The sequence below is a fragment of the Ixodes scapularis genome, unplaced genomic scaffold (genome assembly GCF_016920785.2).
Source record: "Ixodes scapularis isolate PalLabHiFi unplaced genomic scaffold, ASM1692078v2 PGA_scaffold8__174_contigs__length_109621045, whole genome shotgun sequence".
Classification (NCBI taxonomy): domain Eukaryota; kingdom Metazoa; phylum Arthropoda; class Arachnida; order Ixodida; family Ixodidae; genus Ixodes; species Ixodes scapularis.
Window position 1 is genome coordinate 96,964,429 of NW_024609883.1, and position 113,990 is coordinate 97,078,418.

The following is a 113,990-nucleotide window of genomic DNA, read 5'->3' on the forward strand; positions in this document are numbered from 1 at the left end:
ACCTCAATAAACGTGTAATTGCCTTCCTTCCGCCTGATCTGCCCAATACAAATGCAGATGCAAAACACACACACACACACACACACACACACACACACACACACACACACACACACACACACACACACACACACACACACACACACACACACACACACACACACACACACACACACACACACACACACACACACACACACACACACACACACACACACACACACACACACACACACACACACACACACACACACACACACACACACACACACACACACACACACACACACACACACACACACACACACACACACACACACACACACACACACACACACACACACACACACACACACACACACACACACACACACACACACACACACACACACACACACACACACACACACACACACACACACACACACACACACACACACACACACACACACACACACACACACACACACACACACACACACACACACACACACACACACACACACACACACACACACACACACACACACACACACACACACACACACACACACACACACACACACACACACACACACAGACGCTATTTTGGGAACCGCCGCGAGTTTGTTGTTGGGCGAGTTGGTGAACGTTTCTTTTCCGCCTTTCTTTTTGACAAAGAAGGCTTCCAACAGCTCACGTGCTTTTTGTCCCTTACTTATGCGGTCTCGAAAGGAACTCCTGCCGTATGACTCAGCCCATTCAAAGGTAGTTAAAAGAGGAATTGCCAAGCTTTGCCTTGAGTCCGCCCTCAGAAAGTCGTGTGCTCACAGGATACAGGCAAGCTTTAGCAACCAATTGGCTCGACTATTGTCAGCGGGCTTCCCTGATTCGGTCTTGAGGAATATGGTGGAAACCGTCCTGCAAAGAGTGAAGGGACACACTGCTGGAAAAAAAGATGCAGTCAGCACTGAGGAATGTGAGGCCTGAAGCGGTACCATACGTTCACAAACTCTCGCATAACATCAAGAAAGTTGCAAACAGACATGGGGTGCCGATTGTGTTTACAGCTCCGACAAAACTCGGCCAACTCTGCCCCCCCCCCCCCTCCCCCATCACTGGAGATAATAATAATAATAATAATAATAATAATGTATTTTTATTTCCCATTCTGGTTGGTACAAAAAGGGAGGACGTCAGGACAAAAAGCTGTGGTTGCAGCTTGACGAGGTCCTGGCGCCCTAACACACTTTGGCGGGAAAGCAGCATTGGAAACACAACGAAAACACAAACATGGACACTAAAACACAATAACGACTATTCACATTGTTGCACTCAGCTTGAATGCATCAAAACAAATATTTTTATATTTTATAAAGTAGAAAAAAGTTTCACCACAGATACAAAAACTCCAGGCACAAGAGGCAAAAATTATACTGTCTGTAATATGATTTTTGCCAACATCCGATTTGATGTCTCATAGATGCCGATACCATTGGCTTCGAGTTTATTAAGTAAAGATGGTAATGCGTATTTTAATGATGTAAAGCCGTAATTCGTACGAGGTATTGAAACGCTCCAAATTTCGCCGTGACGTGCGACATATTTATGGTCTAGTTTTGCTAAGCCCGACAGTGCGAAAAGGAAAGAAATATTATGTTTTAATGCCATATTATACATCACCAGCAGGCGAAATTGGTACAAGTGGTCAATAGGAATGACGTTATGTTTAAGAAAAAGCTCCCGAGAAGGGTGCAAGAAGGGAACATTTGCGATGATTCGAAGAACCCTCTTTTGGGTTAGCAGTAGTTTTGTTATATTTTGTATCGTTGTTTGGCCCCAAACTAAATGGCAATACACGTAGTGAGTGTAAATCAAAGAATAATATAAAAGTAATTTAACACCTGTTGGAAAGACATCCCGATTCTTACAAAGGAGACCAAAAGATTTACGAACTTTTTGATGTATATAATCAACGTGCTCATTCCATGACAACGATTCAGTGAAATAAACGCCCAATATTTTTACCGACTTTACCACTTGAAGTGTTGAAGACCCTAAAGTTATTTGAAGCAAATTAGGTACTTGTCTATTTCGTGGTCGAAATAACACACATTTAGTTTTTTCCGCGTTTATTTTTAGCCCGTTTACTTTCGTCCACAAGTCGATGTTTGAAAGGACTCTTATTGCCGTGCTCTCTATTTCATCCACTGTGTGGCCCTTAATAAAAATAGCTGTGTCGTCAGCATAAGAAACAAGGTTTGCCTGTGGTACACTATTTTCAATATCATTAATAAAAATAATAAATAAGAGTGGCCCGAGCACACTACCCTGAGGTACTCCGGTTTCAATTTTTTGAGTGGTTGAAATATAGTTGTTAATGGTAACGAATTGTGTACGGTACTGCAGGTAAGATCTAAATAAATTCAGAGCAGTTCCACGAATACCATAGCGCTCTAACTTGTCCAGCAATATTGTGTGATTAATTAAGTCAAACGCTTTCGAAAAATCTATATATATACCCAAAATAAGTTCCTTGTTTTCAAAGCTTTCAATGATCTGCTGTTTTTGTACTAAGAGCGCTGATTCTGTTGACCGGTGCTTACGAAAGCCATGCTGACTATTAGAAATAACAGAATGTCTCTCTAGGTAGGAATAAAGTCTCTGATGAATTATTTTCTCAAGACCCTTTGAGAATATGGATAACAATGAAATAGGTCTATAATTTTTAAACACATTTTTATCGCCACCTTTATACAAAGTGACCACCTTAGCGCGCTGCATTGCTTTAGGAAAAACACCGGAAGAAAGCGATAGATTAAATATATACGTTAACACAGGTGTCACAATACCGACGACATACTTAATCGGTTTGATATTGAAATCATTTACGTCCCGACTTTTGCAGTTTTTTAGGTTTTTAAAAACCGCGAGAACTTCAAACTCATCTGTCGGACTCATAAAAAAAGAATTTTCGAAATTACGATGGATATAACCACAAGCATCGGGTCCACCTTGAGGCAGATCTACATCACTTGATTGGTTCACTAGGTAACTGTTAAAAGCATTCGCCAGAGCGCAGCCACAGAGTTGAACATCTCCCCAGATTATTTTATCTAATGTTTGACGTTCACGGTTTGGATGCAATACATTGTTTACCCTTTCCCAAAGAACACGTGAATCTTTGTTATCATCTCTAGTGAATAGACTTGTAAAGTATTCAGATTTCGCACGCCTTTGTAAACCAGTTAATTTATTACGATACCTCTTGAAAGCTTTGAGATCTTCGGAGTCCCTTGTTTTTAAGAAGCGCTGGTACATGTTGTTTTTCTCACGTATTTTATGCAATAACTCCCTCGTCATCCAAGGCTTACGTATTTTTTTACACAAGTTGACGGTTCTGTAAGGAAAGCACTCATCGTACAATTTTTTAAATGTTTGTAAAAAATATTCATATGCACGGTTGACATCTGTCTCCGAGTAAAGGGTGTCCCAATTTACTGAGGATAAAACATCTCTAAAGACCGCCATTGTTGCGTCTGTAACATTTTGCCTTTTAAATGTTTTTCGTTTTGCTCTGTTTTTTGTTTTGTGTAACTTTTTTATTAACATAAATATTGGTAGGTGATCGCTAATATCGGCGCCAATGACATCAGCAGCTATGGAAGAGACATCATAATTCGTAACAAAGAAATCAATTAAGGTAGAGGTGGAGTCCGTAATTCTCGTCGCTTCAGTCGCAATATAGTCAAACCCATTTACTTCAATGACCTGTACTAAGTCCCGTTGCGCTGTTGTGTTTACGAGCATGTTGATGTTAAAATCCCCACCAAGAAAAAGAACATATCCGTTCTCTGCTACAAAGTTACAAAAAGTGTCAAAGAAGGAAACAAACTTAGATACATCTCCAGATGGGGGCCGATACACAACAGCGAAAACATAATCCTTGTGGGAGACACACAAGAACTCAAAGTCATCCGTAATTTGAGTGAACTCAGATATAGGTTCGCACTCCAAGCCATTATGTATGAGCAGAGACACCCCACCACCTCTTCTTTGTTCCCTACAAAGCGAATAATGCTTATATTGCGGCAGACTAAAAACATCCGAGTCGTCTTTATACCACGTCTCTGACAACATGATAACATGAAAAGAAAAGCCGAGACAATCAAATAGTGTATCAAGCTCGTCAAGTTTTGATTTCGCGGATCGTACATTCAAGTGAAAGAAAGAAAAATCAACAGGTTGCTCCGCTGCGGCAAAGTTCGCAAAGTCATTGGGCGAGATAACCATCATAAACCAAAAAACAAAGCATGCTCACTCGAAAGAGCTAACGACCAAGAGCACGCAAGTCATCTTCACTCGAGATAACATGTGCTGGCATCCTTTCCCCCTGTCGTACAAGCACTTTTCCATTTTTGTACCAGACAAACCTATAGTGGCTTACTTTCGCCCACTCCCTCGCCTGCCACAGCAAGGTCCTTCCCTGTTTGGTCATGTTCTCTGTGATGTACAAGTGACCAGAGCCAGACGAGTGGTTTAGAACTCTCTTTTTGCTCAGCCAAGCGTCTCTGGTTTCTTGCCTTGCGAAGCTCACTATGATACCTCTCGTCTTCCCTGGCTTTGAAGGTAACCTGTGCACCGCAGACACCTCTTCAGTTTTTAGTTCCTCGACCCCGAGTTTCGAAGCCACACTCTTTACGACGCTTAAGAGGTCTTCCCCTTCCGTCTCGAGGACACCATGTATCTCAATGTTTTTTCGGCGGCTACGCCACTCAAGCTCATTTAGTTCCGACCTCAGCTCCCGCACTTCGTTCGCTGCGTCTGCTCTTTCTATTTTGTCAACCCGCTTTTTTAGGTCCTTGATATCATTCTCTTGTTCATTAAGACGATGCAAAATGTCGTCGTACTGGTCAGAGATCATCTGAACCGTATGTTCGATACCCTGGACTGTTTCCTTCAACAACAGCAAGGTGTCAAGTTTCCGGTTCATATCCATAAGCAAGATTGCCACGTTCATGCTTGTCCCCGTATTTTCACGCGCACCCCCTGACCTCGTTGTTGGTGACATGCAGTTGGGACATTTCCAGCTCTTTTTCAGGTCCTCCCCCTTCTCTTTAAACACCACTGCCGTGACACCTGAGCACGCACCCAAATGAAATGAATTATTGCATTCACAGCATGACAAGAAACAACCCTCCCCGGGTAACTCAGCGTGACATTCATTGCAATTGTTCATGTTCTTTGTTCTAAATGAAGGTGGCACAGATCTAAAAAGTACTACCAGAGAGCACCTTGGCGACAGCGGCAGAAACCTCCCGTAGGAAAGTACATAGAAAAACGGACCAACCTGTAGAAGTACGTTGGAAGAAAAAACTGGAGTCAGCGTTGTGTTCGGCCGTCAGCCGCTGCCGCCAAAGTGTGAATGAACACGAAGCGCGCTGCTGGTTGCAGCCAGGGCGTTGTTGTAGATGCCGCTGTCGTCGTCCAATAGCGTCCGTGATAGCGGCATGAAACTCGGTCGCTGAAGATAGTACCGGCCCGAGCGCTCCCCAGATTATCTGTAGAAGTACGTTGGAAGAAAAAACTGGAGTCAGCGTTGTGTTCGGCCGTCAGCCGCTGCCGCCAAAGTGTGAATGAACACGAAGCGCGCTGCTGGTTGCAGCCAGGGCGTTGTTGTAGATGCCGCTGTCGTCGTCCAATAGCGTCCGTGATAGCGGCATGAAACTCGGTCGCTGAAGATAGTACCGGCCCGAGCGCTCCCCAGATTATCTGTAGAAGTACGTTGGAAGAAAAAACTGGAGTCAGCGTTGTGTTCGGCCGTCAGCCGCTGCCGCCAAAGTGTGAATGAACACGAAGCGCGCTGCTGGTTGCAGCCAGGGCGTTGTTGTAGATGCCGCTGTCGTCGTCCAATAGCGTCCGTGATAGCGGCATGAAACTCGGTCGCTGAAGATAGTACCGGCCCGAGCGCTGTCCAGATTATCTGTAGAAGTACGTTGGAAGAAAAAACTGGAGTCAGCGTTGTGTTCGGCCGTCAGCCGCTGCCGCCAAAGTGTGAATGAACACGAAGCGCGCTGCTGGTTGCAGCCAGGGCGTTGTTGTAGATGCCGCTGTCGTCGTCCAATAGCGTCCGTGATAGCGGCATGAAACTCGGTCGCTGAAGATAGTACCGGCCCGAGCGCTCCCCAGATTATCTGTAGAAGTACGTTGGAAGAAAAAACTGGAGTCAGCGTTGTGTTCGGCCGTCAGCCGCTGCCGCCAAAGTGTGAATGAACACGAAGCGCGCTGCTGGTTGCAGCCAGGGCGTTGTTGTAGATGCCGCTGTCGTCGTCCAATAGCGTCCGTGATAGCGGCATGAAACTCGGTCGCTGAAGATAGTACCGGCCCGAGCGCTCCCCAGATTATCTGTAGAAGTACGTTGGAAGAAAAAACTGGAGTCAGCGTTGTGTTCGGCCGTCAGCCGCTGCCGCCAAAGTGTGAATGAACACGAAGCGCGCTGCTGGTTGCAGCCAGGGCGTTGTTGTAGATGCCGCTGTCGTCGTCCAATAGCGTCCGTGATAGCGGCATGAAACTCGGTCGCTGAAGATAGTACCGGCCCGAGCGCTCCCCAGATTATCTGTAGAAGTACGTTGGAAGAAAAAACTGGAGTCAGCGTTGTGTTCGGCCGTCAGCCGCTGCCGCCAAAGTGTGAATGAACACGAAGCGCGCTGCTGGTTGCAGCCAGGGCGTTGTTGTAGATGCCGCTGTCGTCGTCCAATAGCGTCCGTGATAGCGGCATGAAACTCGGTCGCTGAAGATAGTACCGGCCCGAGCGCTGCCCAGATTATCTGTAGAAGTACGTTGGAAGAAAAAACTGGAGTCAGCGTTGTGTTCGGCCGTCAGCCGCTGCCGCCAAAGTGTGAATGAACACGAAGCGCGCTGCTGGTTGCAGCCAGGGCGTTGTTGTAGATGCCGCTGTCGTCGTCCAATAGCGTCCGTGATAGCGGCATGAAACTCGGTCGCTGAAGATAGTACCGGCCCGAGCGCTGCCCAGATTATCTGTAGAAGTACGTTGGAAGAAAAAACTGGAGTCAGCGTTGTGTTCGGCCGTCAGCCGCTGCCGCCAAAGTGTGAATGAACACGAAGCGCGCTGCTGGTTGCAGCCAGGGCGTTGTTGTAGATGCCGCTGTCGTCGTCCAATAGCGTCCGTGATAGCGGCATGAAACTCGGTCGCTGAAGATAGTACCGGCCCGAGCGCTGCCCAGATTATCTGTAGAAGTACGTTGGAAGAAAAAACTGGAGCCAGCGTTGTGTTCGGCCGTCAGCCGCTGCCGCCAAAGTGTGAATGAACACGAAGCGCGCTGCTGGTTGCAGCCAGGGCGTTGTTGTAGATGCCGCTGTCGTCGTCCAATAGCGTCCGTGATAGCGGCATGAAACTCGGTCGCTGAAGATAGTACCGGCCCGAGCGCTGCCCAGATTATCTGTAGAAGTACGTTGGAAGAAAAAACTGGAGTCAGCGTTGTGTTCGGCCGTCAGCCGCTGCCGCCAAAGTGTGAATGAACACGAAGCGCGCTGCTGGTTGCAGCCAGGGCGTTGTTGTAGATGCCGCTGTCGTCGTCCAATAGCGTCCGTGATAGCGGCATGAAACTCGGTCGCTGAAGATAGTACCGGCCCGAGCGCTGCCCAGATTATCTGTAGAAGTACGTTGGAAGAAAAAACTGGAGTCAGCGTTGTGTTCGGCCGTCAGCCGCTGCCGCCAAAGTGTGAATGAACACGAAGCGCGCTGCTGGTTGCAGCCAGGGCGTTGTTGTAGATGCCGCTGTCGTCGTCCAATAGCGTCCGTGATAGCGGCATGAAACTCGGTCGCTGAAGATAGTACCGGCCCGAGCGCTGCCCAGATTATCTGTAGAAGTACGTTGGAAGAAAAAACTGGAGTCAGCGTTGTGTTCGGCCGTCAGCCGCTGCCGCCAAAGTGTGAATGAACACGAAGCGCGCTGCTGGTTGCAGCCAGGGCGTTGTTGTAGATGCCGCTGTCGTCGTCCAATAGCGTCCGTGATAGCGGCATGAAACTCGGTCGCTGAAGATAGTACCGGCCCGAGCGCTGCCCAGATTATCTGTAGAAGTACGTTGGAAGAAAAAACTGGAGTCAGCGTTGTGTTCGGCCGTCAGCCGCTGCCGCCAAAGTGTGAATGAACACGAAGCGCGCTGCTGGTTGCAGCCAGGGCGTTGTTGTAGATGCCGCTGTCGTCGTCCAATAGCGTCCGTGATAGCGGCATGAAACTCGGTCGCTGAAGATAGTACCGGCCCGAGCGCTGCCCAGATTATCTGTAGAAGTACGTTGGAAGAAAAAACTGGAGTCAGCGTTGTGTTCGGCCGTCAGCCGCTGCCGCCAAAGTGTGAATGAACACGAAGCGCGCTGCTGGTTGCAGCCAGGGCGTTGTTGTAGATGCCGCTGTCGTCGTCCAATAGCGTCCGTGATAGCGGCATGAAACTCGGTCGCTGAAGATAGTACCGGCCCGAGCGCTGCCCAGATTATCTGTAGAAGTACGTTGGAAGAAAAAACTGGAGTCAGCGTTGTGTTCGGCCGTCAGCCGCTGCCGCCAAAGTGTGAATGAACACGAAGCGCGCTGCTGGTTGCAGCCAGGGCGTTGTTGTAGATGCCGCTGTCGTCGTCCAATAGCGTCCGTGATAGCGGCATGAAACTCGGTCGCTGAAGATAGTACCGGCCCGAGCGCTGCCCAGATTATCTGTAGAAGTACGTTGGAAGAAAAAACTGGAGTCAGCGTTGTGTTCGGCCGTCAGCCGCTGCCGCCAAAGTGTGAATGAACACGAAGCGCGCTGCTGGTTGCAGCCAGGGCGTTGTTGTAGATGCCGCTGTCGTCGTCCAATAGCGTCCGTGATAGCGGCATGAAACTCGGTCGCTGAAGATAGTACCGGCCCGAGCGCTCCCCAGATTATCTGTAGAAGTACGTTGGAAGAAAAAACTGGAGTCAGCGTTGTGTTCGGCCGTCAGCCGCTGCCGCCAAAGTGTGAATGAACACGAAGCGCGCTGCTGGTTGCAGCCAGGGCGTTGTTGTAGATGCCGCTGTCGTCGTCCAATAGCGTCCGTGATAGCGGCATGAAACTCGGTCGCTGAAGATAGTACCGGCCCGAGCGCTGCCCAGATTATCTGTAGAAGTACGTTGGAAGAAAAAACTGGAGTCAGCGTTGTGTTCGGCCGTCAGCCGCTGCCGCCAAAGTGTGAATGAACACGAAGCGCGCTGCTGGTTGCAGCCAGGGCGTTGTTGTAGATGCCGCTGTCGTCGTCCAATAGCGTCCGTGATAGCGGCATGAAACTCGGTCGCTGAAGATAGTACCGGCCCGAGCGCTCCCCAGATTATCTGTAGAAGTACGTTGGAAGAAAAAACTGGAGTCAGCGTTGTGTTCGGCCGTCAGCCGCTGCCGCCAAAGTGTGAATGAACACGAAGCGCGCTGCTGGTTGCAGCCAGGGCGTTGTTGTAGATGCCGCTGTCGTCGTCCAATAGCGTCCGTGATAGCGGCATGAAACTCGGTCGCTGAAGATAGTACCGGCCCGAGCGCTGCCCAGATTATCTGTAGAAGTACGTTGGAAGAAAAAACTGGAGTCAGCGTTGTGTTCGGCCGTCAGCCGCTGCCGCCAAAGTGTGAATGAACACGAAGCGCGCTGCTGGTTGCAGCCAGGGCGTTGTTGTAGATGCCGCTGTCGTCGTCCAATAGCGTCCGTGATAGCGGCATGAAACTCGGTCGCTGAAGATAGTACCGGCCCGAGCGCTCCCCAGATTATCTGTAGAAGTACGTTGGAAGAAAAAACTGGAGTCAGCGTTGTGTTCGGCCGTCAGCCGCTGCCGCCAAAGTGTGAATGAACACGAAGCGCGCTGCTGGTTGCAGCCAGGGCGTTGTTGTAGATGCCGCTGTCGTCGTCCAATAGCGTCCGTGATAGCGGCATGAAACTCGGTCGCTGAAGATAGTACCGGCCCGAGCGCTGCCCAGATTATCTGTAGAAGTACGTTGGAAGAAAAAACTGGAGTCAGCGTTGTGTTCGGCCGTCAGCCGCTGCCGCCAAAGTGTGAATGAACACGAAGCGCGCTGCTGGTTGCAGCCAGGGCGTTGTTGTAGATGCCGCTGTCGTCGTCCAATAGCGTCCGTGATAGCGGCATGAAACTCGGTCGCTGAAGATAGTACCGGCCCGAGCGCTCCCCAGATTATCTGTAGAAGTACGTTGGAAGAAAAAACTGGAGTCAGCGTTGTGTTCGGCCGTCAGCCGCTGCCGCCAAAGTGTGAATGAACACGAAGCGCGCTGCTGGTTGCAGCCAGGGCGTTGTTGTAGATGCCGCTGTCGTCGTCCAATAGCGTCCGTGATAGCGGCATGAAACTCGGTCGCTGAAGATAGTACCGGCCCGAGCGCTGCCCAGATTATCTGTAGAAGTACGTTGGAAGAAAAAACTGGAGTCAGCGTTGTGTTCGGCCGTCAGCCGCTGCCGCCAAAGTGTGAATGAACACGAAGCGCGCTGCTGGTTGCAGCCAGGGCGTTGTTGTAGATGCCGCTGTCGTCGTCCAATAGCGTCCGTGATAGCGGCATGAAACTCGGTCGCTGAAGATAGTACCGGCCCGAGCGCTCCCCAGATTATCTGTAGAAGTACGTTGGAAGAAAAAACTGGAGTCAGCGTTGTGTTCGGCCGTCAGCCGCTGCCGCCAAAGTGTGAATGAACACGAAGCGCGCTGCTGGTTGCAGCCAGGGCGTTGTTGTAGATGCCGCTGTCGTCGTCCAATAGCGTCCGTGATAGCGGCATGAAACTCGGTCGCTGAAGATAGTACCGGCCCGAGCGCTGCCCAGATTATCTGTAGAAGTACGTTGGAAGAAAAAACTGGAGTCAGCGTTGTGTTCGGCCGTCAGCCGCTGCCGCCAAAGTGTGAATGAACACGAAGCGCGCTGCTGGTTGCAGCCAGGGCGTTGTTGTAGATGCCGCTGTCGTCGTCCAATAGCGTCCGTGATAGCGGCATGAAACTCGGTCGCTGAAGATAGAACCGGCCCGAGCGCTGCCCAGATTATCTGTAGAAGTACGTTGGAAGAAAAAACTGGAGTCAGCGTTGTGTTCGGCCGTCAGCCGCTGCCGCCAAAGTGTGAATGAACACGAAGCGCGCTGCTGGTTGCAGCCAGGGCGTTGTTGTAGATGCCGCTGTCGTCGTCCAATAGCGTCCGTGATAGCGGCATGAAACTCGGTCGCTGAAGATAGTACCGGCCCGAGCGCTGCCCAGATTATCTGTAGAAGTACGTTGGAAGAAAAAACTGGAGTCAGCGTTGTGTTCGGCCGTCAGCCGCTGCCGCCAAAGTGTGAATGAACACGAAGCGCGCTGCTGGTTGCAGCCAGGGCGTTGTTGTAGATGCCGCTGTCGTCGTCCAATAGCGTCCGTGATAGCGGCATGAAACTCGGTCGCTGAAGATAGAACCGGCCCGAGCGCTGCCCAGATTATCTGTAGAAGTACGTTGGAAGAAAAAACTGGAGTCAGCGTTGTGTTCGGCCGTCAGCCGCTGCCGCCAAAGTGTGAATGAACACGAAGCGCGCTGCTGGTTGCAGCCAGGGCGTTGTTGTAGATGCCGCTGTCGTCGTCCAATAGCGTCCGTGATAGCGGCATGAAACTCGGTCGCTGAAGATAGTACCGGCCCGAGCGCTGCCCAGATTATCTGTAGAAGTACGTTGGAAGAAAAAACTGGAGTCAGCGTTGTGTTCGGCCGTCAGCCGCTGCCGCCAAAGTGTGAATGAACATGAAGCGCGCTGCTGGTTGCAGCCAGGGCGTTGTTGTAGATGCCGCTGTCGTCGTCCAATAGCGTCCGTGATAGCGGCATGAAACTCGGTCGCTGAAGATAGTACCGGCCCGAGCGCTGCCCAGATTATCTGTAGAAGTACGTTGGAAGAAAAAACTGGAGTCAGCGTTGTGTTCGGCCGTCAGCCGCTGCCGCCAAAGTGTGAATGAACACGAAGCGCGCTGCTGGTTGCAGCCAGGGCGTTGTTGTAGATGCCGCTGTCGTCGTCCAATAGCGTCCGTGATAGCGGCATGAAACTCGGTCGCTGAAGATAGTACCGGCCCGAGCGCTGCCCAGATTATCTGTAGAAGTACGTTGGAAGAAAAAACTGGAGTCAGCGTTGTGTTCGGCCGTCAGCCGCTGCCGCCAAAGTGTGAATGAACACGAAGCGCGCTGCTGGTTGCAGCCAGGGCGTTGTTGTAGATGCCGCTGTCGTCGTCCAATAGCGTCCGTGATAGCGGCATGAAACTCGGTCGCTGAAGATAGTACCGGCCCGAGCGCTGCCCAGATTATCTGTAGAAGTACGTTGGAAGAAAAAACTGGAGTCAGCGTTGTGTTCGGCCGTCAGCCGCTGCCGCCAAAGTGTGAATGAACACGAAGCGCGCTGCTGGTTGCAGCCAGGGCGTTGTTGTAGATGCCGCTGTCGTCGTCCAATAGCGTCCGTGATAGCGGCATGAAACTCGGTCGCTGAAGATAGTACCGGCCCGAGCGCTGCCCAGATTATCTGTAGAAGTACGTTGGAAGAAAAAACTGGAGTCAGCGTTGTGTTCGGCCGTCAGCCGCTGCCGCCAAAGTGTGAATGAACACGAAGCGCGCTGCTGGTTGCAGCCAGGGCGTTGTTGTAGATGCCGCTGTCGTCGTCCAATAGCGTCCGTGATAGCGGCATGAAACTCGGTCGCTGAAGATAGTACCGGCCCGAGCGCTGCCCAGATTATCTGTAGAAGTACGTTGGAAGAAAAAACTGGAGTCAGCGTTGTGTTCGGCCGTCAGCCGCTGCCGCCAAAGTGTGAATGAACACGAAGCGCGCTGCTGGTTGCAGCCAGGGCGTTGTTGTAGATGCCGCTGTCGTCGTCCAATAGCGTCCGTGATAGCGGCATGAAACTCGGTCGCTGAAGATAGTACCGGCCCGAGCGCTGCCCAGATTATCTGTAGAAGTACGTTGGAAGAAAAAACTGGAGTCAGCGTTGTGTTCGGCCGTCAGCCGCTGCCGCCAAAGTGTGAATGAACACGAAGCGCGCTGCTGGTTGCAGCCAGGGCGTTGTTGTAGATGCCGCTGTCGTCGTCCAATAGCGTCCGTGATAGCGGCATGAAACTCGGTCGCTGAAGATAGTACCGGCCCGAGCGCTGCCCAGATTATCTGTAGAAGTACGTTGGAAGAAAAAACTGGAGTCAGCGTTGTGTTCGGCCGTCAGCCGCTGCCGCCAAAGTGTGAATGAACACGAAGCGCGCTGCTGGTTGCAGCCAGGGCGTTGTTGTAGATGCCGCTGTCGTCGTCCAATAGCGTCCGTGATAGCGGCATGAAACTCGGTCGCTGAAGATAGTACCGGCCCGAGCGCTGCCCAGATTATCTGTAGAAGTACGTTGGAAGAAAAAACTGGAGTCAGCGTTGTGTTCGGCCGTCAGCCGCTGCCGCCAAAGTGTGAATGAACACGAAGCGCGCTGCTGGTTGCAGCCAGGGCGTTGTTGTAGATGCCGCTGTCGTCGTCCAATAGCGTCCGTGATAGCGGCATGAAACTCGGTCGCTGAAGATAGTACCGGCCCGAGCGCTGCCCAGATTATCTGTAGAAGTACGTTGGAAGAAAAAACTGGAGTCAGCGTTGTGTTCGGCCGTCAGCCGCTGCCGCCAAAGTGTGAATGAACACGAAGCGCGCTGCTGGTTGCAGCCAGGGCGTTGTTGTAGATGCCGCTGTCGTCGTCCAATAGCGTCCGTGATAGCGGCATGAAACTCGGTCGCTGAAGATAGTACCGGCCCGAGCGCTGCCCAGATTATCTGTAGAAGTACGTTGGAAGAAAAAACTGGAGTCAGCGTTGTGTTCGGCCGTCAGCCGCTGCCGCCAAAGTGTGAATGAACACGAAGCGCGCTGCTGGTTGCAGCCAGGGCGTTGTTGTAGATGCCGCTGTCGTCGTCCAATAGCGTCCGTGATAGCGGCATGAAACTCGGTCGCTGAAGATAGTACCGGCCCGAGCGCTGCCCAGATTATCTGTAGAAGTACGTTGGAAGAAAAAACTGGAGTCAGCGTTGTGTTCGGCCGTCAGCCGCTGCCGCCAAAGTGTGAATGAACACGAAGCGCGCTGCTGGTTGCAGCCAGGGCGTTGTTGTAGATGCCGCTGTCGTCGTCCAATAGCGTCCGTGATAGCGGCATGAAACTCGGTCGCTGAAGATAGTACCGGCCCGAGCGCTGCCCAGATTATCTGTAGAAGTACGTTGGAAGAAAAAACTGGAGTCAGCGTTGTGTTCGGCCGTCAGCCGCTGCCGCCAAAGTGTGAATGAACACGAAGCGCGCTGCTGGTTGCAGCCAGGGCGTTGTTGTAGATGCCGCTGTCGTCGTCCAATAGCGTCCGTGATAGCGGCATGAAACTCGGTCGCTGAAGATAGTACCGGCCCGAGCGCTGCCCAGATTATCTGTAGAAGTACGTTGGAAGAAAAAACTGGAGTCAGCGTTGTGTTCGGCCGTCAGCCGCTGCCGCCAAAGTGTGAATGAACACGAAGCGCGCTGCTGGTTGCAGCCAGGGCGTTGTTGTAGATGCCGCTGTCGTCGTCCAATAGCGTCCGTGATAGCGGCATGAAACTCGGTCGCTGAAGATAGTACCGGCCCGAGCGCTGCCCAGATTATCTGTAGAAGTACGTTGGAAGAAAAAACTGGAGTCAGCGTTGTGTTCGGCCGTCAGCCGCTGCCGCCAAAGTGTGAATGAACACGAAGCGCGCTGCTGGTTGCAGCCAGGGCGTTGTTGTAGATGCCGCTGTCGTCGTCCAATAGCGTCCGTGATAGCGGCATGAAACTCGGTCGCTGAAGATAGTACCGGCCCGAGCGCTGCCCAGATTATCTGTAGAAGTACGTTGGAAGAAAAAACTGGAGTCAGCGTTGTGTTCGGCCGTCAGCCGCTGCCGCCAAAGTGTGAATGAACACGAAGCGCGCTGCTGGTTGCAGCCAGGGCGTTGTTGTAGATGCCGCTGTCGTCGTCCAATAGCGTCCGTGATAGCGGCATGAAACTCGGTCGCTGAAGATAGTACCGGCCCGAGCGCTGCCCAGATTATCTGTAGAAGTACGTTGGAAGAAAAAACTGGAGTCAGCGTTGTGTTCGGCCGTCAGCCGCTGCCGCCAAAGTGTGAATGAACACGAAGCGCGCTGCTGGTTGCAGCCAGGGCGTTGTTGTAGATGCCGCTGTCGTCGTCCAATAGCGTCCGTGATAGCGGCATGAAACTCGGTCGCTGAAGATAGTACCGGCCCGAGCGCTGCCCAGATTATCTGTAGAAGTACGTTGGAAGAAAAAACTGGAGTCAGCGTTGTGTTCGGCCGTCAGCCGCTGCCGCCAAAGTGTGAATGAACACGAAGCGCGCTGCTGGTTGCAGCCAGGGCGTTGTTGTAGATGCCGCTGTCGTCGTCCAATAGCGTCCGTGATAGCGGCATGAAACTCGGTCGCTGAAGATAGTACCGGCCCGAGCGCTGCCCAGATTATCTGTAGAAGTACGTTGGAAGAAAAAACTGGAGTCAGCGTTGTGTTCGGCCGTCAGCCGCTGCCGCCAAAGTGTGAATGAACACGAAGCGCGCTGCTGGTTGCAGCCAGGGCGTTGTTGTAGATGCCGCTGTCGTCGTCCAATAGCGTCCGTGATAGCGGCATGAAACTCGGTCGCTGAAGATAGTACCGGCCCGAGCGCTCCCCAGATTATCTGTAGAAGTACGTTGGAAGAAAAAACTGGAGTCAGCGTTGTGTTCGGCCGTCAGCCGCTGCCGCCAAAGTGTGAATGAACACGAAGCGCGCTGCTGGTTGCAGCCAGGGCGTTGTTGTAGATGCCGCTGTCGTCGTCCAATAGCGTCCGTGATAGCGGCATGAAACTCGGTCGCTGAAGATAGTACCGGCCCGAGCGCTGCCCAGATTATCTGTAGAAGTACGTTGGAAGAAAAAACTGGAGTCAGCGTTGTGTTCGGCCGTCAGCCGCTGCCGCCAAAGTGTGAATGAACACGAAGCGCGCTGCTGGTTGCAGCCAGGGCGTTGTTGTAGATGCCGCTGTCGTCGTCCAATAGCGTCCGTGATAGCGGCATGAAACTCGGTCGCTGAAGATAGTACCGGCCCGAGCGCTGCCCAGATTATCTGTAGAAGTACGTTGGAAGAAAAAACTGGAGTCAGCGTTGTGTTCGGCCGTCAGCCGCTGCCGCCAAAGTGTGAATGAACACGAAGCGCGCTGCTGGTTGCAGCCAGGGCGTTGTTGTAGATGCCGCTGTCGTCGTCCAATAGCGTCCGTGATAGCGGCACGAAACTCGGTCGCTGAAGATAGTACCGGCCCGAGCGCTCCCCAGATTATCTGTAGAAGTACGTTGGAAGAAAAAACTGGAGTCAGCGTTGTGTTCGGCCGTCAGCCGCTGCCGCCAAAGTGTGAATGAACACGAAGCGCGCTGCTGGTTGCAGCCAGGGCGTTGTTGTAGATGCCGCTGTCGTCGTCCAATAGCGTCCGTGATAGCGGCACGAAACTCGGTCGCTGAAGATAGTACCGGCCCGAGCGCTCCCCAGATTATCTGTAGAAGTACGTTGGAAGAAAAAACTGGAGTCAGCGTTGTGTTCGGCCGTCAGCCGCTGCCGCCAAAGTGTGAATCAGCAGACAGAAGCGAGGATGCAGCACAAAGCATGCCAGGCCGCTTGTTGGCTGCAAATCAGAGGTCGTCTATGAAATCCCGCTCACGTGTGGGAAGACATACGTGGGGCAAACGGGAAGGTGTGCCAACGACCGTCTCAGCGAACATGCTCAAAATTTAGACTAATGACGGGGCACACTTGCCTGCACACTGCAGAAACTGTAAGAGTGGGCCACGTTTTTCTGACACTGTAATTTTGGGCGGAAGTAAGGGACAAGGAGCACGTGAGCTGTTGGAAGCCTTTATCAAAAAGAAAGGCGCCCTATGTGTGAGCGATACCTGGATAAGTCTGTATAATGCTGAGAAACGCTTCCTTGATAAGTTTCTGTGACGAGCGTGTGATAGTGACATGACGCATGCGTGGACGCATTGAAGTGGACGATATATCTGTATGTTTTCTAAAGGTTTCCTCAATACAGTTGTAAGTTGCACTCGTGTTTGTTTCTCTCTCTTGTGTCCGTCTTTTTTAGCGCAAAACCATGTATCCAAAGCAGTTTCATTCCTATGTTTCAGACCTGCGGCATAACTCGCGATGAGGACAACCTATCGCCTTTTGCCAGACTTTCCTGCGTCGTACTTCTTCCGTAAGTTATTCTGACCGTCTGTATAGTATTTCGTCACGCGAGAATTAGGCCGAAAACCTTCATTTTGTTAATATTTGGTCAACACTTTTGCGTGTGCTTAGTATTAAAAAAGGTGCGAATATGCAAGAAAAAAAGTGATATTTTGTTTTTAAAAGCATCCGACCGGCCACTATCCTTAGCCACTGTTACTGACTGCCTAAGAATCGCGGGGTAAGTCGCTTATTAGATTCATTCTTTTTTATTCGTGATTCGTTTTTGGCGTTCTTATCGGCAAATGCTGCAATCTCATCGCCTGAAGAGCGATAATCAGGTGTTCAGGACTCTGCGTTTCTTAAGCAGTCAGTGACAACAAAGTTTTCATCAAGTAAACAACAAATACCAAACAAAACTAAATTCTAAATGAACTGAATCGCTTCGTCCCAATAAGGCCGCAGAAGCGTTGAACGGGACGCTAGAAACTCCAAAACATCAGTCATACATCGATATATCGAACGGATGTCCGTATTTTCGGAAAAGAAGGGCGCGATCAAACGAGGTCTATGACGTCATTGTCCTCCTAAAGATTTTGAAAATGAGGGGAAGCGGCCTTGCTTCTCTCCTTCTCGCTGCGGTTCCCCTTTTGAGGGAATGAGAATCGCGACGTCAGATATGCCTCGTCGGCCTTGTTTAACCGCGCACTTCTTTTCCAAAAAATACGGCCATCTGTTAGAGATATTGCTGTATGAATAATGTTTTGGTGTTTTGCAAAGCTGGAGCCTTACACCTCCAGCTTTGTTTTGTCAGCTCCAGCTGCGTCTTTTCTTTTTTTCAGCATCATAGTATAGTTTGCTTCACGCAATTGTTTACTTCCACTGGGTTCCCGCCGGGGGGGGGGGGGGGGGGGGGGGGGGGGGGTGTAGATTGTAGTTTTCTAAATGTCACCAAAGTAGATAGGGAAGCCGCCTTATTATTTTTTGTTGTTGTGTGGAGCAGATATGCTGACATGACGAAAATCTAGATGCAACCAAACTTTGATCCGGAGGGATTCTCGATGATCTATCCAAGTGAACAAATAGTGCTTAGTCCCCACAAAGCCGCACTCGCATCGCTCGTACACCCGCCGGCACAATGAAGGTGAACACCTTACCTGGTTTCTTGCCTGTTTTACGGCTCCCTAAAGCTATATTAACTCTCAACGTCTCATATGGTACGTGGCTTGGGGGTCTATACTTTGCGTTCTAGCCCTCTTCTGGAACAGAGCTTGTTCCGAAACTTGCAGGAGCGTCAAAAACAAGAAGAGGGCTCTTCACCTTCATATTGCTCACGGCTGTACATCCCACAAGGAACACTCTGCAGATCCCGACTGAGTCGTGTTTCTTCCCTGTATACGGGTCCTTTCCCATTGGTTCCATAAGAACTGTCTGCAGACGTGTTGATAGCATACGCATGTTCTGAAGCAAATATGCTCCGTCATGCTTCGGTCGTGCCGCAGATGATTCTACCTTACATGTCTGCAGTGCACACCGTAACTTTGTTCTGTAGGACGTATTTCAATGGACACCATATTTGAGGGCGCTGTTTAATGCGCATGCTCGGAACAAGCTCACATTAGTAGGCTGCTATACTCTATTTCACCTTATGATGTACCGCAGGGAAGGCTACGAGCGCGAGCTCCTTGCTCTAGGGCGCATCTTGGCGGCACAAGCTCTCGTGCACCAAGGGCAGCTGCCAACGCTATGAGCTCGCGCTTCTAGCCTTCGCTGCGGTACAACATAAGGTGAAACGGAGTATAAGACCGGAAATCTTGAGTGTGCGGAAAGCACGTTGCAAAAGAACTGTGGAAGCTCGCTGTCATAACGCGCTCAACGGTCGCGCCCGAAGCTTTGACCGCCAGCGAATACTCCTTGTAGTCTGACTGCAACTTTACAAATAATGCTAAAAGAAAAAAAAATCGTTCAAATTTTTTGTACGGTTATCTCAATGGCCGAATGTACGCATCTTAACGCAGCCTTTTCAAGCTGACGATGAGTGGAGGGAAGCCCACGGATGAAGTCCTTCCTCGGCATCGTGGTATTTTAAGCTGCCGAGACATCGTCGACCGGCTTTACTCCATGTTGAGGTAAATGCACCAAGCTGCACTCTAAACGCGTGACATTAGTCAGATATAGCAAATTCACAAAGGCGACGAGCGACGTGACTATGCATTTTTTGTGCTGCTTGAATGGTTAACCATCCTAGCGTAGCGTCGGCTTCGACCGTACTTAAAGGCCGACGACCAGACTCGAGGTTCTGCAAGGCAGAATACCCTCCTCACGATGGGGGAGGAGAAAACCGGCAACGGTGGGCAGTGTAGAAGGGGGGAGAGGAGGAAGCGAGGGAAGAGTGGAACGCGCGAACTGATCGTCGGTCTTTAAAGTGAAACGTACTACATACATTTTTAGAGCTCTCACTCGCTGATGCTTTGTTTCTTTTCCCAATTAACAACTCGGGAAATTTACCAGCAAGAACGTCCGGCGGCGCCTCGATTTCTTGGCAGCGCTCCTTCGCGTCTTGTGGATGGACACCTTCCGAATGACCCTGTGCACCATGGCCTACTTCACCTGCCTCTTCGTCAAGGTCCCATTGCTCGAGTGAGTGCGCAAACATTTCCCGCCGCCGCGAACAGTGCACAAAAATGGTATAGCATATATCAAAGTACGAAAATTGTCAAAACAATTCGTCCATTGCCGAGTTAGGTTTCGCATCTTTCACGAGCTCGGGAAGATGTAGCGGCCGCCATGTATAGCTCCTAGAAAATATGTACGCATGCATAAACCGTAAAACGAAAACAGTTGGAGCAAAAAAAAAAAAAAAAACAAAGAAAAAACACACACACCGATTAAAACAAGTTTTAAAACAAGTCGCGGCTTAGGACGTGGCAATGATGTTCACGCTCAAATGCTTATGATTCGCTCTCCGGCGTTCTTGTTGGCTAATGTCGCCATCTCATTGACTGCCGATCGATAATGAGATGCTTGGGATTTCCCACGCTACGGGGTTCTTAAACCGTCGGTGACTATACACTCCGTGCGGGAACTATAGGGGGCGCTTTGAAAAACGCGCGCAGCGCCGATAGCGGAGGAGCTGGCGTTCGACCGTGAGGCGCGTTCAGCAGCCTGCGGCGCCTTTTCGCATGCCAAGCTGTGGCGGCGGAAGCGCGCACGGACGAAACTTTTGCTTTTCGAGCCGATACGTTGAGGGTGACGTTGCATGAATGCTGGGGCAGACCTAAGAAGGGCCATTTAGCTGTTCTTCTCTTCTTATATATTGAGTTTTAGTCGTAGTTCGGGGGAATTTATCTAGTTGCGGCCAAAAAAGGAGTTGGAGCAATTTTCCGAAAAGCAAGACGGCCGCCACCATAATTGCTTTGAGTGGGAAATTTATTTCGCTCGTCGTTGTAAACGTAGGACTGCTGGAACGATGATATTGGAGGCGAGTAAGATGTCCACTAAGTTTCTGCACGAAGTGTGCCAAGTTTCATTAAGACAGAAGGTGTGAAAGTTGTTTCTTACGAATAAAGAAATAAAGCTGTACGGTATATCCAATATTAGACCCAAAATGTTGTGTTATAGCGGGCTGTGCAAAGTGCAGATTTGGGCACACAGGTGCTTGGACTTGACAGTAACATGACACAGCACTTATTATACAAAAAAAAAGGTGGCATAGGGAAACCAGGTGAAAATTTGGTTTGGGCGGCGTAACTCAATGGGAACCGGTTTTGACCATGAAAAGGCTGTCAAGAGAATAACACTGGTCGGGGGAGGTGGAGACTTTAGAGGTAGGAAGGGACTAGTGGACTGTACTTCCAATTGAAACAACATTACGAAAGGTGGTTCCAAAGCCGAGAAAACGAAGTTGTCGGCCAGCACACGGTTTGGCCGCCAAGGGCTTTTGCGGTCAGCTGTTGTGTAATAACCTGTTGTTCGAGGTGCTGATTTTCGGCCCACAGGTACTTTGACATGACCGCCACTTGGCACTACACTTATTATAACAAAAATAGTTGGCATAGCGAAACCAGGTGGAAATTTAGTTTGGGCGGCGTAACTAAATGGGAACTGGCTTTGACTGTCAAAGGCTGTCAGAAAATACCACGCATCGTGGGAGGTGCACACTTTACAGGTAGGAAGGGACCAGTGGACGGTACTTCCAGTTCGAACCACTTTGCGATAGGTGGCTCTAAAGCCGAGAAAAAAAAAATTGTTGTCTACAGAACTCAGGGTGTCAGTGTTTCCACATCCAAAAGGAGGCTAACCAAGAAAGAAAGCACTCCACATAAACTTCCATACTCAAACGCCGATTCTCCAGTGATTCCGAGTTTCATGGTTGTTTTCTTTAGATTTATATTTGTCACTTTTTTTACCGTTCAAATCTTTCTTCATGAAGTACAGATTGCGTGCCATATTTGTCCGGAAATATCATCGACATGTACGATGGGGACGAGACTTCTTTGGAGGGCATTCCTCCAACGAAATTGGCACTGCATACCCGCGAGTGTGGGATGGCATTTCAGTTCGTCTCATCGGCGCTGACACATGTACGCGTTACTGGTACGAAAACAAACGCAGAGCGCAAAGCGACAGTGTAGAATATGTCAGCCGTGCCGACACAGTGGCAGACATGATCGGGACACCAAATTTCTCGCGTCGTACGGCACGGCTCCATCGTTGTCGCTGTCCCACAAAACATCGGCGAGGTGAAGAACTGTGAAACTTTGTCTCCACGAGATACGACGCATAACTATTGAAGCACTTAATGACGCAGCACAGGCAGCACTTCATGTTGTGAACCCAGCGCAACAGCACCACTCCGACTTCAACGCGTACCAACGTACGCGGCGTGGTTTCGGTTTCGTTTTCTCTGGGGTGCTCACTGCCTACCTTCAGTACCGGCCGCGCGGCGGCGCGCCAGTCGCGTCGCACGGAGTGTATACGGAGAGCAAATCGTCTGCTTCTTGCGCAAGAGTTGCGATGACGTCAGAACTCGGCGTTCTGGTTGGCTCTGATTGAAAGGATAGTGGATAGACCCCAATGCTAGCTGCCTTGAGGCCTACCCTCTATCCTTCAATTCTTGCCAATCGGCGCTCGGCGTTCTGACGTGACCGAAACCCCTGTGCAAGAAGCAGACAAACTTGCCTTCCGCAGTACCACTCCAACGAGATTGCTTCATTAGCCCTCAAGAACACCGGAGAACGAATCACAAAGCAAGCTGCCAGACCTATAAAAAACAGTCGGCGCTGTGAAACTGAGAGTTCTGAAAAAAATTTAAAGCCACATCCGAGTTCCCTTCGTACATTGTTGGGATTGACCCTTTCGGGTGTCTTACGGGAAAGCAGACGCTCCAGATTTTTTAGGATGTTGCGTTAGGGCCTATGTGCTTCCTAAAGATTACCAACACACAGTCTTCATGAGATCCATGTCTTCCAGGCAACTGATAAACGCTTCTGAGCAGTCAGAACGGATCACATCGGCGGCATTGTTTCTGGTGGCAACCCTGGCAGAATGTCTGACAAGCATTTACTTGAACGAATTGTCATGCATCATGGGCTGTCGTTTGCGCGCGGTCCTTCAGGCAGCCATATTCAAGAAGGTGAGCGATCAAGAGTTATCTATCTAACGGAGTCTGGCTGAACGCAACAGTCAGCGTTCTCATCAAGACTACACTCTAAGAAATGTGAATTGTTGGAGAGCTAATTGTTGCAGTCTACGGAAAGTGAACGACGAAGCACGAGGCGCATATTATGTTTACAAACTTTAGACTTCAAAGAACTGTCTGTGCGTACTGTCGCACTGAACATGAAAGATTCGCCGTGCTCAGTACCAGAGCTCAGACTGTCTGAATAGGTCTGAACATATTTCTAGCCACGTAATTCGCCGAAATATCCCTCGGTCGACTGCACCGATTGGTTTTCCCCAAGTTCTTTTAGGGAAAGTGTACGCTCCAGGTTTCCTAGGCTGTAGGATTCAGATCATGGTGCGACGCTTGGCAGAGCCTAGAAATCCCATTGTCCTCAAAAGGTATTTTGTACAACGAAAGAACAAAGGCGGAAGCAAATGCCCCTTTTCCGGTTCGACCACTCCACTAAAAATGCTGAGTATAATGCCGCGTGCATGGCCGAGAAGAAACACTTCTCCGTACTTCAAGAAGACTCGTGTTCACTCTTAGCCCGAGTGTAACCGAGTAGGCCAACATGACTTAGCCGAGTCAGTCTCCCGGATATGCGACGCTCGAACATTCTAGACCGAATGTTAGAGATACCTTGCCGACTCACTCTCGCAGTCTCGCACTATCCAGCTGTCACGCCTACGCCTCGACGCTCGCTGCTGCCTCCACGCCGCTCGTTCTTTTCCTATTATTTTTCTGGCACAAGGTCGCCGATTAAACCTTTATTTTCATTTTTACGCTTGTCCACCCCATTCCATCCGTGACAAAATATTATGTGATCGCTGACTCCTTGGGAAACGAAGTGCGTGGCAAGTTTTAAGCCTTTTATTATCACTCAGCAGCCTTATCATGGCCACGCGCACGCCTGCGGCGAGATGGCGGCACCCATGCGGCCTACTTGCAAACGTGTATTCACCAACTCAACTTTCTAACGCCACGCCACGGAGGTGGCGCTGCTGTAGTCCCTGCTCATGTGCGGATACTTCGCCTCCCGTGAATCCGGTTTCTGCGTACGTGCAGTTCCCTCACCCGATGTGGGCAAACGCAAGCTTGTTTGTAAGCAGTGTGTTCAACACGTTTGCAAGTCCGGTCTCAGGGCGCCGCCATCTTCCTCAGTGGGGTGCGCTCTCGGGAGCGGCCATAATCAGATTACGACGCCTTAGCAAGGCTTCGTAATCGGATTATGACTGGTCCAAGCGCACCCCAGACAGGCAAGATGGCAGCGCCCTGAAGCCGGACTTGCAAACGTGTATAGACCGACAAGTTGTTTACAAACAAGCTCGCATTTGTCCCCACCAGGTGTAGGCACTGCGCATGCTCAGAAACCGAATTCGCGTGACTTGAAGCGTCTGCGCATACGCAGCGCCGTCCACAGCGCCACCGCAGCTGCGTGACGTCAGAGCCGCGTGTTGGTCTATAGACCGTTTTATCGTGGGTAGCGCCATTTCGAGAGCGAGACAAAAAAGGGGAAAGCGCTACCGGTGCTTTCCGCTTTGGTGGTTCTGTTGAAAGAGTGAAAGTCCCGGAGGAGAGGCTTGGCCGATGCAGTGCCCGAACTTCGTTCGCGCTTTGTCCTCTGTTTCAAACTCCCAAACTTAATTAGAGCCATGGTCTTCGATGGCGACAGTCCCCCGGTCATCGGCACACCATTGCTGGGTGAGAGGGTGCAGGAATGACGAATACTGTCCGAGGGCTTATGTAGCTTGCATGGAATCCGGCAAGGCGAGTGCGGTTGCAATGATTTTAAGCTCCATCGCTTTCCGGATGACTGTAAATAATGAACCATTTATCAATTTTCGCTTGCAATGGGTCTATTTCAACGTGGCCGTTTTTAGTAATCAACAAGCGATACACGCCACGGGAACCTCAATTAACGTTTGTAAACACCCTGAACTGCCACAGATCGTTTTTCTGCGTTGCTTTTATCTTGCGTGTCCGTGTTCTTATATTTCCTTGTGGAGAAACGACGAAGACGCTCTAGATGTACTTATATCGAGCAGCAGAAAGCCTCAAAGCAGCCAGGAATTATTTTACTATTTGATGCAATATTTTGAGTACTCACCTCCAATTTCTCTCGCTGGCACGTTCGCTGCCGCTGTTCCCCCCGTCGCCGCACTGGCGGATGCCATGACTCGAACAAGGAAACGTGCGCACTGGACTAGAAAACAGAGACCGCAACACACGAGACGTACCTTTCAACGACTATCCAGAGCTTCAAACCGCCCAATCAACGGCAAAAAAAAAAAAAAAAAAACCCACCAGCGACACGCCAAAGAGCGCTTTTGCCGGCTCTCTGGTATCGTGCAGGAGTTCGCGATTCAGAAAAACCGATAGAACATTCAACAATTTCCAGCCTCACCTGGGGGCGGAGATGAGCCTTCAACTAAGTGTTGTAGATAATAAGATTGTTTCAGTCACCACCGCAAATTATCAATATTAAGATAACTTGAGTTACAAAATTTACAAGCTGAAACAGCAATTATCATGAGAAAACTCGCACGCACCTTGCGAGTGTTCCCCATGTTCATCAACGGTACAGCGTTCGGTGCGCGCTCCATACACAAAATCTTCCGAGCACAGTCGAGAGGATGGCGTTGAGGAAGCGTCTTTTCGGTTTACGGACGTAATCCACAGCCACCGGAGACCGGGGTCATGTGGAAAGCGATGGAGCTTAAAGACATTGCAGCCGCTCCCGCCTTGCCGGATTTCTCGCAAGCTACATAGGTTCTCAAACAGCATTCGACGGTTTCTGTCGTTATTGGTGCACCCTATGACCGAGCAATGGTGTCCCGGTGACCAGGGGGCTGTCGCCACCGAAGCCCGTGGCTTTAATTAAGGTTGCGAGTTTAAAACAGAAAAGAAAGCGTGAACAAAGCTCAGGCACTGCAGACACCCAACACCGGCCAAGCCTCTCCTCCGGGACTTTCATGTTTCTAACAGGGAAAAGGGGAAAAGGGGAAAACGCCGGTAGCCCTTTCCCCTTTTCTCTCTCGCCCTCGCTCCCTTTACGGTGGGCTTCACGTGTCATCTTTGACTAATTTCGCCCATCCAGATGACACAGCTGTCTCCCACGGCTAGAGCTGCCGTCTCGACGGGTCACGTGCTGTCCATGCTCGGAGTGGACTGTTTCCAGCTGTCGATGAGCGTCTACATGTTCCCGTATCCCGCCGGAGGCCTCCTGTGCATGCCCATTCTGCTCTATCTCCTCGTCCAGCGGACAGGCACTAAGGTTACGCTTTGTTGCACCGCCTACCTTCTTTGCGTGTTCCTGGTCTCCATACCCGCCACGAGAATACAGAACGCCCTCTGGGTAAGTGAATGGGCCGATCTCACTAAGCGTTTCTCGTTTCCTCGACGCTGCCGTAACTGTAGCCCACTGTAAACAATCACACTGCTCCTATACAGGGCGTTCCCGAGCAATGTTTGAGCGTAAAATGAGTCGCATAATTCAGCCAATAAAATGAGCGCAATGAAACTCTTCGCGAAAGTGTCTTTAGTTGGTACATTTATCACACTCAAATTTCGTTAGTATAAGTTTCCAGAAACAAAACAAGAAATAAAAAACGCTATATCTCTCGGCACAAAAAACAAACAGGCAAACAAACAGACAGCTTGATGCTGCCACTCAGAGATGGCGCCAACATCGGCGCCGCACTTTTGAAGCACAGACTATCTGTTTTCGGGTGTTCAATACAAGGAAACTTCCAAGTTTCTGTTTCAAATAGTAATTCCATGTTTTAAACTTTACTTATTGCAAGTTCGAGAAGTGATACTAAAGGCCCGTTCACACTCTTGCAACCGAGTACGACCGAGAGAGACGAGACCTGTTGAAACCTCTTAAAATTTCTTAGGACGAGGGAACACACTGTCACTCTGGCGCCATCTATGCGGTGATCGTGGAACTGCATTTCACAAGAGCGAAGATTTTGCGGCATTACTGAGGTCAAATGTGCGTAATACATATAAAAAAGGCTCGTTTATAACGTTGGCAAAAGCTTTTCAAGCCAAGAAAGAAAGGATAATGCGCGAGAGAAATAGAAAATGTGCCGGACCGGCCAAGCTGACACTGCTACTCAATAGATGGCGCCTCTGTGTCCCTTTTTTTAAGAGATATTAAGATGTTTCAAGGCACCCAGTTTTAAGAGGTCGCAAGAGTGTGAACGGGCCTTTAGACTGAATTAAAAAAAGAAGGATTCGTTCTGCAACATGGCAAAGCAAACGTCGTCGCCGAAAACGACCATGTTATCGTCTGCTTTGTTACTACGGCTCGTTTCTGGTGCTCGCCCCCTACTCCAGAGTTTTCGTGTTTTCTAAAGTTAAGGCTCCTTTTATCATTATTTTTATATGCTCAAGCTTACTTCTGAGCAGCATACACTGGTACGGTACTGGTATAATGAGTCGTGGAAATTTTCAGCAACAAGAGACAGGCTAAGGAAAAAAAAAGGCTCAAAGAAAGAACTGAGTTTCGCCATCATTGGTGCATTTGAAGCAGACCCTCATCTCTCACTTAAACGAGCCGCAAGTTTATTCGATGTACCGAAGACATTCGTCTGGAAAGTTCTACGGCGTCATGGCCTGTATCCTTACAAGCCCCTAGTCCCCCAAGAACCGGGCACCGAGGATAAAACCGGTTGATTGGCATTCTGCCGAGACGAATTGCAGCGAATGACAACCACTCCGGGGCATCTCTCTTTCATTTTGTTCATGGACGAGGCTGTTTTTAATCTCGACCGTCAAGTGAACCTCCAAAGCTATTGTTTTTGGGCCGGAAACAACCCTCACTGGTTGGTGGAACACACGGCACATTCACTAAAGGTTATAGTGTGGTGTGGTGTATAGAGAAGGGATTGTTGGCCCCCTCTTTTGCTCGGAGAATGTGAGCGCCGAAGCCTACCTTCTAATGTTACAGAGGCAAGTACTCTCGAAACTAAAAGCATACGATATGCAAAAAAAAAAAAAAAAAAAGTGTGCACATTTCAGCAGGATGGTGCGCCCGCGCACTTCGTCACGTCAGTGCGACAGTGGCTGAATGCGACCTGGGTGGATTTGATGGATAGATGGGGGTTATTCCCTTTGAATCAGGCGGTGATTTCGGCCACCTAGCCAAGTAGTATTTTAGTTTAACATTGGATTTGACTACCTCAATTTAATCTAATTCAATCTATCCGTCCCTTGATTTTCGTCACCATTCCTCTAATCTTCTTTTACGAATTTCTATTTCTTGAAGACGGTTTGTTTACCTTTCTCCTCGAATCCCAGGGCTCTGAGAAAGTCAACCTCTCCGCGTGATGTCCATAGGTGGCCGAGCCTCCCACATTCCCTGATGGCATGCCCTGGCATGTCGGCACCCTCCCCAGATACGGTGCATGTTGCATCCACCTCTTGAAATTTGGCCCTATATACGTCCTGGTTCTCAAAACCCCCGTCCTAGCCTCAAACAATAACGCACTACCTCTAGATTTATCATATATTCCTTCTTTTTTAGTATCAGTTTTCTATGCCCTGTACTTTTCCAAAGCTGGCTTCTTCTGCATTCTTCTCTTACACATTTCTCTCTCCCTCTTCATTACAATAATCTTCACTGTTCCTGCCCGCCCATCTTCCTCGGTGTTACACCAGTACCTTGACGCGAGTCGTCGGGTTCGTTTTCTCTATCTTGTGTCCAGGCTGCTCAAATGTAGGATCCTAAATATTCTGCCCGTCAATCTCTCCTCATCGATCTTTTGCAGCAGTCTCTTAAATTGCAGTTTGCTATTTGCCTCCTTTGCTTCGAACGACAGCCAACCCATATTTCCCAGCACACCTTCATTAGGGGTTTTCTGAGGGCTCCTAGTGCCAACCTGCCTACGCCACACCGTCTGACTTCCAGTATTGACCTCACCTCCGGCGTCATGCGCAAGACAGCATTTTCAAATATTAAACCAGGCACCATAGCCCCCTTCCAGATACCTTTCACTACCTTTTAACTGTTTTAATTCTATAATGCTCGTTTAATCGTTACTGATGCATTCCTGTTGCCTTTAATTGTCAGATATTTTTCATGTTCCTGGAGGTACTGAGTGCCCTCGTTTAATCGCACTCCCAAATACTTGTATTGCTCTCTACTCTCAAGACCTTAAATCGTTGTATATATAGGGGGTTGTCCTGCGTGTTGTTATAAACCGTAATTCCTGACTTTTCTACACTAAATTCCAGTCTCGTCACTTTAGTGACCGTATTTTGCCATCAGTTCCTGCATATCTCTGCTGTTGTTTGCCATCAAAGCGATATCATCGGCGTACATTCATCTCGGAATCACCTGTTTAACCCTTTCTTCCGGCCTGAAGTAGAAAAGGCCATACCCATTGCCGCTCTTATTTAGCGTATGTTTTAATCCATGCAAATATGCCATAAACAGTAGTGGTGACAACGGGCACCTCTGCCTAAGACTTTGCGCACGACTATCGGTGGTATATGTTCGCCTTCCCATATAAATAGGGAGTTTTTATACATGGTTTTCACCGTCCCGCAACGCTCTCCGCAACCCGCTACAATACCCTGACCTCTACAGTCGAGGCCATCGGCGCGCAGGCGCCGTAGCGTCTTCTTCGTTGCGGGGGGTTTAGTGGAAGGGGAAACGCGGTTTACGAAAAACCCCTATTGTCACCTGATTATTCCTCAACCACTCAAGGAGCACCTCCACGTTTCACACGGATAACCTCTTCAGGTATGGTGGCGCCATCTGTGAGTGGCAGCATCAAGCAGACTATTTGCTGACATGCCCCCCCCCCCCCCCCCCCCCCCCTCGTGAATAGAGATATAGCGTTATTTCTTTCTCATTTTGGTTTCTGGAAACCTACACTTACGAAATTTGAGTATGATAAACGCGCAACCAACGCGCACCTTTGTGAATATTTTCATTGCGCTCAATTTATTGGGCGATTTATGTGGTTCAATTTACGCTTGGACATCGCTCGGGAACACCCTGTATATCCGGTGATATCTTGTAAATCTGGATACCTCCGTTACCCAAGAAAATCGTCCCTAATGTAAATTTTCCATAATAACGAGCTAAAAATGCACGTATTTTCCCAGTTTGTTCCCGAAGATCGTGTTCTTATAGCCGGGTATCCATATTAAAAGGTCCGTATCAACGACATTACTGTATATATAAAAAATAGGAGAGGAATAGGGGAGAGGGGAGGAGGAGGAGAGGAGGAGGAGGAGAAAAGGAGAGGAGGAGGAATGGGTACCGAGAAGCAGGAGGGGCATACCCTCCCCTCCATATCCATATCCTCCCCTCCTCCTCCTCAAGAGCTGCGCTCTAAGTTCGCATTACAGAGATTTGTAAACATCTTTCATCTTTTTTTTTTTTTTTTGCACATCCGATACGGTACGATGGGCCCTCCGGCACGAAGTGTGCATGTGTTAACGCAGAAGACTCTCACATGCACAGTTCGTACCGGAGGGCGCATCGTACAGTATCCGATGGGTAAAAACGGTTTCCCAAAACTCTCTACTGTCTGCAGATTCTGTTCTCTGTTATGCATTAGCACTGTGATCGCAGCTTAACGTTTACCTATAGAAGACATATCTGCGGCACTTTTAAGGTAGTATCAGGCATACGCGTATGAGTGCGGCTGTTTACGGATGGATGGATGAATCCGGCTGAGCCCTCTGGATCGGGCGGTAGCTTACGCCACCTAGCCATTGCTTACTCCACCTAGCCAGTGCAGCAAAGTAGCACCCTGGCGCCATATATCGGTAGTCCGGCCCATTCCCGGTCTGCGTATATTTCCTGAACCATAGATATCCGTTTCTAAAGAATAAAAGCGGAACTCCCGCATTCGTAAGATGAAACACCCTTCTGATTTATAGCGACGCCAAATGAGCGCCCGTGACGAGCGTCTCAAGCAGACCTCGGACCTGCTGTCTTCCGTGCGCCTGGTGAAGATGTACGCCTGGGAAGAGGCATACCAGGAAAAGCTGCTGCGCGCCAGGGACGTGGAGATGAAGCCGCTCTTCTGGGTCAACGCGCTGGACGGAATCATCGACTCTGTCTACAGCGCTTCCAGCTCTGTGGTGTGTCATATTAGCAAAGCACAGGCAGATATGTATGAAAGATTGGGCGAGTTGGTGATTTATTACAAGTACCAACAGCGAAAGGAAGGATAAAGCCGCAGCCACACTGCTCAAACATCATACAAACAAAGGACATCGTGTTCGCTGCACATATAATAGAGTGATCTGCGCACAAGCTGGTAACATGTCTGAAGCATGCTTAATTCATATACATATATAGTATGCTTTAAAATGTTCGCAGACAATGTTTGTATGACCAGTGTGACCGGGCTATTTTCCAAGAAAGAAGCACATCTTAGACAGTGTTTGCAGACTGTCTTTTGTATGGTGTATTAGAAGTGCGACCGTAGCTTAAGGTTAGTGAGCTGTGCTAAAATTCTTATTAATTTTTTGTTGTCAATTTAGTGACAAAACAGGAAAACTTGTGACGATCATTTTGTTACGGTTTTGATGCTGCAACCGTTGTGTGACATTTCGCAGCTGATCATCATACTATTCGGCGTGCTGGCCACCTCCGACCAGGGGCACGGTCTGACAGTCGCGGCCTCGTTCAGTTCGGTCTACCTGGTGTACATGACGGACGTCACCATGGCACAGATGTGCTGGGCGCTGCGCACCCGAAGTCAGGTGATCTTCCGTTAGATGCTGCACCTCCGCACAATCAAAACTGCTCGAGTGTCTGTTGACTAGGTCCAGGTAACCCAATGTGGAGGGCAAGTTCGTCTGCTTCCTTTGCAGTGGTTGCAGCGACGACAGAACGCCGTGCTCTGATTGGCTCTGATTGAAGAATAGTGCGAAGACGTCAAGGCAGCTTACTTTGAAGTCTACCCACTACCTTTCCCTTCTGAGTCAATCAAAGCTTGGCGTTCTGACGTCACCACAATTCCTGAAAAACGGGCAGACGTACTTGCGCACCGCATTCCCTGGAGAAGCACTCGCACTCTCAAAAGAGGTATGCGAGCGCACGTTCCTGCAGGAGGACTTCACCGTTCCTCAATCAAGCCCTACTATAAGGCACTATAGTCACCGACAACTTAAGAAAAGTAAAACGTAACATATCGTCATCATGCTTCTTGATTCGTGACTAGTTCCTTGGAGTTTTTGTCTGCTCATTTCGCAACCTCCTTGGCTTCGGAGTAATAACAAGATCTCCAGGGCCCGTCTCGTTCTGCGTTTCTTAATTTCTTAAAGTGTCAGTGACTTCAAAGAAAGATACTGCCTTACACGCAGTGCGAAACAAGATTTTCTCATACCCTCGTTTTCAAGTTGTGCGGTGCGCTTTTGTCACGCTAAGCCAATATTCCGCTGACCGATCGCACCAGATCTGCTCCTGTTACCCTCGCAGATATCACTCTCAATCCGACGGATTGTGAAGTTCTGCACCGAGGAAGAGATGGGGGACCGCAGCGGCCGCAGCGACGACCACAAGGTACCGGGAGACACAAAAGGTACAGTTGTACAACAATACCTATGCGGAGCACAAGGTCGTCTGCTTCTTCCGCAGGGGTTGCACTGACGTCAGAATGCCGAGGTCTGATTGGCTCTGATCTGAAAAGATAGCGGTTAGACCTCAGTGCTAGCCGGCTTGAGATTTACCCTCTATCCTTCCAATCGGAGCCAATGGGAGCTCGGCGTTTTAACGTCACCATGACCCCTGCGCAAGAAGCAAACGAACTTTCGCTCCGCATAGACGCTGACATCCCAAGAAACGCAGGGCGTGACTTGCTACCTTCACGCGCATTTGTTCTCGATTCGTTCTTCGACGTTCTTATGGCATAAACCCGCAATCTGATGGGCTGCGGAGAGATAATGGAAAGTTTAGGAATAGGCTGGCCCAACGCTTTGGTTCGGGTACAACTCTTAAGGGCTCCACGAGGTCTTACGTCTTCATGAAAATATTCAAGTGACACGTGGCTATTTTTTTTTTTTTTTCTTAATAAGCAGGAAACGCTTCCAGGGTCGTTACTCACGGCGAAACACGGCGAAAAGTGTAGGTATCGTCGCCTAGTGCAATTGTTTCACAACCCAAAGTGGGGATACTTCAACTTCCTCTGCTGCTGCAAGCACGTACAATGGCAAGTTTCTATGCACTATGAAAATTAAAGCCTAACCGCGCGGGTAGCAAGTGCACTACCCAGAATGAGGAAAACAGAAACGCCTCTAGTGAGCTTCTCACGCAAATACTTGGTGTCACCTTAGCATGGACTATTGTTAGCCGCGCACGCTAGCAGTGTGCGCCCTTAATCTGAGACTAGATGCTCCCCCTTCAGCGCGAGCTCGCTGGCTTCCGCAGTGCCTTGGTTGCGCGTGCTTGCTCGTTCACACTTGTGTTAGCAAAATCAGCAAACGGAGCTTCTAGGGGTACGGGAACGAAATGACGAGAGCGCGAGCTCTGTACCCCTCGCTTCAATAAGGAGTATTCACTGGGCGCCATATTTGTGGGCGATGTCTAGAGCGCATGTATATATATACGAAACGTATTTATTATATGTACAAAGGGGTTCGTCACATCCTCTTGAATAGCGTCATCTGGAGTGACGTCGACGGGAAAGGAAAGGGGAAAGGGAGCCATACGTGCCTCGCCACCCCTGAAAGACGGAGAAAGTCTAACAGGGAGACAAGGATGTGCCCCCTGTGCTGGTTTGCGAGGTCCGGAAGGGTCCACTCTTCATACGTTGTGGGTCTTCTTGCCTGTGGGGGAAGCTTCTTCCAAGCTGCTTCGCGATACCAAAAGCTTTCAACGCAGTTCCACACGAGGTGGAAACATGTCACCGGGACACCGCAGTATTCGCGGTTGGGGTCAATGCCTGGGTCGTTCGGGTCTGTAGGCTTATAAGATCTAGCCTGCCAAATGGGCGTGATGGCCGTATTTGTTTGGAGCCGCCTGATGCTTACCTCCTCCCACCGGTTGTATTCCAGCTGGATCGGATAAGAATTTGGCGGAAGAAGTGAGATGAGCCTGAGTTTTCGGGCAAGTCGCTCCTCTCTTTTTATCTCGTCTGGGTCAGGTGGTATGCCTTTCGTCTTGTTCTTTAGGTGCGAGGAGGGGATCGTGGTCTTGCGAGGGCAGGGTACATGCGTTTAGCTGCGCCCTCGCGGCCTCGTTCGCCCTCTCGTTTCCCGGGCGTGCGCTTAAAAGCATTCTTCAAAGGCTCCGGTAGTTCGGTACGCGGAGTACGGCAACGGTTTGCTGAATGTCCCTAATGTCGGCCAGCTTGAAGAGCAATGTGTATCGCTCTCGTGATGTCACTCGTTCATGCGCGGCCAAGGAAAACTGTAGTTGCGACCCTTGCACCTTGGTGGCGTCGACGCGTGACAATCTCGCTATAGTAGTAATATCCGAGGATCGCGTGCTCTCTATGGCCTAGTCGCCTCGATGATTCGATTGGCACGGCTCATGTAGTGAAAAGCAGAAGTACGCTTTGTTTTGCACTTATATGCTTAAAGGTAAACGAATACTACGCGCGCGAGGCCAAAGCCTTCGAGGCGCCAGTGCAGCGCTCGCTCACAGGAATCAACTGCAAAGAGCTCGTGCTCTGTACCCTTGCCCGCACTCTGCGGCGTGAGTGTGGATGCTTTGTGGCCTCCCGTATAAGGAGTATTCACTGGACGCCATATTTGTGGGTGCTGTTTAGAACGCATGCTCAGAATGAGCTCTTATCAATAGGCTGCTAAGACCGGCACTCTTGATGGTACGGAATGCACGTTGCAAAAGAACTGTGGAAGCTCGCCATGAGCACGGGCTCGGCAGTCGCGCACACGGCTATGGCCGCCAGTGAATACTCCCTATTGTGGTCAGAGGTATACTCACCAGGTACGTCGTAGAGAAGTATGGGTAAACAAGAGCGCGCTTCCCCTAAATTCAATCTGAATCTCGAGGCGAATAGACATTTATATGCATACCGTCTCAATTGGTGCCCCATGCGTGCAAGCCCCTGCAGCGTGCGCGTGATCATTGGTTTGGCAAGCTTACCATTTCACGGGCTTACAGGGACCAGCAGAGACATGGGTCAGCCAGTCGCCCTGCTTGCAATCGTTTGTTTGCAAACAAGCTCACTACCACCCCCTATCGGCGGACCCCTGCGCGCTTCCGGTTTTCTTCTTCTTTTCCATTTGTCTCTTATCCTTTTGTTATTTGCATTACTTTGTACAATGCACTGATGTTCTTACAAACCTACTACAAAAACTTCTCTGAAGGAAACTCTTCTTACCCGACAGCTCTGCGTTGCTGAAGAATAAATAAATATATTACCGGAAGTCTACTGGGGCACCAAATACTGTGGCGCCCTCGTGGTATCAACTCCCACCGAATGTGGTCGTTTTCTGTTCCCTGTCGTCCTCAGTCACGTGGGTTCCGTATCTGGTATACGGGACGAAAAAACAAGGAAACATTTCAACTTCGAATATGCGAGGAAATATAGCTGAAACAAAACGAGGATGTGGGATAATAACGTATTTTTCGTGAACACCTTCCAGCGGCGTGGACAGATCAAAACGATGTTTTATTGCATACCGGAAGTGACGACACTCAAGATGGATGCGCCCTTGTGGAAAAACCGTGTACATAGCTTGCCCGTAACGTGATTCGCGGCCATGCCGGTAAAGGTGTATCCACACGACGGACCAAATTGCTGTTTTGGTCCGCGGGCCGCGCATCATGTGATCTTACGTCACCGCTTTTCGAGGTCCGCCAGTGGTCCGCGGCCCGCGCTTGTGAGAAATGCCAAGCGCTTTTCTCGCCCGGACCTTGGCGGCGGACCGCGGCGTTTTTAGTATAATTGAAGTGCTAAGTCTGGCAATAAGCTGACTTTCGTTGTTTAGATTGGAATCCAAATCCAAAGTCGTGTTCTTTTGGCGCCAATTGTTGAAGACGAAGAAGACGAACCTTTTGTTGTGCGACGATGGCGGCATGGTGCGACGATGCAACTTTTTACTTCATCGCGCTCGTGGAGCAATTCCCCGCTCTCTGGGAGAATAGATGCATGCCCTTTTCGGTTCACTTAAGTCCTCCTCGTAGTCAATAGTCAACGCCAGGGCCACCGCGGCCAAATGTCTCTTTCGTTCAACCTCCATCTTGGCTCCTACAAATAGCCTCAAAGCAGCTCGTTGCATGCTTTTGGCGGAGCTGTGAGGTTGAAGGCTAAACCGGCCCGTTCACTCTGTCGTCTGCTCTTTTGGTCCGCCGTGCGGATGCTCATTGCAGCCGGGCGGCCCGCGGGCCGCGCATCACGTGATCAATCGGTCCGCGGCCCGGTCCGTCGTGTGGATACACCATAAAGGTGTATCCACACGACGGACTAAAATGCTGTTTTGGTCCGCGGGCCGCGCATCACGTGATCTTACGTCACCGGTTTTCGAGGTCCGCCGGCGGTCCGCGGCCCGCGCTTGTGAGAAATGCCAAGAGACTTTTCTCGCCCGGACCTTGGCGGCGGACCGCGGCGTTTTTAGTGTAATTGAAGTGCTAAGTCTGGCAACAAGCTGACTTTAGTTGTTTGGATTGGAATCCAAATCCAAAGTCGTGTTCTTTTGGCGCCAACCACTGATCTCAATGACAAGTGCTGGATCGCGTTTGCCCGCTCTGCGAATGCGCTCACTGGCGGCCATCTTTAGGTAGAGTTATATTACCTCTAGCCAAGGTACCGCTCCTGCAGCCACTGTAATCCATCCATGGCGGACAGCGTTTTGGCAGGTGTGGTGGCAGGCTGCCGTCAGAATAGGGTGGATGATATTTCGTGCTTGATTGAAATTGTTTGACGAAACATGTTTTTGAAACCCAGCGTGAACGGTAGCGCGATCTTTGAGGACCCGGTGAAAGTTTCACGAAATCGCAGCACGGGGGGGGAAAGCAGCACAGCTCGCATCAAAAGTCGCATCAAAATTAGCATCAAAAGCAGACGCCGGTACGGAGTCTGCTTTCGATGCGAGCTGTGCTGCTTTCCCCTGGTGCTGCGCTTTCGTAGAACTTTCTCCGGGTCCTCAAAGATGAGGCTACCGTTCACGCCGGGTTTCAAGAAACTGCGTCGTCGAACAGCTTGAATCAAGCACGAAATATCTCCCATGGTACAGTGTACTAGACCCACGGCTATTTTATGGCACCCGGCCGCCATTGCGCCGTCCGCCATATTACTATGATGGCTAGAGATGATATAACTCTACCTAAAGATGGCCGCCAGTGACCGCATTTCGGTCCATAGGCGGAGCTGCTCAAACGCGATCCCGCGGGGCTATGTTGCGCTTTTTGCACTCCCAGGAGACTTGGAAGAAGGAAGTGACGTCAGCTATACAGCAAACGCAGATTGGATGTTGACAGAGAAAACAAAATCAACATCCAATCTGCATTTGCTGCGTTGTTGACGTCACTTCCCTCTCCCTAGTCTCCTGGGAGTCCAAAAAGCGCAGCATAGCACCCCAGGAAATAGACATAGAGATCAGTGGCGCCAACTGTTGAAGACGAAGAAGACGAACCTTTTGTTGTGCGACGATGGCGGCATGGTGCGACGATGCAACTTTTTACTTTATCGCGCTCGTGGAGCGATTCCCCGCTCTGTGGGACAATAGATGCATGCCCTTTTCGGTTCACTTAAGTCCTCCTCATCCTCAATAGTCAACACCAGGGCCACCGCGGCCAAACGTCTCTTTCGTTCAACCTCCATCTTGGCTCCTTACAAATAGCCTCAAAGCAGCTCGCTGCATGCGTTTGGCGGAGCTGTGAGGCCGAGGGTTAAACCGGCTCGTTCACTCTGTCGTCTGCTCTTTTGGTCCGCCGTGTGGATGCTCTTTGCAGCCGGGCGGCCCGCGGGCCACGCATCACGTGATCAATCGGTCCGCGGCCCGGTATGCCACGAGAGTTCAGTTCACCTTGTTAGTTTCACACCCCAGTAGCAGTAGCTCGAGGGAACCAGGAAGTAGAAATAATCGTCAATACCCGGCAGTGGCGACGCCTGCAAGCTATGTATTCACTGGGTGCCATATTTGAGCGCGCTGTTCACCGGGAAAGGGGGAAGGCATATGGTAGACATTAAAAATATATGAAGGGCTGATTTCAGGCTTGTGTCCTTTTGATATGCCTTGCCAGATCTGGAATTTCTTTACTTAGCCAGATCTGGGATTTCCATACCTGGGATATCAGGCTATATCTGGCATTATGAGGCTATATCTGGCAGATATATAATATCAGGTTATATGTGGCCAATTTTTTTATATGGCTTATCTGAAATCTTCAGAACTGGCCAGATATAATTTTTTTTTTTGTAAGGGATGGTTGGTTTGGCAGAGGTCCCCGCATCCTCAAATCAAGCTCCTCCCTATCGTCTGGTAAGAACGGCGATCTTGATGGTGTGGAATGCACGTTGCGGAAACACTGTGTGAGCTTTAACATAAGCAACGAAGTAAACGCGCCACCGTTCTCCGCCAAGTCACATTCAGGACTTACCAAGTCCACGTGCGAGCCATAATGCCGCCAAGTGGCGCTGGTTCTTGGGAACTCATGACGTGGCGGCATTTCAACGGTGCTTCACAGACCGCACCAGACGGAGTTTTAAAATCTGTTAATTTGTTTTAAAATTAGTTTTCTTGACTTCTCCGCCGGCAGTCCAGAAACATTGGTTAGGCAAGTATACGGGCTTCCGGAACCAACGTTACTGGTCCAGTAACGTTGGCTCCAGTAACGTTGGCCGGAACAACATGAACCCCATCTAAACAAATAAATAGGTACAAACCTTTTGTTTCCGTGAACGGAATATAGTTGAAGCCTCGGCAGCTGCACGAGCGCTTGTGCAGCGAGTGCTTCAGTCAAGGCAGTGAAGGCTATTCGCTCGCGCTTGCACAGATTTCGCAGTTGTCCATGCTATGGTGGGCTACAAGGGGGAGGTGTGACGATCGCGCTTGCGAAAGAGACTCGGTGATTCAGCATGTGGAGCTGCGATGGACTATAGCGGGGCGGAGAGCCATCGATAAGTAAAGCCCTTCTAAACCGCCATTCATTGTTGTGCAAACGCTCGAGACATGTTCTCACTGAGAGAATAAGGATTTAAAAAGAATAAGAATAATAATTCTCTCAGTGAGAATAATTATTCTCACCTAGAGAAGAAGAATGGCAGGGCGTGTCTCTGGAACGCTCTGCTTCCAGCACGCGCTCCTTGCCTTCCGCCGTTATTCGGCACCGCGCGCACGCGCTTGAGGGGCACGAGATGCTTTGACGAAGGTATGAAGCTCGAGCCGGAGGAGGGACAACTCCTCTCTGCCGTTCTCACCTTTCAGAGCCGGCTTGCAGATAGTACGGAGTGTAGACATAACACTGGAGCTCACGTCTTACAGGAGAGGTGACCTTGAGGAACTGCTCTTTGTCCTGGAGCAAACATGAAAACAACAAAACAGTGGCGGCCCTCAACAACGTCAACTTGGAGGTCCAACCCGGGTCGCTGATCGGCGTCGTCGGGTTCGTGGGCAGTGGAAAGTCGTCGCTCCTGGCTGGAATCCTAGGCGACATGCACGTCTTCGGCGGCGCAATCAAGTGCACGGTGTGTGGCCAGCAGCTTGTTACTGGAGTGATGAGAATTGTTACCCGATTTTCATAAAGCCGGCCCCGGGGTCTAGTGTTTAGGGGTTTATGTGCGCGAGAAGTGATCAATAAGTTTTGCCGCCTATAGGGTGTAACGTTTTTATTCGGTGATCTAATTAAAATATGTTATATTTGAATAAAAGCTTGCAGTCTCCCCTTTCGCGAGAGTACATAACTTTTCAATGCAGTCATTACCGGCCGCGATGCGCTTCCGCTACCTGTGAACTACTGTCCGGATGCCGTCATAAATGATTAACGCGGCTGCTGACGACACTAGCGACGCACTGCATAGGTAACCTTGTCGTCGGACGCAAACCGTGTACCTTTTAGATGTTCCTTTATCTTGGAAAACAGTCAAAAGTCAGATGTCGCGAGGTTCGGGCTGTAAGGTGAATAAGGCAAAACACCTTGGAACTGCAGTTCCTCCAACGCGACGTTGGTCTCGTCAAAAGTCACCCTCAGTCATCTACGACGGCATGCGGAGATATAGTGCACCAATAACGGAAGTACATTGCCGTCGTGGGGACTATAGTTAAAAGTTACGTGCTCCTGCGAAAGAGGACATTCGAAGAATTCATTACAACCTAATATCTTTCAATTCCATCACTAAACAGAAAAAAAGGTTACAGTCGAGGAGGCAACAAGTATTGATTACCCCTCGTATATACAAAAAGAAAAAGTAACTTTGCTCATAGGTAGGGTTACGCTGAGTAGGGTTCTGTTTTTGGGGTGTTTATTATTCTTCGAATTTATAAGTGTTTTCATGGAGTATATTTTTTCTCTAGAGATTCGGTGTTTTTTCATATTCCATATTGATTTTTTTTTGTATCGGGCGAGAAATTGAGGTTTATCAAGGCCTACAGTTGAAGGAAATATAGACACGTGCATAATATTGCCCCAACCTCCAGGGAGTGTACGGGTGACCCGGTTACTCAGAAAACGCCCTCATACCGATATCAGAAGGAAACCGGAAGGAAACTAGACAATGGGCGTGGTTCTGGGGAAAGGGGCAGCCTCGTGGTCATTTTTCGGTGTTTATCGGTATACACTGAAAACACGGAACCCTATAACTTATAAGCGCTGTTGCTTCCAGGGCCGCGTGGCCTACGTTCCACAGATCGCCAACGTGCACAACATGAGCGTGAGAGACAACATCTTGTACGGGCAACCCTTCAATGACGAGGACTATGCACGCGTGCTCGAGGCCTGTCAGCTTTGTGAGGACATCAGCACGTTTCCTGCCAGAGACCTCACAGAGGTCGGAGAAAAGGTTTGTACCCGCTTCGTACTTCTAATTAGTCGTAGACGCGTGCTCCTGAAAGAACTTTCCCATGGTACCGGAGTTTTGGGAGAAAATTTTGGGTTTTCTCTGGGAATTTAGGACCTTAAAAGGCGCGGAGGGGTCAAGGTAAAGCCAAGCTTGGCATTCTTTGTCCAGAATCCTGGTATCTCGACCGTCATTTGCCAAACCAATGTGAAAGTTCACTGCTGGTAGTTTGACTGTCACATGGCATCTTTGAAACTACATCGCCAAATGGGTGTCCGAGTTGGGCTCTTGGTTTTTCGTTGTTTTATGTGACAACATTGGGCCTATATTTCGAAATAAGTGGCAGATTTAAACTTCACTGCTGGTTCTTTGATTCATACGTGACATCTCTTTTTCAAGTATGAGGCTTTAGCAGTTATGTGGCGAGCCAGAGGAAAGCCACACAAACGCCTAAGAAAAATGCTCCGGCACTGTAACTAACGGCTCAGAGTAAAACCGTACTCGGCCCAGTTTAGGCCCTATAGGATTCCCAAGCTTGTGCCGAGTTAGGCGTTTCTCTGACGTGCTACTCGTTTTTCAATTAAATCCAGTATGTCTGCACTCTGGAAAATTTATGTAAGTTCACTTTTCTGCAGAACACGGAGACATCACAATGAACAGTATACAAGGGCCTCAACGAACGACAAAGCTGATAATACGACGATAGTCTTTAAACCTAAGTTTACTTATCAGCTAATGCTGCAATCTAATCGGCTTCGGAGTGACTATGAGATAGTCTTTACACCCTGTCGTTTTTGAATTGTCAGTGACTGTGCAGAGCTGAAGTTCGTCCACTCCTTGCGCAGGGGTTGCGTTGACATGAGAGTGTCACGCTCTGATTGGCTGGATAGTGGGTCAACCTCAATGCTAGCTACCTTGAGGTCGACCCACTATACCCTTCAAATCAGAACCAATCAGACGTCATCGCAACCGTTGCGCATGAGGCGGAAAACTTGCGCTCCTCACTGTCTACGCAGATCTTAAACTTGCGTTGTGCGCATTGAAAATTAACAAATAAAACGTCGTTCTCATTGTCCTGGCAGACATCTCACTTTTTGTTCCAATCTTATTTTGAGCTGGTCATTCGCTGGAATCCTTATAGTTTCCGCCGTAATATGATTTAATTATATAGCCTCCAAGAAAATAAACTCGCAGACCTTTGTTTATTTCATTTATTTGTGTAAAGTCCAGGACGGACAAAGAAACTCGGGGTGCGACCAGTCAGAGGGCGTCAAAAGCGCACTATCATGGTAGCATAACAAACCGGAAACACGGAAAAAAGGGACGTATAAAACACCTTTGCCTAGTATTCACTACCTCACTTGCACCCTCAATTTTCTTTCAACCATCGTGGTGTTCTTCATGAATTAACCATAAACAAAAAGTTCCCCCGCCCCTCCCCCTGGCTGCTGGCATCTTGGTGTTTGGTAGACGCGCCGGAGGTAAGTGGTGTGGCTTAGCCCAGAGGTGGGTCGCGTCCACGATCCCTCCCAAGGGTGAACCAGTGGCAAGTTCACCCAAAAGGGTGAGGGGGACACCGTGCCTTAATAGAATGCGGCCTCGCCCCGTATTCGAAAATCCTCCTCCATGGCAGTCCCCACGGCCTGCACGTGCTAGGCCTAGATAGAAAAACGGGGAACGCGTGTTCCCACAGCTGTCAGTGACCGCAGTTTACCTGAATGAGTTGCTTTCGTGGCAAGCTAATTCGAACGAGAAATTAATTGAATAAGGAAATATCGTCAACTGTAGAACGCTGAACATGTTCTTTGGGCTGCGGTCACACTGGTAATACGCCGTACAAAAGACAATCTGCAGGCACTGTCTCAGTCTGTTTTCCCATCTGATAACTATCCTGTCAAGCTGGGCGTTGTCTGTAGGCATGTCATAACTATACTCATGTATGAAGCCGAGCATGCTGACGCGTGTACGCAGAAACTTCTGTCATCTCGTCTGTAGTGAACCGTGTCTTTTGTATGATGTTTGAGCAGTTTGACTGGTGCTTTGGTTTTTGGTTTCTCCTTCCAGGGCGAAACGCTGAGTGGCGGGCAGAAGCAGAGGATCAGCCTGGCGCGCGCTGCTTACAACCGGGCGGACGTTTACCTCCTCGATGATCCCCTGAGCGCCCTCGACGCCGTCGTTGCTAAGAAGGTCTTCAGAGAAGTGATCGGCAACAAGGGCATCCTGAAGAACAAGGTTCTTCCGCAGTTATTGCCTCGCTCATGTCTGACGTCTATCACGGATCTTGTTGTATATTTTGTGACAGATCTGTCACGGAAAGGGCGGGACGTTGAGGCACCCTATTCATCGATTATCTTGTGAGCGCCGCATTTTTGGAGCGTAGTGCCGATTGGTTGCGATAGACCCTTTTAAAAAATGTGCGCCATCTGGTAGCCGCTGAGCCAATTATCAGTCTGTCTGGGCACGAACTTGGAACATGTATTAGACACGAGGGCAGCGTCCACGTTCTGCGTGGACTCGGACGCAATCACCCGCTTCGGGCCCAAGAAATGGAGACAGCTAATGTGTCTCAATAGGATTCTGAAAAAAAAAAAATCAATTGGCGATCGTTACGATTTCGTTATGAGACCTTCTGATCTTGAGGTACGTGGTGTAGGAAACACCTTGCGATAGAGTTTTGTTATGTTGCGATATGTTCTAGCATTTCTGGGGCCTAATCTACATGGCGGGACCAAGGGACCGGGACATCGACGCCTGCTGCGATAGGACATCGCTGCGAGTCTGGCCAATTGCAGCAGGTGACAATGTCCCATTCTTTTGGTCCGGGACATCCCTTCGTACCATTTCGTCCAGCCCTGAAAGTCCCCTGGAGGCCGGTAAAGCGTTTCGTCTGATTTTTGATAGAGCGCCATATAACTGGCAACAATTATGTTCAAGACCAAGATGGCTAAAGTGTCGGGATTTAGAAGCTCTGCGCTACGCTGTACTAGAGAGTGTTTAACGCCTGGATTTCGCTATTTTCAGTGCTGTTAGGAGATTAGTAAGACACCATTGAGAGGGTGTTAAAAAGGTGAAGAGGCTACTTAAAAGCCTTGATAGCTGCTGTACTAAAGCCTGGTTTTGTCTATGTTAACAATGTTTGGTTACCATTCGCTGTGGCCAAGAATAGCACCTAAAAGAATGCCATCTCGGTACGTTGTTGAAACATTCTGGATTGGGCAATGCTGTAACAAAGTTGCGCCATGTTTAGAGCATTGGTAAATGTCTTGCTAGTAATCAAATAGTTTTATTTATAGGATGCGATTAAAAGTAGTGTACTTTTTTAATATTTTTCAACTACTAATATACAGAAAGCAACCGAAAATACATATTGAGCTTACTTTTCAAAAAGGCAATCTATTTTTTGTAATAAGCATGAAGCCTGTTTAGGTTCTGATACTAATGTGAAACTTAATAATTCTTCCCCCATCACACCGACTAACGAGTTATAATAAAATGCTCAGGACTCGTCACCCCACGCGGTCCCAAGGCTGTCAGCGACCGTAACCTCATAAACTTGTTTCGGCGGCCAGTCGAGAAAGCTATTTCAAATTCTTTGCAATAGTAACCGGATGTAAGACACGTACCATATCCGCACTAAATTAACATTTGGAAGTTACTTGCAGTTGGTAGTTTCTCATCCTTCAATGTTTCGACAACAACAAAGAACAAAAAATGTTGCATATTTCAGCGAACTGAAGATCCAACTTTTATGCGCAAGTACTTTCTCTTTGAATCGTACCTTTCAGGTCGAAACACGATTCTAACATATGATTACCTTTTTTTCCCCACCTTTTGTGCCTTTTTTGTAGACTCGAATCATGGCATGCAACCAGGGGTCTTTTCTAAGCCACATGGACAAGCTGGTTCTCATTCACAACAAAGGCGTCATAGTTTATGACACTCTCCAAGATCTACTCAATGACTCGAATGCTCCGGAAACACTTCGACATGGATCCGTGTCGACGCAACCGGACCAAAAACAAAACGAGATGTGAGTTCAGGCAACACAACACCTATAGGCAATATTCACTGGCGGCCATAGCTGTGTGCGTGATTGCTGAGCGCGTGATGACGCCGAGCTTCCACAGTTCTTTCGCCGCGGGCATTTCGCACCTTCAAGATTCGAGATTAGAATGTTCTACGCGCCGAACCTTCTACGCCGAATTCTCCAGAAGCCCACGCGTGTACAAAAGCGGCTCCGCGTGGCAAGCCGGAATCAGTTTCGCCCCAGCGTTCGACTCTGCTGTCACGCCGACTTCGACGCCCGCGACGCTCTCTCATTATCTTTTGTACCCGTTTATTTTTGGCACAAGTTCGCCACATTAAACGTTCATTTCTTTCTGTTTATTTATTGTTCTTTTGGTCTCGACCCGTGACAATATTCGCAGGCTCTTGGCTGACTATGGCGTCCCGGATTTGTTGTGTCAGCTTAGGCCACAATGCAGGATCAGACAGTTCGTCGCTGGCGGCCTTTATCTCATTCGATGTGTCATCAATATCTTGTTTAGTGTCACAGACTACTCTGGCAGTGGAGCACTCGGCGTTGTCAAGATATTGCTGCAGTGTGTCACTTTCCTTTGTATGGGAATAATCTTCGCTTGACGAGCTCTTTTCGTTCAATTTGTCTCCCTCTGCTAGTTCAGCGGAACTTGGAGGGCCCTCGTGTACTTTCACATACTTTTTCAGGGCATCTGCGCTCTTCCTGGATTTGGCATCTTGTTCAAATTTTTGTTTTTTGTACTGCGCTCCTGATGGCTTTTCTCACTGAAATTTTTATCATCAGACTAAATATAAATTTTACACCAGCCATCCTGACCCGTGATGCATATCGTAATAATAATTTTAAAAAAAGCTGCCTGGTGGTGATTCATAGTAATAAAAATCCGAGGCTCGAAATATAAAATTGATAGTCTACAAGAAACCCAAGATGCTTCTTATGTGACCTCGGTAGATCCCACAATATTTTTGAGCAGCTCGTGGCACCTGTGTATGTAGTACCGTAGGCATAGCCCCAGATTACGTGATACGGACCCCGAAGGTCAAAGTAAACGCAAAGGACAGTGGCCGAACCGATGCGAATTCGCCCAGTTTACATTCAGCAACACGTTCACTCTGAGCATTAACAATTAAAACTCTAGAAACTAGCAGTCCTTACGTAATCATATGTTCGTGCCACGACAATATAGCTTCCACCAAAGAAGATATTGGCTGGGACTTTTACGCGAAATATTTTTAATCTAAAATTTTTATTTGTTATTCAATTTTAATTCTACTACTTATCGTAATTACACCGTCTTGGCTAATTTCATAACTCGTCTAGAATACTAGCTGTATGCGGCGGGAAACAGGGGTGGAGGAGGAGACCAGAGAGCGTGGGGACAACGCCTAGCTCCGGTTCGAATGATTAGAGGGTAGACGTAAAGCTAGCCGCCTTTGTGTCCGCCGCACTCGTCGAACGCGTTTTAGTGGAGAACGCCTGCGTCAGGCTTTTGGCTCACTCAATCAAACGCATTCGACGGGTGCATGGGACACAAAGGCCGCTAACTTTACGTCTACCCTCTAATCATTGGAGTCAGACATCGGCTTTCTGACGTCCCTGCGCTCTCTGGTCTCCTCCTCTCCCTCGGTTGCTCGGCGCATGACAACATCATTGGGAAGTCATGAACACCTTGAAATGTGTCATTCTTTTTTGTACATTATATTTGAGGCAGTTTCGATGTTCATGAGCACATGGATTCGTAGAGTGAGGTAGATGAAGATGATGATTAAACTGTTTCGGTTATCTCATGTTCTCAGTGCGGTAGCGCCAATTCAGTTCAGTTCAGTTCAGTTTATTATACCTCAAAGGCATTTCAAATGAAATGCATTACATAAAATGTATTACATGAATCAGATCCCGAATTTTAATTCGTTGTATTCGTATGCAGCGGCCATGATTCTGACTTGAGCGGAGAGGGCTCAAATGGACGGGTAACTGCAGACGAGCTGGTGGAATCTACAAAGGTAAATCACGTGTCTTAATGGCAATTGTTTTTACCATTTATTTGGTTTTGAACAACCGAAGCTCAACTTTGAGCTGTACCAACACTTCTCCGGTCCCCTCGTTGAAGCGAAATCATTTTGTCCCGGCCTCCCTTTCATTAGTTTCGAAGGTACACCATTTCAAAATGCTCTAGTATCTCTCTGTGTTTTTGTCTGTTAAACGATAGCGTTTGATAGCTATCACAAGATACAAATCAAGACTGAAAGTGTGAAAGGTTTTCTTCGGTGGTCCAATAAGCCAAGTATGACAATGTTACGCAATATTAACCTGTATTTTCACAAACATAGAGCGTGGAAAAGCGTGTGTTATGGCAACCGGCCAACCCTCGAAAAAAAAAAAACGGTGACTGAAAAATAAAATCTTCATTTCTCTTTTCTACTCTATCTTCTACGCCTATGCCCCCCCCCCCCCCCCCCCTCCGGACCTGTTTACCCCTTATCCCCCTTAACGTCATCACTTGTGAATCGACGCAGCTCCACCTAGCGTTTGTCAGTACCCCCGCCGCCGGTGCGTCTTACAGAATCTCATAACGAGCGCGATGCTAGAAGATGGCGACGCCAGACGAACGAGTCTGCCTCTTTGTGGCGTACTCTTGTCGTTGGGTAGGTGATCCACTAATGATGACGTCATGCGCAGGCCTAGTCTTCTAGGTGGTATTGAGACAGGCCGGTGTAACGGGCAGGCGTGTGGCTCCAAAAGCTCCCAGTCAGCGCGGATTTTGGCCTAGTATTGGCCAATGACTAGAGATGGTCTTATGGCCAATAGCCAAAGAGTGGCCATTCATTGGACAATGGTTGGCGGATGGCTGATGGCTATTTGCCATTCATTGGCCATTGGGGGGCTGATGGGCAGTGGCTATAGTCCAATGGCCAGAGAAAGGCCTTTCATCGGCCAGTGGCTGGCTCTTGTCTGGTTACTGGCCAAAGGACCATTGCCAGCCATTGGCCAGTGATTGGCCAAGTGGTTGCTGCTTGGGGAATCCCTGACTTCTGCATGTGCCCGCGCTTGGAGTTTCGTTGGTTTGTGCACATTGCGTTTGTGCGTATGCACGCAGAGCTCCTGGCAGCTGATTCGTGCCCTGGTGAGAATGGGCGGACCCTGCATCGGCCTAGGTTTGGTAACCTTCGCGGTGAGCGCGATTGCCCTCGGATGGCAGCTAAGCTGGGTCAAGAGGTGGACGCAGATGGAAGTCGGCGCGGTGACCGTCGATCCGCAGGAACCGTCTTGGATCCCTATCCTTGCAGCGATCTGCACGATCGATGGTAAGGACGTCTTTCAGCGGCAGTCACACCGCTCATACCTCGTACAAAAGACACGCGATACGCGGTGTTCGCGGCAGTCATAGCGCTAGATTTATCTGCGGATGTTCTTCAAGCATGTTCAAAGTCTCTTTTCTTTACACATATATATGCTTCGAGGATGTTTGCTGAAAGGTTTTATATGACCAACCTAACGGGACTTGCATACTAGGAAGGGACACACCACAAACAGTGTCAGCAGATTGTCTTTTGTATAACGTATAAAGCGCCGTTCACACTCTTGCGACCGAGTAAGACCGAGAGAGACCAGACCGGTTTTTAAGCCTTTTGCGATTTCTTAGGACCGGATGTGCTGCAGCGGAGCTGGTTCTAAGAGATCGCAAGAGGCTTAAAAACCGGTCTGGTCTCTCTCGGTCTTGCCGGGTCGCAAGAGTGTGAACGGGCCTTTAGAGTGTGACCGCAGTTTACGTTTCTTCTTTCAGTCCTCACCAGGGTCCTCGGGAGTGTTCTGCTGGCGGTGGCGATGCGCCGGCTGTCCAGCTTATTGCACAGCGAGATGCTGAGCGCCGTCCTGTCGAGCCCGGTCTCCTTCTTCGGGTCAACACCTCGCGGTCGGATAGTGAACCGGTTCTCGGTGGACCTCGACCACATGGACAGTCGGCTGTACCTGTCCGGCAAGCAGTTCGTCCAGCACACCCTGTTCGCATTCTCCAGACTGGTCATCATCGGTACACAGTCACCACTCGTCTTGATTGTGGGCGTCGCGTCCAGCGTTCTCCTCGCATTTCTTGTCGTAAGAAACTTCATTGGCCCTAGAAAGAGTCCAACTCATGCAGTTCTTTTTTAGCATTTATAGTTTGAATAGAAATGATAAATAAATGCAACTGGAATAGAAATTTAAAAATGTATACAAGCTTGAGCTGACTGTCAAAGACTGGTAAGCACAAAGATGTAAAAGGCCTTCCAGGAAAAAAAAAAGAAAAAAGAAGGGCGTCCTAACGGCATCGCCTTCCAAAGATACGCCCTCATTTCTGACGCAGACCTTGAGATGGCGCCTTATGACAGGAAAGTCCCCTAAGCGCGCGACAGCGCCTTCGCACGCCGCGAGAATGAATACGCCTTTGCGTGCTCTAATTATTGACCCTGGATAACTCAGTCGGCAGAGCACTTGGCTCACAACATCAGGTGGTGCATTGAAATCCTGCCGCGTGACTGAGGTCTTTTTACTTGGTTCCCAATGAACTTAACGCTTTTCGATGTCGGTTATTCGTTACAACCGGCTGTTACAGCAGGCCGCTACGGGCAGCTGCTACAGCAGATCGTTGCACAACTCCATGAACATCGGCTGATGAAACGCATCCTTTGTTAATTAAAAACTGCGGCTCCATTCCTGGTCTTCAAAATAACCTGCCGAGGCGCAGCACACTATGTTCTACTATACTTGTATTCACCTCATAAACTGCACAGTAAATAAAGTTCGGCTCCTAGCAGAACCTTACTATTTCCCCCCTTTATCTGTTAAATTGTGATACACGTGGTCGCATATCAGATTAGCTTAATGTTATTCCATCAAGACCAACGCGTTTCTAACGGCAGAAACCACTGTTTCTTCCCTCGACAACTAAGTCTTAACTACCTCACGCAGCTAAGAAAAGTGGGCAAAACTTTCTTTTTAATGCGAAAGCATTAACTGCGGGGGGACCTATTTAGCGGAGCCGGCCACGTCTTTAACCGCGAAAAAAAACGCGAAAGAAATGCCCATTTTCCCATTCGCTGAGCAAAACGGCTCCCAGATAGCCATTGGCGGCCGTTTCACGAGAGCGCGCGCTCGGCCGCCGCTCTCATGTCAGGCGTTGCCGGTGGGGGCTGGGGGGCTACGGCCGCTTCTGCTCGCGTTGGCGCCGAGGAACATGGCGGTGACTGAAGCATCTATATCGTCGGCGGCCGCCGCTTCGGCAGTTGCGAAACGTGGCCGTCCACGCCAGTACAAGAACGAGCTCATAGAAGTGCTTAGGTGTCCTAGGAATTTTTTTTTTTTTTTTTTTACGTTACAACGGATATAGAGTTCCTCGACGAAATGTATGCGTCCTATTTTTGGCAAGTACCGACAACCATTGTTGAGCGAACGCTCGAGACACATGCCACGTGCGGGTGCTGCGTCGCCATTCGCTTCCATGTGCAGCACGAGGCACTGGCCTTGTGCACATCGGCATTTCACGTATATACTAGCATGGCAAGCACAAAACATATTGAGGGGCCTTACGTTTCACACTCTGTTACTCTCAATTACACAGCGGTGTTGATGTGAAACTGCGACTTCACGCGATACCGGAACGTCGCCTGTGACGTCGCAGAGTGACTATGATTTCCCGATAAATTGAGCGGGGACACGACTTACCCCCCAAAACACCCTGCGATTCTCACAATTTCATTCCGATGACGTCATAGAAGTATCATGTGGTCGCGACGTTGTCAAAGCAGCGAAGCTAGATGTGTGCATGCTATCCAGCTTGACACACTATGGAAGCCTCAGGAGCAAGAAGTTGAGACGCCGCGACGACGGCGACAGCCACATTCGCTGCTACTTTTTGCCGGAACTTCTATCACAAAAAGCCAGGATCACGACATTCAACATTATGACACGCCGGCACCTGCGACGTCATTTGTTTTTATTTGGGGACTACTTTCGATATATGGGCAGGATACGACGCTAAACGCACAAGTCGAGGGCGCACCCCTCCCCACAAACGAATAGGCAAGTTATTGCAGTGGGTACACGATGTGTTTTTTGTAAGGCGCGTGCAGTCGCACCACCACTCATACATCATACGAAAGACAATGCTCGCTGCAGGAATGGTGACTGAATTATTGGCGAACACGCCTGGAGAACTCTCGAAGCTCTTTTTTCTATGACTAACGTGACGGGTCCGCGACAAAGACAAGCACCTAAGACAGTTCCTGCAGACTGTCTTTTTTGTATGATATATTAGCACTGTGACCGCTGCTTAAATGAGTACGAAGTAAACATGCTTCAGGCACGTCTGAAGATGCCTCTGTCATCATGTCTGTGGCAGATACCGTGACTTTTGCATGACGTGCGACCAGTCTGACAGCAGCTGTAAGGTCGTAGTGATAAAAAGATTTCCCAGCTTCATTTATCGGGTCCCGCCAAATTTAGCTTCAAAATTCTTTTTTTTTTCTTTTTTTGCTTTTTTTTATTTTACTGCAGCGGCTGGGGGTGAGAGCCGCACGTCCGGCCAAGTTCCTCGAGGCCGTGCACACGTCCCGGATGATGTCCCACGTGACCGAGACTATGGACTCCCTGAGCAGCATCCGCGCCTACGGGGTCCTGGACCGATTCTCCGCCCACTTCTGCCGCCTGGTGGACGTCAACATGCGTGCCTACTGGACCTACTGCTGCCTGTACCGCTACGCGCGCCTGGTGACCTTCTTCTGCGGCTTCCTGGTGGTCCTCTGCACGCTGCTGCTCACAGTCCTACTCCTCCGGGAAGACTTGCCACCCGACCCGAGCGCCCTCGGACTCAGCGCCAGCGCCGCGTCGGCGGTGAGAGCATTCATCCATCATTCCATCCATCCATTCGTCAGTCAGTCAATCAATCAATCAATCAATCAATCAATCAATCAATCAATCAATCACCAACAAATAAATGAATTTGTTAATTAATTAATTGGTCAATCACAAAACCAACAACGAAATTGATTATTTCATTAATGAATCGATAGATCAGTCAATGGATTGCTTGATCTACCAATCTACTAATATATTGTCACGAATGAAAATTGTTGAGTCGATGACAACTAAAGAAACTAAATGTTTAATGGGGCGAACTTGTGCCCAAAAACAAAATGGAAGTAAGTTAGATAAGAGTCGAGCGTCGCGGGCGTCGATGGCGGCATAACAGCGGGTCGTACGCTGGGGCGCGACTGACTGGGCATCGCAACGTGGATCTACACGCGTTGGCTTCTGGAACAATCGACCTAGAAGGTTCGGCGACTGGAACGTTCGTACCCCGAACAAACACCAGAGTTCTCGAATGTACCAGGCCACTAAATTGCAAGAATAAATAAAAGACGCGTCGCCTCCAGGAATCGAACCCTGGCGCTTCGCGTGGGAAGCAAGCACGATATAACCGTTAGGCCACGGCCGCGCTGCATACTTGGCCAGCTGCGCGCGCGGCAAAATCAAATAAATTGATCGGTCAATCAATCGATCGGTCAGTCACTTAAGCTTCTGTCACACTGCTGATACATCATAGAGAAGACAGTCTGCAGCCACTGCCTCAGTCGCGTTTCTTTAATTGTGTAGTGGTCCTGTCACATTGGTCATACGAAAACTGCCTACATGTTCTGAGCATGCATATGTATGGAGAAAACATGCTTCGCACATGATTGAAGTGTGTATGCAGACATTTCTGTCGTCATGTCTGCGGCAAACAAAGTACCGTGTCTTGCGGATGATGTCTGAGCAATGTGACTCAATCATATATTTTTCTCGAGGCGAGAAGCAACTTCCCTCGAAAGATCCAGATGTACAAAAGGCGAAACGACGTCGCCTGATATACTCCATTGATGTTTTCTTCGCAGCTCCTACAAACATTGTCTATCATGTGTCTGGCGATGTTCTCCGCCCTTCAAGCTGCGGTGGGCTTCGAGCGCTGCCTCGACTACACCGAGCTTCCTCCCGAGGTAAGCAGCACGTTCACTGATAACGTTGCCAGAAGAGAGAGTGGTCAAGACACCATACTTTTATTAAACTTTCACCAAACTTCATCGAACAATAATATTTACACAACAAGTGCTTAATTTAGTGTCCTGCAAATGCATATTTTAGGTGTAGTTCGGTTGCACATGCACATCTCTCGACGTGTTCAACGAGAGGAAGTTGCTGCGAAGCGAAATGGACCAGCGGAGTGCGAATGTCACCATATGCTCTTTCTAGTGTCACCCCAAAAAAGAGAGAAAAAAATAGATAAACACTTAAGCTACCTGTAAGTTGAACCACCGCGACAGCTGAAGTGTGACATTAGAGCAGCTGAGGTGTCATTTCGTAGCAGATGGACCGAAAGGTGCAAGCGCGCTCCATGGAGTCCGTATAGGCGTCTCGTATTAAACCGAGCAACACACTGGGCGAAAAGTCTATAGCAATTCGGAACCAATGAGGGTGCTTTAAGTAGAAAGCATTTCGTGAACCTGTTAAACAATTTTATTGGACAGAAACTAGGACTGCCTTGTGGTAATTGAAGGACACTTTGAGAATAGCGTTTCAGATCCAGGAACGACGAAACAGCATGTGCATGCATGAACCCTTCTCTGTCATTGGTGCGGCTGCCTGAACGTCTTGTGAAGTGTCATTAGACTGAAACTAACACCGTCTTGTGGTCACTGAATACACTTCCACAATTGCGCTCTCAAGTTTCAAACGTGTAGCTCCAGCTAATTTCCCTCCCGGGGTTTTGCCGGCTTAGCACCCACCTATGTACCTTTTTCGCTTATTCCCGTCCCCAGTCACCATGTAGACATATCCGGTATGGCCGACGAAAAAATAATAAAACATTTTAACCTTCAAATAGTAAAAAAAAAAAAGAGGGGAAAGACAAAACGAGAATGGGTGATGGTTACGCTTGTATCCTAAATGTATTCTATTGACGTGGCGACAGCAAAACAATGATTTTGCCCATACTGGAAGCGACGATATTTAAAGATGGCGGCGCCCTTCTAACAAAGTTGTATACTTCATCTCAAAAGATCTGTGCAGCATTGTGGAAGCTGCGAGGTGCACGCAGGCTAAGTGGAGCGCACCACAATATAGTTATGTGGTGAGTGACGTGCTTTCTTTGTAGTGGCGAGGAGATCGACCTATAGGGGCGCTCTGACACGTTTGTTGTCTCCACACCTCGGTGTTTACCCTGCACAAGACCTGTGGACAGGCCTAGAGGCCTTGTGGGCATGTCGACGTCATCATGTTCACGTAATCTTCTTCAATAGAGCGCTCTTATTTAATATTGAAGAAGAACGCTCTATTGAAATGCACTCCTCGTTAACTCTGTCGGTAGAGCTCTCCACTTAAAATGGAGAGGCCCCTGGTTTCATACTAGGGCCAGGAGGATTTTTAAGCGCGCACCAGTAACCTATATACGTATGTTGATTTGTGTCTGTATTTGTCCCCCCATGTTCCTCTGTTCCTGGGATTATTATCGTGTAGGTGACGTGATGCTCGACGTGGCACCAGAGTCGTGTCTAGCGGCGTGGCGTCAATGTGGGATCTTTTGGCGGAGTGCCGAAAGTGGCCCGCGTCGATAGGGAGCACAAAACCCGTGAAGTGCCCCTCTAACTGCTACCGCAGTAAAAAAGCTTTTGCATCTCGTTACAGCATTGACGAAAATAGTTTTTTTTTCTTCAAAATTTGGTTGTCGGACGAACAATAAATCTTTCCTGCGCTTAAAACAGTGTGTTCGTAACGAAAAAAGAACTTGTACCCGCTGACAGATTGCTTTTAAATAATTCAACGGTGCAAGCGGAGTGGACAAAACAAACGACAATATTCCCTCGAGAAGGGGAACAATAAAGACGAGGGACAAACACAAATTTCAAACACAGCTAGGTGACTGGTGCGCGCTGAAAAATAAATCCGCCTGGTCCTGGTATCGAACTAGGGTCCCCTTCATTTCAAGTGGAGCGTTCTACCAACTGGGCTAACCAGAAGTTAGACGTCCACTTGAAATGGAGAGGTCCCTGGTTAAATACCAGGACCAGGCGAATTTTTTTTTTTTCGGTGCACACCAGCCACCTAGTGGTGTGTGAAGATTTGTGTTTGCCCTTTGTCCCCCTTGTTCCCCTACTCCAGGGATTATTATCCTGTCTTCTGTCCAGCTCGCCTGCATCTCAGTTGGTAGAGCGCTCCACCGGAAATGGAGAGGTACCTGGTTCGATACCAGCACCAGGCGGAATTTTTCAACGCGCTCCAGTCGCCTAGCTGTGTTTGGAGATTTGTGTTTGTCCTTTGTCCTTCTTGTTCCCCTTCTCCAGGAATTATTATCGTTCATTTTTCTTGACCCGACCTGTTTAATCCGGGGCTCTACCACGCTAGTTCGATAGACGATTTTCAAAACACCGCCCAGCAACATTGGCCGCCTCCACGTCTTGAACACGAAGCGTGCGTTTATTAGATCTGAGTCTTCACCTTGCGCTGACGCAATCCTTGTGTCAAACAGATACTCGGAGTACGCACCCAAGCAATGGCAGCCTCGAATAGCAGGCCCAGTAGCTGCTAGATGGCGCTCGCGCTTTTGAAAAAGGTTTCTTCCTTCAACCAACTCACTCCTTGTCTTCACAGAGTGAGGTTGAGCCCGGACTGGAGAAGTATGACCTTGGCCCGGCAGTATCGAAGACCTCGGAGTGGCCGCAAGAAGGCAAAGTGGAGTTCCAGTCGTACGCGGCGTCGTACAACCCCGGAATTCTACCGGACGTGCTCAAGGGCATCACCTTTACGGTGCAGCCTTCTGAAAAGGTGAGACTCGCAAGATCCAGGGGAGAATGAGAATCAAGATGATTTAAATCATGTTGTAAGTCATAATTTACATCACACTAGTTTCACTATAATTTAAATCAAACCTTTCCCGCCAAATTCATCGCGAAAATATTCTTTTATTCACCGTTTGTTTATCATTTGATGTTGTCTAAGTGGATTTGTTTTGTATTTAAATCAAAGAATCATTAGTAAAAATATTGGTTCTTCTGAGCAGGTGGGTGCTTTGAGATTCATTTCTGCCCGCCACTTCATTAACTGAAAGATCGTCGTCCCCTGAGCACCACCCACTCACTCTAGCTACCGCATTTAAACGCGTTTCGCGAATGACAAAACATGCAGCTAATTATTGTTCCCAGTCTCGAGTGTTCAAAATTTTGAATGCTGACTAGTTCGCGCCTGAACCTTCTCCGTTATTTTTGTGAACGTGACTTCAATTTTAATATGGAGAGGTGACAGTACAGCCTGTTTATTACGGATTACAAGAAGTCGGATGGTACAAGATGAACGCTAGAAAAGCTCACGCCAGTCAGAAAAAGACCATGCGCTAAGTATTGTCTCTAGACTGTATACTTGATTTGCGTGTTTTACAATTGCCGTGTTCCAAAATTTACTCGATATTACTTCAAAGCAAGGGTTTGGTACCTTTGCGTTCTAAAGACTACCCGCGATAAGCGGTTTTTAATTTGTGTTGGTTTAGAACACAGCCAAGATGTGACTTCACTCCACTGGAGAGCGCGGGAAATTTTAAATGTTGGTTTTAGCATAACCTTCATTTGCCGTTTCCTTACGAACGATTTTGAATTTATAGATAACAAATTATATTGAATCCTAATGCAACAGCTGAGACTGTGGTGCCAAAAATTTAAGAAACTTTCAAGTCTAAGAAAAAGACAACACTAGAAGAACGTCCCAACGTTTCACTCGACGCCTCAACGTACTCCTACTGTTGTCGCCGCGACTGTTCTTAACAGTCGCTGTTTAACGAATTCTCATTCTTTCTGTTGTTACGGGCATTTTGTGACTTCGTGAGTTTGACACGAAGGGCTTGGCTTCTTGTGCTCGCTCTGATTGCTTCGCGATTCTATTCCTCTGCGTCATTTTTTTCTAAATGGTGCGGTTTCATTATCTGTGGAACAATAACAAGATGACCCGCACGCGCTGCTCTCTTCGTTTCTTATCAACTTCTGGCGCTGCTTTATTAACTCCGTTGGATCGTGGCGTCGTCCGCGATTGGACTTGAGGTTAAATTGAGTATAATATATATATTTTTAATGTCAGGGACGTCGTATATTTTGTCGCGTGCATTTCGGCGACTTCTTATCACGACACGGACACGCAGGTAGGCGTGGTGGGACGCACAGGGGCCGGGAAGTCCTCCCTGGTCATGGCTCTGCTCCGGGTGCTCAAGAGTTCCCATGGCTGCATCCGAATCGACGGGCTGGACATTGCCCGTGTTCCGATCCGGAGACTACGATCCCAAGTCACAGTCATCCCGCAGGTAAGTTTCCGCATCGTTTTACTTCGCCTAAGAGGATGATTTTAATGATGATGATGAGGAGGAGGATGAGGGTGGTGGTGGTGGTTAAGAGGGGGAAATCGGTTATCGAGAGTGTTAAAGCACCGCCGCAGGCCGGAGCATGTGACATAAAAGCTAGCGATGCAGAAACCAGGGACCCTGGGCTCAATCCCCACCCCTGTCCGTTTTGATCTGGATGAACATTGTTCCGGCAGGTGTCTCTGTGATCACTATATGAGGAAGCAAAGATCAATGTGCCGATGCAGGCGAGTTGGATTATGATTAGAACCGGTAGCAGCGCGCAAATGCACAAGAACAAAGGGAGGAATTCACAAGACTAGCGCTGAACTTCAACTGAACGTTTAATGAAAAAAACATACCCAAATAAACAACCACACCGTTCTCGCATCAACGCTCAAGATAGCAATTTCTTTTTTTGTTTAAATACATCAAAGTCTGGCTAACACAGTTATCTCCCTCCTTTCTTATCAAGTACGCTTCCAGCAGTTCGCTTTCTGTTTTGTCACCCCCTCTCCCCACAATCGCAATATCTTCAAAATTGAAGCAAAGATGTACAAGTTACTCAGGAAAAGTAATTAAGTTCCGTTACTGAGTACTGGCCTCAAACGTAACTCGAGTAGAGTAACTGAGTAAGTTACTACCGTAAAAAGGAATTAATTGTGTTTTTTAATTTACTTTTAAATCACTTTACAGTAACAAGAAAGTGCCTAGGTTTTGATCAGTTAGCGAAATTCTGCTAGCAAAATATAAAGCGGCTTGTGCTTTCACAGGAATGCTTTAATAGCTGATTCTGCTTCTGCGTGCCTAATTCTTTTGTACTTTTTTGTGTATTGGTCAATGATGTACTGTGTATGTATCATTTCTACATTGAGATGTAGCACTGCCTGAGCTTGTTTTTGCAGACAGTGTTTGCTTGTTTACAGCGTTGCGTAAAGTACTCCTAAAAGTACTTGAAGCGAAGTACAAAATAAACGAGAGGTTATGTACTTCAAGTAAAGCAGTAAGTACACCGGGCGGAATGTACCTGAAATAAAGTACTAAGATACAATATACTTTCGAAGTAAAATACAAGTACTTTCAATACTATCTTTCACGATGCTTTTTAACCCCCTATACAGCGTTTTCTTTTTCTTTTTTTCAACTGGTATGCAATCGTAGGCTCATCGGTTTTCTTTTTTTTTTTTTTTAAGTGGTGGTAAAAATTGGATAAAAACAACTCGCCACGGAGTAGTTACTTTATTCTTGCTGACAAACTATTTGACTTCTAAGGCACTTCTTTGTATCGGTCTTATAACCGCCATTACTTTGCTCAGAGAAATGACCAGATGACGTCTGGAAAGACGACAGCGCGTTTTCACATAACGACACGTCATTTTTTTTTTTTTTTTCATATTTAGGGAATGTGTTTTGAAGTCGAGAGTTGTACTTTCCTCGGAAAGTACAAGAAAAAATACTTTAGTACAGTACAAGTACATGCTCCGAGAATGTTTTTTAAGAAAAGTACAAGTTTTCTAAACCTACTTGAAGTAGTATTTTAAGCCACCATGTACTTAAACTACTTCCCAACACTGTTTGTTTATAAATTTTTTACGTAAAAATGTTTGGAAAATTACTAAGGTTTCTCGAACGATCTTCGAATCTTGGAAGACCTGGTTATTCTTAATTTTGAGAAGAAGGGCAACGCAAAAAGGTCACCTTTGCGTTGCCCTTTAGCATGCGATTCTTCAAGTAGAGCACGAACTACGGGAGCACCAGATGAGCTTCAGAGTGGGTGGTGCATTTTGTTGCCTCCTTTGAGTGGGGATGCAGTGTGTACACCTACTGTAGTGGTCGAGAGTTCTTACTTTGAGGAGAAGCGGAGCCAAGACCTTTCTCCAAATGCTTCAAGTCTCCTTGAGCTTCGGGACACAAAAAAACGAAAGTCTTCGGCGCTAAACCCGCAGTTACTCGGCCTCATTGGCGAGGTGTCTGTCCGATCTCCACGCCTTGCAGCAGGGTTGTAGCAGTGGGGGGCTCGTGAAACTTTTATGGAGTTTCGGACCCTCTGCCCCCCCCCCCCCCCCCCCCCGGCCTTCCTGCCTACGCCACGTGCTTCCCCCTCTTAGCAAATATCAGCTGATCGTCCAACATCCTATCGCTTTTTGTGCAGAGATATTTAGTTATAAGCAAACTTACCACTAAAATTCGAAAGTAATTTGTAATCTGTGTAAAAGTTATTCGGAAAAAGTAATTAAAGTAAGCTACTAATTACCGAAAGAAAAATGTAATTTAAAGTCACTAAACTACCCAGAAAAGCAGTTGAATTACAGCTACTTGAAAAGAGTAGTTGAACTACGTACCAGTTTGCTAGGAAGCAGCGCCACTGCACAACATCCATTGGGGGTGGCTAATACCCGTGCCACACGGGCAACTCGAATGCCATTTACAAAGAATGACATTCGTGTGATCAACGAATCGGCTCGCGATCTCTCGCGCGTGGAACGCCCCACGCTCGGAGTGTCGTGCGCTGATTGGCCGACCGTTCAAATGTCATTCGTTGTAAATGGCATTCGAGTTGCCCGTGTGGCACGGGTATAACTTTCAACTGCCCAAAATGCACACAACACAATTTATTTTGCGCGTGATATGTGAAGCAGGGTCCGACCAGTCTTCAGGGCAGCCATCTTGCCGGTGGTTACCCTTTGTTTCAATTCGAGCGCCCTCCGCTCATCTCGGATGCTTACGTATACTCTGCTGTTTACACACTGGACTCCTTGGGAATCTCTGTCCAGGACCCAAGCCTGGTGCGGGGAACCCTGCGCGAGAACCTCGACCCCACAAACTCGCACACCGACGAGGAGATCTGGGCGGCCCTGGAGCAGTCTCACCTTCGCCAAGTCGTGGCGAGGGACCCCAAGCAGCTGCTTCTGGACACTGGGGACGGTGGCTCCAGTTTCAGGTGAATACAGGGGCTCTCGAACGCGTGAATGTATGGCATATGATGATACGTAAATAGCTTTTCTTGTTAGGTTTTGATTCTTATAAATCTTATAAACTAAATCTTATAAACTAAATTTCTAAACTAAATTTATAAATAAACTAAATCTTATAAACTAAATTTTTTAGAAAACATTGCGCGGCTGTTATTTTGTCCTAATCTCCAAAAAACGTTCCTCCCTAAAGAGTTTTTTTTTCTTTTTTTTTACGCAAAAACATGCTTTCTGAAAGATCACGGTGACCACAGTAAAAAAACAAAATTGAGCCGCCATCTTGGCGCCTCCAGTCTGGGTGTTTCGGTACTCTGGGAACATTCAGTGGGGGATCGGTGGCCGAGTGGGCTAGCGCACACCAGCTCGGAGCACGTGGAGCGATAGCTCGCGCTGCAGAACCCAAGGATCCTGGGTTCAATCCCCACCCCTGCCCGTTTTGGTCTGAATAAGCATCGTACCGACGTGCGGTCATGTATCTTTACTGCGTGGTGCACGTTAAAGACCCTACGCTAGCGGTTGTACCCCACTGGTTAAATTGCTCATCTACAGCTGAGGCACCAGACGCCCACTGAGGCAGACTAACTTCCGGCTGTATGATCATACACACAACAATTTGTTGGGAACATTCAGTGACTCTATCAGTAGCCATATCAGACAAAATTCATGTTTCAATTTGTCACTAAAGGGTGGCGCTGTTGTCCTATTTAGATCGGTCTCGGTGGACGACAGCGGCACAGGTTTTGACGGCCAGTTTCCCAACTGACTGTTATAGTAACGTTGCAGTCTGCTGAATACAGTCGTTCACACAGTCGATATCGAAGTTTCACATCACCAAAATGCCCAAATCGCCAGTTCCGCGTTGAAAACGTGAGCGTGCCGCACGTGTTTCAGGTGCGTGTGCACGTACGTGTTTTTGCTTCGTGGTTCTTTGGTTGCTGCGAGTTTTCGGGTATTTATTGAGCGCGGCTTGCCTTCGTGTGCGCACCCCTCTCATCCTTGTAACTATAGATGCTCTGTTTGTGTGCCTGGTGTGAAGTGTGTGTCTGTATTTTCGTTCACTCACTATAAACTCGTGTCAGTGTCCTTCTTACTGGCTGCTTTTCGTGCTTGCTTCTTGTGTATGTCGCTTTGATTACCCTTTAGGTCGTCTGACTATTGGGCGGAGCAAGCGGTGGGCGTTGCGCCAGGGTTGGTCGTGATTGGGGAAACAACATAGCAGACGACGCCGGCTTTGGCGCTTTTCTTTTGCGCACGCGCGTACTGTCGACGATTTCGCTGAACTTCGTGCAGTTATGATGCGCTGATGGACCGGCCGGTCCGTGCTCGCGTTATATTGTTGAAAACGCTCGAGGATGTAACTACGTGTCGAAAGCCATTTGGAAGTGGATATGTGGCCGGCAGCCGGCATACTGCACCTGAAAACAAATTGCTAGGAGTGCCCTCTTGTTCGCTGGTTCTATACGCCGGGGGCGTGCAGTTTGTGATTCTGGCCACTCCGGCCACCCATATTTGTTTTTTCTGATGCTCGTTTTGTTCTGAATAAACAATATATTCATGCTGGTATTGTCTTTTTTCATCTTCACTCTCGTCGAATATTTAGTGCGTGAAGGAACTCCGTCAAATTTGATGATAATGCACGTGGAAGGAGAACTGAAGCCTCATGATTGCAACATACTTTGCCTGGAGGTTGTGCATCTTTCTGACAAGATGATCGGCTCTAAAAATCGCACTTCCCCGCTTCGCGAGTACGCCCATCGGAGGTTCTCTCTCAATCATCACACCGGGCGCTTTATTTATTTATTTTTTTTTTCTCTGAAGGAATTGACATTTTAGATAAAGAAACTATTCCTACGGAGTAAGATTATCGACGGCGACGGACGTAAGGGCACGAGCGTAAATTGACAATTAGTGGCCTAGTGAATTAAAATTTACCTATTTAACTTTTTAATTAGCGGTCTTAGGGTCCAGGTTGCAGTTGCAATTTTCAAGCGGAAGGCCTCGAAATTGCAACTGAAACGTAGACCATTAGTAAAAAGGTTCAGGCAATGAGACACCTATTTCTGTGTTTGCGCTTGTGCCCTAACGTCAGCCGCGGGTGATGTTATCCCGTAAGAATTGTTTTTTTACCACCAGGGTTTTTTTAATTTATTTTCAGTTTTAGAAAAGTTGACCGCTGTTTATCGAGTGTGTATCCGAAGAAAATTCACAAAATCACCGTACCACAGCAATTTAGGAGGAAAGCTAGCTCACAGGCAGTTAGCGCTGAGCCAGCCGAGCGCGGTAAGCTTTAACTGCGCGTATAAGGGCACTGACTCGAAACGCTGCATTTTGTAATCGTGAATTTATATCGGACTAATACAGTTCCTTTTCAAGCATTGCTTATTCCAAGTAAGTGTGTGCACAGATACCATCATCTGATATATTTATTCCGCGATATTTTCAAAGCTTCGGGTCTTAACTGCAGAGTTGCCAGGGACCATAGCCGATAACTGAGAATACGGTTGATAGAGTATTATCCTCACTGCACTCTCGCCGTGATGAACTGTCCGATGGACGAGTCACCCTATGACAAATATTCCTATACGACGAATCATCCTGTTACCAGTCGGCCTGGGACGAGTGCGCATGTGACGAATCGTCTTTGTCTTTTCTGAACCCTAACCAAAACACCTTCACGATATTTTCTCACTGTTCGGCTACGTTGGCAGAGCGTGTAATTGACATAATTTTCGCGAAAGCCTATTTTTCTTTTATAATTATCTGTAACCAACGCTAATTGAAGAAGAAAAATGAAAGACGTTTACAACACCCTGTAACGCCGAATTAGAGCGCAGCTCTTGAGGAGGAGGACGGAAGGGTACTGAGGGGAGGGTATACTCCTCCTCCCTCCTCCTCACCTCCTGATCCTCCCTGCTACTCCTCCTCCCCTCCTCCTCACCTCCTCATCCTCCCTGCTACTCCTCCTCCTCCCTCTCCTCCTCCTCCTCCCCTGCCCCTCGTCCTCCTCCTAAAGTCTAAAGCGCTCATCTAAAGCGCTCATCTTGTCTCAAAGCGATCATCCGGATGTGCCAGAAGCCGCATGGCCACTGCATCAATGATGGCTGCGCTCGCGGCAGCTGTGGCTTCCACTTTAGGTTGCGATCTTTATAAAGTCAATCCCAATCCTTAAACATGCCTCGTTCTACAATATTTGATGCTAGGCTTCTGTGTGGATACCTCCTCCTGCGTAAGTCTGTCGCCAACGCTAGTCGTCGGCGATACAGCAGGCGCCGCCATCTTGTCATCGCGCATCCCAATGACGTACGCCTGCTGCACCCCACCATAGCGGAAACATTACGCGGCGCCAGCATCGCTCAAAATCGCGGCGCACAGGAGCCTTCTCTTGCAAACCTGTATACAGTATGCAAACCGTTACGAGGTTGGAATCCCCATCGTTCGCTGAGTCGCAAGTCCAGCGCTCAATTCTAATACATTAGTCGAGAGTCAGCTTAATAATAATAATAATTCCTTTATTTTTATAACAAAAAGTTGAAAGGTGACTAAGAAAAAAAGCTGTAAAAACAGCTTGACTGGCCCCTAGCCACCCCAAACAAGCAGTCGCAAAGCAGGCACCAGAGGAATTATACAATGAAACTTTACAAATTCATAAACAAAAAGTGAAAAATCATCACACAAAAGAAACAGCGTTTTACAGAGCAATAACACATTGAATCAACAAACACACAGTGCATTCTACCTAAGCGCAATATAATCAGTGCTCATTGTTGATGATGAAGTTTGAAATAAAATATCCCCTTAAAATGCTCACGGATGTACTGTTGATATCTATATCTTGCCTAGTCAGCTGATTAAGGATATTTGGTAAAGTATATGCGATAGTTTGATTGCCGTAATTAGTTCTAGAAAATGGTATTTCCCAGAGTTCCTTAGTCCGTGTTGGATACGTATAAACTTTTTGTTTTAGGTTCGCTAGGTTTTCTACGTGACGCTCGGGTAGATTTTTTTCCATAATATATTTTGCACATAAGCGATATTTATATATTTCAAAAACGTTTATTATACCGAGTTGACCAAAAACATCACTAATTGGATATTCAATGTCAACATTACATATACTTCTTGGTATCTTTTTTTGCAACATGTATATTTTCTGAAGGTTGGTATAGGCTGTGGTGCCCCATATGAGATGACCATAATTTAAATGTGAATAGAATGACGAATTGTATAAAATTAACTTTGTTCAGTGGTAAGATGTGTTTATTACGATATACAAGACCAACTATACTAGATAGCTTAGATATAATATAATTGATATGGTCATCCCATAATAGGTTTTCTTGAAAAACGACACCTAATGTTTTAAACTTGGGAACAATTTCAATTCAAGTAGAATTTAAAAAAATGTTCGTAGTAATATTGACAGGCCTATTTTATGGTCGAAACAAGGCTGCCTTCGTTTTATTCGCATTCATTTTTAAAGCATTATGTTTACTCCAAATATGAAGCTTTTTCAGTGTTTTATTTGCATCATCTATAAGATCCGAGGCATTTTCACCGTTAAAAAATAGGCTTGCATCATCAGCATAAATAACAAAGTATATGGATGGACTTATATTTAATATGTCATTTATATAAATTTTGAACAAAAAAGGCCCGAGAATACTTCCCTGTGGAACGCCCGATTCAATCGGCTTGATTTCAGATAAATGACCATTTATATTAACATACTGCCTACGAGAGGATAAATATGATTGTAAAAGTTGATGTACTTGCCCACGAAATCCATACATGTCTAATTTTTTAATAATAAACCATGATCGAGATAATCAAATGCCTTGCTAAAGTCAATGAATAAACCAAGCGTGAGTTGTCTTTTTTCAAATTTTTTAAGAATATGCTCTTTTTGCGCGAGAAGTGCGAGTTCTGTAGATCGTTGTTTGCGAAACACAAATTGGGATGGACTTAAAATATTATGCTTATCAGCAAAAGCTGTTAGTCGTAGAAGTATAATTTTTTCTAGGCCTTTAGAAAACACAGAGTATTGAAATAGGTCGGTAATTACCCTAGCCGTTTTTATTGCCTTTCTTGTATAGAACGGTTACTTTAGCCAGTTGCATTTGTTTAGAAAACGCGCTGTCTAGCAAACATACATTAAAGATGTGTGTCAAAACAGAAGAAATAAGATCAATTACATATTTAATTGGTCTAATCTGTAGACCATCGGAATCGCAACTTTTGCTATTTTTTAAAGCACTAAAAACAGATATTACTTCCGAACTAGTGACAGGCGTGAGAAACAAAGAGTGACTATTTCGAACATTTATGTACTTGCAAGCATCTGACTCATTATTTTCTTTAACTAGACTTACAAAATACTCATTAAACGCATTAGCTAACTCTTTTCCGGACACCTCCTGACCATCGAGGTTCAACGTTTCTACTTGATTTTGGGTACATGAACGACCTAAACATAGTTTAACTTGTTCCATACAACGTCGACTTTGTTATTACAGGATAAAGATAAGTTGCAGAAATAAGATTCTTTTGCATGTCGTAGTTCTTCGTTTAGTTGGTTTCGATAACGTTTAAAAATTATAAATTTTTCAGTTTCTTTTGTTGTTACAAATTTTTGATATAGCATATTTTTAATACCAATTTTTGCGAGCAATTCTTTAGTGATCCAGGGTTTACGACTTTTAGCGGCATCAGCGATTTCGGCATCCTTTTTATCTTTTTATGTGTAGTGCAGGGCACATTTCGCCTATCCCTGAGCGCAGATTTTTCGGCCACGAGCTATACCTGACGGATGGCGCGGCATCCGTCAGGTACCCTTTCAAAATCAGCAGTCAAACTGCTACACACTGTTCCTATACATCATATAGAATACACGGTGTTGGTTCCAGACATGATGATTGAAGTATCTCCAGACAAGCATCGAGCATATTCGAAGCCAGTTCTTTGAACATGTCATTGAACAAGTTGTCGTTGTCGTTGTCGTTGTTGTTGTTGTTGTCGTTGTCGTCGTCCCGGTCGTTGTTGTTGCTGTTGTGGTTGTTGTTGTTGTTGCGGTTGTTGTTGTTATTGTTGTTGTTGTTGTTGTTGTCGTCGTCGTTGTCGTTGTTGTTGTTGTTCTTGTTGTGGTTGTTGTTGCTGTTGTGGTTGTTGTTGTTGTGGTTGTGGTTGTGGTTATTGTTGTTCTTTTTTGTGACCACAATGATTGCATTGCTGTATAAGGAGGAAACAGGCCTCGGGCAGGTGTCTCCAGGCCTTCCATTGTTAGACGTATAAGCAGTGACCTCGGCTTTATTCCTTTCTGGATGCAGCGTGGGTCAGCGGCAGCTGCTGTGCCTCGCTCGTGCCCTGCTGAGGAGACCCCGGCTGCTGGTGCTGGACGAGGCCACGTCACAGATGGACGGCGACACGGATCAGCTGATTCAGGCTACGCTGAGGGAGGCTTTCGCCCACTGCACCCAGCTCACCATCGCGCACCGATTGCACACTATCCTCGACTACGACAAGTGAGTCGAGAAAACGTTCTCCGGCCAATGTCGCCATTCTCGATGAGATCGAGATCACTAATCGTGATCCCCCCCAAAAAAATATATTAAAGGAGTGAATGAACGGCTGTCCTATAGCTTACTTCATTAATCCAGGTGGGAAAGGTTTATAAAGAAACTTTTACCCTCTGAAGCGCTTTATCATTGAAAATTTCTGCATTTTACTGCAGCGGGTAAAGTATATTCTAAAACGTTCTGCATTCGTGCATGTTGGAGACAGTGATTTCTCTCGAAGTACGTAAATCAGTGCTACAACAATAAAAAAAAGAAGAAAAAAATTCATCCGCGTAAAAAATCTATTTGGTACTTTTTTTTAATTTTTTATTATGTACCCTAAAATATTTACGATAACAATTTCGAGCCTCTGTAGATCTCAAAATTCATTTTGCAAAATATATCGTTCTACTTTTAAGAGGACGCGTAGATATCAGTAAGATTAGATCGAAGCAATATTTATTGTTAAAGTGTTTGTTGCTAGTGACCGTTTTATGAAATTTTTAACGAATTTTATTAAAAGCCGGTTAATTGCGAATACGTTTATTCTTCCACATGTTTGGCATACATTTTAATCGTGTTTCTTTATAAAACAGAAAAAAAATTAAGTGTCACTTAAACGTTGATAACCTAAATTTTAGTCTGTCACAAAAAACGTTTGTTTATCAGAAGACACAATGTTCGCTGCATCTTTTTAACAAAAGAAAAACAACAATAGAGTTACGATCGAGTGAAAGAAAAATTAGAAACATAAAGACGAAATCGATCACAGAGTGATTGCGCCGCCGTCCTGCGCGTTCTCCAATGCGTGATTGGTTTCTGCTGGTGATAGCGAACCCATAAATGAAACAAAAGCATCGTGACGACCTGATTTTGGCGCGGCTTGAGTGGTTACATCGAATCGGATCGTCGGACTCCGGTCGGACCCAGAGCCGTATATGTAGAGAGTTCGGCCATTCATTGGGAAGTATAGGAGGCAAATGAGGAGACACCATTGGCTGAAAGCGGGCTGGGCGTGTTCCATTGCGTCTTCAAATATTCGAACGAGGCAAACCAGGAGCCGAATCAAATACCCTCACGGTAGCCGCGAAAAAACAATAAGCGAGGCGGAGTAACTCTCGGTGACTGAAAATATGGTGCACGTGATGTTTCAATCACGGTCATCCAAACTTATGGTGGAAGAGAGCGACTGGAGGAAACGATCGACACAGTCCGTACACCAGGCGCCGAGGGCCAGGAATCTGCCGTCCGAGCGGTCTTTCAGTAAAACAGAGTTACAGTGGCACGTTCGTTTCTTACATATTTTTGCATGATCACAATCGAAACGTCGCGTGCACCCTATTTTCAACCATGAAGAGTTACTCCATTTAACTCTTACGTTCTTAGGAAAACTGTTTCTCGGTACCACCGCTAGGTGATTCTTTTCGGCTTCTGGTTGGTCAAGAGAGCCTGCCAAGCCCTCTGGACCGACGCACACGCTGCTCACAAACAAGTCAGCTTTTTTTTTTCCTTACTGTGGGCAGTGCACATGCGCACAAACCAGATTCGCGTGATGGTTTTTGCGCATGCGCCGTGGCGACGACAGCGCCACCGCGGCGGCGCGACGCTCCATTGGCGTGCTGGTGTGTAATATTTTGGTGGGAAGTATATTCATATATTAGCGCGTCTTTTCGTTCGATTTCATTTTGATACGTCCTTTTTGGATTCTTGCAGGGTCCTCGTGATGGCTGATGGACGTGTATTGGAGTACGGAACTGTGCAAGAGTTGCTCTCCAGACCGACGTCAGCGTTTAAGCAGATGGCCCAAGAAACGCTGTCCAAAACTGAATCTGAAATAGCCAGTCTATAATTTTTTTTTTTTTTCATTTTTTAACTTTTATTTTGCGGTTGCAGTCTGGAAGGTTCTGGAATAAGCGGAACAGTCTCCGCAATGCCATTGTACTGTGGAAGGTGATCGAGGATTTTTACACCCCTTTAAGGGTTTCCCACTTAAGCTACTGTCCCACTGCTCATATATCATACATAAGACAAGATTTCAACGTAAACACTTCGGCAGAGATTTGCCTCGTAGGGGTAACAAATTAAAACTTAAAATAAAATCCCCAACCAAACCCTATAGACGCTTTGCAGCAGCTGTGCAAGGACGCCGCCATAACTGACCTTCAGTTTTTGTTTCCTCTTATTTCGTTTATTTCACTTCATCATTACCATAGCAGGCCAGGTTATTGCCACATTAGATTCAACTATGTCCTTTTCTAAAGCATCGGCCTTTGTAGAGGATCGTCAACTACCGTTTCAGTTGCTCGGCATTTCGGTAAGAGAAGAGAAGGTCAGCAATGGCGGCTGTAATTTGGCGCGTGTGTAAAGCGTCTATAGGAAGAGGTCCTGACGTTTCAAAACCGGCTCTGTTTTTTCGTTGTTGTTTTTTTTTTTTCTTTCTTGGGGGGCGATTATTTCCAGTTAGGGTAGAGCAACCTTGTTTTCTTCTACGGTGATGGTCTCTTTTTTTTTTCTCACTTTTTTGTCTCGATGGTTGCTGCCTTGAGAGCATTATCTACGGACAGACCTGAAGCATGTTTCAAGCATGTTTACTTCGTACACATGCGCATGCTGCGAACATGTCTGCAGAACACTTTTGCATGCGCAGTGTTATGCAAGCAAGAAACTACATGCCTCGGACAATTTCTGCAGGCCGTCGTCTGCCTGATGTAATACAGCAGTGTGGTCGCGGCTCTAGTGAGCCGGTCACAGTTGGCACTTAATCTGGATTAGTGGAGTTCGAGGCGGGGAATAAAAAAAGCTATACGATCGAAATCGTGAACTAAGCGAGACCAGTTTTGCTATGACGATTTATATTGCTTCTTCATTATTTGATGATGTTTATGTGCAATTGTTTTGTATTTAAATAATATTAATAATAACAATAATCTTTATTCATATTTTGTATACATTGAAATCACTGCATATCGCATCTGGATCCTTAGCCAGCAAGGCTAGTTCTGGATCCATACAATTAAATGTACCAATATAAGGCATGCGGGTCGGTCCTGGCACTCGTGCTTGTGCCTCACAAATAAAATGCATGTTTTACAACATTTCCAAATAACGCTTTTTTTACAGTCAGTGCAAATGTCGAAGAGTCATCGCGCAGGAAAGCTTTATGTTAAACTGAGGGTGAGCAAAAAAAAAAACAAAAAAAAGCCTGCTTTCTCTTAAGCAGTTTGGAGCGTTTAGCAATTGTTCTCCACCTTTTATCACTCTGAGAAATCTGGATTGTCCGATTTCCGCGAAGCACTTAGGTGAGCCAATGGCGCGCATTCTACAGACGTCGATCGGTGAATGGCGGGGCTGGTAATCTGTTTAGATCTGAAAATAAAAAAAATAAAAAACAGTTGGAGTTTTGACATTGATAACTATGAAACCTGCATGCTGAATATGACAACGCACACAGTTATTTCGTTATTTTTTGTAAGTTTAAACACATTATTGCCCCGTCATTCGCCGAGCGACCTATGCGAATTGCGGCCATTGGCTCACCGAAGTGGTTTGCGGGAAAGCAGACGCTCCAGACTTCTGAAAGTGTACTTTGTTCGGCAGCTACATTACGCCCTACTGCATCAAAATTATAATGCAAAAAAATAAAGAAAACTAAAAAAACATGTCCTATTGTAATCAAATCGAAATGTGAAAGAAAGGTAACAAAAAGAAAAAAAGCGTTTACCTGACTTTAAAAATCACACTAATATTAGTGTGATTTAGTGCGATTACATCAATAAAACGTTGAAAATTGAACTGTACTTTACGTTTTCAGTATTTCTTTCTTCTGCATTGTTATCAATGATCGGACTAAATCTATTATTCGATCTGTTATGCTTCAAACATGCATACAGTGGTAAGCAATCAATATATTCTAGCTACATTGGCTTAAATCAAACTAAACATGATTTAAATATATCAGGTTTAGATCAAGTAAATCTAATTGATTTCAACTTCAAAAAAGAAACTCAATATTTTTTGTCCCACTTTGGTGGAGTAAATGTGCACAGAAACTCAGAGCCAAGCTGTTTGCCGCTCGCCACATGCGTTTTGGGAGCGCAGGAAAACAGCGCGGTGTCATGTGGCACAGTAATTACCTGCCAACGTTGTACAGCTGCGCCACCAGAACTACGCGGAGTGCAAGTTTTACGCAACGGCCTAGTTTGTTTGAAGAATCTCAGATAAGTAGTTTTTATTATACTATGTTTTACTATATCCGTTTTCACCTAAAAAAAAAAAAGGAGGAAGTTTTGCACATTGTTTATACACAGCGCAAAGTAGTTCATACAAGATCTGCTTGTCAGAGGTATACAAGCGATGCTTTTGGCGTTTTAAACGTGTACGTCTTGAAAAGATAACGTATATCTAATCTAAAATACACCTTCGTGTATATCTTAACTCTTCACATAAAGGGGGAAATTATTATGGTTCTGCCAATTAAACCAATTTTTTTTTAAATACTGTGGTTTGTGAGGTGAAAGCGGATATAGTTGCGTGCACTATTATGCGGAGGGCAAGTTCGTCTGCTTCTCGCACAAGGGGTAGTGGTGACGTCAGAACGCCGAGCCCTGATTGGCTGATCGCGACCCCCTATCTGAGCGTCGTCTGCTCCTTTGCAACGTCGTCTGCTCGCAATGTCGTCTGCGTCTGTCTTGCCTTTCCTGCGACTTCCGGAAGTGCAGAGCCCAGATTCACGAAACGATCTTACGCCAAAAATGTGCGTAAGACAAAACTTAAGAACAAATTCGTATTCACGAAACGAAATTTTCGTAAGTTTTGCGCAGGTTACGACCAAATCTTACGACAGCTCCGAAGCTGTCTTACGCACTTCTTACGATGAAATCAGCATGGCCGACAGCATCGCGGTCGCGACGACCCACGGACGTGGGTCGTCGCGGCCGCGATGCTGTCGGCCATGCTGATTTCTTTTTCTACGTGCGCTTCTCCCGCGTCCTGACTTCAAAAAGTAAGAAAAAAGTAAAAAGTGCTTAAAACAGACCACGACGAACAAGAACGCTGGATCCACAAACACCCGGGAAAAGCTCCAACGGCCACGATTCCACCGAACGAGACCAAGCGAGCTGCGCAGTTAGGCCTAGCAGGCACTCCGCGACTCGGCGACCGTCTGCCCACGACCGGCTGGCGTGCTGAATGGAATATGCCCGCGCGACCCTTGTGAACCCTTCCCGTATTATACTTTGATCGCTGACCTCAATTTTAGATTAAAAGGTCAATTTCTTCCTCTTGTTATCTCCTTGTTTCCCGAGGCAACGGTGACTCTCGCCGGTGAAAAAGGGGTGAATCTCCGACAGACGCAAAAAAGGTAAAGCAGCCATCGCTTTGACTAGCAGACATAAAGCAGACGACGTCAACTGCGCCAACCCGCCGACGCCGTTAAAGAGTGAGGAGTCTCGCCTCACACGAAAGGAGGGAAAAAGTATTTGGGAGGGAACGTGCGGACACTAAAGGCCTGTTCACACAAACAGCGGAGCGCTAAGTTAGCGGTACGTGAGCGCTCCAAGGAGCGCTCATGTGGCGCTTCCTGGCGCGTGACTTAGTTCTAACACAGCGCGCGATTAGCGCTTCTGTAGCGCTTTGTTAGCGCTCCAGTAGCGCCATGTTAGCGCTCCAGTAGCGCCTTGTTAGCGCTCCAGTAGCGCTGTGTTAGCGCTTTAGTAGCGCTTTTTGTACCGCGGTGCTGCGGATTAGCGCGTGCACTGCGGTTTCGGTTCTTGTGCTTGGGTGTGAATCAGCAGCACCATGGCGGACATGTGGGATGCTGAAATAGAAATGCGACCAATGCTCTTACATGCGATTAGTGCATATGTGTGTGGACGGCTTAACGCCCAGAAGAGCCTTCTGGGTGCGCGACATCTTTCGCCACCGAGATACCGACAGGTACACCTAGTGAACCTTGTTCCTAGGCTGAGGGACCGAGACACAGAGCTCTTTCGAAGGCGATTATTTTTACCTGCATGTCTTTAAAACCAGGGTCACGCATATCGAACAGAAGGCGATGAGGTCGTACCCAATCAATTAGTCGCTCAAAGTCCATGACTCTGGGTCGCCTGCCCGACCCTTTGCTTGGAGAGCGGCTGTTTAACTTCCTCTTCTTTCAATGCCAAAGGAAAAACAACAACAAAGGAATCGCCGTGCACGCGCTGTTCCGCAGCAGCAAGCACGGCACAAGGAGCGTGCAGAGCGCTTTGTTAGCGCTTCTGTAGCGCTAACAGAGCGCTAACAAAGCGCTTCTGAAGCGCTAACAGAGCGCTAACAAAGCGCTTCTGAAGCGCTAACAGAGCGCTACTGAAGCGCTAACCGAACGCTACATCACGCGCTAAGTTAGCGCCACATGAGCGCTCCTTGGAGCGCTCACGTAGCGCTAACTTAGCGTTCCGCTGCATGTGTGAACCGGCCTTAACACGCTCACTCTCGGTTCTTAGCAAACAAACCTCGGTGCCTGGGGACACCTCGCCAGTGAGGTCTTTGACTTACCCCCTTGATGCGCGTCTGCTAGTTGTTAGACAACGTACCGCTCGAGTTATTTCGTCTGCCCTCTCTGAAAGGCGAAGTCGAGAACGCTCGTAAAGACCTGCACTTCCGAAAGTCGCAGGAAAGGTAAGTCAGACGCAGACGATGTTGCGAGCAGACGACGTTGCAAAGGAGCAGACGACGTTGCAAAGGAGCAGACGACGTTGCAAAGGAGCAGACGACGTTGCAAAGGAGCAGACGACGCTGAGATAGGGGGTCGCGATCAGCCAATCAGGGCTCGGCGTTCTGACGTCACCGCTACTTCCTTTCTCGTGCGCAGAAGACGAAAATGAGCCCACTTGCGAGGCGTATAGAATCTCCGGGCGGGAAGGGGGGGGGGAGCCGTTTTTGCACGAACTTTCGGTGACGGACTTATTACCGAGGGGAAAAAAAGCGACCCGGGGGGGGGGGGGGGGGGGGGGGGTACACACACAAAAAAAAGCAGTTGGATAAGAGGGAGTTCCTTCTTGGCTTTCACCTTCAACTGCTAGGGTTACCCTCTCAGCCATCCGTGACTCGTGTATAACCACCGGGGCGTGGCGATTCCCGTGCATCTCATTATGGCTCCTCAACCAATCCGGTTGCGGCATTAGGCAGATAAGTACACCGATAAACCAATCACGAAGCCTGAAGGTATCGAGGCACGCGCTGCCTTTCTTAAGCCGCGACTATACAGTAAGATGGAGTCAGACATGTATAACTCCATAACGAATAATCAAATTACTCGTAATCGATGACCTCTCGAAATAATTTTGTAATCATTTACAAACATTTATTACTAAGTAATCGAGAGGGTAATCTGATCACTTTTGGAAGTACACAAAAATTTCTCGTATCCGTAGCTATTTACCTCTCTTCTTCCTAATGGCGAGCCTCGTTCGTTCACGTTTCCTTACCGAGGAAGCGTCGATCCAAGAGTCCACGCCAACGGCTGTCCGCCATTGCTTGATCACGTGCTCTGAGCGTTCGGCGAAGACTCGGCGTCCAATCAAACTCTTCGTGTCCAAGCAATGGCGACCGCCGATTCATGTTGCTCGATGGACTTTTCGAGAAGGGTCTATGGGGAGAGCGAATCGTCTGCTTCTCGGACAGGAGTTGCAGTGACGTCCGAAACTCGCCGAGTTCTGATTGGCTTTGATGGAAAGGATAGTGGGTAGACCTTGATGCTAGTTGCCTTAAGGTCTACCCACTATTTGTTTTCTTTAATCAGCCAATAAGAGTTTGGCGTCCTTCTAACATCATCGCTACCCCTGTGCAAGTAGCAGACGGGCTTGTGTGACACATATTTAACAAACAATTATTAATGAAGAAGGTAAGTGACTTGTACAATTCGGTGATTACAATCCAACAATGTGCAGCACAAGAACACGCTTTCAAACCGGCGGGAAAATCCGTTGGTTTTAAAATCTGAAGTAATCGGAAAAAGTAACGTTTACTTCTTCAAGTAACGGTCAGTTACTTTCCTTGTCAGGTAATCGAGTTATCTAATTTAATCCTTTTTTATTTTTAAACAAAACGTAATTGTAATCAATTACTTTTTTCAGAGTGACGTGCACAGGACTGGATGGAGCATAGCGTCGCTACGTTGTGATTATGCAAGAACCCCTATATTTAGTCACCGAAACCTTTAGAAAGGCAGGGCGATACCTGTCGTGAAAATCTCATTATCGCTTTGCAGCCGATTGGATTGCGACCTTAGCCGGTAAGAACGCTGATATACCAATCACGAAGCGAGAATCATTAGCATAAGCCACGCCTCCCCGTGTTTCTGAAGTTGTCGGTGACTTCAGAAACTGTTAGTGACTCTATCGATAGGATCTCCCGAGTGCTTTGCACAAAAATTAACAAATCGTGTTTTTGTTTTTTATCTTTTTTTTGATAGAATATAAAGATGTTTAGAGGTATTTTGTGGTGAGCAAAAAAGGCGCACGCTTTTGGAAATAACTCGTATATGTGTTTTTTTATCGCCACTCTTCCCCCGTCATTATGAGTGCTCGCTGGAAATGATATCAACGAACAACACAGATGGCCCTAAACACTCGATAAAAGTCTCTTGGGGAAACAAACTAACATGCATCCCGATGATTCCAATTAACTCGGCTGGGCCGTCTGCGTGACAAAACCGTCCATGCATACGAGTGAAAAAGATGGTAACCTAATGGGCGAGTTTGTCGAACCTCATCAAAAGCTGCATGTCCTGTTTGTGAAAAGACTGTACATGCGCAGGCGAGCTGGTTGTAGCTAATCATGTCGTTTAACACCCGAGAGTGTGGTACAGAAAAGAACAAAAAAATCTTTTAGTTGAAGCAACAGACACGCAATACATTATCTCCTTCTGAATTCCCTTCTGTGTCTGTTCCTTCGACTAAAATATTTTTTTTTCCTTTTCTGTACTACTGTCTCATGTGTATAACGACATGACGGTCATGTTTCATCCAACGACTCATTGTTGTCACGTACACTAAATGTTTTATACCGAACAAGTTATTCTATAAAATCTTGATCAGAAACATTTTGGCGTCACTTAGCACCTCGGAAAGAGAGATTCGAATACATCGTTCAGAATGATGAGGTTATTGTAGAGGCAAATGACAGCTAATTTTAATTAATATTTTCCTAGTGTGTTTATTAACAACGATGGTGCTTTTATAAAGGATTTGAGGTTTAATACCAGACGTAGTATTATGAAAGTTTTGTTTATCAACGAGGTGGGGATATTTTTGCTCCTACTAAATATAGATGTAAAGAAGTCCATACAGGACCGGGCAAAATACCAAATGAGTTCTTAAGAAAATAGGCAGACTGAATTTCAAAATAGTTTACTATTTTTTTTTCAAGCATTTTTACAACAACGTCACGTATACCCTCTGGCATAGTGCGAAGGTCGTTCCTATTCTTAAAACAGGTAGTAAGCACCAGGGTTGTAAAAGTTACTTCAAAATTGTACCTAAGATACAGTTACACTTACTCATACCAAAAGGTACCCAGGTACGTACCTACGTACTCGCTTAATAATATACCTATGTACAGGCACAGTTACTTCACAGATACTTTATTTATTTTCTCAAAGTCTGTCAGAATATATTAGAAGTAAAGCTTCTCATACCAAGGCTTAGGATGCACACAAAAACGAGTTTGATAAATGTGCTCTATCGGTGTCCTTGCGAAAAATAAGGAAAGCCGCATTCACATGAGCATTCCAGAGCACGTTATCTTTTTTGGTTTCGATTTTAAATGAAGGAAGCAGGTCGCTGTTTTCTCCAAACGGAGTTCCGAAGCGATTCGATAAATTGGTGTCGCTAAAACAACATTGCTAATCCAACGTTTGCTCAAATGAACACCGCCATTCGCTAAAGTGTCGTTCGATGAAACATCATGGGCGGGGCTTTGTTCGCTAAAACGTTGTTCGATCAAGTCAGTGCCTCCCGCATCGTACCCAACTCAACGTTAAACACGGCACGGGATAGTGTGTTAATACTTCAGGATTTATAGCTTCCACCATTTTGACGAAGTGAATAGAAAAGTAGCTGTAGAAAGTAACTTTCCCTAAATACAAGTTAGTGGAAAATGTACCTAAGATACAGATACAGATAGCGAGAAAAGAAAGTACCTAGGTTTGTACCTCAGGTACAACAAAAGCCCCTAGATACCGATTTCTAGTTACTTGTACCTAGGTACTTCACAACCCTGGTAAGCACAACGTTGAAAACGATCGACCCATATCTTTAATGTGCACTGTGTGCAAATTATTTGAGCATATTATGTCTAAAGCATTATACGCGTTTTGCGAGTCGTCTAGCATTTTTTTTAAATTTTAATCAACATGGGTTTCGCCCAGCACGTATCTACAGTAACGCAACTCATGGAAACATTTTACGATCTTGCGGCTTCTTTCAACGAGCGAGGCGGAACATCCATTGAGACTCTAAACGGATGTTGCGCCTCATCATTCGCTGAGCTGATCTCGTAGATCGCAGGGATTGGCTCTTCGAGTGTTTTGCGGGTAAATAGGTAAATAGACGCGCAGGAATGTTTTTGAGTCTAGAAATCAACGGCACGTGCTCGAAATTAGCTGGGGTATCCTCGGATGTCCTTCAGGGGTCAGACCTCGGATCAGTGATATTTTTAATTTACATTAATTATATTGCCGCGCGCAAGGCTGAGAAAGCAACGCTCGGTCACGGTCCTCCAGAAAGTTCCCGTTTATTCATGTACCGCACGTAACTTCTATCATTTATCCCTGCTTTTGTTTTCTAGAAAGTGCGTGTTCATTCTCGCCCCGATCACGCGACGCTCGAACCGCTTTCGCCGAATCTTCGAGATAGCGGCGCACTCTAGATAAGAGGCCGCCCGCGACCTTGTCGAGTCAGTCTCGCCCCAGCGTTCGACTCTGTTGCCACGCCGACTTCGACGCCCGCGACGCTCTGCTTTCTTCTGTTTCCTTCTTTATTTTTGGCACAAGTTCGCCACATTAAACGTTTATTTATTTCTGTTTATTTCTTGTTTATTGGTCACGACTCACCACCCGTGACAATATCGTGGCTGAAGTAAAACTGGATGTTACTCTACGGTTATTTGTGGATGATTGTTTAATATATTCAAAAAATCAAAAAAGAAAATTACTAGCGCAAGTTAAACACGTCTCTTACACTTTTAAAAAAAAAACGTGCGTCTACTTTCCCTTACAACATTCGGAGAGCCAATCAGCGGAACTTACGGAGGCAACTCAGCGAATGACGATGCCGAAACATATGTTTAGAAAAAAAAAACGCTGTCTGAATTGTGACATTAAGGAATCCAAAACGTCACGCTTGCATTGCTTAATGTCACAACTCAGTCTGCGTTTTTTTGGTCTAAACATATGTTTCGGCATCGCCATTCGCTGCGCTGCCTCCGTTGCGGTGATTGGCTCTCCAAGTGTTGTGCGGGAAAGTAGACGCACGGGCATTTTTTAGAGTGTAGGTCTCTTCAGGATTGGTGTTCAAGATTGGAGACGAAAAAAAAAAAAAATACCGTAAAACTGTTTTCGCTAGAATATCTAACACACCTAAAGATGCTATTTCTTTTCCTGATGAGTTTGGTGGTTAACCATTACTGGGGGTCGACGACTTTAAATACTTGGGGTTAACTATCTCGAAGGATTTAAGTTGGTTAATTTAAGTTTAACATATTAATAAAATAAGTCGTGCGGCTATTAAAAAAAATCTTTGGTTTTTAAGACGACATTTTAAAGTTAATGGCTTAAAAACCCTGTATTCGGCCAACATATCAGTATGGTGTGATTATGTGGGACCCACATAAAATAGCTCATTGAACAACTCGAAGAAGTTCAAAGGCAGGCAGTGAGGTTTACATTATCCAAATATAAGCAATTCGACTCAGTTCGATATATGTTGAATACATTAGATCTTCCACTACTCTCGACCCATCGGAAAGTAGCCCGATTAAAGTATATTTTTTTATGTATTCCTAGTATTAGTTTATGGTCTCTAATCACTTATACAATATTGATGAACATTCTAAACTAAAACCACGTGCTTCAAGGGAACTAAGAAACTTTAATAAACATCAATCTCAACTTCCAAAATGTAACAACGACGTCTTTAAATACTCGTTTTTTCCTAGAACTATCAGAGACTGAAATACTCTGTCGTATTAGGTTGCACTGGCTGACTGTAGAAATGAATTGAAAAAAAAAAACTACTTGAAGTAATTTTTATCTTTCTTTCGTTCTCAAGGATCAGGGAGCTTTAATTGTTTAGACTGTTTGCCATAAGTTGTTTTTGCCATAGGTTGCGATAAAAGTTATTTTTGCTCTAAGTTGTGATAAAATGTGCAAAATATTTTAATACTTTTCTTTATGTGTTTTGTTTGGTATCGCTTACGCCGTTCAACTGTTCAAACTAATGTTTACTGAAATGTTGTTGGGGAGCGACCATGTTGGATTGCTGATAATATGTTTTGTATATTGTTGCTACCTTTTATTTCCCACACCCGTTGAAGCCCCTTAAAAGGGGTTAGCAGTGTTTCTAAATAAAAATAAATAAATAAAAGAAAACCACTTACACCAAACTCAGCAGAATATGGATCTAACGGCGTATTAAACCCTCGCCCATTCTGAACTGGAATGTGACAGTACAATGTGGTCCCCTCATCAACACTAGTTAACAAGTAGATATATAATCGCTAATAGAATAAGAACGTCCGGGCGTATCTTCCGAGCGCCCGCGGCCTCCTGCACGTGCTGCGCGCCTTCCGCCTTGCCTTGGCATAGACTCCTCTATACGCACAAAGCCTGGCAGTTCGACGACGGAGCCATAGAGTGCCCTGTCGCAGATTTGGAGCGCGGGGGTCTGGTAGCACAGAGCATCAAAGAGCCATATCTCGGGGAACCTGGTCGTCAGCGCACAGTTTTTGCAGCAGCGAAGACCCGAAACACACTTGTTCAGTCGGGAGAAGTGTGTTCCGGCGTCCCGCCGCAGCGGGGCGCCAGTCACCTGACTCTTTTCTCATGAGTTGTCTGCCGCTCCACCTATTCCATTTCGGCGGCCGCTTCTCGTGGCGATCTCGTGGCGACCGGCATATTTTCTATTTCTCTCGCACATTATCCTTTCTTTCTTGGCTATAAAAACTTTTGTCAACGTTATAAACGAACCTTTGTCATAGGTATTACGCACCTTTGACCTCGGAAATACCGCAAAACCTTCGCTCTTGTGAAATGCAGTTCCAGGGTCACCGCATACACGGCGCCCGCGGGCCAGTGTGTTCTCTCGTCCTAAGAAATTTTAAGAGGTTTTAAGAAGTCTCGGTATCTCTCGATCGTACTCAGTTGCAAGAGTGTGAACGGTCCTTTAGAAATATACCTCCAGATAAACACAAGTTAGGTATATGAAATAAACAATGCACTACCAAGTCTAATACATATTTTCCGGGTATAATGTAGATATCATCTACATCTCTATTGCATATGTGTCATTTAAGTTCATTATTACATTAAAGACCTCGGACTCGCTAACGGGATCTTAGACTATTGACTTCTATAGTTTCTATATTTAATATACCCACAAGCCTTCTCATCGTAATCAAGAGAAACTAGATTTACAAACCAATCCTTAAATATATTAGCTAAAGCAGTATTTTTAACTTCTTCGTTAATATGCAATCTATTTGGTTCTAATTATTTTGTCTAATTGTATTAACTTTTTTTTTTCAAATAACATCAATACCTCAAGATTAAGACCTTAAACTGTGGTGATAATACCGTTCCCTAGCAGTTCTAAGTCACTCGTTAACTGACTGCAATAAGATTTAAACTTTGTCAAATCATCCTGATTATAATAATTTGTTAAATCTTTCAATTGAACTTGTTTTTTTTTTCAATAATTTTAATAAAAAATTTGGAGTAATTTATGGTTTTCGAATTCTGCGTGATTTGTTGTTGTTGTTTTTTTTCGTTTTTTTTTTTTTTGTCAGGAAAATATTTTATATAGAGGCGTTTAAAACTTTCTAGGAACGTATCGTAAGCAACATCAGGGTCTGTTGCGGCAAGAACATTGTTCCAGTTGGCATTTTCATTATCATTACGAAACATGTCTAGATTACAATATACTAGAAGGGTATATAATAGAAGTGTCTAAATGACTCTACCCTTTTTTGTGACAAAGACCATCTTTTACGCATAAGAGTGTAGGAAAGTGGTCGCTTATATGGGTGGTTAGTATACCACCTTTCAGACATGTGTGATCAATGTTTGTAATAAAAAGGTCAATAAGAGTGCTGAGGAGAATCATGAACCATCGGTACGAACTCAAAGAAAAGGAAGCTATACAGTTGGTATATGCCTTTCTGGTCTTTCGTGTCATGTAGGCCACGCCGTACCTGAGCTTCACTCAGACCTAAGTCAACAAGCTCAATGTCATCATTCGAAGAACTTTCTAGTGCTCCATTGAACTACCATAGTATGTGGCCACAGAGGACTTTCTCACACGGGCCTTTAGAACACCATCGAGGAACTCTGGAACGCCCAGCGGATAACACAAATTAAGCGCCTCACTGAAACATAGAACGGAAGATGGCTCCTGGAGCAGCTGCAACTGGCCCCACCGGGTGGCATATTACACCAAGAACCCAAACAAGTACTAACACCAACTGTACGAAACAAGATCACAGTCCAGAAGATCCTGAGGAACATGAACATGGTAAAGAACTCAGACAGAAGAAGAGTTCACGCAGAGACCATATCCAGGATATGGAACAAGAAGCCCGGAGCCCGGTACGCCAACGTGGCCATCCTACCAAGAGGCAAGACCGCCACCCTGACCGTGGCCGATCCTCGTGGCAGCCTGGTCAGGACGGCATCGGTCTGCACGACGCTAACAGAGCACGCCGAAGAGGCCGCAATTGGTCTGGATCCCACAAGTACCAAACAAGACCATATCACCGTCATCGCAGACTCGCAACGGGCATGCTGCAACTTTGCCAAGGGTAAAATAGGCGAACAGGCGGTGAGAATTCTCTCCAAGACGCAGTTTACGTGCCTGATGATTATCTGGGTACCAGGGCACGCGTGTGCCAAGGGAAACGAGGCGCCAAAAGCCGCAGCCCGAGCCTTTCCTTCGAACCGGGACTCAACCGCACCTCAAGCACACTCTCCTGACCTCAACATGAAGCACAATAAATACTTGAAGACCATCAGGGAAGCCAGGAAGACTCTTCCAGCGCCACCTTCGAAGTTCACCGAGGAGGAGGACCACATCGCAGACAGGAACCACGAAGATGCCAATGAAGCTCCATCAATGGTACCCCCAACTTCATTATTCACCAACTTGCTCCTTTTGCGGGTGGAAAGGGGGGGACCTGTACCACTTGATTTGGGAGTGCAAGTACATTAAAGGTTTGGATCTGATTCCGAACCCGACGAGGGACAGCTGGAACGCGACCCTCCGCTGGAGCGATCCGGGAAGCCAACGCTGGTTAGTACGGAGAACGACAGTGGTGCAAGCCGCGGCTGGAGCCCCGGACTAGGGGCACCCAGCCAGAACATGTCCCTCGATCAAGATCTCATATCTCTTTCTAGTCGCCGTCCCCCTATCCCCTTCCTTTCCTGAAATAAAAGATATCTTTAACAACAACATTAAAATGTAAGTGAAATTAAAGTCATAATGTAATGTCACATCTGTAGTGTTATATCTGGTAAAGGTCGCATTAAGCGGAAAATAAAGAAAAATACAGGCAAGGCTGACGTCTTATGATCTTATGCGCTAAATCGGTTGGAAGAATTGGCATGTCCTGCCCTCTAAGCCGGTCAAGTGATCAGAAAATCTCTCCTGCAACTATTTCCCTCCATGAGAGAAAGCCACATTGATCAGCAAACCAGCCAAGAGGCGGTTTGCTAGGTAGTTCGGCCATTCTTCCCGGCGGTCATGAGTGTTTTTTTATACTACGTCACCAGCTTAGAGGGCAGAATTAAAGGACCTAGCGTTCCACACGACTACCCTCCACAGACATAAGCCTCTTGTTTAGTTCTCGCTTAGCACGATCTTCCCCAGCCATAACTTTACATGTCGCTCCTAAAGTACACATACGCTGTCCAATTTATTTACATTTCAAGCATCTACGGAGCGGACTTGAAGAATCGAAGCGAGGACGGACTTACGGCAGCCATTTGTCTGTCCCGGCGTAAACTATTTTCTGCTTCGGAGCAGGCAGACACAGCATCCACATTGCTGCAGTTGTGTCATGGTTATTTGCTCGAGCGCGTCGTTCCCTTGGGCGTCTCTTTCCCACAAGATCTTGTGAGAACAAGACGCTAGGCAAAGTCGCGTGTTGTCGCAGCATTGCGGGGCTGCAGCACTGCGGAAGGCTACGCTAGCCTTGACAACTTAACAAAAAAAAAAAAAACACGTGGCGCGAACTTTTTTTTTTTTTTTTGCACTTCTTTTTATGGAGCCGTTCATGTGATGAGAAAAGCCCTCTTGTGTGTATTTCAGCCGCCGGGAGAGACATCCGCATTCACCAGCTAAGTGCCGCAGGCGTCTTCCACATACAGATGTGCTAGTGTGCCACCACAACACCGAAGCAGACAACAGCGTGACGCTTCCCAGACGTCATCAAACGGTAATCGAGGGACCACTTGTGATAACGCGGCAAACAAACCAGTTGTAGATACGGTCCCTGCACCATAGACAGCGTCGAACTCCAAAGTACAGCTGCACAGTTCAGACCAGCTTTGTAGACCTTACTCGAAAAAAGGAATGTATGACAATTACATTTACTCTTGGTTAAAAAGTATTCAACTAGATTCACCGTACACAGCTAACACAAAGAGCAAGCGACGGGCGAACAAACCATAGCATTGCCTCAAACGACTATGGCCTCCACGACACTTCATAAGAAATAGCGCACCCATTTTCTTTTTTTATTTCGTGAGTGTGTCGCATTTCATATAAATCTTGTTAGCTGTTAGCCTCTTGGTCTTTACATGCGTTTCTTTTTTTCATTTTTGAAGGGCGCATAGCTACTTTAAAAGCAATTCTGAGTCGTTTTGAGTTGAATATTGAAAACGCTACCCATATTAGCTTGGTATACTTTTCACGTGATACTTTCTTCTCGTGATTTCGAACACACCAGAAAACCTAAAATTCGATTTTATTCATATTTAAGCACTTTTTTGTAATTTACTTGTCTGATTGTTAAAACAATAGAAAACACCAAGTACAAAAACGAGCGTTTTTGTTGACAGTATCTACCATAAAGGAGGTAAACACAGAAAGAAACACAAAAAACAATGAAACATTTCAACTAGCAACAACGTTTATTGACCCGAACTTCGCATATACAGGTGAATAAGATGGAGGGGGAAGAGGGGAGGGTGAAAGGCGCCACAGGGCTAAGGGAGAATCCTTTTACCACTATGAGCACGGCCAGAAATCGTCAAACTAGGTTCTAGGATTTCTTCGTTGAGAACTTGAAAAAACAAAACGCGTCATTAGACAGAACAGGGGAAATAATAACTGTTGCAAGAGCCTCAGCTGGTTTATAAAGTAAAAACTCGGTATTTCCCCGTATTTTGGAGATTCAAGGAGAAAAGTAAAACGAACGACGGCAGTATGTAAACTTCCATTAACACGAGCTAGAACTATCCTCTCTTTTAACGCAGTTTTTTTTTTTTTTTATGTTTTGCGCAAAGTAAACGTAAAAAGTCTGATGGGACTGTTCCCGTTTACGTCACCTCCGCCACCTGGATCTCCCATACACGTGTTCTGTGAAATAGGTGAGCGTAGAACTCAGTATATAAAAAATATATTGTATTTATTTATTTTTATTTGACTGCTTTTTAGTAGCATCCGACAACGCTATCACCGAGCCAACGCTGCTTGCGGATTAGGGACTCTAAAAGCCATGGAAGGTTCCAGCGCGGTAAGCTATTCCTATATTTTCTTTCTAAAAATGTACAAAAGAAAAAAATTAAGGCGCAATGTATTCACCAAAAGTAGGAATACAGGAGTTCTGTCACTTACCTCGCCCTGTCTCCGCTTGAGTCGGCGAGTATACTCGTGAAAGGAGCAGGATGTGGCTCGTTGTGTTCCTGCCTCTTCTTGGTTCGTGATTCGTTCCTCAAATTCTTACCGGACGACGTCGACGTCTCGTTGCTTGCAGAGCGATAATAAAATGTTCCGGGCATGTACAGAACGGATTTCTTTTTTTCTCGACTCAACGAACTGAAGCGCGTGCTGGTAATGTACGATTGAAATAAAAGAAGGATAGCAACAAAAAGGATGACTATACCTACATCGCAAAACATTTCTCCATGACCTATCCTCGTCTTCAAAGTTGCCTTGCTTTATTTTCTGTAACGTTTATTTGTATTGTTTTTGTTCTTTTTAGCGTCACGTTCAAGTATCTTTCTCGTTTTTAGCGTCCCGTCGCGAGACTCAAAACATGTTTAAACGTAAAAAAAAAAAAAAAAAAAGTCTGCGCTATGATGTTTCAGCATGCTCGTAAGCCAATGCTCAGACCTTTTCTTCTTAGTTTAGCACCGTCATTCGCCGAGTGTCCTGCGTAGATTTCCACGGTTTTCTGCAGTCCCAGGTGCTTTAAAAGGAAAGTAGACGCTGTAGACTTCTTTGTTGGAGGCGCAGTTCGATGGTGTAGGGGCTAGGTTTTTCGGGATGCGCGCTTGCGGGTGGTTGGGAGAAAGAAAGGTAACCTACCATGTCTGTGATGTGGTCTTCGGTCTCATCTACCATCGAGGCAAGTGGTGATAGTGTTCTTTTCGTCTATTTTTTTCTTTCTTGCCGTGAATAGCTCGGCTGTTTGCCTGTAACCCGGCGATCGATATGTTCTCTGAGAGCGACGAGCAGTAGTTTAGCCATCTCCTCATTCCCAAGTTGTGGGCGTATGTCTTGGCCTCTAGCGTTGACTGGGTTATGCATCCCCTCCTGATGGAGGTTCTGGGACATTTCCTAAATCACTGTGCAGCCCGTAGTCTTTTGGCCCACAACTTCAAAAGCTGGAGGTCTGGCATGGTGATGTCTTCATCCACATTACTACAGATAATGGCGCTCTTCAAAGCGCAGTGCCCTTTGTCCTCGAGGTCCTCCGCTTCTAGGGCTTCTCTGTCTTTCTTCCAATGAATGGTTTCCTCTGTCTTCTCTTTTTACCCTCCTCAGGTTTTCTGTTTTATTGAACAATCCAGAACGATCGGAAAATTATCGCTTTTCGAAGTGTCCGATAAGAATTTCCACGCCTGGTACTTCCCATATGGATTCGCCACGCAAGTGAGGTGAGTTGGGGGGTAGTGTCGCTTTGTGCCTTACATCACCTATTCGAGTTTTCAGACCTTTTTTGTTGGCCAGGTGTAGATTGAAGGTAGTCATCTCCTCCACGAGCTCTTCCGTTCCTTTTTGTTTGCTGTGGCATCCCCACAAAGTGTGGTGCATGATGAAATCGTCTTATACATTTTATGATCCCGAGGGTACAGGTCGTGCTGGCGGCCAATCCATCCGTTGTGGCGTTGTTCGTTCTTTCCTGGCCTGTAGTATGCAAATGTGACGAGCAGGTTCCGTTGCTGGCAAGTGACACTGACAGTGACTACGTCCTGCCCGTCATTGCAGAATTGTGTAGTGTCTATTCGACACTGGGGCAAATTATTCCTCACAAACACGCAGACCTTACCCGAGGGTGTTGGCCGCTTAGCCCGAAATTCTAGTGGTGATCGAGGAACTCGATTAGGACTCGGAACCCACGATGTTAACTTGCGTGCTTTTAGTTTATTGCAAAAACTGGGTATCGGAATGTTCCTGAGGTTTGCGCCAGCAAACCGAGCCTTGAGCTCTGTCGCCATCTTACGAAGCCCTTTCCAGTTCCATTGTAGAACACGTATCATTATTCTTCAAGGAACTTGGTTTCTGACTACATGCTGTTCGTACTTCTTCAGCTGTTTGTTCTGACTATCAGCCTTCTCGATGAGTCCGTTGCGTTCGATGACGTCGGTCTCGAGCCTCTCGATCCTGGATTGTCGGTATTGGCGCACACCCTATGTTTTTTTTTTTATATCCGCTTTCTCCGGAGCTAACCCTTGCTCGACATTGTTGGCCCATGGCTAGGCGGTACCAGAATGTTGATGCTCACTTCCGCCACATGCTCGCGAGCCACCGGGTTCAAGTTGCTTCGTTTCGAGTAACGCTCGATTTCCTCTCGCATTTTCCGGTTGGCTGTGATTCTAGAGGGAAAGTTGTTACTGTTTGCTACATGACCGTCCTTCCGGCAGCCCTAACGATATGGCGTGAAGCTCGCGTGACGTCAGGTCACGCGACATCAATTTTCTCGCTAAATTTAGTGGGGAAACCGAATTGGTGTATGGGCCACGTGACATCAATTGGCGTCACAAGACTTAAATTTCGATTCAGTGTCCCCGCTAAATTTAGTGACAAATGTATACGGAAAGACGGCTCGTGGCCAAGAGATGGCAGCCGCCAATATTTCCTGGTGTTTTTATTTTCTTAGTGGTCTACAAATGTCTTCTTTTTTCTTTAAATGCGACATATGATTTGGATTTTTTTATTGTTATCCGAGTTTTATAATAAAGTTGCCTGCCGATTTTTTAATCAACGTGTTGAATTGAGTTGAATAAGCTGCCTTTTTTGGTTAGTCAATCTCCCTAAAAAAAGGGTTGTCCCAGAAATCATAATTTCCCAGAAAAAAAAGAAAAAAAAAAGCTTGGTCGGATGAAGATTGACGATTGAAGCTTATAACTGTTCTCACATTCTTTTTTTTTTTATGCAAAATTGTTTTATAGAGCGAGCCGACGTTATCAGTTTTGAAGCCGCGTCAGGCGGCACCTTAAATCCTTTCTCCAAGTGGAGCCAGCTTCCACCTATGGAACCACGCGGAAAGCCTAGCCAAACGGTACCCAGTTGCCCCGATCCCAAAGGAGTAGAGTAAAGCTGATGGATTTCGGCTTTGGTCCCATTGGCGGGCACGGGTCAACGAGGCTCCCATTCAAGGAGGATAGAAGGATAGGAGAGGGCATGACGTCAGCCGCGTAGCCTCCACAAGCCATGCTCCCTCGACGCCTTGCCTCTTTCTCATTATCTACTCTCCTCACTTCTCAGGCCAACGTGACCACATCACGTGACCGTAGCTAGCCTTCGTCTAGCTATGGGGTGGTAGAATACACCACAGTCTAGCCTTCGATCTGATAGAAGCCTCCCCCCTTCCCCCCCACGGGAAAATGGAAAGTCTACGACGCATGCACACGAGTGATCTCACCCGTGAAACGCTCGTCACCCCACGCGTTGACGCTATTGACGTCATTACAACGCTGACAACGCCACCAGCGGCAAAGCTCATAACGACGGTCACGAATCCAGGAATCTTTTATTTTTGGTTTTGTTTGCGGTAGATATCCTATGACGCGTCGCGCTCATCGTTCGCTTCTCTTCGAGATCTTGCTCGAGTCCACAGTTTGGAACGAAAAATATATCCAGTCGTTCAAAATACGAACGCGCGATCATCATTTACGGTTATTATCGTCTCAGCTGTACTCATTTTTAACCGAAATTTGTATATTTCAGTTTTCGTTTCCGTACCCCTTTAAACTGACAGTGCGATGGGAGCAATGAGGTTCAGGAGCTTAGAGCGATGAACTGACAGCTGAAAGTGACCCCCGAGCGGCCTGCCGCCATGTTGCACATTTTTGACCACTAGAGACGTGACCTTATAGTTTTGCGTCTATATTTTAACGAAGTACAGCGCACAAATAATCGCCTAATAATTTTCAATAACAGTACCGACGAGATAGATTCCGTTTCAAATGTTTTAAGTCCGAGATGTGATTTTATGACAAAAATTCGGGCAGCTTCGCAATGGCTCCGCTAGATGGCGTCAGCCGCGGTTCTGTATTTTTGGGTTTTTATCGGAGCTGGACACTGATTTCTGCGGCTAACAGTATCGAAATATAGTTTGTCATGATCTTTTTTTACAGCGATCGCAATACAAATCTCGACTCGGTTTTGCGTAAAAGCCTCGGGATTTGGTATGGTCACGTATCTAGCGGTCAAAATGGTACAACATGGTGGCAGCCAGGGGTGTCACTTTTGCCTGGTGAACGGATATCAGTTCATCGCTCTAAGCCCCTCTACCTTGTTGGGCGGCAGCTACGCGCACGCCGGACCGGTCAACTGCCTCCCTCGACCTCGCTCTGTGCTCCAAGATACGAGCGGGAACGTGATCGCGTTTTGAACGATTAATCTGTAACCGATCCAACCAGCACGTAACTTTCACCGCACTTTCAACTTAGGGGTGAGCGCGCAGTATAGTCGAAAATCTATGTTACAAAGCATAACTGCGAATTATTTCCACCAACTGCATGCGTCAAACAATACGTGGATTCAAAATCAACAGAGAAAAATACGATAATACGATACACGAGAGCTGATATATCGTGCTCGCGCCTCTCCTTTACCCCAATTTTTTTTTTTTACATCTTTTTTTAAACGATCAACATGTATCCCATATCCCAACTTTTCGCATATGTTGCAGTTTACCACTCAGCACACGTCACGAGTGTTTACCCCAGAGAACCAGCATCTGATGGAACAGCACATCTGATTACGCGCAATCGCCACATGTGTAGTATTTTTTTTTTTCTGATTAGCGTGGGCCCGAATGTTCCAATTAAACGCTGCCGCTTGATAGGAGCAGTCTTTTTGGTGCAACTTCTCGTTGACTAGAATCGTATTCTTATATTCCTACAACTAGGATTTCTCCTCCGGCGAATTTTCCCCCAAAAAGTAAACGGGGGTAACACACACTTTAGACATTACCTAAAGGAGATGAGGAGTTTAGAACGCGCGGGCGACGTCAGAGCGCTAAGCCATCTGATTGGAAGGGCCAAATCCTATACAGTTACTTAGTGCCACTAAATAAGCTACGCTTCAAAGTAACGACACTTGGCCATATTGTGTCTTAAAATCATGGTTGCCAGTTATCTGAAGCATTATCTGAAATCACAGGAAACGCTTTTCTGTCCTCCACAAATGTTTAGACAGTTCGCGGCAGAGCAAAGCAATATTACATGACCTTCCGAACACCGAATCTAATGCTGAGGAAGTCGCACTTTCGAATCATGACGATCGGCAGTTGCGTCTGCTCTGCATACGAGCCAAAATGGCGGCGCCCACAACAATGTAGGGGAACGGAGTGCCGATACTCTAAGCGCAGCTTATTTAGTGGCTCTACAGTTACTCTAACAAACTCACCCTTTGTAGACCGAAACACTGTCTACAAAGAAACCCGCGTTTCGCAACACTTGTTCTGGGAACTGCGCGTGCCCAGAAACTAGAATCGCAGGAGATGAGGCTTCGGCGCATGCGCTGTGCCTACAGCGTCAGCGCCACCGCAGCGGACTGGCGTCAAACCCGCGCGTTAGGGTATTTAAATTGTTCCGCGTTTTCGGTTTCTATTTTTTCAAAATTCGGCGTACTTTTTTCGTTGTTTATTTTAAAATTAAATCTTCGTTTTTTTTTTTGTTTTTTTTTCACGCATATTAATGCTCACAAAAGCTTATTGGCTTGTTTCGGTGATAATAAAATAAACACCAACGGACACCGGACCAGATTATCCTTGTAGCTCTGATATTTGTGATCACTCAAAGAATAACGGCAGAGATACATTGAAAAAGAAATGAACACTTTATATGGAAAATGTGTGCAACTGTAAAAAAAAAAAAAAAAAAACACCGAAGTACAGACAACTCAGATATGAAGCTTATGCCCAAAATCAGAGAACTTCACCTTTTGTATGTCAGGATTACGAGATCTTATAATAGTACACACAAGCATGTACTTTCCCAGGTTCTCCTCTTGATCCGCAGTCTTTCTTTCCTGTTAATATGACACTAAGCTTCGAGAATGCCCTCTCAACGCTAACACTAGACACTGGCAGGCTGAGGAGATGAAGCGCTGCCTGAGCCAAAATCGGCCAATCAAGCAATCGCGACCGCCAAAAGAGGCATGGTGCGACGTTTTGAAGCACAACACAACATGCAGAGATGCATCAAGTCAGTCTTCCTTACAACGAGTTTGAAAACACGCTCGTACATGGCGGGAATTTTGGACTTTACGTTGCGATCGATGATGCGCACATTACACCAAAACGTCGTGATAGCATCCCATACATTCGGACACGTTTCGACAGACACTGTCGTTCCACTTTTTCGCCACGGCTCTGCGGTACGACTGGAGGGACAAAGTGACCCTTTCCGATTAAAACTGAATTTTATAAAATGGATTCGGCATACTTTTATCGGTTTAAACCGAAAAGTCCGAACCCTAGGTATATAGTAGAACGTTCACTTTCAGTGTTGACCGTTTCGCCATTTTCCAATGGCTTTCGAGCTTTGAAGGTAAGCACCTGCCTTTTGAAAGTAAGTCTGCACTGTCGTCCGCTCTTGTGAACCGTTGTGTGTTTTACCTACGTTGTTTACTCTACCGATCTTCTATAGTCCTCCACTTTTGCATCGTTTTGTTCCCGTGAACATCAAAATGCAGAAAGAGACGATGACCAAAAAAGCCACCGGAAACCGGAAACCATAATCGCATTCGATGACATCGTAGCCGACTGAGTGTTTTTTAACGTGAGTCCTTATTTGGCTAGTTGCTCCATATTTCGTGATGCCGTGGCCTGTGCCTCACATGACGTCAGAGCTTCCCCGCTAAATTTAGCGGGATAACTGACGTCACGTGACTTCAACGCCGATTCAGTTTTCCTGCTCTAAATTTGGCGGGGAAAATGACGTCACACGACTTCGTGTCACGTGACATATACACAAATTCAGTTTTTCCGCTAGATCTAGCGGTAAAATTGACGTCCGTGACCTCAACGCCAATTTAATTACCCCGCTAACTTTTGCTGGGAAGATGATGTCACATGACATCAAGTCAAGTGGCCTATGCACAAATACAGTTTCCCCGCTAAATTTGGCGGGGAAACTGAACTGGTGTTGAGGTCACGTGGAGCTAGACGTCTGTGATTCAAGAACGTTTCACGTATCCAACAAAAGTGCATAAACATTTGCCATACATTTCTTTTTTCATAATGAAATGTATGTTTTAACAATGTTTACAAGCTGTTCGTCGAAACGGGTATTATTTTGGTTCGATTCGGGTTCAGTAGGCTCGTGATTAGTTTCGGTTAATTTCAAGTTCGGTCATACATGCAAAATTTCGGTTCGGTTACCGGTTCCACCCAGCACGAACCGGTTCAAACTGCGGTTCATAACTCTTCCTTGGACTGCAGCTGCCCGTGCATTTCCTGCTCGAAGCATAAATAACTTTATGACTCCCAGTCACAAATAAAAAAAAATAGATATAAAAAAAAACTTAACCTTTTCACTTTGGTGAAGAAGGAAGAGCAGCTTTGACGGTATTGGCAGTGTTGCTTTGGGAGCGCTATGATTTCAGGCTTCCACCATACCCATTACAAACACCATCGAACTTGTTCACGAGGTAATGACGTCACGAAAGGTAACCAAATGAGGGCGCCACCGAAGCAAAGCTGTAGCTTCTGCTCTCGGCGGTGACTTTCCAGGCGAGCGACCTGCTCTTCTTTCGCAGTGGAACTTTAGGCGATAGCGGCCTCGCGGCGGTTGCGGAACCATTCACGCTGCTGCGCACATCGCCGCTCGTTCCGTTCCCGCTCTTCTTCCTCCGAAGAAATGTGGCCGCCATCTATGAGCGACTGCGGCAAGCAAACAACCGGCAAACACAACACTCTGGACAGCTACCGCCATCTATGAGCGACGGCCGCAACCAGTGTTTTGTCGACATTTGTTTGGTGCCGGACACGATCCTGGGGAAAGTAGCCCTTAACAGCTCCACTGTAAAAAACGTTCATCGTTTACCATTAAGCTAATTACAAATACAGTGGTCACCAGAATTTGTGCTCCTGAAACAGGGATAGCCGAGACCTATGGGAGGTAGAAACAGTGATTCAGCCACTAGCTGCGTTCGATTTACAGACACCTCCCGCACCGGTGCAGAGTAGTGTAGGGCGCTGTACTTCCGGTGTGTGTATTGAGATACGACCGGTAGTACACAGCCCTACATTTTTTTGAACCGGTGCAGGAGGTGTAAGTAAATCAAAGCAGCTACTGATCTCCATGATCAGTGGCTGTATGTTAGAGGTCAGTTCATTATAGAGACTCTTATGAAGATCAGTGTATCCAGCTGAGTTTTCTGAGTTCGTCGCTGGAGGCACGGACAATTCGTTTGCGTTTCTACGGCCTCTCGCCTTTCCCACTGGTCACCCGCTTATCACCCGGGCGAAGCATGCTGAGTCACTAGGCCGTGGACGCATGCTCAACGTTTGATATACCGCATAGCAGAGCTACAGCGCATGCTCCAAAGGCGTTCCACGGGCCAGTAGACAAAGATGGCAGCGTACAAAAGGTGATTTTTGGGAAAGGTCTATTGGTGACTTATACAATAGGAACCAGAAAGATGTAGTGGCAGGTTTCTCGCCAGTTTTCTCGAGCGATTCAGGAGTTCACAGTGCCTGGTGGTCAATAAACGACGCCTTGAAATTAGGTTAAAAAACAAGTGATGAAAAGGGCGGTTTTCAGTTGAACTTGTTCTCATTTCACCCTCCTTATTTTGACCTTCTTTAACTGACCAATCTCAAAGCGTCCTTCTCGGTTGGACCCGGCGCATTTTACTGATCAAAAAAAGATTTCCCACGGTACGCGTTAAATTTTCTTTCTTGTCTCTCCCCCCCCCCCCCCCCTCCCCGTAGATTGATTTGTTTACGGATACTGGCTGTAAGGAAGGGTGGGGGGCAGTTTCGAGCTCAATTTAAACAGTTGCCAAATACTTTACTGGGTGTACATCTTAATGCCGGTTCTCGGTTGCGTTCGCAGGAAACAAAACGACAGAAACGACGAAGTCACAGGGACAAGCATTCGCCGTACACAACGTGGCAGGCGATACAAGCGCTAGCTTCCCGAAGCAATTATGAGTCACGGTTATTCCAGTGTTTTGGCCGTTTGGTTTGGTTGTTGTGAACGCCACCGTCACAGATATGTGAACCAGCCTCTGCTCCGCGAAAATGCCTTGGAGCCGACAGCCTTTGCTTCGTTCGAACGACCTGCAAGGGGCCGGCGCAACCTCGGGTGTTTCCTCTTTGAATTGGGAGCGGTGACTGCCGCCATCCATCGTCGTACACAGCCTCCGAGTCACGGAGACAGCCGTCTCTGCTGTCTCGGCGAATCCGGTATCTCCGGGTGCGTCGGCGGCCGATAGGGGAGGACTAGGCGCTGCATGCGCGCTGTCAAATGAGAATGAGCGGAGTAGAATGTATTCTTCTAGTAAATTATTTGCAGTTACACGCCGCCCTAAAGTGCCGGTCACACTGCTAATACAGCATACAAAATACAGTCGGCGGACACTGTCAGCAGATATGTTAAAAGCATACATGGGAAGCAGACATTTCTTAAGCATGCATGCTTGAGGCTTGACCCCAGATAATGTTTTCATCATGTTTGTAGCAGACACCGTGTCTTTTTTATAATGTGAACAGTGTAAGGGATGAGCGCGCGGGCAAGCTGGTGAAAAGTTGACAACTTAACCTGGGACAGGGAAAGAAAAGTTACATAAAAGAAAAGGATATGGCACAACGTCTCCGATTTCGGAGACGCGGTGTGCTGTCTTTTCCTTTTATGTGTCTTTCTTTTTTGCTTCCCTGTCCCAGGCTAAGTTATATCTTGAACAATGTCACTGGGGCTTAAGACTTTTCAGCAACTGCACCGTTCAAAGGCACCACAGAGGCGCGTCACTCATTGCCTCTCGTCGATCCCTTCAGGTGTCCTGTCTGGACACGACACTCGTGACGTTGGAGGTGGCCAAGTGGGTTGTCTTCGGGCTGATCCTGGTCTTTGGTCGGATTCAGCTGGCCCGCCGGAAGGTCTCCCGGGATCCCTGGGGTCCTCGCTGGACATTGCTGGACCTCGCCTTTACGGTAATAAACCACCACGCCGATTACGAACAAGTCGGCATTCGCCCTCACCAGGTGTCAGCAATGCACGTGCGCAGAAACCACATTCGCGTCAAGCGAGGCATCTGAGCATGCGACGCACGTGCAGCCGCACCATTTCAGCGACCTGACGTCAGAACCGCGCCTTAAGTGTACACGGCGAGCAAGCTTGTCAAAATGCGTGTTTGGCACTTGTAGGGGCACGCCAATAAAACGGCAACTGAGCGAACACGCAGGGTATGCGCAGCAGAGTTTATGCTTCATTGGTTGGCGTAGGGGGTAAACAAAAGCACGTGGGCGCAATGGGCAGGGAAACGAACGCACGAGGTGCGCAATGGGCAGACGAGCTTGCACGCGATCTATTCATGACTCGGGTCGGCGTATACGGCGAGAAACGAGTTGTGGACAAAATAAACTACATAATATAGTCAGTTTAACGGTCTTTAACCAAACTTCCTTGCATATGAGCTAGACAACAAATACACGTACACCTCTCTGATAGAAATGGAGAACGCGAAGCTGTGAATGCCATCGTTAGCTTTCGAGGAAGAAAAGGATATCACACAAACACAAAGTCGGTCCGATTTCGGTCAAGGCGAAAGGAAGAGCTTTCATGGCTACTGATTTGACGGCACGCCACAATTTTGTATCCGTACGCGAGTTCACGATCGGGCAGTATTTCGGTGAAAATTTTTCACCAACAAAAGAATGGCTAGAAAGACCTCGCGTCCTTTGATGTGAAAACTTGGAAGTAAACATTTGAGAGAAATCTTTCTAGTTGGGAAAACAAGAGGTAAAGGACGACAACCAACCAAACTCGAAAAATAAGGACCCTACGTTTCGAGGGCTACTTGACGTTTTCTTCAGGAATGACAATGGTGATGGCCGTTGAGGAGTAGTATTTTTCAATCTTCTTTTTTCAGCGATATGGCGAAGCCCGTGAAGGGCTATTTCAAGGTCTTCGCCGTATTGTTGAAAGAAGAAGATAAAAAATACTGGTCCTCAACGGCCATCGTCATAGTCCCTATTCTTAGGATTTCGTCGGTTGCCGTGATTCATTTGTTTAGACCCTTGATGTACCTTTCCTCAGTGCTCCTTCGTCCACCTGTCAAGATCAGCTTGCGTACGGCAGCAGTACAACTTGAGATTTGCAAAAGAAGAACGAGTTGTCAAACACGTGAAAGAGCAGACGGCCACGATTTCAGCCTGCGTTCAATCTCACTTCCCCTCAACACTCACTCCATAGCAGACGTTCCACTTAACTTTTTTTTCTACTAGTCAGGAGATAATGTACGATGTTTGGTAGCTCCATATTTCTCTAGTCTACGAATGACACGTCGCAGCAGACGGACCTCGTACTTCCCTCATATTACTACCAGTCGAACTGTCGGGGAACGATGTATTGGCTCGCCCCGCGAGAGACAAATATGATCTCGCTCTCACTGACGCGATGCATTGCCATAATCGGACTCCTGGTGTCCCAAGATGACCCGGGTTTTGTAACAAGATGCAAAACGTAACGGTCAAGAAATCAAACTCGCGTCTACGGTTCAGATCCCCATCCGGGGAACATTGCCCTTACAAAAATCTGTAGTTAAATTCTTTTGAATTTTTGTTGAAAATTTTCACGAGTCGTATTGAACTTCTTTTTAAACTTTTTTTGTGTTTTTTAGACTTTGTTTTGACAACTTATTTGACTCCCGTTAAAATTGGCGACTTGTTTTTTTTTTTTTAATTCCTTCTTACATACATTCTTTTGAATTCCTTACATAAATTTTGTTGAATTCCTTTTGACGGAACCGCAAATTAACGTTTAAAAAAACACTCAATTTTTCAATATATTTTTAAATTTCGTTAGGAGATTGTTTTTTTTTTTTTGGTACATCCTTATCCAACAAATTAGCAACGTACACAAACAGAAACACCATCAAGCACTCAACACCAGAAACACAGTACTGTTGACAGCACCAGAGCCTTATATAGCCTACATATTAAGGTAATCATTTAGCCGGTGACCACCTCAGCACTTACTAAGTTTTCAAGTCTCCGGTCTCCTTCTCGAAAGTCTGTCAAAGGGAAGACGGTGTTTCGAAATTCGTGGACTCTATCTCTTACTAAAAAGCATTGGTACAACTAATAATAATTTCGTGTGTTCGCTAAAACAGCATCCATAAAAACGGCTCATAGAACAGATGTTATCGCTTCTCTGCACAGCACCACTCACGACGAAACCAGTCAAGGCGCCTTGACTGGCTTCGTCGTGAGTGGTTATTTTGCTCTTCTTTACTGGTTTAAAAGGGTCAATAATGTCACGATAGTCATTTACAAAGTGAGAACGGCTGGGCGTGTTTTCCCAACGCCTGGCCTCCAGCACGCGCCCCATGCCTTCCGTCGTGCTTTGACTGCGCAGTCGAGCTCGAGGGGCGCGAGACGTCGAAGAGTTGTCAAGGATAGAAGGCTCGCGCTGGAGGCAGGAGAACGGAAGCTCCTCCCTACGGTTCTCAACTTGTCAGAGACTTTTGAGAAACTTAGTGACTTTTGACATTTAGTCAAGATGTATTATGTTCAATAAAAATTCAACAGAAAGTGTGTAGCTTTACTATTGACACTGGCTACAGAAAGTCAACTGAATAATTTAAACACGAAGTAAACAGAACGTCTGCAGTATTTCTGATAACACATTCAACAGGAAGTCAACAGAAAAAGATCCAACGTAGAGTTAATAGAAAGTCAATAGCTTTTCTTTTGACTCAGGCAGAAGAAAATCATTAAAAAAAAGTTTCAACTCAAATTCAACAAACTTTCTGTTGACCATGTCAACAGGAAGTCAGTCAAAAGAGAGTAATCAGAGTGAATAAGAAGTCAACAAATTTTCAATAAAAAGTAAAAATAGCAAAAAAAAACATCCGTATGCCGGACCCCGCACACGACCGCAGACCAAATAAAATAATAAAAAAATATATCTTTATAAAATAATATAAAATAATGTCAATAAGTTTTATTTTTATTTTTTAGAAAATAACCTACAAAAAAAAACGTCGTTACAACTCCTTTTTAATTTTTTTATAAATAAGTCTACAACAAAACATAATCTATTGTTTTCCTTTTGAATTTTTTTAGAAAATAACCTACATAAAAATGTCTTTACAAGTTCTTTTTATTTTTTTTTAAAAATAAACCAACAAAAAATTCAATATTTTTTCTTTTGAAAGTTTTTTGTCAATAGTCAAAACAGAGTGCGTTTATAAAGGAATTCAGTAGGATCGCGGAAAGTCAATAAGAAGTCTAAAAATATTAAAAAGAATGTTGAGACCCGTTTTTGTAAGGGTGCTGTACTCTTATTCTGGATTCTTCTTTTATCTCCAGCTTCTAGTCGTCGGGTCCGCCGTGTTGACCGTAATGACTGGTTGCTACGGCCTTTCTACCGCCTGGTCTTCGAGATTCATCGAAGTCAAGAGCTTAAGGCTTATGTCGGCCAACTTCGCCATGGCGCTCTCTCTCGTAAGTTGGTAAACAGGCATGTTTGCTAGAGGACTACGTTATTATGATGTTATCTTCACTCGCACGGATAGTGATTTTTGATATATCTTAAATTTGCGTCTCCAGTTCTTGATTGATGCGCGCCAAGCAGCGCTCAGACTCCGCCGATACACCATACAAATGACAGTCTGCATACATTGTTTGAGGCGTGTCCATTCCTTGCACAGTGGTCCTGGCAGATTCTTCATAAAAAAATTAAAGAAAATATATGTACGAAGCAAACGTTCTTTGAACATGCGTGATCGGCGCGTCAGCAGACGATTTTGTCCTCATGTCTGCAGACGACAACACCCTGTTTTTTGTATGATGTAGGAGGAGTGCGTGTGACGTATCTGGATTTTTGGGCGCCTTTATACCGGCTATCTATGATACAACCCAGCACTGTAAAACGAGCAGGAAAAGGCGACACCCGCAAATATAAAGTTTCAACTTTCACCGAATGTGCATTGAAGTAATAGACATTACCTGGTAAAAATACTAAACGTAACTTCCTTTCTTAAGAATAAAAAAAAGGCACACGAAAAGTTGATATTAAGAAATTCGCCAGGCTCCAGGGCGAATCTGTTCGCAGACGACCGGGTTAGCAATGGTTGCAACCTGTGGCGCCATCTCACGAACTGTTTCGTCTGCTCGCTGCACCAGATGCACGAGACTCGCCACGGTCAGCATTTCTTAAGTTGTCGGTGGCTATCGTAAGCTGCAAGTTAAGTATCCGCAAGAAGATCTGCCTTCAGTGTTGCTAAAACTTGTAGCGAATTTTTTTACTTACTGCAAGACCTCAGTCTATAGTTATACGCAGGACGGAATTATTCCAGGACCGCCCGATAGATGGCGCCAGTGTGTTAAGTAGAGAGCCTGAATTGCCGAGAGATTCCAGCTGTCTGATCAGGGTCAAGTGGTTTATGGACCGTATTTGTAATACGTGCTAAGATGTGGTGGGGAATAGGTTGGGCTAGTGCCACTAAATAAGCTACGCTTCAGAGTATTGACAGTTACCCATTTTGTGGCTTAAAATTGTGGTTGCCACTTATCTGAATCTTTATCTGAAATCACAGGAAACGCTTTTCCGCCATCCACAAATATTTAAACAGTTCGCGAGAGAGCAAAGCAATATGGCATGAGCTTCCTGACACCGAATCTAGTGCTGAGGAAGTCGCACTTCTGAATCATGACGATCGGCAGTTGCGTCTGCTCTGCACAAGCACGAAGATGGCGGCGCCTACAACCATATCGGGGAACAGAGTGCCGACCAGGGTGTAAGATGGACAGGTCGGGAAACGAGAGCCAAATGAGTGACCACATTGTGTCCCCCTCGGGTTTTCTCTTTTTCTGTGGCGCCATCTATGTGGAGCACCGCGAACTCTCACTCCGGGTGGGCGACCGATGGCGACCGGCTAAATTGACGGAGATGTTTTTTTGTGGATTTTTAATAAAAGACTGTCGTGCTCTCGGTTTTTTTTTCCGCAGTCTCCCATAGAGTTCCACGCAAATCCGATTCCGATTTTTTTCTTCTCGCCGCAGCGCCATCTGTCGCAAGTCGGGGGTACCCTCAAGCAGACGAGTACACAATCCGGTCACGGCGCTGCGGTAGGCTTCAATGGGCCGTTTCCCCGCCTGTCTATCTTACACCCTGGTGCCGACACTCCAAGCGTAGCTCATTTAGTGGCTCCAGGTTGGTCGTCTGCGAGCACCTCCGCCTTTCCGCCTGCTTTCCTCCTCGCCACGCGACAACGCAGCGTGTGCGTACTTGCGACAAATACCCGGATGGGGGGTGCACTGCAAACGCTCCGCACGGTTTAAGTTGCTGCCTCTCTTAAATCTTGGCTCTCTAGCGTTAACCGGTTACGACGGTACGCTACGCACTCGAACACGGTCAAACGCCAACGTGGCTGTCAGCCTTTACGTGTGCTGCTCAGGTTGCCATGGCGGCCATTTCCTGGTGCCGTCTCCTGCGATGCTCCTACTCATCGGCGTTTCCCTGCGCGCTTCTCGGAGTGCTGGCCACGGTGGCCATTACAGACGTGGTCCTGCTGGAACAGAGCCTTTTCACACAACAGGTAACTTATTTATTTACAGCTGCGCGCGCACCAAGTTTGAAAAAGTTTATAGCTCAAAAAAAAAAACACCCTTTAATAATACACAGCTTCCGCTGTCAATGGCACCACAAGGTGTGGAGTGAATGACAGCGGCACCTGTTGTGTTACTGAAAAATGCGCGTTGGGCCGCCGTCACGCTGGTACTACATCACGCAGACTTCGCACACTGCCTGCGTGAGGCGTGTTCCTTTCTTGTGTGATGGTCTTGTCATATTGTTCATACAACACTGCCTGCAGAGATGTTCAAAACACACATCTCTATGAAGCAAGCATGCTTGAGATTTGTACGTAGGTAATTCTGTCGACAGGCGTGCAACAAACGTCGTGTTCCTTTTCTCTCTTTTTTTGTGTGTGTATAATATGAGCAGTATGACGGCGGCTCCAGATGTGCTTTTAGAGGACGAGCTTAGGATATTTACTGTGCGAGGTTTGTTCGGGCGTTACGCCCGAACACAGCTTCATGGGGCGCTAAGCCCTGCTAGCATTATGTCTCTTATTAGGTAAAAGACAGAGTTCTCATTCTGTGTGCTTAGGCGATTTAAGAAGCGATCTTGTTCGGTTTGCTATGTCAGTGTCTCTTTTTTGGGCCCCTGTGTCTTGTAATGCCCATGCTTTCTTTTGTTTCCCGGTTTCCCGATCTGTTTTTAATGCGAAAGCACTCTTATGGAGCGAGCTGACGTCATCAGTTTGAAGCGCGAAAACGGCACCTAGTTTCCCCGATCCCAAAGGAGCGAAGTAAAACTGATGCATTTCGTTTTCGGCTCCATTGGCTGGCGCGCGTCAGTTTTCATGACCACTCACCCCATGGCGCTGCGTGTCCATCAGCGCGCCGTTAACACGGAGCGTCTAAGGTCACCAGGGGAGCACGCGCGCTGACCGGCGACGAAAAGTACGCAGCAGACGAAGGAAGGAGGGGACGAGCGACTTGCAGGCTTTCGCATTCACAACTCATAAGAAATGCTTAGGTGCACCTTGAGCTTTTTGTTGTCTTATAGTGCTCAGTGTCAATAAGCTTTTCTGTAGAGCTGGCTCAAGCTATAGCTATGTGTCCATATTCACTGTGTTCAACAGGATTTTATATGAAAACATGCGCAGTTTCTTGTTCCATTTTGTTCCCTTAAAACGCCCAATTGTTCATGGTCCTGCTCAAGATGTTTTATTGATACATCGGAATGGTAATAATATTTACAATAGGCACGTGGGAGAAGTGACTCATGTTGAATTTGGGATGCACAGGAATACCTCACAACGCAAGGAAAAGATGAAGTCACCCTAAACAAGATTAGTATCCCAGAGGAACCACATGTGGGGGGCTGTGGGACCAATGAGGGGGTCCTTGTGGGCTGCCCAGTAGATCCATTGAGGGTCCCACGAGGAGAGCCCCTTTTGAGCCGCCCGAATAGTACTCCTGTGGGCTATCCAAGTGAGAACCATGTCGGCCCCATTTTTGGAGCCCACTTTGTGTTACTTAGGTAGTGCCACTTTCCGATGACATCTGGCGGCGTTCGCGTGCAAAAACCTACGTGATCATGGGGAGAAAGTGAATGCGGCGCCGCATTATCTTTCCGTCGCCGTCACCTCCGTCACCAAGACGCGCTATCGCTCTCACCTCGTCGCCGTCGCTGAGGGGTACAACGATTTTGACGTTGAAAGAATTTTCACCTTGCACTTTTGACGTTGTTTACCTTGTTAGAAAGAATAGAAAGCACGTCTCCTTCCTTCGAAATATTACGATTCCGCCGCGTAATCATGAGGCAAAAATTTGAATATTTCCCGATCAGTAGCCGCGAGTGGCGGCCATGAGAGCCACGCGGTGTGGCGTCAAAGGGGGAATTGTAAAACAAAAATAGCAAGTTGTGCAACTACCTGCTTAATAAAAAGAACTTTTTTTTATAAATCTTGTCGTTCCAACATAAATATAAATCCGTCAAAACACTGGTATCATCGACGAAATTTTATTATATGGAGTTTCACTGACGCCATCTATCCGACGTCAACAAAACCGTCAACTCCATCTGCTACCGCGAGGAGCCGCCAGAAGCCGGACGGCGCTAGAGGCATATACAGGAACTCTAGACGGCGCCGTAGAGTAACTATATATGTGCTCCGCTTGCGGAGCAGAGTATCGCAATGGTGCTCCCAAGGCGGCCATGTTGAATCCAAGATTGCACTGCGGGAAGCGACCGTCGCTTCTGTAAGAAACGCGAATGCGCGGATGGCGTGGCTGTAAGGCGGCAAGCTGCGGCGTGCGGAGCAGACACGTCGTGCGTGCGCCGTCGTCCCGTCATTTTTCTCCTGTTTCTCTGCATGATTTCGGTAGAATGTAGTAGCCGACGAAAACGCAGTCCTTTCGCAAGCCATAGCTACGCGTTGTTGTCTGGTCTGAAGGGCCCGGATGTGTCAGTCACGTATCACTCCGCGAGCTCCGCAGACGCGAGCTACGCGATTGTCCTCCGTGTCGTCTGCTTCCCAGACTTTGAAGACATGTTACAAAACATCGCTCGCGTTATAAAACAACCCGATTATACTGTATCTAGTTGCTACACATAATGTTGAATGGTCAAGGAACCTCCCAATTTGTTCTATTTTAGTGTAAGATGTATATTTCGCAAACGCAAATCGAGAAACATTCTTCGCCCGAAACTCGGCGCCTGCAAGGTCGCTTTCCCGCATAAAGGTAGGATCCAGCTCGGCGCCCCTGACCGCTTCTCCGCCAATACGGAGTTGGCGGCAAAAGGAAAAGGAACGCGATACACTGGCTATGCAAGCAGAGCCTGGGCAGTTACTCTAGACAGCTGGATGGCGCAAGCAAGTGGTCACGTGGTCGAGAGTGGGTGAGTTCTTGCTGCTGAAAGAGCTTCACCGGAACCCCGCGGGTTCCCCTTTTCCACGTCACAGCGCACGTGACTCGGAAGATGGTGAAGGAGTTGAAAGGTGCCAAAAACATCAATCTGTCATTTTTTTTTTTAAATAAACACTAGAACATGTAGGCAAGAGAGGTTTTTGTTCTTTACTTCAGAGAAGTCGACTCGAGACTATCGGGTGCCTTCATGTGCGCTTTGCTTAGGGTGGAGACATCTGGCCATTTTGTCCCGCACGTTTAATTTCATTTTTCGTTCAGAAGCGCGTGAAGAAGCGTGTCCCCGCACGGGTTTGCGTCGCTGACTGCGCTATGGCGACATTTTGTTTTCGCTGATTTCTTTGTATTTTCCCCGTGAGCGCGTGCTGTCGGCATCGGGTACTACAAAGGGTGGCATCACCCTAAGGAGAAGGACATCGAGGCACCCTAGTCGAGACACCAACTCAGACAATGAGTTAAGCAAATCACTAAATTAGTTGCACGGGTTCTTTTGATAGGGTGTGGAATGCACGTAAACACTGTATTCTCTTTTTTCATTTCTTTTTTCTTTCACAGGAAGTCTTGGTGTCAGACGAATCTCTGGGAAGAACACGGATTGTAGTAACCGTCGCGGTGGCTGCTTTACTGACCGGAAGCTTCCTCGTCGCGGGTCTCAAAGACAGCCAAAACGGAAAATCTCGTTCTCGGATGAAAAAGGTACGGTGTTGCAGATACCTTCTCAAACTACAGCGTGGGCGAAATGGATTGGACGCACTTTAAAGGGATACTACAACGAAATATCGGCGCTCATTTTCTGGTCTATATGTGTTCAAAAGACCAGTATCACATGGAACGTACCAATATCTTGTTAACAAAGTCTCGAAAAGGAATTTTAAAACGAATTAAACGATTAACAAAGAGCACCTGGTGGATGTCGCTAACGTTTCGTTTGTAATGCTCGTCTAGGAACCTTGACAGCTAGTGACGGAGGTTGTCTCGCCTCCGGCCACGACGAGAGAAGAGGGGAAGGAGGAACTCCCCTCTTCCCGAGAATCCCTTTTGTGTGTCGCAGAAGTCGCTATTGTCCCCCTAGAAGATTATAGAAGATTAACCCGTCACTCAAAATTCGTACAAAAGCAGCCGCTTCGGTGGCTGGAACGACTAGGCCATCCTCTCGACGTCAGCCTCGCCGTAGCTTTGCTCGTCTTGAGACGACCTACGTCACGATTGCGTTGGATGTCACGTGCTCTAAGCTGGGCCTTCTCCGAGCGCTTGCCAGAGTGGGCCGTTTATAACGAAAAATACAGCCACCAGGATCAAAATACAAACGTGCGATTGTCATTTACGGATAGTGTGGATCATTTTCAACCTATTTTTGAACACGACGGGAATATTTCAAATTTCGTTGAAGTATCCCTTTAAAGTGACCACATAAGTTGGTTTCTTAATTTATCGCGTTGGGGATTTACTACAGAGGTGCCTGAAGTTTGTGGGAGCTTCCACTAAAATTGTAAAAAGATGAACTCACCTGAGCAAAAATTTAAAAAAAAAAAAACTTTTTTTTCTATACTTTGCGTGTACACTAAATAACTAGGTGTCGCTGTGGCGCTTATTTTTTTTTTACCATTTCACCAATAGTTTTCACTCGTAGTAAACACCAGAATAGCCCATATCGATTTTTTGATGGGTTTAAGATAAAAAGCTTAGCGATAATTTTTCCGTGGACAAAACCTATATATTTTTTAATTTTTTTTTCTTTTTTTACTCTTGGGGTTTGATGTATTCATATTCTCAATGAATGAATGCACCAACTTCGAGCACCTCCCCAAGCGAAAATCAGTCCACTTCCAGCTTGATTGTGGAACTGATAATGAGGCAGTCCAGCTGGATTCCAGCTGGACCCAGCTGGACCCAGCTGGATTATAGGTGGACCCAGCTGGACCCAGCTGGATTATAGATGGGCCCAGCTGGAATCCAGCTGGACTGCCTCATTTCCAGTTCCGAAATTCAGCTGGAAGTGGACTGATTTTCGCCCGGGTCTAGTAGATTCTAGCGTGATAATGTTAAAAAACCGATTTATGCGGTAAGTTTCGAGCCCGTTCAATCCATTTCGCCCACGCTGTATAGCACACGGTACCCTGAACACGTCTCCGACAGGTGCGCTTAGCGTCCTATTCCTCCCACGCATCTTCCATCAGGCCGTGTTCCAAAACTTACTCGATCTCACCCTAGTGTAAGGGCTTTGTATCTTGGCGGTCTAAAACCAACCCGCGTCCAGCGTTTTTCAATCTGCGTTGTCGCGTGACATGACACGCCGGAGTAACTCGGGGTCATTTGGGTGAGATGTGGAACACAGCCCCAAACTCAAAGTAGTCTAAAGTGGCGAAAAAATGACGGTCCTGGCGGTTAAAGTGCCACCGTCGTCGTGGCGTCCCAACTCCAGGCCACCGAAGCAATTCCGTGGTCCGTCGAGCTGCAGGGAGCAACCTTTAGCAGAACATGTTTTCTGACGCATTAGATCTCCACTGGCGTTCCACCGCCAGGATCTCTGCAGGCAGAAACTATGACGCTTCTATGACGTCGTTAGGCGAAAATCGAGGTAGCACGTTTGAGGACGCGAGAAAGAAACACCTGTTGGAGACGCGTTCCCGGAATAACACGGAAACGCAGTTTTATAGAAGAAAAAAAAAAGTTTGATGAATGATCATTCTGACTGCAGTCAGTGAAACGCCTGCGTTTTCCATTTCGTGTCGTACTCGACGGTTGGATGAGACAGCTAATTTGTGGCAACAAGATACACGTGCCCAACTTCGACCACGTTGAAACACCTGGAATTATGATCGCTCAGTTTGAAAAGGGCGAAATATATATATTTTTTTTTTGTAATCAAAGCGGTTTCGAAAGACATGCGCTGCTCGCTGCACACATAGTGGCAGAATTATTTGCGGGAGCACCTCATGCACATTCGAAGCATGTTCTGCTTCATACATGTGTTTGCTTCGAAACATGTCACCGGGCAGACTTTTTTTTTATGATCAACGTTTTATGATGGACGCCTAGGGCAGTGTCGCCAGACTGTCTTTTTGTGTGGTGATGTATTAGTCAGCAGTGTGACGGGAGCTTGTTTAATTCTTAGTCTTCTTCATTTTTTTTTAACTTCGCTTTTGCATTTTTTGATTCGTTTGAAATAATTTTTCAGCTAACAAAGCACTGAAAACGAACTCTAAATGTATTTTGGAAAACAAAGCTCTCTAAACCAAACCCTATATACATATAGACCATATACTACAGCAATATTTATAGAGTATGTTAGCGTAAAAAAATAAAAGACAAAAACTATAGATTATTTTAGCAGGGCCATCCTCCGACCCTCGAGGTTTTGCCCGCTCAGGAAAGCATAGAAAACTCGGAAAGCATTAAATTTATTCAACTTTTTTTTTTCTTTAATCATGTCGTTTTACGGCTGAAATTGTGGTGCAGAGAGGGAAAAAATCTTCTAATCGAAGTAACAGACAGAGAAGGGAACGTGTCCGACGTTCCCTCTTCTGTCTGTTTCTTCCACTAAAGGTTTTTTTTTTTTTTTCTCCACCAGTCTCAGGTCGTTCCCTTCTACCACCAGCTCGCCTACGCACTTACCGTCTTCTTTTTTCTACTTTTTGTTCCAGGATCACTTGGCGCTTTACGATGAAGACAATATGGCGCCCTTCGCCAGAATTTTCGTTGTAGTCCTTTACCCGTAAGTCCTCCGGCGAAACCGCCCTGCGTGATGCTCACGCTGTTGAGAAGACGAGTTGCGATGTGTAAGCGATGTCAAACATGGCAATAAGAATCTCAAAATAGAGAAGCCATTCCATTACTTCCTTTTTGCGCGCGCGTACGTGTGTGTGTGTGTGTGCGCGCGCGGATGTGTGCGCGTGTGTATATGTATGTTTGTGTATGTGCGTGAGTGAAATGATTTTTCAAGTAAATTAGCGCAAGCATAAATCGAAATTAAAAAAAGAACTACCGTATTTTTCGTTTTACAAGTTGCACAGTTCTTAAGTCACATACCAGTAGTAGATCAAGTGTACCGATTCAAACAGTAAAGGTATCGGATGTCACACACTAGATACCCGCATATCCATATCGTACATAGGATCGACATCAGAAACCGGGTACCCCGATTTCGGAAACACATTTTAGTGACATCCGTTGTTTCTATTGTGTGAATCCGTACACTTTATCTACTACTCATACCCTTATAAACGCTTTCTCAAAAAAAGTTGACAGATGAGTCACACCTACGTATAGGTCGCACATCTTAGGGCAGTCGCCGCGGCGAAACTACGTAGATATGGCCCGCATGTGGGTAGTGCGATCGCAATATACCATGCGCAAGTGTGAGCCTGTTTGAACATTCTCGCCAACGCATCGAACGAGAAATACAACTTACCGCGACCTACATCTTGCGCAGCTAAAAAGGCACGCCAGTACTTTTTCTTTTTGTAGAAGCTTGTTTTTGATGGCATGTTGCTTGTTTGGATTTAGTCTATAGTAGACTTACAGCAACGGAAATATACGGGCACTATTTTTTGCTGGCGAGACTATCCTCAGGTCCCCACCACCTCCATAAAATTTGAACAATGAAAATAGTTAATAACGTGGAGATTCCTCTCTTCTTCAAATCTGTGGGTGAAGGAGACGTAATGCAGCTATTTTCGTTAGAACCCCCCCCCCCCCCCCCCCGTGTCTGGGCCAAGGAGCAGAAAAAGGAACGTACCGTGACTTCTTATTATAATTAATTAGGTTAATCGGCCGCCTATAGGCTTAATTTCGGGTCTTATGGGATTCTTAGAGCCTGTATGTCGAATCACCACCCTAGATAGACGACCTTATAATCCACTTGAGCACCCCCTTTAACGTTCATGCTTTAAAAAAAACAAAAAAACACATGTTGGTCACACCGTTGCATAAGACGCACTAACAGGAATTCAGCAAAAAAGAAAAATGCGACGTAAGATATTTTAATCTTCAAAATGTTATCCACTATCGCGTCGATGCACAGGATGTCGCCAGAAATGTTTCGCGAAATTCCCTTCGCTGCAAAAAAAAAAAAAAAAAAAAAAAAAAAAAAAAAAACGACCACGGGTCGCCCAACGCTTATTCTCCGCCCAGGAGGTGGCGCTAGCGGTACGAACCAGGTGCCAAAGTTTCGGCACTAACCTTTATTGCATTCACAACTTACAAGTAATTTTCTGAAATGTTCGATGGCAAAATGGCGGCCGACAGAAAGAAACGGCTTTATTTTTTTTTCATGCAAATTTTCCTAAAATCACTTATGTAACTTCTAAACGAACTAACTTTTTTTTTTTTTTTATTGAGGGGGGGGGGGGGGGGGTAGGAAGTGGGGGCGATAGGTGGGACGCTAGAATCCCTACAACACCACCCATAAGGCGATATGTCGAATCGACGGCCTTATTTTTGGAAAAAAAGGTCACGATACAACGAGGCCGACGAAACGCGTGACGTGAACATATCTCCGCTTCCTCCTCTACGCTTCACCACCTCAAGGCCGCGAGACGGAGAATACGCGAGGCCGTTTCCTCTCCTTCTCGACGTTTCTTGGAGAAACAAGACGTCAACATATCTGTCAAATGCGCCTCCTTTTTTTAGAAAAATACGGTCATCCGTTCAAGATGTCGCTGTGTGAGTGATGTTTTGGTGTTTGTAGCTTCCCGTTGCACACTTCTACTGCCGTGTTTTGCTGAATCCAAATTTCGGTTCAGCATCCCTTTAAGGAACGCAGGGTGTGGCATATGATCTTTACGGTACCTGCGTTGCGATTTGTTCCTAGGGCTTCTTATCGGCGAATGCAGCAATATCATTGCCTGCGGAGCTATATAATGGCTGCTCGAGACTTGGCTTGTCTGTAAGTTACTAATAACTCGTAACTGTTCAAAATAAATTCGAGTTTTTTTTTTTTGCTTTTTTTTGCAAAAGTCGATTCATGAGTGGAACTGTCGAAAACGTCGGCGCGGATGCGAGCACCAGAAAACCCATAAATTACTAATCGGTTATTTGTGCTTTAACCATGGACGTACAACCACGTAGGCTTCTGAGGAGCGTCTGGAAATCCGAAAAGCCAACGGACGACGACCTTCCCAAGTTGTCCGGATGCTTACGATGTCGCGGCGTGGTCGACACGCTGCATTCCCTTCTGAGGTAAGAAAAACCTTCGAAGATCCCCTCGAGTGATGGAGAGCTTAACCGAGTAACGAGGCAGTCCACCTTGATAGACCCTTTTCAGAAGTGCGCGCCATCTGTAGTATAGCTGATGCGCGAATTGTCATTGTTTGGGAGAGGGGGGGGGGGGGGGGGGGGAAGGGGGCGCTCTGAGCGCGTGTTGGATGCGTGTTCTGCGCGAAGGTTCGGCGCGTACACGGGTCCGAATTATGTTCGACTCGAGCGTTGCGTCGGCGATCGGAGTGAATTCGTATCCAATCGCACGCATCGCGCAGGAGGCGGATGCCCAAAATAGGGCGTCCGCCAGTGTTGCTCGGTGTAGAAGTACAGTGTAGAAGTATACACCATGCCCGCCATGCTGCCGATGCTGACGCGGCTGGTGCGACTCTCGCGCCCTCTATCAGCTAGAGATTTTCTGCCACTCTCTGGGACTGTGAAGACCCGCTCAGCGCGGTTCTCTACCTACGTTTTGGCGGTTTTTCATTCGACGTTTTCTCGCCTCTCTTGAAGTTTCCACTTAATTTTTTTATGCGTGCGGCGTACCCTTTTTGTGTTATTTTCCATGGTGAGAAATAAGGCTGGTGAGTGCCTACCATTCAAGCTTTTCTGTTCGACATTCACGGGAAATGAAGGAGGTGAAGGACGTCGAACGACCCTCGACGCAATTTTGTGAACATTGTTCTCCCCCCTCCCACACTCTAAAAAAAAAGGGTGTCATGGGGTACACCCATAGGGGGTGTAAGTGCTTGTCACATATACTACACCCTTTGTGGGAATACAAGTGCACCCCAAATATGAGAGTTCGTGTACACCCATTGGTGTGGTACACATGTACACCTTTTTCTACAGAAATCTCATTCGAAGGGAACACAGGTGCACCCCATTCACTGGTGTACGGCTACACCTTTTTCTACACCCAATGAAATGAAAGGGAACACAGATGCACCCCATTCGATGGTGTACCATTGCACCGCTTCATACACCCGCCTCACTCAAAGGGAACACAGAGGCACCCCGCTCAATAGTGTACCATTACTCTCCTTTCTACACCTACTGCTCTCAAAGGGAACACAGGAGCACCCCGTTCAATAGTGTACTGTTACACCTTTTTCTACACTCACTGAATTCGGAGAGAACACAGATGCACCCGATTCAAAGGTGCATGGTCACACCACTTTATGCACCCATTTCATGACTTCATAAACCTACTTAGGACATCAAGGAAAACAGTAAAAAATGTGTGGGCCCCGGTGATTTCAAAAAGGCAGGTAAACGGACACACGGTTTTGTTTTCAAATATCATAGAAGTTTATTAGACAGCCTATTCCGTAAACAGGTACAAACTTGCAAGCAATCCGTGATATCTGAAGACGTACAAAGAAGCTGTTACACAACTGAAATGATTACTAAACCAACAAGAACCGGAGTGAGTCTTGGGTAGTGTCCAATCTGCCAGCAGCCGGTAGAATTATTTCCACACAATTCCACCGGCAGTCGCCTTTAATTCATCGAACGACGTTTTATCGACAGCTCAGATTAGCTTTTCCATATTAGCTTCTCTCCTTTTTTTTCTTGTAATGAGCCGCCCCAGGATGTATCCGCGAAATGACGTGTATGGGTGGGACAGGTGGGTTAACATTTTTGTAATGAGCCGCCGCAGACTATCGCCACGAAGTGGCGCGAACGGTTGGGCTGGGTCGGTGAGCACGCGCCTCAGAGATACACGCGCGACAAAATGTTCCTACAGCGTGCATTTTGCGTAACGAGTGACGATGGAACGTTGGTGTCGATGAAACGTGTCTACAAAACGTGTATCGACAAAAACGTGTTTTCACAAAACGCCAGGAGAATAAGAAAGTCAGTATTCCACATGCAGTCGTTGCATGATTGTAGACAGCTAATGGCAGGTGATTGCCGATAGAATTTCGGGGAAATTATTCTCCCGGCTGCTAGAAAATAGACACTGCCTAATTCTAGAGGTAATCCGGAACAAAGCGGTCAATTGTTGCAAAGGAGTAGGTTGCAGTGCACTTACGATGAAAATACCGGACTTGAGTTATGTAATCCGGTATATATGTCGACACGGGCACTGCAGAACCACACAAACACAAAAACGAAAAGAAAGGGGTCCGTGAAGATTCAACACGATGTGGCAGAAGCAGTAATTTGCTGAACCGAACACCGAACACATCACATGAATTCCTTGGGCTTTTTTGAAGAAATCCCCTGTTGCCGATATACGCGTAGGACTTTTCAAACACTGGAAATCTTGGTACACTCGAATACGTTGTCGCGGGCGAAATCTACGGCAGCCCCGCTGGTCGCAGCACAGCACACAAGCAACTACCTATGCCGGGAAGCAGACATTCCGAGGTCGAAAAAAGCTACTACGTGATCCGTGAAACCTCTACCACATGATCACGCTCCTGCCGTTATCCGCGCTCAGACAGAGAAGTCGAGGCATAAAAAAAGCCTCCGCTTCATTAGTCCGCTAACTGCGCGCCTTCTTCCATGCTTTCAGCTTAGGGAGAGAAAGAAAAAGAAATGAGTCTGAAAATTGCAGCTCCTTCAAGGCCAAAAGGGATAATGAAGATAAGCCTCGCAAAGGCTTATCTTTAGCTTGGAGACTGTAGTCATGTGATCCTACCCGGAGACCCGATTGGCCTAAAACAAGCATAGCGTCCACTCTACTGTCAATACCGAGGGAACAGGATAGCTCCATACTTCCTAAGAAACTGCCCAACCCAAAAAGTGACCCCCAAGAGGGAATCCAAGCACAAGCTGATCGGGGCGCGTGGCTAGCGTGGCGGTGCATTGGTACACCCAGATGTTTTTAAGGGAGAGGGGGATGCTCATTGTCGGTGTAAAAGCACACTGGCTGCTCAACGGAGGGTGCGTCTTTCAGGTAAAGGGTGCATGAGCGCCTGATGCACCCGTCTACACCCTTTTTTTCTTAGAGTGCAGAGATAATCCGCGTAGAATCCTCAGTCATCTCCAAAAATAGTTGTCCGGGGTGGGGTGAGAAACGGGTCAGTCGCGTTTGTTTCTTTGCCTTGGTGCGGTTGTGAAAAAAGGAAGCTCTCCTCAAAACGTGCCCCAAAACGAAGTCATCTCGGATTCCATCCGATCGTCAAGATGTGACTGTCGTCGACTGTGACTGTGTTATTTAAGATCTTTCTCAAATAAATTCTTTTCGGATAACGCTGCATCGTGTGGTACGTACAATATATAGTTCGAACGTAAACACTTCCACAATTGTATGTCCGTGTCCTGTCCATCGGTAAACACGTTATTTGTGAGCGTGAAAAATGCATGACTTTCCGCTCTCTTCTGTTGCAATTTATTTTTGACAGCAAAGCGCTTTGTCGTTTCACATGCGGCGAATCCCGCAGCGCCGTCAAAACTTATCGTAAGAAAGAGAACAAATAACTAGAACTATACATTCCAGTCGCATTCGTTCTGCCGCACGCGTACCCAACAAATATAGTTTACAGCTTTTTTTGCTTTTTTCGTTTTTTCAAATGTGGCACAATGCTTTCTCAATGTCCTCGGGAACATACATGTACCATGAAATACAAAATATAGCGGGAAAATACGAGAATTTAGCCGCCAGCAGCGTTTGAAACTGCGCCTACGCAGGCTGCGCCTATAGGAAGTATTCACTGGCGGCCATATCTGTGTGCGCGAATTCAGAGCGCGTGCTGATGGCGAGCTTCCACAGTTCTTTTGCAACGTGCATTCCGCACCATCGAGAGTGCCGGTCTTAGCAACCTATAGATGTGAGCTCGTTCTGAGCATGCGCTCTAAACAGCACCCACAAATATGGCGTCCAGTGAATACTTCCTATTGAAATCACAGTCCCCTCGGTCAGGGTTAGGAGGGACGCCGGTGAGAGTCTAGCCTCAAACTCAGTGACTGTGCTCGAAAACGGTTTGTTGCCCCTGGGGTCGAGTGTTTTTCGGAAAGGTGTATATGTCCTTTCGTTTTCTCATCAATGGACTGTGTTCTCTGCCAGCACGCATTCGTATCGTCGCAACCGCGCGAGTTAAAAAAGCCAGGTTAGCGGTCGTATACTGCGCAGGCGCAGTTATCTTTCTATGGTCGAAGCACCAAACCCGCTGTTCAGACATCGTTACAACTTGACGTTTTCTCAAAACTGCTCGCTCGCTTCATCCTCGTGGCCCACCCAAGTGATCAGTCGAAATGGTGGTTGGAATCCTTAGATAGCGCGCAGTCTGCCGTGACCTAAAGCGGCCTGTCACGCCGCTGTAAGGGGGAGCGGTACGACTGCTATCCTGGGACTAACGAATCGCGAGACAGTTCCACCTTGATATGCAACTCTGCAGCACCAGCTTCCACTTCGCGACTGAAGTAATCATTGATGGCCTGTTCACGGATACACCACAGCACCTCAATGCTTTCAGTGAGCGCTAAAGATAGCGTCTTTCTGACGCGGCAGTGACTCAGC

The 113,990-nt window shown here is 47.0% G+C and overlaps 2 protein-coding genes and 1 pseudogene across 2 annotated transcripts; all 3 read left to right on the forward strand.

Annotated features, from left to right (window-relative positions):
• Nucleotides 1-19,778: 19,778 nt before the first annotated feature.
• Nucleotides 19,779-44,814, forward strand: LOC121047611 (multidrug resistance-associated protein 1). The gene is made up of 10 exons (XM_040502997.2): nt 19,779-19,822; nt 22,655-22,817; nt 25,945-26,202; nt 30,750-30,953; nt 31,434-31,580; nt 32,299-32,401; nt 39,270-39,472; nt 40,607-40,783; nt 42,845-43,012; nt 44,629-44,814. Exons 1-10 carry the CDS (start codon nt 19,779-19,781, stop codon nt 44,812-44,814), a joined length of 1,653 nt encoding a protein of 550 aa, XP_040358931.2.
• A 6,599-nt stretch (nt 44,815-51,413) lies between these two features.
• Nucleotides 51,414-68,576, forward strand: LOC115310626 (ATP-binding cassette sub-family C member 2). Its single transcript, XM_042287071.1, has 7 exons — nt 51,414-51,686; nt 52,727-52,828; nt 55,476-55,649; nt 57,010-57,168; nt 59,979-60,145; nt 66,500-66,694; nt 68,441-68,576. The coding sequence occupies exons 1-7, from the start codon at nt 51,414-51,416 to the stop codon at nt 68,574-68,576; spliced, it is 1,206 nt and encodes a 401-aa protein (XP_042143005.1).
• Nucleotides 68,577-81,082: 12,506 nt separating this feature from the next.
• On the forward strand, nt 81,083-82,318 carry LOC120844324 (annotated as a pseudogene).
• The last annotated feature ends 31,672 nt before the right edge of the window (nt 82,319-113,990 follow it).

What these genes read in the sequence shown, in the direction of transcription:
- LOC121047611 (XM_040502997.2), top strand. Translation starts at nt 19,779, where the DNA reads ATGGCCTACTTCACCTGCCTCTTCGTCAAGGTCCCATTGCTCGA. An exon ending in ACAGCGCTTCCAGCTCTGTG is followed by an intron (nt 30,954 to 31,433) that starts GTGTGTCATATT and finishes GACATTTCGCAG; the next exon opens with CTGATCATCATACTATTCGG. An exon ending in GCGGCGCAATCAAGTGCACG is followed by an intron (nt 39,473 to 40,606) that starts GTGTGTGGCCAG and finishes TGTTGCTTCCAG; the next exon opens with GGCCGCGTGGCCTACGTTCC.
- LOC115310626 (XM_042287071.1), top strand. Translation starts at nt 51,414, where the DNA reads ATGTCCCACGTGACCGAGACTATGGACTCCCTGAGCAGCATCCGCGCC. An exon ending in GCGCCAGCGCCGCGTCGGCG is followed by an intron (nt 51,687 to 52,726) that starts GTGAGAGCATTC and finishes TTTTCTTCGCAG; the next exon opens with CTCCTACAAACATTGTCTAT. An exon ending in CGGTGCAGCCTTCTGAAAAG is followed by an intron (nt 55,650 to 57,009) that starts GTGAGACTCGCA and finishes ACGGACACGCAG; the next exon opens with GTAGGCGTGGTGGGACGCAC.